This window comes from Adiantum capillus-veneris, chromosome 4, assembly GCF_014529385.1.
Source record: "Adiantum capillus-veneris isolate H3 chromosome 4, ASM1452938v2, whole genome shotgun sequence".
Taxonomy (NCBI): Eukaryota; Viridiplantae; Streptophyta; class Polypodiopsida; order Polypodiales; family Pteridaceae; genus Adiantum; species Adiantum capillus-veneris.
Window position 1 is genome coordinate 1495355 of NC_140934.1, and position 126957 is coordinate 1622311.

Here is a 126957-nt window from a genome sequence, read left to right on the forward strand (position 1 = left end):
ACACAATGCTTTCCATGCGAGCCTACTAAAGCCTTACAAAGGAGAGCCACCTCAAGACCAACTATTGAAGACCCATCGGAGATCGAGGACCAAGAAGAGGTGTTGCAGCCCGAGTCCATTCTCCGACATGAACACAAGGTACTAAGAGGCGGTAAGACTATCCGACAATATCTTATTAAGTTTCAGAATTATCCTTTTGAATATGCTACATGGATACAAGGCATAAAAATAAAGGATAACCTAAACCTTGTCAATGCTTACAATGCTTCCCAAGAGTAAGAAAATGTACAAATGTTAAAAATGAACAAAGTTTTTGTCTTATAAGACTCTCTTTTTCTTTATTGTGCACAAAATGAAGTAGTATGCATGCTTAGATCAAGTTTGGGGAGACAACGTTTCTCGAACACCAAGTAGAGCTTGTCACTCTACTGTGGAAGATTGATAGGACTAATGTGCAGACATACTTGCAGCAGCCTCAGGCTCTCAAGCGCCAAATTGACTAGTCATCCATTCTGGAATGATGTCGTAGGGTAACATAGGGATCCTCTACCCGCTAAGAAAAAGGACTCAAGAATATGCTTTATCTTCTCCACATCATAGTCGAGGACGACTATGATTTCAAGAGAGAGGTAATGTCATAATAATCAATATCTAATTCTCCTAAATGATTTTCTCATGTTAAATTGATCATTTAATATGGGGAAGTGCCAGCGGAGAAAAAGCTAGAATATTGGTTAAGCTAGCAGGCTGTCGTCAATAGGGATCCAAAGGAGGGAAAATAGGGATCCAAAGAGGGGGCCATCTGCAAAAAGAAAAATGTGCAACAATGGGCTTAAAAGACCCTAAGGTTCAGAAGGTTGTGTCCAAAGGTCAAACATTAGAGAAATTGGATGCTTTGTGTGTGTCCCAAAAGTCTTCATGCATCCCTACATAGGAGGGGGCGAGTCTTGCAAGTAGGAGATGAGAGAGAAACCCACACACACACACACACACACACACACACACACACGCTCTCTTTACACAAAGAGAATGAGGGACACATGTCAGCTCCCTAGCCCAGATGCCCACAAGGTGTACCCAAATCCTATTGGATGGCCTTGGAGGTGGACCAATGAGAATTAGGCTAGAGTAAATCTAGTTTAATTAATTTAAAAACACGTAATAAATGAACCAATGGGAATTAAGCTCTCTAGAAGACTATTGGACAGTCTCCCAAGGGGTCCAATGAGCATTCAGCAGCCCAATGGCTTTCCTGATTCCTATTGGCCAGGAGGAAAAGGGGTCCAATGAGAGTTTAGTTGCATTTATTAATTACCTAAAAGCTCTCACAAAAGGGGAAAGGGGGACACATGTCAAAAGGCTATCACTTATGCTGCTTAATTGCCATTGGCTAAGCCTGGGGAGGTCCAATGAGATGCTAGCAAGAGCAATTAGCAAGGGGGGTCGACCAAGAGAGAGAGGGGCTGATTTTTCAAAGGCATTATCACCTACACACTAACACGAGCTCATGTGTGGAGTAAGAAGACTCTCTCTCTCTCTTCTCAAGATTTAATGGAAAGCTTATCACCTACTCCAAGCTTGTGAGAAGGGAGGCCTACACCAACAACTCTTGGCTTTGTGATGCAAATCCAACCAAGATCCAAGCTTCAATGCATGCTCATCTCCTCTACCATACTAATTACTAAGCTAACCTATGCTAATATGAGTGATTATGTGAGGAGATGTACATCTTTCTCGTAAGGATTCTCCTTCTTCCTCTCAATCTACTCTCATACCCCGCTAGCTCTCACCATCTTTGAAGATGTGTGAAGTCTTGGGTGTGAGACCGTGAGGGAATTGATGTTGTGCTTGATAAGTGTTTTGCTTAGTGCATGAAGTTTCCATCTTCATTGCACTAGCTAGTATTGAAGGAACACAAAGAATTGTATTGTAAAATGTCTCTCTTGATGGGAGAAACCATAATACAAAGCCTTTTGGAGGGGGGACCGGCTCCATGTAAATCCGGTCCTCAACTGTTGTCAATAGCTTAATTTCTCTCTCTTTGTAAGTATTGTTCATGCTATCTAGCTAGGTGTTATACCTTTTGTTGCTCTCTCTCCACCCAAGCACTCTTGTTATTCTCATTAGGAGTCTATTCTAATGAAATGCTCACTATGTTCATGCTATTTTCCTCTACACACAAGTTACTAGGCCATTAAATGTTATATTTAGCGTGCCTAGGTAGCAGGTTCAGTAAGCGGAGGAGCCCTAAAGGCCTTGGGAACCCGAACATTGCATATTTTTACCCTAGGTATATAAGGAAGTGTGTAAAAGAAATTAGGGTTCTCAAGCTCATTTGTTGAGAGCACTCTTTGGTGAGAGCTCTTGAGGTGTGTGGCTATGGAGTCCTTGAGTTTCTCCTTGCTCATGTGATTTGAATATCACTAATCAATGCTTAATTCTCTTTCACTATGCCTCTCTCATGCTTCTTGTGATTGCTAATGATGCTTTGATTAGCTAGATTGTAACTAATTAGTGGTTAATCCCTCTCTAATCTTGTGTGATAGCCCTGTCTTGATTGTGTGTGCATGTAGGTTTGATTGAAGTGTGGTGCTTGATAGATCTATGTGTGTGTGCTTGCAATTAGTGTGTTGCATGATAGGATTAGTGTTGTGTGCATCTGGAAATCATTAGTGTCTGTGATTGGGTTGATTGGAGGTGAAGGAAAGTGGATGTGGAGATTGCCCATCATTGCGGCTTAGCTCCTCATAGGCCAAGAAGCTTACCTCATAGAGTCACCATTCGTGTTGTCATGATTAGCTCACTAATCATGTGTGTTTCCATGTCCTAGCCGGGTAGCTCATCCCTCCGGATTGATAATTTTGTTGGTCATTGGAGCTATTGCAATGATGGAACCCCCAACAACTCTTTGAGTTGCTTAATCTCTTTGTCCTTTTGAGCTTGGATGGCCATCTGTCCCGCTATCACCCCTTGTCTGTCATATTTCTCTTGAGCTAATGCCATTGATGGATTTGATGATGGCAAAGTTGGGGTGTGTGCATCTTGCATTTCGAGAAGTTGTGTGACTGTGTTCTTGGCCACACCATAAGACTCCCTGAGCTTCACATTTTTATGTTGCTCCGCTTCCAACTTTTCTTCAAGTGTCTATCTCTCTACCTGCATTTGGTTCTTGGCCACTATGTGCTCTTGTAGGGTTAGGTAGAGAGCAGCCGTTTCTTTCTTTTCATCTTTCAGAGCCTCCCTGAGCTAGACATGGTTGTTTTAGAGCTCCTCTACTTGTTGTTGAAGCTTTTCATTTTCCTCATTGAGTGAGACTGCCTCTACTTGGGCTTCCTTTGAATCAAGCTCTCTCAAGCTAGTGGTAGCTCTTTGGCATTTGATTTATAGCTTGATTAGTTCTAATGCTCATCAATATCAAAGTCTAGAAATAATCTAGCCCCATCTTCCATGATTTCCATTGTGTGTGTTGTGGTTGGGTGATGCCTTTTTCTATGTTCTCTTCCTCTTTGTTGTCTTCTTTCCGATCAGTAGATTCTTATTGCATTGGCAGGATCAAAAGTTGTGTGGCTTCATTTCCTATCTCTTTCTCTTTTGCTTTATCATCAACAAAAAGATAATCTTGCAGTGGTTTCTCTAGCTTTGTGTCTTGTTTTTCAGTTTCATCTTTGGTGTTTTGAGCAGGAGGAGGGGAGAGAGGTGGGATATCTTTGTATGGACTTCCAAGGGTTCTACACCCATCTCCTCCCTTGGCTATTCTTTGTCGTTATTTTTCTTGCTCTTTGAGGAGTTGTCTGAGGATTCAAGATCATCAATTTTATGCTTCTTGGACTCCTCTTGATCCCTCTGCTCCTTTTGCACTTGATTTCCTTGTTGATACGTTGTTGCATGGTGTCCGCAAGCTCCACTTTATCCGCTATTGTCCTCCTTTTGTACTATTTTATCTTCTATAATCTTTGTTCTTTTCTTTGTTTTAAGGATTTTTCATGATCCTCTTCCTCTTCATCATGTGCATCATCTCCTGCAGCTTCCACCCTTTTCTTTTGCTTAACAATCTTTTGCCTTCTTTCCTAACTTATTTTTTGTGCTTCTTCCATAGATCTCTAAGCTTGGGGGATTGGAATTTTATCCCTGGTGGGATGGTAAAATCCTCTTCTTCATTGTCATCTTTTTCATTCGCTGTGGTCTGAAATTTTGAGGAAGGGTCTCTGTTTCTAGGTTTGATCTCACCATTGAGCTCAATGTTTAGTTTTTGTTTGTTCACTGTCTGAGGTCTTATTTTTAGAGCTTTGTCCCCTTGTTTGCTTAGTAGGAGGTGTTGATGATGGCCCACCTACTGCTCGGACCTCATGTTTTGACTTGTGTAAAATATCTAGTTGGGAATTGGCCGGTGGTAGTTTGTCAATCATCCCAAGTGATTGGTACGCTATTCTAGTGAGCATCGATTCTCCATTCATGTAAGCCTTATTTCTCTCACTTCTCTTGAGGTTGGCCCCAACCAAATTCTCCAAAATGTAGTTCCCCAAGTCGCAGCGGACTACCCTCTCCTCTAAAAGCCCCATAGCCATTACTACTGCAATGTGCAAATTAGGCTCTGTGTAGCTTGGCAACTTTTACACTTTGATATGTTGTGATATTAGCCAAAGTGGCAATTCCAACTCTAGATAGACTAAGTCCTTGTATGTAAATTTGTGCCTCTGCTGCTTGACAAATGCTTTGTCATTGTCTATGGCTTTGGTTTTGAGAAACAGGTTGTGGTTGCCAGGAGGTAGATGGAGAGCATGGTTGATTAGATATGTGGTGATCCAAACTTTCACTGTTTCTCCATCTTTGTCCATCAATGTTGCCTTTCCATTGTACTCAATTGATCTCATCAGCTCGTGTACTCTCTGAAAATTTGGTCCCCATGGTAGCAGTATGAAGAAGGTGTCCATTTGTAGACATCTAGACCCCTCTATGACTTCTTGTTGTTAGTGCAAAGTCCAAAGTTCTTTTAGAAATATGGTAGTCTTTACTCTGGTGCCATTCGTAGCCTCAAACCTCCGCTCCCACTACTTCCTTGGTCATTTGCAAGGCATTTTGTCATCAAAAAATCATGAAAGTAGCTCCAAAAGTTGTCCACAAAGTTGTCAAGTTAAAAAAATGCAAACTTGACCATAAAATGAAAAATGAGCATAACCTAGTCAAAACAAGTCCAAACTTCATCAATGCATCTAGGACATCTACAGGCACTAGGTCATGTGGCTACAAGTCAATTTTTGACTCAAGGGATCATGGATTGTGATCCATGTTGAAACACATTTAAACTTTTAGTGATACCATCTGGTAAAGCATGCTTAGGGGATGTTATGGTTCACTTCTTTTTGAATTTGGATCACTTGCTGAAAATTTATGCCACTTTTTTGGAAATTTCCTCAGACTTAGAGAATTTTTGCATTTTGGCAAGGGTTTTGAAGCTCAAATGACTTGAGATTTTTAGGGTTGGATTATCTTTGGCATTTTAGACCTGAGGATATGATTTTGGCCTAGAAAGCTTGCAAGGGGTCATGGATCACGATCCATGTTGGAGCACATATTGAGATGAAACTTGGGAAATCTACTCCTATAGCATACCCTAACACACTAGTGAAGTTATTTTCAAATTTGGACAAATTTCTCTCAAATTCTCCCTGTTTTGCAAGTTCTGGCCTAGTTTGGTTCGACTTTGACATATTTGGTTTTGGTTGGCAATTTTGATCCTTGATTGTGATCAATATGTTTGGAATTTGGCTCTTTTGATGATTTAGGGTTGAAGTGTTGTTCAAATCCAAGCCTCTTGATTTCTGGCCCAATTGGAGACTATTTGGACCCTCAAGGCCCTTTGGCAAGTCTAATCTAGTTCTCAAGCATTTTTTGCTTCTATTCGCATAGTTTAAACTTAACACTCTTTTTGGTATCAAAACTTTACCCAAGATCACAGTTTCCTGCCATACACACTTTGAAATTGCTAAACTTAACAAGTGAAGTACTTGACATGTCCAAATGCTGAAATTCTACCACATCTCACAATCAAGTACACACAATCTGCATCCAACTTTTGAAAAATTGTTTCAAGGAGTCATGGATCGCAATCCATGTTTAGACACCATTTTGGACCAAACTTTGGGGTTAGATTCCAAGTATGTTCACTAAGCTTGCTTTCTTGAAATTGGCTTAATTTTTACAATCGTGGGTCAAAATGACCATTTGGTGATTGAAATTTAGATTTTACTCGTATTTGGGTGATTTTAATGTCCAATTTATCCTAAATTTGTAGGACACATTCCCCAAGACATGGATAAATTGTTTGATTGAATTTTCCTTGTTTTGACATGTTCATGTATCATGATCCATGTCCAAAAACATTTTAAATCTGTGAGATTATTGTCATGTTTAGGCGCTATCATATAGCAATATTTGGCACTACTTACTTTTGCAAACTGAGGTGGGGAGTCACGAACCACAATCCATGTTTCACCCCATCTGGCAACTTGACTTGCATGGACAAATTGTGTAATAAAAATTGGAGCATTTCCATGTTCTAATTATTGAATTTGGACTTGGTTTGCCCTCTCAAAATTTATGTGACAGTTTCCACAAATCCCAATTTTGTTTTCATTGATTCAGTTTTTTGTGGACTTTCTTTGTATTTTTGAAAATTTGCAAGTGTTCTAGAGCTGAAGAAATTCATACCTATCCAATTTGGTGAAGTATGGGTGTCTGGGGTGACTGTAGCAAGCAAAACTGTTGCGGGGAGCTCTAGGTTACCAAAACCTCTCTAGCTCTCTCTGTGATTGACTGAATGCAAATGAGAACGAACTGTTGGAATTAGGGTTGCAAAGAAACGCACACAGCTTGGAGAAGATGAAGGAAGCTGTATTATTTAGTGTGCAATGGAAAGATTCATATCCCTAGAGTGGGGTGTATATACAATGCATGGGGGAAAAAACCTCCTAAATAGGGAAAAAATGCCCCGGCGGTCCTAGTGTGTTCACACACATCACTACCACATGTATATGGTAACAAATCCCCCCTGGAGTGATGCAGTGAACGAGAGCTGGCACATGAGTAAAGGGAAGTGCCATGCCTTGAGGATATGATCAATCCACAAAGGGGAGTAAGCCCAAAGATTTACGGAAATCTTTGAGCTTCTCATGAGACAATGCCTTTGTGAAAAGGTCTACAAGGTTGTCCTGCGTTGGCACATAAGCCAAGCTGATCTCTCCTGACGAGAGCCTCTCCGTGACATAGTGGTAATGCACCTCAATGTGCTTTGTGCGAGCATGAAAAACTGGGTTCCTTGTAACTGCCAATGCGCTCTGACTGTCAGTGTAGATAGTGTTGGCAGTGTTCTGTCCAACACCCAAATCAGCCATAAGGCGTCTTAGCCATACACACTCAACCGTAGCTATTGTGAAGACTGCCCTGTACTCAGCCTCACAACTAGAAGTGGCCAGAGTAGGTTTCTTCTTGCTCAACCATGATATGCATGAACTGCCAAGCATGAAACAAAAACCATAGTTGTGAAGACTACCCTGTACTCAGCCTCACAACTAGAAGTTGCCACAGTAGGTTGCTTCTTGCTCAACCATGATATACATGAACTGCCAAGCATGAAACAAAAACCACTTGTTGATAGCCCTAGATTGATGGGTGTATATAAAATGGGTGCGGAGGAAAAACCTCCTAAAGAGGGAAAAAATGCCCCAGCGGTCCTAGTGTGTTCACACACATCACTACCACATGTATATGGCAAATCCCCCCTAGAGTGATGTGGTGAACGAGAGATGGCACATGAGTAAAGTGAAGTGCCATGCTCTGACGACATGATCAGTCCACAAAGGGGAGTAAGCCCAAAGCTTTGCAGAAAGCTTTGAGCTTCTCACAAGACAATGCCTTTGTGAAAAGATCTATAAGGTTGTCCTGTGTTGGCACATAAGCCAAGTTGATCTCTCCTGCTGAGAGCCTCTCCCTGACATAGTGGTAATGTACCTCAATGTGCTTTGTGAGAGCATGAAAAATTGGGTTCCTCACAACTGCCAATGCGCTTTGACGGTCAGTGTAGATAGTGTTGACAATGTCCTGTCCAACACCCAAATCAGCCATAAGGCATCTGAGCCATACACACTCAATCGTAGCTGTGAAGACTGCCCTGTACGCAGCCTCCCAACTAGAAGTGGCCATAGTAGGTTGCTTCTTGCTCAAACATAATGTACATGAACTGCCAAGCATGAAACAAAAACCACTTGTGGACACTCGTGTGTCAAAACAACCAGCCCAATCTGAGTCCGAAAAAGCATGTAAGTCTGGCGGCAATGATCCCCCCTTGGGATAAAACAAGCCAAGATGTAAAGTGCCACTAAGGTAGCTGAAATCCTCTTAACATCCTGCCAATGCTTAGACCATGGGCTATGCATAAATCTGATGACCTGTGAGACTGCAAACTAAATATCCAACCTTGTGTTGCATACATAAATGAGGCAGCCAACAGCAGTTTGGTAAAGAGTGACATCAGAAGGATCACCACCATCATGTAGACTCAACTTCAAACCTATTTCCATGGGAGTGGCAATAGGTTTGCAATCCTCAAGTCCAAAGTTACATAGCAATGTCTCTATGTAACTTTTTAGACACAAGGCAATACCACCATCACACTGCTTACACTGTATACCCAAGTAATGATGCAACAGCCCCAAATCTTTCATCTTGAAAGTAGCATTCAAATCAGCCTTAAATTCATCAATTTGTCTCTCATTGGGTCCAGTGAGAAAGAACCACAATGAGAAGTACATCACCCTCACGCTTTACATACAATGTGCTTTCTATTGGACTGTTACGAAAGCCTCATTTGACCAAATGAGTGTCAACTTTCTCATACCAAGCACGAGAAGATTGCTGCAACCCATACAAAGCCTTCTTACATCTGCACACTTTGTCCTCTTGTCCTTTCATGACAGAACCGCGAGGCTGCGTTACATAAACTTCCTCAAATATGTCACCATTCAAGAAAGCAGTAACAATGTCTGATTGATGTACATCCCAACAAAAATGAGATGCCAATGCACATAGAAAATGCACAGTAGTCATACGTCAAGTGGGAGAAAAATTCTCTTCATAATCTATGCCTTTTTGTTGTGCATAACCCTTTGCAACAAGTCGAGCCTTATGGTGATTGATCTCACCATTCGGCTTGCGTTTTAATTTGTAAACCCACTTTGTACCAATGGCCTTTCTGCCAAGAGTCAAATCACATAAAGTCCATGTTTCATTTTCTATAAGTGCATCATATTCTGATTGCATGGCAGCCATCCAATTTTTTGAATTCTATGCTTCATCAAAAGACAGAGGTTCCTCAACATCATGTAAGCTAGACACAGCCAAAGCATAACAGTCTGATGCATAAGATGCATGGCCAGAGCTTAAACGAGTACAACTAGGCAAAGGTGCATCCAATTTACTATCACGCAATGTATCCACCAGCCATTTTGGCATACCTCTAGCCTGCTCATTGTCAGCCCTTTGCTCATCAAGTACATCATGTATATCTGCATCAGTAATAGGCTGATCTGTAACATTTTTGGAAACCCCCATAGGCCGTGCATTTTCCTCATTGGAATTTACATTCAAACTTCCACCACTTGAAAGAGGCAACAAAGTGTCATAAATGTCCTGTGAGCTTACATTACTATCTCTAGTACATGACAGCAAGGTCTGAACAGAATCTTCCACAAACACTACATCCCGTGAAACCAGAATACACTTTGTTTGCAGATGATACAACCTGTAACCTTTGCTTTCAGTACTATAACCAACAAAAATACATTTGACAGCCTTATCATCCAATTTTTTGCGTTGTGTTTGTGGCACCAAAGAATATGTCAAACAGCCAAAAACACGCATGTGCTCAATAGAAGGCTTTCTATCATGCCATGCTTCATACTGAGTAATAGACTGCAAAGCTTTTGTAGGACACCTGTTAAGTACATAAGTGGAACACATGATGGACTCAAGCCAAAAAGAAAGTGGCAAAGCTTGACTTCTAACCATACATCGTGCCATTTTCATAAGTGACTTGTTTTTCCTCTCAGCAACACCATTTTGTTGAGGTGTATAAGGCACTATACATTGGTGTTTTATTCTACCACTAGCCAAAAATGCATTAAATTCATGAGACATATACTCCCCCCCTTGATCAAAACGGAGAGTGCCCATAGTACATTTCGATACATTTTTAGCCATAGCCACAAATTGTTTGAAGCACATAAAAACTTTCGGACGTTGCTTTAAGCGGAAAGACCCATGCATGCTTGGAGTAATCATCAATGAAAGTCACAAAGTACAGGTAATTTCCCAAGGATGGAGTTTGCATGGGCCCAGAGACATCACTATGCACAAGCTACAACCTGCATGTGGTCCTAACTGAACCATCCTTTGGAAACTTAGAACACTGCATTTTACCCAAAATACATCCTTCACAAACATGTTTGAGAGGTTCTTCAAGAGGCGGAAAAGAAGCAACCATATCATATTTCTGCAAATGTAGCAAACTGGAAAAATTCAGATCCCCAAGTTTTGCATCTGAAACAGCCCTTGAATCTACAACTACATTTACAAAATTTTTGTCCACACTTGTCATACAAAGTGAGCTTATACAGCCCACGGCACAAAAGTCCAGATGCAACAATTTCATCACCAAAACTGAGATCATGAAGTGTTCATCTGTCATCCACAAATTTGACTACAAGTCCAAGTCTAGCAAGTACAGATACAGACAAACGATTCTTTTTTATCCCAGGTACATAAAGTGCATCAACAAGTGTGAAAGAACTGCCATTTGTATTAGTAATCACAATATTTCCAACTCCCTGAACTAGATAAGAGGCATTGCTGGCACAAGTGCCGAATTCCCATGAGGGACAAACTCGAGAGAGGTGAACAATTCATGATGTGACGTAATGTGCTTTGTATCACCATTGTCGAAATACCACACATGTGAATCTGCAGCAACTAACATGCATGCATCATGGACAACAGGATTGTAAGTGCACTCTGCACTAAAGCCCATCCTGCATCAACATTAGCATCACAGTCTCCTTTCACAAAAGACTCAACAATGGCTGCATTTGTAGTGGAACCAACATTTGCAGTGGAACCACCCTCTTTCTTCTTAGCCTCTTTGGCCTTCAACTTAGGACACTGCTTGATCAAGTGATCATTAGCTTTACAATAATGGAAAAGCATCTTGTTTTTTCCCTTATCACCAAAATTGCCAGACAAAGTGCTGCCAGTAGAATCATTTAGAACAGAAGTTTTTCCACTCGCAGCAATACCATAAGAAGTGGCTGCATTGTTGTTACCACCCTTTCTTTGAGAAGCAATAAAAGCCTGTTCAACTACACGTTGTCAAGTCCTGTTCTTTCTGGAAAGTGACTCTTACAACAGCAATGTGCATAATGCATCAAACTTGACAACTTCAGGATTTCCTTCAGTCATAAGTCTCCAAGTACTAGCAAAAGTCTGGTAAGAATCTAGTAAGGCATCAAGAACAGTCTGCACAAGGGAACTATTTAAAATGACTTCACCTGCAAAATAAGTTCCTCATTGATATCCTTGACACCAGCCACGAAAGTGTCCATATCATCTTCCTCATGCATAATCTTCGATTCTAGCTCTTTACGCAACAAAGCAATTTTAGCCTCATTGCGACTTGCATAAAGACAAGCCAGAATATCCCAAGCCTGTTTTGCACATTTTGATGAACGAATGTGAGGAGTAATGGTGCGCTTCATAGATAACGCAATCAATGCATGAGCCTGTGCATCCTTTACGTCCCAACAAGCTTGTCTGTTGTAGGCAAAACAACTCTAATAGCAGTAATCCTTGCAGCAAGACCTGCAACATCCTCAACATTGCCTACATCCTCAGAACCAGGACGTACATCAATGCCCAGCACAATATTCCAAACGCCCTTTGACACAAGAACATGTTGCATCATGTAAGCCCACATAGGGTAATTGTCCCCATCCAATCTATCCTCAGCAGCAAACATCTTGAACACATATGTGTTGTTGTCAGGCACGAAAAATGCATGCACCTGATGTGAAAACTGCCCGAAATGAGGAGAAGCTGAGTGAGACTAGCACGTGCTATATAGCACAACCCGTAGTAGACTATATGGCACCTATTATACAGTATTTGGCAATGATAGAAATTCTACACAAAATGATGAAATTGCCTGTGTAGACCTAGCTGTAGTGGAAATGGAGGCCGAAATGAGCCCGAATCAAAAATTTGAGCAGACTAAGCTCTACGAGCATTTTCAAAAGTTTTGTCGACCTACAAACACTCGCCATAGCTCACAAAAATCGAAAAAAGTGAGCAGGCGTATGTTGGAGCTGCTGGCGACTAAGCCCAGAGGACGCAACCTGCTCTGATACCAATTATTGGAATTAGGGTTGCAGACAAATGCACACAGCTTGGAGAAGACGAAGGAAGATCAAGGCACACAATAGAGAGTACATTACTTAGTGTGAAATGGAAAGATTGATAGCCCTAGAGTGATGGGCGTATATACAATGCACGGGGGAAAAAACCTCCTAAAGAGGCAAAAAATGCTCCAACGGTCCTAATGTGTTCACACACATCACTACCACATGTATATGGTAACACTAACCTACCCCACTTTGACTATATGTGCCCGGACGTCCCCAACTGTAAAGTACATACTTACCTTACTTGTCCACCTTTTGTATGCCTTACCACTTGCGGCTTACATCGTTTGTCATTTGGAACCTAGCCGTTAATTTGTCATGACTTTGCAACTCTGGACCATTTTAAGTTGGCCCAAATTTTGTCATGTGCCAAATCCTTCCAAATTTGACATGCTTGAAGCTCTTGCTTTGTAGAGATGGCTTTTGCTTTCAAAACTCAAATCTAAATTTCTTGGATTTCTTTAATAATTTTTCACCATTTTCATGTGAAAAAGGAAAGTTGGCCACATTTTTTTCATATTCTCACTCTAGACATCTCACCCATTGATATTTGTCAATATGGCTCAATACTATGTGTAATAAGAGCAAAAATCTCTTAATGTTTTACAAAAAAAAAGGCATCAAAACAACTGTACACATAATATCTCATCATCTTGCAGCTTGATATGTTGCCACATGCTGCTCTAGCTATGGTTAGTACCATGGATTTCATTGACGTGATCACAAACATGTAAACACATTAATAACATTGAGTGATCACGTTTCAAAATATGTAATAACATTAAATATTCACGTTGGAGAGGGGGAATGGGGGAACACGCCCAACACAAACACAAGGGCTTCTCTATAGCTCAGGGCATCCACAGCACCCCTATCATCTCAGAAAACACCTTCAAAGAAACACTTTACACTAGCAGACCACCGCATGCTCTATTTCCACTGCTCACACACTCCACAAACCACCACACAAGGTACACATGCTACCACTGCCTGTCTCCACCCTTACACACACACACACAGCCACTCAATCTCACTCTCTTACTCAAAACACCGTCGGTCCGGGGGGGCACACACATCCGCACAGCAACACCGAGGAGAACCATGAAATCAGGAGAAGGAGAAGGGGGGAAGGGGAAACAACAGCAAGGGAGGGAACGATGGCTTGATTACACTTCAGAAAACATGTACACTAACTTCCATTGCCATCACCATGGCCATTTTCAAGCAAAAGTTACAAAGGGGCTAGCTTGCTAGAGAACTCCACTTTGTAGGCTTCAAATGGCACTCCAAAGGCAAGGAAAAAAGCCCTTAATTTGATCCAATTTTAACTTTTATAGGGGGAGCCTTTAATTTGGGAATTTGCACTTTAATTGGTCCACCTGGCACCTTGAATTGGCATTTTTGGGAAAGGGGCACCGCCTTGCTCTATCTGCTCTCTTCTTTTCTCTTTTGCACTTGGGGGTGGGCCATTAGCGATGTCGCTATTGCCCCTTGGCTTTTATCATTTTTTATTTTTATCTTTCATTTTTTACCTCTTTGTGGGCCCAACCTTGCACTGCTCTATTGGCTTGATTTTGACTTCTCTCTCTCTATCCAACTCCTCCTTTGCCCCTTTTGGCCTTGGCCTTCATTTTTGCCCTTTCATTTGGCTTCGCTTCAACCTTGCCCTTGGCTTTGGTTTGTCCTTCTTCTACTTTGTATTGTATGCTTGGCGGCCCTCGGGCTTTTTCTCTCCCTCTGCTTACCACCTGTGCCGTGGGACACCCCACCTTTGCACCTAATCCCTTGGCCAACCGGGCCCTTGCTTCACCTTTGTGGGACTGACCTCTCTCATGATGGGGGGAGGCAATAGCAAGGTCGCTATTGCCCTCCCTCTCTTCCTCAAAATTTTGGGGCCCCAAGGGCCACGGGAATTGCCCCTAGTCGCGGGCCTTCCACGTCATCAACCGGAGCCACCTTGGTGGGCGGCACCACCCTTTCTCCTCTCTCGTGCGGGCGCGCCACCTACATCGCCCCGCCCGGCCAAAACCACCGCAAACAGTGCCGCCGACACAGTGCCTTGCCAGGCCCGCCATCTCTACGAGCTCCAAAGCTTCGCCTCACTATGTTATGCTTACAAGGGCCATTACCCCTAGCCCATATAGGGCGTGTTGTTCAGCCCCTTTTTCGCATGTGGGTTAATCTGTCGGTCCACGTGGCAGCCCCTCGCTCCGTGGTCTCGGGCCCACCAAGACTATCCAAAAAAAATTAGAATCACCATATTTTTTTGGCCTTCTTCTCCTGGCCCTCATATCCTCCTCATTGGTCGGAACTTCGTGCCGCTAAGCCATGCCAAACCTTTGCCGTATCACTCCTGGGGATGGGAAAATCTCCCCGCACTCCAATCCTTCTGAGCGCGCTATTCGAGGCCATCAAAACTGAGAAAATCACCCGCATGCACTCCCCCGCCAAATGCCCCCAATTTGATCCTACCGTATCCTGTTGACCAAGTGTCCGTTTGACAAACTGTCGATTTGTGCTAGCTCCACATGACGCACACTATCATTGAGAACTTTGGCGAGGCCCAAAAGATGCCAAATGGTACATCCGCCACTGCAGCCAAGTGGGCTCAGACCCGGCCCTTGGAAAAATTTCCACTGACCATAGATTGCTATCCAAAGCTCCGTTTCGCAATCCAAGAAGACAGGCATGCTCCACAACTCAAGCACTACAGATGTACATACTGGCATCATCTTGGTCCACATGTCCTCAGTTGTCTCGTCAGTTGGGCATCTGCTACACACTCTACCTTCAAATTTGGATATCTTGCACACCGGGGCTCCGTTTAACGAGCCGTTTGGACCGGCTTCTAGAGCACATTGAGCACTACATCTTTGGACACTGACTTTGCATTTTGGACACCTTGATCTACCATCCTATCCGGACCATCCCGTAGCACTTTTGGCCTAAAAAGCGGCTTTAAGCATACATTCCCGCTACCCTTTGGCTGCCTAGGGCCTTGGCACCTGCCCTAGCCTTTTGCACTGCACTCGACTGCTGCATTTGCCTGGCATAGACCACCTCCTAGCTTTGACCAACTTTGGCTGTACCATCATTGCCCAGCCCCCTCGTCAAACATTTATGTTCGACCAAAAGCATATGTACAAAACTTTGAAACTAGCACAGCAAACTGATGATCAAAAGAACTCGCAAAACCATAACTGTATATACAGGCTATGTACAAAAGCTTCATCTCCTTCCTTTCGCACACCGCATGCTTAACTACAATTTGGTGCACCTCTGGCACTAGATCCCTCTCAAAATACAGTTTGAGCCGCACACCATTCACCCCGTTCCTAAGAAGCTTGCCATTTGCCCTTCCCAACTGATAGTTCCCATTCAAAAAGGCCTTCCCGCACTTTATATGGACCAGTCCACTTCTTCTGAATACGAAATCCAGGTGGCTTTTGTACTTCATGACCAGGTCTCCTTCCGGTTCTGATTGATTTTGGCAACTCGCTTCTTTCTCTGCTTCACATAGTAGTCTGCCGCTGCCTCTCTGTCCATCTGCAAAGCCTCTGAACTGGCTATCCGATCATGTAGAACCCCTTGTTGAGTGGCATTGACACGCCATATACCCTTTAAAGCACCCAACTGTGCATGCATCGGCAACACCGCCTCCTTACCATAGAGTAGCTCAAATGGAGTGAAGTTTGTAGCCACTTTATAGGATGTCCTATACGCCCACAGACACTTCTCTAGATTTTCTTCCCATTCAGCTTCTTGCTTGTACACATACTTCGTTAACATCTTCACGATTTTACCAGTAGCACTCTCGACTAGACCATTGCATTGGGGGTGATGGAGCGAGGAAAACCGATGCTGAATCTTTAACTTTTCCACTAATGCACTCATGAGATTGCTTCTAAACCCCTGACCCTATCAGAAACTAACACCCATGGAACACCAAAACGGAAACAGATGTTATCAAACACAAACTGAGCCACCACATTAGCATTTACTTCCTTCACTGCTTTAGCCTTGACCCATCTTGTAAGGTAGTCAATGGCTACCACCACGTACTTCTTACTACTAGTAGACTTTGGGAGAGGGCCTATTGCATCCAGACCCCACTTCATAATCCTCCTTCCTGGCTTTAAATGTAGCACTACCTCTGGCAATAGATTATTAGCCATCAACACAAAGAACTTATGCACTATCAAATGGACTTTGGACTTTCTACAAGCGAAGATCAAAGCCATCACCCACTGCTCCGCCTCGGTGTAGGTAGCCTCTCCTGGGCTAATCACCCTGCTCTCGAAGTATATCGGCTTGTAGCTTCTCCCTACCTTTTGTAGTAGAACCGCTACAATAGCAACTGTGCCCACCATCATAGACACATAGAAGTCGTCCTCTCGATTGGGAGGACATAATGTTGGCAGCTGACGCAAAACCTCTTTGACTCTATCAAAAGCCTCCTGAGCTTCCCTATTCCATTCATAACCTATGCACCTGTTGAGCCCTCTTTTGAAGAGGATGCACATATTGCGACATCATCCAAAAGAAACGTGATAAATACTTCAACCTATGAACAAATGAAGCCAAACCTTGAGCATCTGATGGCGGCTCCATTAACACCAATGCCTTCACCTTCTCTGGATCAGCCTCTATACCGTTTTGCGACACCACATGACCTAACAGCTGCGCTCGAGGCTTTGCTAGCTTACACTACTTGGGATTCAGTTGACCTCCTTCTTCATCAAGCCTTTGAAAGCATAACTGGAGCTTCGATAGGTGCTCCAACCTTGAACTATAGCAGCCAATATCATCCATGAAGACCCTAATAAAGCAGCCCAGGTATGGACCAAATACCTTGTTCATCCAACCCTAGAAGGTGGCATATGCATTTACTAATCCGAATGGCATTTTGCAGTAAGCAAAACAACCCCATGGAGATATGAATGTGGTCTTCAACTGATCTTCAAGCGCAATCCCTATTTGAAAGTACCCTGAAAAGCCATCCATAATTGAGTATCTTTCATGCCCAGCCACCTGGTTTAGGATTTCATCTTGAAACGGCAATGGATAGTGATTCCTCTTGGTCGTGGCATTCAATGGCTTGTAGTCAACAGACACTCTCCATTTCCCATTCTTCTTAGGGGTTATACAGTGGCGAGACCCACTCTGACTCTTTCACAGGAAATATGATGCTTGCATCCAGTAGCTTATTGATCTCCTGCCAAAGGGCTTCCTTTTGGATTTCCCCTAGTCTTCTCAGCTTCTGTGTATTAGGCTTATGTCCCTCCTTAAGAACAATCTTGTGCTCCATCCCCTTTGCACCTCACAAATGCTTGTACTCCGTCGCAAATAGATTTGGATAGGACTCACACAGTTGAACATAACCTTCTTTTTCCCCTTTGGTTAAATCTTCACTCAACATGCTTGAAACCTCCTCTATGATTAAACCATGAGCTTGAGTCTACATACCTTCTTCTTTAGGCGGGGAGTCGTCTATGGTGACCCCGAATAAGTCTGCGTCTATCTTCAGCATGTCGTCCTTGCTCTCCTCTTCCTCTGTGCTAGTATAGCCTTCATCGTAGCCCGTCTCTGCCCCGTACTCATAGCTCGTCGTGTCACCCTCATCTTTAACCACCATAGGATGAGAACTGCTCTCTTTGGTCTTCAAATCAAGCACAACCTGTCTTCCTTTTTCTTTGTCAGGCAAGGTGAACACTTTGCTCTCCCAATCCTGCTTAGCACCTACTGCCAAAAGCCATGGACTACCCAAAATGATTGGATAAGCATTATCCCCCACTTTCATCATGAAAAATTCTATCAGGAACTCTATGCCCATCACCTTGACCTTCAGATCCTGCGCCACGCCTAAACACCTGGCTTTAGTATGGTTATCCATCCTCATGCGCACATTTGACTTGACTACTGCTTTGACTCCCGTCTCTTTCATGGCTGCTTCCGTCATGACACAAACCTGCGCTCCGCCATCTATGTTGGCTTGTACCTGCATCCTCTTCTCTATAATCGCATCCACCAACGGAAGAACATCAGTGGGACTACCTACCCTCAAAGCCAAGTTTTGCATTGCTTGCACATTTCCCTTAGCCTCTCTTGGACTCTATGGTTGAACATGATTTTCTTTGTGTACAGCCTCTCTCGGACTCTGCGGTTGAACATGGGCCATCGTCTCATAGCCTGACACACCCTGCTCTATCTTCTTATTTATCTTTCTATTCTTTGATCGTGCAATGGCTACCACTCCATTGTAACTCTCTGGACTCTCAAAATCAACCTTTTCTATCACTTTGGGGGGCAGACACGCCATGAACTTATCCAGCTTAAAGTAGTCTCCATTAGCCAATTGCATGGCTGCCGCTAATTCTGCCCAACACTCTTCAAAATGACCCAAAAACAGATTGCACTCTTCACTCACATCTTGCTTCAGCGCCTTCATCTTTGCATCCATCTCGATTGGGGATGCCTCCTTGTGCAAGTCGTGAAGAAACCTCGCTCATAGAGCCAGCCATGCTTGCTTCGGCTCACCTTCCAATGCATCGTACCATGCTTTAGCTCTACCATGCATCACCAAAGGAAAAGCTTGCATTTTGTTATCCTCGTTTGGCATACGCAGCGATAGCATGTACAGCTCAAAATCCGACATTCACTAATCAGGTCTCTCTTCGCCTGTGAAAATTGGTCCATAGCTTCTAGCTGCCATGACTTCCAACACAAAAACCGCTTCTTTTCGATTAATTGGGAGCAATCAGCGTGCTCCTTCGTGGGGGCACCAGAAGATGGAGAGGGGGGATGGGGGAACACGCCCGGCACAAACACAAGGGCCTCTCCATAGCTCAGGGTATCCACAGCACCCCTATCCTCTCATAAAACACCTTCAAAGAAACACTTTACACTAGCACACCACCGCCTACTCTATTTCCACTCCTCACACACTCCACAAACCACCACACAAGGTACACTTGCTACCACTACCTGTCTCCACCCTTACACACACATAGCCACTCAATCTCACTCTCTCACTCAAAACACCATCGGTCTAGGGGGCCACACACATCTACACAGTCGACACTAAGGAGAACCATGAAAGTAGGAGAAAGAGAAGGGGGGAAGGGGAAACAACAGCAAGGGAGGCAACGGTGGCTTGATTGCACTTCAAAAAACATGTACACTGACTTCCACTGCCATCACCATTGCCATTTTCGTGAAAAAATTACAAAGGGGCTAGCTTGCTAGAGAACTCCACTTTGCAGGCTTCAAACGGCACTCCAAAGGCAAGGAAAAAAGCCCTTAATTTGATCCAATTTTGACTTTTATAGGGGGGGCCTTTAATTTGGGAATTTACACTTTAATTGGTCCACCAGGCACCTTGAATCGGCATTTTTGGGAAAGGGGCACCGCCTTGCTCTATCTGCTCTCTTCTTTTCTCTTTTGCACTTGGGGGGGCATTAGCGATGTCGCTATTGCCCCTTGGCTTTTTTCAATTTTTATTTTTATCTTTCATTTTTTACCCCTTTGTGGGATCAACCTTGCACTGATCTATTGGCCTGATTTTGACTTTCCCTCTCTCTATCCGACTCCTCCTTTGCCCCCTTTTGGCCTTGGCCTTCATTTTTGCCCTTTCATTTGGCTTGGCTTCAACCTTGCCCTTAGCTTTGGTTTGTCCGGCTTCTACTTTACATTGTATGCTTGGTGGTCCCCTCGGGCTTTTTCTCTCCCTCTGCTTACCACCCGTACCGTGGGACACCCCACCTTTGCACCTAATCCCTTGGCCAACCCGGCCCTTGGTTCACCTTTGTGGGACGGACCTCTCTCATGAGGGGGGCAGGCAATAGCAAGGGTGCTATTGCCCTCCCTCTCTTTCTCAAAACTTTGGGGCCCCAAGGGCCACGAAAATTGCGCCTAGTCGCAGGCATTCCACATCATCAACCAGAGCCACCTTGGTGGGTGCCACCGCCCCTTCTCCTCTCTCGCGCAAGCGCGCCACCTGCACCACCCCGCCCAGCCAAAACCATCGCAGACAGTGCCGCCGACGCAGTGCCTTGCCTGGCCCGCCATCTCTACGAGCTTCAAAGCTTCGCCTCACTATGTGATGCTTACAAGGGCCATTACCCCCAGTCCATATAGGGCACATTGTTCAGCCCCTTTTCGGCATGTGGGTTAATCTACCATGAACATTTTTTGGTACAACTTGGTTCTAGGCATTGTATAGACCCTATGTAGGTGATATGAGGTGATTTGGAGTGGCTCATAACTCAGAATTTAGCTTACAAGGACTTCTTTGCATTTTTTGGCAATTTTCCAAGTTATATGTGATCATTTTGGCTCATACTTGAATCTTGACATGTAATAGGTGTGTACAAGTGATAGGTGAGGCGATGATGCAATTTTCAATCAAAAATAGTGCAAAAGTAAATAATTGCGATTACTTACAGCAGTCACATTTTTCTTGAAAAACTTAAAAATTTTGACCTAAACACATTCTATACACCTAAAACAAGTCCTAAATTGAATTTGGTGAGGTTTGTCTTGCCGACATCACTTTGTGCTTTGTCGACTCTGAAATCACCTATTTTCGTGACTACTTGGCCTGTAGTGTTGGTTAGTCACTTTTGAGACTTTGGACTTGTCCGCAACATAGTCATAAGCAACTCATCCAATTTTGGCCCATTTGGAGTCAATTTGACCTCGTATGTCGACTTTGATGCTTTGTAGCCTTCGAGCCGTTTTCTACTTTTCGAGGGCTTGGCTTGATTGATTTCATGAAACCAGTCATATACATTGTATATAAACCTCGTATGCAAGTTGTCTGTGGAGTTAGAACCGAATTCTGGTATCTGCCAAAAACCTAGCTTTTCTACTGGGGACCCCCTCGACTCTTGCCGAATGGTCAGCTGTTGATATAGAAGGGTTCTATTATGTTAGGGCATGCTATAGTTCAAATCTCATCTGATTTGGTTGAGCAGTCAGGCCGCTATGGTCAGTTTTTGGTCGTAGGTCTTCGTGCACTGCTCGGATTCTAGGGTTTTTTCTAAGGGTTTAGACTAGCTACCAGCCGTACAAAATGGATCATTGATGGGTAAAGAACTTACCCGGGGGATTCACCATGGAAAACTTATCGCACCACGTAAGTGCAGGGGAGGGGGTTTTTTTTACAAGTTACATAAGTGTATAAGTTAGGGACAGGCCCCCAATAATTTATCTCCCAAGCTTAAAAATAAGGGAGGGGAGTATCATATTTATGGGGAGGGGGACGGAGGGACTGACCCGGGTTGATTACTTGTAATGATGGTCACTCATCGGCACTAGAAATCAAATAAATTTAGGGAAAGTTTTTAATCGGGTCACCTATCAAATTTTGCATCAAGCCGGTCATAAATAAGGGATAAACTAGAGCAGGTCAAGGGTTGAATTACACCAGCTTTGGATGGATCAAAATTGGATGAGTAGCCAAAGTGCAAGCTGATCGTGCACATAGTTTGAAAGTCAAATTAAGACACATTGAGGGTACATCTAGTTATCAACAGAGTTGGTTCCTTAGTATGTTGCCAATCACTATACTACATACGCTTTGACTAGTTTTACTCAGCTAGATCATGTGAGACATAAATTTTATATGTAAGATAGGGGTATGATACTTTTCTTCATTGATTGTCGTATAAGCATAGAAAGGGGGGTCATGTTCCCTAATATGAGTCATATATAGGGGTTTTATCAAAGTTGTCCGCTCGCACGTGGCATCTTGTTTTGTATATAGAGTGAATCCCCCGGGAGAACTTACTCCTCATATCTCGTGTGAGACAGTGATGTAAACAAATGACTGTGGACTCCGAAAATCGCGCAGGAAAGAGGTCGAAAAGCTCTGTCTCCAAAGGGTTGCAAGTGGAAATGAGGTGGTTTTTGCCTTCCTTGGGTATCTATACTCGGACTTTCTGAACCATTCCTCCCCAAATTCCCCTGTTAGTCCTACTAGGCCGTGAAATCTATCTTACACTCAAAAATTTCCCCGATCGGATTCCTGTAGCTCATTCTGCAAGAATTCTGTAAAAGTAGGCCTGGCCGCCTAATTTAGGCTTCCCGCTTTCATTTGCCGATTTGATTGAAAATTTTTGTGCTTGTCCGCCTTGTCTTTCTAATCACCATCGTGTCTTTAGTTTTTCCATCTGAGCTCCTTTGTTATTTATTATTAATTTTTGACCTGTTTATTGAAAAAATCAAAGAAAATAAGCAAGGTGAAAATCCAATAATTAGGAAAATCCATTGAAAAACACAGTTTTATTGTTTTTTGTTGGATTTCTCCATTTTTAAGTCTCAATATCGAGAAAATTGATTAAAAATAACCAAAAATGACTATTTTTTTATGATTTTCTGATAGTATATACACTATTTACACTCATTGGGAAGATAGTATCAGTGAATTTTCCCTTGTTGATAAATTATAAGGGCATTATTAGGTAATTTGGCAAAAATCACATGTTAACATCAAACTTTTTCCTCCCTCTTCAACATTGCCCTTAATTACTTAGTGCCCTTCCACCCCTTCTAGATGGTGTACTCCGGGACGACTGTGTGCATGGGTTGAACACTCGTGTCTTATGCATAGCCTTGATTGGCTCTACCATGATTTTAAGATCAATGCAATTCAAACCAGTATACTGTGCAAGAGCTCGGTCTTGAGTAATTAACTCAAGGGTTTCCGATGTCGAGGTTTTTTGGTGCTGTCTTCCAAAGAGGAAATCTTATAGCCTGTGTGCTCTTTGCTTGATTGTACCATCAAGATGCTTTAACACACTAATTTCCTGAGGTTTTGGTATCAATAATGGTTCTTGTCGAGCTTTTTCTTGCCATTGGTAGCTTGGTTTGCTTGGTGCAGAATGGTGTGGTTGAGTTTTCTGAGACTTAACTCTTCATTGCTTGGTCGGTTTTCCATTTTGCGGAGAAGATAAGTACTCCTTTTTCTTCCAAATCCATTTGATGTTAGGTTCCTTTCTCGGAGATGCTCGTCTCTGGGTTTTGACCTTTGGAACCACCTTTGGTACTATAGATGATGTTTTGGCACCCAGATTTGAATCGGTTTGTCATTAAGCTGTGCTTTTGGTACCCAAATTTTCCTGATTCCTTGCATGCTACTTGTAGCATTTACCTGTCAAGAGGATGGAGAAGATTGATTGCTCCGTGGTTTGATCTATTGGTAAGATCCTTTCCATTCCTCCTTGCTTGGTGCAATTGGAACAATGAGTTGTCCACCTTTAGGTGATAGCTTTAGTTGATTCGTATCCCAATCTGGTACTGACTTGTATGTCCGCATCTAAGGAATTCCAAGAATCATTGTCTCATTCATGTGTTCATCTGGTAAGCATACAAACTGATGAGAACATGAACATCCATGTACTATCACATTTAAGTTGACTACTCCCAATGCTGCTGTTGGGTTCTTGTTGCATCCTTTGCTAGTCGCTATTCCTGATGTCAATGCTTGACTTGTTGCTTTCTTGTACGTGGAATAACTGAATGCATTTACTCGAGCTCCAGTCTCGACCAATGAATTTGTGCTATGATTGTTGAGTTGTACTTTGATGCGAAGGTCCATTCCATCTAACCATTCATCATCGTTGATACTACATCTTTCGGCAATTCCCGTTGTCGGTCATCAATTTCCAAAGTGTTGATAAGAATTGGTATTTGTTGATTCTTGAGAGCAGCTTTCTTTTTGAGTACCCGAAGTCGAGCTTCTTCTTGGACTTCATCAATAACTTGCTGTCGTTTTATCTTTCTTTGCTTGGCTGCATGCATCTTTTCTAGCAATTCATTAATTAGTAGCAAAGTGTACTTCTTTAAACGACATCCACTAATCCAATTAGCCATTGGTTCACCATCTAGGGTGGAAAACTTAACTGCTCCACTTGGAGATACATATTTAATGATAAACGGTCAGTTTCCCTTTTTCTTAAACTTGAGAATGTGTTGCTTAAGGGAATAGTCTAAAACTAAGTCCCCTTTTTTGAAGATTTTTGTAATTAGATGGGAATCAAAAAATTGTTTTAGTTTCCTCTTTTGTGCATAGATGTGAGCTACGGCAATTAGACTTTGCTCGTCTAGATTTTCCAAATCTTCGAGTCGTTCTGACAATTCATGTCCAGTCCATTCAAGATTCTCTGCTACCCTTAGTGTCGGTAATAGAAATTCTATTGGCAGTATGGCATCAAGACCATAAACAAGGTTAAAGGGTGTAGCATTTAAAGTTGTTTTGAATGAAACTCGATAAGCCCATAGAGAAGCATGGAGATTCATTTCCCAGTCTGTCCTTCCTGAACTAATCACTTTAGTCAATACCGAGCTAAGAATTTTGTTCATATGCTCAGCTTGTCCATTTGCTTGTGGGTGATAGGGAGCTGATTTGTTATGGATGACCATAAATTCATTAAGCAAATACTTGATTACCTCATTGAGGAAATGAGTTCCCCGATCACTGACAATTTCTATCGGCAATCCATATCTTGTGAATACATACTCATATAATAATGCGGCAATGGTTCTGGCATCATTCTTTTGAGTTGCTTTAGCCTCGGCCCACTTGGTCAAATATTCCATAGCTACAATGATATAATGAGCTTGCATTCTATAAGCAGGTGGCTGTATTGGCCCAACAAAATCTATACCCCATTTTGCGAAATCTCTAGCCCCCATCATTGGTCTTAAGGACAAGCTATCTACACGTGTTGGCATTTTTGCTCGTTGACAAGCATCACACCTTCAAACATATTCTTTGGCATCTGCAAAAAGTGTTGGCCACCATATGCCTACCAGTAAGATTTCTCTTGCGGTGGTTTCACTAGAAAAGTGACCTCCAGCTAATCCAGCATGTGCTTGTTCTATAATTGGAATATATTCATCTTCATTTGCACAAAGACACAAATGTTGATCCTTACCTCTCTGATTAAATTGGTTTCCAATAAGAGCATAGTCTCTTGCTTCAATTTCAATTTCTCTTTGATGGCGTTTACTCATATCCTCAAGAAATGTTCATCTTGATAAGTAAGTAACTAGATAATTAATCCACTTAGGAACAAGCGACATTTGCAGCAATGTTACATGAGGTATGGGAGTCTGTTTTTGACATTGAGTGGAATGGAATTATGTCTAAGGCATCTTCGTTGTCCGGCACTATAAGTTCTGGCTCTTTTGTTTCAAGGTGGGGCAGGTGGGGTTCTACCACCACTTCAGATTTTTCATTATTGGTTCTTACTTCAAACTCTTCAGGTTTTTACATAATTTTGAGCTTGGGTTTTTGTTTTTCGAGCAACTCTTGCGTGATTCTTACCAAATTTTGATAAGCTTCAAGCTTAGCTGCTTCCATGTCTGGAGAGGAATAGTTTTTCCATTTTTTTTCCATGTTTTGGCCTGCTTTAAGTCCCGCTTGGTAAGCTTCCAAGGCCACATTATATAGGCTCAAAAAATTTATCGAGCAAAATTGATCCTCCAGATTTCACGGTTGTTTCTTTGACTTCGGTTCCAGTTTCGTTCACCTTTTCTTGGAATAGCTTTTTTGCTTTCTCCTCGATTTCAACCCGCTGTTTTTGTTTTCTCATCTCATACCTTTTGCTTCTGCTTCTTTTGGTCTTTTGAGAGAAAAATTTTGTATTCTTCAAATCATCAGAAGAGTTATGTTTCTTTTTCTTAGCCTGGGCTCTAGTAATTACCTTGATTGGAACGATTGGTTCACTCTCCAATGAGCTACTATGTATCAATTGGACTACGTTTACTACTATTTTACCCTTATTTAAAGGATTTTTAGGACAATTTTCCGGGAAGTGTCCTCCCTTTTTGTAGCATTGTATACAATAAGCTTCAACCGGCTTGAGGTTTTTGTCACGCTTTGGGCATTCATTTTTCCAATGATCATCTACACCACAGTTAAGACAGTTTCCCGTTCTTGGTTTAATCATGGGTCTCACCATAGGAGGTTTAACACCTTGATTAGCTACATAATACATTGGTGCAAGCGCTAGTGGAGCATAAGTCACAGGTTCCTCCATTGGTGGTGGATGTGGATTATACCAATCTCCTTCTACCATTATTGTAGATGGTCTAGGCTCAGCATAGGATGTAACATGCACTAGTGCTTGTTCATCTATGACACCCTCTGGGTCCATGTACTTTACAAGCACTACATTATGTCTTGGATACGGAGGTTGTTGACCCAACACGGGTTGAGGTCTTTCCATACCCATAGGTGGTCTTACATGGATTGTCCTTGTGGCCTCATAGGCACATACTGAACATTCCCATCATACTTTTGTCGGTAATAGCACTCATTGGTCTCATGGTTGGTCCATTTATCCTCGATTGCACACCATTTTTGTGGCCTAATTGGTTGTCCCTATTGAGGTATCCCTTGTCCTGGTCCCCTCATAGGTGATTTTTGCATGTTGTTCATCATTTCATTCATCCTTTTGAGCATGTGTTCTATGGCTGAAAGCAGTGCTTCAGCAACCATTCCTACTTGTGTTGGTTTGGTGGATGTTGTTTTTTCACTTTGGTTATCCTTAGGGACATCTTCTGCACTGAAAATATAACAATTCTCTCCTAAGTCAATAGCACCAGACAGACACTCTTCTAGGGTTGTATGCTTCTTGCTATATAGTATAGCATGAAGTTCTTTGTTTAGCAATCCCTCTAGAAACAATGATACTAGTCGTTCTTCTGCACGTATCTCTAGTTCTAGGCATCTGGCAATGTATTGCTTCATTCGAGTTGCACCATCCGTAATAGACTCACCATGTTTTTTATTAAAGCTGTAGATTTGAGCTACCGTATTGTGTTGGATCCTTGTTTTGGAACAAGCAGCTACAAATCCTTGAGCTAATGTGTTCAAGTCCATGATTGACCTTGGTGGAATGTTTTGGAACCATGTCAATGCTTTCCCTTCTAATGTCATTCCAAACCCCTCGAATTGAGTATGGAAATCGAATATGCTTTATGCTCTTAGCACTTGCTTAAAGCTTGCTAAGTGATCATATGGATCCCCTGATCCATTGTATTTTATGACCCATTTCTGAGAAAATCAGTTGGTTTGACACGTCTGTTTGGTTTAACTCTCGGTCTCCTAGTAGTTGGTCCTGTTCCAAGTCCTTCAAACCAATTTGTTGAAAATAGTGACTCATGTAGCCCTGGACTGGCCTTAGTGTCACCCAGTTTTCTTCGTGATGAGGTGGTTTCTGGTTTCTTAACATTACTCTCAAAAGATCTCTCACGATGTTCATTTCTTGGAATGGTTTCTGGTCCTTGGCCCACTATCCAATCCCTTATGGAATATCCCTGGTATTTGGTTTATTCTACCTCCTTAGGAGTCATCATAACAAAGTTATTGTTATAATAATCCCTAAACAGGTAGGTTGGATGATCTTCATGGATGTTAGTTGTCCCGATTTGGCATGCGAAGTCCACAGAAGATCTTTTACATTTCTATCCTCCCAACAATAGACCCCGATCCTAGGATTATCCATACTAAGCCGTTTCAAAGGCTTCAAATCTACTTGATCATATCCCTCAAATTCTAAAGTTGGTGGTCCTTCTTTTGCTGACATATCTGGGATTATGGTGTTTACTTCTAACCCCCATTTGTCTATCACGTTAGGGTTTTCAACTTGTAAATATTGAGTTTCGTTTTTGTCCATGTATATTTTTCCTTGTTTATTTGTCCTGATTTATTCTTCGAACTCAATACCAGGGTCATCGATGCGAATAGCATACTCTTTGTCAGGATCCAAGTAAACCTGAGCTCCATGGCGATTAGTCTTATAAAATGAGAGTATATGCTTATGGCGCACTGTCGTTTTGGTCTCTGAATGAATCGAATAGGAAGACATTTTAGAGATTGAATCTGAAAAGTGTCTAAGACTTCTTCAAGGATAGTGTGCAAGGAATTGCCTTGATTCACGCTTTTTTTGGTGGATATTCTATTGGAGGTTTCTCCAAATATGCCTTGATTTCCTAGTACATGACCAGACCTAAGGTTCATAAAGACTTTTGAAGCCCTAGATAGAGTGCTCACCTTTGGATTGACTTGTTGTCAATTTCAGCTTGACTTGATTGCAATTTCTGTCAAATTGCCGATTCCTTGTCTGCAACCTGATTCTTCTATCAATTTTGATTAAGTTAGCTATTCTTTCACAAAGAAGGTATAATTTTTGCTAACTATTGTGAAGGATTTATGTGGATCACTTCAAATCGAGCTAATTTAGTCAGTAGTTGACTTTCATATTCGACTTTGGTAAAAAATCAAAGGATTAATCTACAACCTGGAAACTGAGTGAACATGTACCAATTTGGATCCGATTGAACCCAAAATTTCCCACTGGCTTTGTATTATGTTGGCCTAACACTGTACAAGTTCAAAAGTCAAAACTGGTGTCCCTGTGTAGCAGTAGTAAATAATCGTGATTATTTACTTTTGCCAAAAAAAAAATACATTTTTTGGCTTGGTTTGCAAGTATGCAACTTGTTAAGGTCCTTGGGCAAGTTTCAACAAGTTTGGACAAAATCTGTTCAAGTTTATCTATTGTTTTGTGTCCGCAGACTCTGATTTCAAGAGTCTGGCTTAAATCTCACTTTTGTGATCCAAATTTCACCAAAATTGATCTGTGTGGTCTACTTGATATGCTTCACCTTGTGGTATACTCAAATATGCAAAACTATCAATTTTTGAAGCAGATGTAAATAATCGTGATTATTTACTCTGGCAAATGTTTTGCAAGTTTTTGTTCAAACCTTGACATATATTTGTTAAGCACTTCAACTTAAGATCTCTAGCCAAGTTTCATCAAGTTTGGACTATCTTTGGTCAAATGGTCATCAGTTTTGGTCACAATTTTCAATCCAATGATCTAAATCTTTACCAAATTTGGTTTGTGGGCTTATTACAACATGGTAAAACTAGTGGTATGCTAGCTTGGTCAAAAAAGTTAAAAAATGGAGTAGAAGTAAATAATCATGATTATTTACAATTGGTACTTTTTGCGTCTTTTTGGTCAACTGAGCATGTACACATGTTTATCACATCAATATAAGCCTATGAATCAAATTTCATCAAGTTTGGACAAATTTTCCCTACTTTTCACTCAAGTTCCAAAAAGTCAGTACAAACTTTAGTTTTTTTGTCAGTTTTGTGATCCAAATCTTGTGTCTTTACAAAAGTTGTTTGTACACGTGCTATGAGTCACTGGTAGCAACCTTGGTCAAATTTGAGCTGAAAGTAAATAATTGCGATTATTTACTTTATGCCCAAAATGAACACTTTTTTGTAATTTTTCAATGGACAGTCTTTTCAGGAGCTATTTCAAGCCTGTGAATCAAGTCAAAACTTAATTTGGCCTAAAATGTCAAGAAAAGTAAATAATTTGAGTTTTTGTAAACTCTTGAAATTTTTACCTCAATATGTCCTTGAGCTTACCCACTGGTTCATATAACTTTTAAGCATACTCTCCAATCGGATTGAGTGGTTTGGAGTCTTTTCGTGCTATTTCTAGCCGTAGACCTGAAATTCTGCAACTTCCAATAACCATTCACACTTGATTCTTTTAGAGAGAGCAATGTTCTGAAATCCACCTCGGACCACCCTACTTACCCTACTCCTAGGTTCTCATGCAATGGGGTTGTGGAAAGTGTTAACAAACACTCGTTTTCTTTTTTTTTTATGGTTTCCTAAGCATTAATCTTAAGACTTGTCTCGTCTATCAATCATTCTCAAAATCCTAATTTTATTCTACAATCCTACAATCCTAAAGGCACTCAGCAAATACGATTACCTCCAAGCTACCTCTACACAAAAAAAGACGACAATCTTAAGCTATGCGGTTTCTAAAAGAAATTTTTTACTCTAGGAGATCCTAGAGGAAGTTAAAGGATAACTTCACAAGACGCTCGTGTTTTTCCCTAGTTTAGGTCTCTTCGATCCCCGGCAGCGACGCCAAATGTGGGACAGGTGTCTAACCTCACTCCTATCTTATTGCAGATTTAGCGAGAACCACGATTAAATTGTCAATCCATGGGACAAAGCTGACTCGACTAGTGCATAGCGGCGACAAGAGGTTGTCAGTCTCTTGGAAAACAACTAACAACTCGCATCTAACTCAAGCTACACTCAAGTGACTGAAATCACCAAAAGCCAATCGCTCATCGGCAAACAAATCACATCCATTACAGCATCAAATGACATTTAAACGTAACAAAACTTTCAAAACAAGTTTATAAAACCTAAGCACACATGCTTATGGTTTCAATTTCCACTTTAGGTCAAGTGAAAAAATTGCAATTATTAATAGCAGTGGATTTTTTACCTAGTCATTTTTGACCCATAATGCACCTAAATGCTTAGCAATGATGCTCCAATACCCCGCCTATGCTTAATTTTTTATTTTGAAGTGTAAATTCCTACTTATGATGAAATTAGGTGACGCCAAAAACTACGAAATGCTGTGAGATGCTTATATCAATGCGTAGAGCTCTTACCTGCGGTTGCAATGCAACAAACGCGGCTGCAATGTGACAATCGGGGAGGGAGTAGGAAGCGCCATAACGAGAGAAGTGAGCGCCGTTAGCTCACGTTGTGTATTTCATTATCCAAAACTTAATAATAACTTACAAAAATTGGCTTTAATACCTTATCCAAGGTTTTTGGTGGTCAAAATTAACTATCTGGGAGCTCTAACTAAAGATGGGTAATGACAGGTTGATACGATCTGGAAGCTTGTAGCCCCGACTCATCAATTACAAGGTTTATCCAAAAAATAGAAGTTAAAATATTCCCAATTTATCAAAATAATAAGTGTTTTTACAATAAGAGCTCCAAAAAATGGTATTCATGTAACCTGCTGCTAGCAGTACTGGGAGAGTTTTACTCTTTCCGAGAAGTTCCTTGGTAAAAAGTGGTGATAAGATATAATTTTGATATCCAAAATTTTGTTTTGAGCACTTGTGCATGCTCTACATATCAAGGGGCATCTAGGAAAGAAACAGAAATTCATTCTGACAAGTTAGACATCATACATGTATGATGTCTGAGAGGCCAGATTTTGGGTTAAAAGGTACTTTTTTGTGAGCCATTGTGATTAAGAGCATCTATGGAGGAAATAGGCCAAGTCCCATTATAAGGTTGTAGAGACCAAGAGGCAGATTTGAGCAAAGTGAATGCTTGATTCATTAGGGAAATTTTGGACTCTCAAATGGGCCCTATAAGGACTTTGACTTTCTCCCTCTTGTCCAAAATGGGCGCACGGTAAAATGTTACAAATGAAATCAAAACTTGTCAAACCTTTTGGATCTACAATGTACTCATCGAGATCTATCCATTGATATATAGCATGCCATCAGATTCCTTACATTTTAGAAGATTCCATTTTTTTAAGTGACAACTCCGTGTTATAAATGGAACACATTTCAGCTTCAGTAAGGAGGCCATAACTTCTATAAATTAACTCCAAATTTGTCGGTGTTTGGGGATTTAGAACCTACTTTTTAAGATCTTCCAATGATATGTTGGTTGATAGGGTTTTGACAAAGTGTTTATGTACTTCACCGGGTTGCCCACATTAGACAAGAGAGGCAAAGTCAAGCCTCCTTACAGGGCCCCTTTGAGAGTCCAAACTTTCCCTAGTGTGACCATATCTAGCACAATAGATGTCAAAATTACATTTTGCAAGTGATAGTGAGTTTCTTGTGTGGTGGATATGTTATGAAATTTATATTTTTCTATTTATTGCAGCTAACAGGTGGAAAAGGCTTGACCGAGCTAGGCTATTGAAAAAGGATATCATATTTAATGTACATATTATTATTCAAGTGCTCTTTTATGAGCTTTGGCCATTTATGATCGACCGGTCAGTTTGTACTCATTTTGACCATTCAAGAAATCTATAAATTAAATACGTGCAAGAGGGAAATGGTCACTCTTGCACGGGGGGAGATTGCACCCAGTGTCTGTGTTATTCTCCTCTCCTTCCTCTCTTCTCTCTCGTCACACCGACGTAGCACTCCGCTCTAAGAGGTGCGTCTGCACATGCTCTTTTCTTCTGTTCTCGCTCTCAGTCCCTCTCTGTTTGCATACGTCGTGGTTTAGTAATATGGGAATCGCCAGGTATGCAGATTTGTCCGTTTATGCATATTCGGATAACCAAAAACTAAGTGCTCTTGTTTTCTTCTAGTTTTAAAATTTTATAATTCGATGTCTTTGTTTTATATTATCTTATTCATGCAAATCTGGTGTTAATTCATCATTATTTTTTAACTAGTGAAAGATATTTGGTTTGAGTCATGAAGTACTTGAGACCTTGGTGGTATGTTCGTAAAATGAGTGGAGTCCCCAATAAATAGTGCAATGAGCAGGTTTGTGACATACTTGGAGTGGGAGATCTGCAGTTGAAGTTTTAGAATGGCTCTTCTTTATGGCTCAAGAATGTCAGACATGTTCCAGCAATCCAAAAGAGCTTGATCAGTACAGGAAAGTTGGATGATGCGGGTTATGTGACAGTTTTTGGTAACAGCGCTTGGAAGATCTCCAAAGGTTCGATGACTGTAGCACATGGCAGCAAGTTAGAAACTCTGTGCACTTTACATGTTTAAGAGGTTAAAAACCATGTAATTAATGTGATTGAGCAGCCAAGTGTGTCACTGTGGCATCGTAGGCTAGGACATATGTCAAAAAGAGGAATGGAAATACTTTCTCATTATGGTTATTTTCCTGGCTTTTCATTTCAAGATTTCGAGTTTGTGAGCATTGTGTTTATGGTAAGCAAACATAGGAACCGCACAGATCAAAGAGGAATCGTAGGGATGAACGGTTAGCTCTTGTGCATAGTGATCTATGCGGACCAATGCCTAGTTTGTCACTAGGGGGAGCATCGTACTTTTGTACATTCATAGATGACTATTCTCGCAAAGTATGGGTTTACTTCTTGAAGCACAAGGATGAGGTGCTCAAGGTCTTTAAGACATTCTTGCAGCTTGTGGAGAATCAGAGTGGTCAGAAGCTGAAGTGCTTGAGAACTGACAATGGTGGAGAGTACATTTCCAAAGCTTTTCAAGACTTTTGTGAAGCAAAAGGGATAAAGCGGGAACTTAATGCACCATACAATCCTTCACAAAATGGAGTTGCAGAACGTATGAATAGGACCATACAAGAGAAGGTCAGAAGCATGTTGTCAAATGCTGAGTTGCCTGATGGATTTTGGGCGGAAGCAGTGGCTACACTAGTTCATTTGATCAACAGGTCTCCTAGTAAGGTTCTGGATAAGAGTGAAGTGGTCGAGATGCTATGGACAAGCAAGGCACCTTCATATAAGCATCTCAGAGTCTTTGGTTGTGAAGCTTATAGCCATATTTCTAAGGAGTTCAGAAATAAGTTAGAACCAAAGAGCAAGAAGTGTATATTTCTTGGCTACGGAGAATCGGGCAAGATGGGTTACCGGCTTTGGGATCTTGAGTCCAGAAAAGTTATTCATAGCAATGATGTGCACTTCAATGAAGCCAAGTTTCATGCTAAGCCAGAGAAGACAAAGGAGATCAAAAGAGTTGTCTTCAAGGAAGATGGACCTAGTGCTAGCATATCAAGACAGCATGGTCAGGCTCAAGAACAGCCTATAGTGGCTAGAGAGGCAGAATCAGTTGTGGTGAGACGTTTTGAGCGTGTCTCCAAACCACCTGATCGTTATGTGCCATCTCTAAATTATGGCATGCTCACAGATTGCGGAGAACCATCTTGTTACAAGGAAGCATTACAAGTGGATGACTCGAAAAAATGGCAGTTGGCCATGCAGTCAGAAATGATAGCTCTGCATAAAAACCAGACATGGAAGCTAGTTAAATTACCACAGGGCAAAAACGCTCTACCTTGTAAATGGGTTTACAGGTATAAGATCACCACTCATGATAGTCTGCGAAAGTACAAAGCAAGGCTTGTTGCCAAGGGATTTAGGCAAGAACAAGGCTTTGACTTTGATGAAGTCTTCTCTCTAGTCGTCAAGATGACTACATTGAGATGCTTTCTTGCATTGGTTGCCATATTGGATTTGGTGTTGCACAAAATGGATGTCAACTTGCATGGTGATTTAGATGTGGAAATTTACATGCAATAGCCAGAAGGGTTTGTTGAGAAAGGCAAGGAAGATTTGGTATGCCAGTTGTTAAAGAGTCTTTATGGCTTAAAACAATCACCGAGGGCATGGTGCCATAAGTTCCACAAGTTTATGCTTTCTCAAGGCTACAAATGTAGTGAGTTCGATCACTGTCTATATACAAAGACGGCTAAGGATAACAGTTGGCTGATCCTTATTTTGTATGTGGATGACATGTTGATTGCTGGCAAACACTTGGAAGAAATTTCAGCTTTGAAGTCAAAGATGGCAAAATCGTTTGACATGAAAGACATGGGTGAGGCAAGTCATATACTTGGTATGCGCATTGAGAGAGACAGATCAAAGAAGGGATTGGATAGATGGCATCCATGTAAATCTTTGTACATTTATGTTCATAGATTTAAGTTACTTAAAGTGCCACATTGGACTTTAAGTGGGAGGTTGTTGGGATTAAAGCCCAAGTGGCCTCTTATACGGATATGGCCGCCCGCCCGCCTAACTCACTTATCACTAACTCTTTGTATATACTCACATATACTTTTGTGGACAATAAAGTTTTGGGAGATAACCCTTCAAACGACTTCTCTGCATACTGTGTAAGCTTTTTGTGTATCTCTGTGTGTGTGTGAGAGTCGATCTACGCTCCGCTCTGCGACTTCATTTTTCTCCCTAACTACAGCCACCATCCACCCTAGTTGCGTACAACCACTGTTGTTTCTCTCCCTCAACTCCAACTTGACAAGCACTATACTTGTCTCCCACTCTCTCTGTCCAGCCACCACTAGTTCCATGACTCTCCCTCCCACACTTGTGCACGCCCACACACATACATGTACAAAATCCCTCTCGTTCCTGGACCACCGAACCAATCACCAACATGTATGCCTGACGCATCCCTCCATCAACTCTCTCTCCCTCTTTCTCTGCGCATGCTAACACACACTCTCTCCTTTTATCTAGAAGCCACACCAGTGGCTACACACACACTCCTCTCTGATGACCACTAGAAAATATGTAGCCTCTCTCCATCTCTTTCATGCTATGACGAACCCTCTCTCTCTCTCACACACACACTCAGGTTGGAGACTTTTCTTTTTTATGGTATAATTTTTCAAATAGACAGCCGCTTGCCAAAGCTTTTCCCATCTCAGAAAAGCAATGTCAATTTCACCTTCAGTATCTGCTGCTTTCGAGCTGCTTCATCTCCAGAAAATTGATCGAAAACGTGTATTGCTTCAGTATTCTGACCTTGAAGAGCATATACATGTACTGTTTCAGCATTCTGACCTGCTTCTTGGAAAGCTTCAATTGCTTGAATGTAGACTACTGCAAGGCTTGGATCATCTCGAGCGACTAGTTGTCTTTCCTTCAACTTGACAAAATAAGGGAGGGCTTCTTCAGCCTGTCCAAGAGACATTATGCAAGCTTGGCTTGCAAACTTTAAATAAATGAGCTAATAACTGCAGGCAGTCTTCTCTAAGTGTCGTAGAATCAGTTCCAAGTGTTCTGCTTGCTTCAAAGACTTCTCAAACTCGCCTACTATATGTTGTATACAGGCAACAACATGCTATAAACTTTGCGATTGTATCTTTGATGCGTCTGAGTATTTAAAATCCCTTTTGTGCATATAACAAAGGCTTTGTTGGCTCCTTGTGCCACTCTGCTAGTGTGGCACATGCTTCACCTATTCTCTGTTATTCTTCAAGAGTAGCAGATGACTCCACCTGGGCGAGCAAAGTCTCAAGTGTTTGAAAGGTTTTTGGGTCCGCTTCCTTGTCAGAAGCCAGCTTTAGTTTATTTACTATATCCTTGAATGCTTGCAAAGCCTCTTCAGTTTTGGAACAAGCATCTTGAGCCTCACCAAAGGGTTTTCCCATTGGCTTTGGAGTAAGCTGTTTTATGTGGACTTTTTGGATATGACACACCCAAGGCATCTGGCTTGTCTAGCACATGTTGATCTAGACCGTGGACGTGGAAGCATCGGTAACTGCTGCTCTAGGTACTAAGTTGTATATGTTGTGAGTGCCGAGGTACCCCAACGAGGCTGCCATAATGGTCTAGAAATGTGTGGGCTTTGAAAATGCACGATCGCCCATCCTGTAATCCCTAAAAACTACGAGCTCTTCTGGTTCGTTCATGGTCTCCTTGCACCTTGCGCGCTTCTGAGCAGAGCTTTAACAAATCCGCGAACCACTAGTAGATTTTTGCTCAAAGAATTACGGCATGCTACATGAATAGCATGCCAAGATAGAACTCTTTCAGTTACTCAGGGAAATTTTAATTGCTTCTTGTCTGAGAAGCATAAACTAGGTCAAGTTAGTATTTGTATAGAAAGAACAAAGACTCGTGGACATAGGAGGTACTCTCTGACACTAATCATAATATAATTTACATAGCTATCTTGTATAACTTAGACCATTCAGTTTCTTCATCATTTGTGTACATTTAGCCTTAGAAATCTAACACATTAAAAAGAAAAAAAGAAAAAAAAGGTGCACTGTACATATGTGCTCAAGCTGGGGTGGGCACTCTCAACCTTGAGCACCTTAGCACCTACCTAAGTTACTATCTCTTGGATAACCCTCATTGCGGAGCATCCACGGGAATTGACGACGATGATGATGATTTTAGTCTGACATTGTTAGACTTTTTGTTTTAGTTTTTCACCTTCATTTTCTTTTAACTACCTAGGCATTGGATTAGATCATTAAGGATTGTATCAGTTTGGTCTCGTAGGCTTTTTGAAGACGAGTGATAACATTTCATTTCATTTCGCTCTCGCTCTTTCCCCTCCCAGTACCGCTACTTACAGCGGCAAACATTGATGAAGTTCTTCTGCGAGCTGTGCCATACTTTCTCCGACAATGTCGGATAGTGAGGCGATGATGATGATGGTTTACTTCGACGATTTTAAACTTTGAGTTTTAGTCTTTCACTTTACTTAACTTTAATTATTAGATCCATTGCAATTGTATCACTTTACTTTCATAGGTCATTTTGGACTTTTAGAGACGGTTCGTATAACATTTTATTTCATTTCTCTCTCTCTCTCTCTCTCTCTCTCTCTCTCTCTCTCTCTCTCTCTCCACACAATCCCCGGCCACCTTGTTATGTTGACATCAATAATGTTATATTTTTGACAATTAAAACTTATATTTGTATAATCATAATCCAATAATTAAATATATATAAAAAGACATTAAATAAAGTATATAGCGAATGAATGATATACTACTAACATATATATATATATATATATATATATATATATATATATATATATATATATATATATATATATATATATATATATATATATATATATATATATATATATCACGATGTGTGTGTTCTATTGATATCGATAGTGATTGTAGTTCAACAAGGTACATAAGGATCATGCTCTATATTAATTGCTAGCAACCTATTGTCATTTAACCTCTAGCATCTATGTACGACTCCTTCATAAATTAACGTTCGTTCATCATTTGATGTTATTAATTGTTATGCACAGATATCCATAGTTGAAAATTGCATAAATTACCAATTTCTTGGGATTTTTTAAATTCAAAGTTGTCCTCTTTAAATGGCTCATTGTTATATTATATACCTACTACTTGCACTGTATGAAATTTTTTAAAGCTATACAGCTACTCATGTGAGCTAAGGTACTATGATAGTGAACAACAATTTGTAAGTACCCTCATACTCAAGCATGCTTCAAATTGGCTTCACACATGTGATAAATGTTTTATTTTTATGCCTAGCGTGGTCCATTGGTCATGGACACACAGACGCCGATTTAGGCAGTGTGTAGATACTCACCTTGGTGCAGATCTGCCGATTTAGGCAGCACATTGATAAATTGCAAATTCATAATTTTTAAACAATATCAAATGCAGATTCATCGATTTAGGCAGCATTAGTGCAGATTCGCCGATTTAGGCAGCACGTCTTATTGGTGTAAATTTGCTGATTTAGGCAACACCAATCATGAAATCATGCTGCAATGGCTGGTCACCACTGTAACTGGTATGATTTTGTTACCCGAGTATAGAAAATGAAAGATATTTTGGATTTGGATATTTGGATTTTGGATTTGAAACGGATATATGTCGGCAGATATTTGGGCTTCAATTTTTGTGGGTTGTCATGATAGTATTTATGGAATTGGATTGAGATTGATGCAAATTGGTTATGATGAGTGTGACCAATAATATCTTGATTCATCAGGATATGACATATACCGTTTATTCTAGTGGTATGGGACACTAGAATAGGTAGTATGTGGATGACGACAAGCATAAGCAATGTTATCTTGTTTCATAATTTTTTCATTTTTCAATGTCATATTTCTGACATAGAATACTAATCACTATTTTTGACAAGTATGGTTTGCAGATATTTTATCTTTGCAACTGAGGACAGCTGCTTTCCAACGGAGAGGTATGTTATGAAATTGACTTTCCTATTTATTGCAGCTAACAGGTGGAAAAGGCTTGACCGAGCTAGGCTATTGAAAAAGGATATCATGTTTAATGTACATTTTATTATTTAAGTGCTCTTTTATGAGCTTTGGCCATTTATGACCGGCCGGTCAGTTTGTACTCATTTTGACCATTCAAGAAATCTATAAATTAAATACGTGCAAGAGGGAAATGGTCACTCTTGCACGGGGGGAGATTGCACCCAGTGTCTGTGTTATTCTCGTCTCCTTCCTCTCTTCTCTCTCGCCGTGCCGGCGTAGCACTCCGCTCTAAGAGGTGCGCTTACATGTGCTCTTTTCTTCTATTCTCGCTCTCAGTCCCTCTCTGTTTGCATACGTCGTGGTTTAGTGCTATGGGAATCACCAGGCATGCAGATTTGTCTGTTTATGCTAGATATTGTGTCATCTTGAGTATTTTGTAGGGTAGCCACGCATCCGTTTGTAGCAGGATAACCTCTGGAGTGAGATTCCCTTCATTTTGACCAGATAGACATCATAAACATATGATGTCTCAACGGTATATTTAGAGGCTAGAATTGAGAACAAAGCTTAGTAGGGTGTTAAAAATTCCAAAGCAAGCCTAAGGACTAGGTTTCACCCAATTTGGATCCTTTTTGGCCTAGTTAACCTCTTGGAGAAGCTAGCAGTGACCAAAGCCTGCATAAGAGAGTTTGACCTACCTACAGGGGCTAGAACTTCAAAGTGAGCCTAGATTTGGACTAAGAACATCAAGGCGAGTGCATGGTTCAAGTTAGTCAATTTTGAGAAATTAGACATCATACCGTATGATGTCTATAGACCAATTTTAGTGCTCAAATTGAGAATTTGCTGCTCCAAAGTCCTTTCATGTTATCCTAGCATTCCATTTGTCTTATCAGATCAGAGATTGGAACTCATAAAAGGTTTTTGTCTTTATATACAGTAATAAGTGAGGGTTACTGATTTGACAAAGAATTGTAGAGTCAAAGTTTTGTATAGATAGCAAGAACTAGAGAACTTGCAAGTTGGAGATCGATTGAAATTGCAAAGTACTCTACCAGTTTGAAAAGCGGCTTGGAGAAAACCAAGACAATGGAACAACCGCAAGAAAACTTCTAAGGTAAGAGGTTTTGAATGATAGTTGTTTGTGTAAAGAATTTGATAAATTTGAGATACAAAAGGTGTATTCAAAGAGAACGGAGAGTGGCCGGGGATCGAGTTACCAAGCAAGGATAGATCCCTTATCACCAATCATAGAAGAGGGTAGCGATACTGACACCTCTTCCAAAGGATCATATCAGTGGATGGCTAACCAACAACTTGGAGGTTTACAACAGCAAGGGACCATGGGGGTAGCACCTCTCAAAAGCCTTTAAACATGCCAAGATACACTGCAATTTTTCTTAAGGATATTAATGAACATGGGGCCTTGATGTATGATGATGTTCGAAGACATCAATGCATTTGTATTGAATAACAATCAGCAAGAGGATTAGTGATAATCATGGTAACTGTAGATGGTGATAAGCTTCACGATGAGGAGGGAAACCACTATCTTATTGTCAAGGATGAAAAAAATTACAATCGTTATGGAGACAACGTAGAAAAAGGAAAGATGGTTATGGAGACTCAAAAAATACCTCCTAAACTCACTCTTTCCAAAGCCTACTACATTCATGACAAGAGAGTGGAGAGAATGGCGACGATTCATGAAAATATTGGGATTTATAAGCACAAGGAAGGAAGAGTCACCTCTTACTACCGGTGCATGGAACCCCATGTGAACGAGTTAAGCATGGATAAAGTCATGTACTTGTTTTCATATGAGTCAATAACGGGAAACCATATTATTTTTGTCAATAAGTACGGACGAGAATACAAGCAATTCACCTAGACAATGTAGGGAGAGTGATAATGCCAGAATCGATGGCACAATCTTTGATAGGGAAGAAAAAGCCCATAGAAATCCCAAGCAAGTTTAAAAATCCCTTATCAGATGATTACAACACCACATCACAATCAAATAAGCAACCATTTCCTAACCCTCAAAACTCACAAGCATCACCACTATCATTTCAAGCGTGGCTCAAACTGTTTGCAAAACCAAACATGAACACGAAAGGAGGTGGATATCAGGCTGTGTTAGGTCTAGAAGCACCACCAAAACCACCACTCCATCAGCAATACCAAGACAAGAGTAGAGCAAGAATGTTGAATCCAATCAGGACTGAAGCACCATGTCAAGAGCAGAGGAACGAACACTTGCTAGGCCAATCAGGAACTATGGATTAGGAGCACCCTTAGGGGAGGAACATGTACCATATACCTAGGCCAAAAAGAGTTCATAGAGGAGGAATAGAGGATCCTATGTTTAGACTGGTAGATCTCTGGAGGATCAGACCTTCTCGAGTCCAAAAATGGGTTAACAAGAAATACTGGAAAGAGGGATCTAAGGGCCCGTGTGGCAACCTTTGCACATGTCATCAAGACTGAGTAAGTACTAGAATTTCCCACATAGCTCACAGGATTTGGGTTAACTCTAGAGGAGGATGCCGCCACCTGGTTGACTCTGTTGAACATAGAGATTTTGAGTCACTAGGGGATCAGGCCTTCTCAAGTCCAAAAATGGGTTAACAAAAAATATTTTGGAAAGAGGGATCCAAGGGACCACATGGCAACCTTTGTGCGAGTCATCAAGGTTGAGGAAGTACTAGACTTTCCCACACAGTTCCCAGGATTTGGGTAAACTCTAGACGAGGATGGTGCCACCTGGTTTGACTCTATTGAACGTAGATATTTTGAATCAATGGAGGAGTTATTTGATGAGCTTATCAAGGAATTATCTCAAAGAATGATAGCTCATAATACAGTCTCACAAATCCATAAGTTCAAGTAGAAAGAGGGAGAATCCGTTAGAAAGGAAACCTTAAGGTTGAAACACTACGTAAAATGATGCCGTATGGAAGAATTACCAACTCAGTCCCGACTCATGTTGATATTTATCCAAGGACTGAGAAAGGTAGATCTTTAGAAGGATTTCCATATGAAGAAGAGATCAACTCTGAACGAGTTGACCAAGGAGGCTCTATACCTAGTAGAAAATTGTGTTGTCTACAAAGAAGGGGACTACAAATACTTAGATGATGACTCATCATCATAGCAAAGTGGAGCTAAGTCTACAAAGTCAGCACAAAAGATTGAGGCTATGATAAATCAAGAGAAACTTATTGATGAAGTGCCCAAAAGGATAAGCTCGTTTGCTAAGCCACAGGCTAAGCAACCTAACTGGTGTGCTATTGAGCAAAAATGGACAAATCATGTTACAAAAGAGTGTTACTACAACAAGGGATATGTGAGAGAGAGACAATATGTCCCTCCAACCCAAGTAGGACCTCCTCAGGTACCACCAATGCATAGATATACAGTAGGGAATTTGCCAGGACCAGGAACAACCACAACCAATTTTAGGGTAGCAACCACCTCTGCGAGAAACGAGCCCAGTGGGCATCAGGTATGCACCCACTATAGAGGAATTGAAGGAACAAGCCTTAGTGCCTGTGCCTGTGCATGTGTATTACAAGGGAGCTAAGTGAATACAGGCCTAGCTCAACATATTATCCACGTGAAGAGCCAAAAGAACCAGAACCTTGGAGCATGATTGGGAATGTTGGACCAAAATAATAGCAGCTCATGCTGCAGGAGAAGGTAGATACAGTTTGGATGAATGCACATTGCTATTCATAGCCAATGGTGGGCTAGTAGGACAAAGGCCTGCTTATAAATAGAGAGTGGCTCCAGAAGCGTCACGTCAACCCTTAAGACCGTGCTACAAGTGTGGTGGTGACCACTTTTTGAAAGACTGTCCTCATACAAAGATCATTAGAGTGAATGTGTATTCTCCAAATTACGACATTACTCATTTGATTAGTGACTATTAAAAAAACACAAATAAAATAGTGAAAACGACATTACACATACTGGGGGCGATCCCATCAAGTAGCGGTTTACAAAATGAAACGGTGACACATATACAGGTTGTCACAAGAGCGCAAGCTCAAAAAGAAATGGAAGAACCCATAACTAAGGAACCAAATATAGTTGCTCCTATTATGAGCCAACAAAACATCTGGAAAGCTAGGAAGGCATGCATGAAAGCTAGGAAGGAACGCGAATAGACAACCCTAGCAAAGGAGTCAAAACAAGCCCGGTGCATGTTAGAGAGATTAGAGAATTAAACTAACCTTGAATTGGAAATCCCAGAGACCAAAAAAACCTAATGAGAAAAAGAGACCACAGAGTGCAAGTTCCAAAGGATTTGTACTAGTTGAAAAGGTGAATGAACCTCTAGACGCACTTATGAAATCCTACAAAGTGTGGTTTCAAACTAACCAAAACCAAGAACAAAAATGGATGACATATCCTTACGTAGAGTAAAAAAAGCAAAGGTTGGAGATGTGTTAGAAAATGATCCAAACTACCCAATCTTTGGTAGAGCCACAAGCAAGCAAGACAAAGAGTTGGATAGAAGCTTCAACTCCAACACTGATAATCCCACACATGCATGAAACTCAAGGGAACATTGAGAATTCCACAGCTGAAATGTGATCATATATACCTCTAAAACATGGAAGACCATAAAGACCATAGTTACAAAGATGTCAACCGAACCCCAATAGAGGAGTTTGATTCAACTACAATAGTAGGATCAGAGCTTCTAGCTTGATTAGGCATGCCCAAAGAGCTATGGATGTACGGTGCGTCACATTGTGGGAGTTTGAAACAAGAAGAGTGTGTTATGGAAAGGGAGCTTGAAGATAAGGAATATGTTCCCGAACCTTTTCTTGAAGAATCTCTAGAGCCATTAGAATGAGAAACCCTAGATGTGTGTGTTATTTCAAATGGACCCACAACAAAATCTTGTGACAAGGATAGTGATGATGTGGTTCCATACTATATGGTCAATATAGTAAATGCTAACAATGAGAAATTAGTCCTAGAAGAACCCAGAGATGATCAACTAGCAAGTGCCAAAGGAGAGGAAGAAGATTTTTTATGACTCTCCAGAGCATTTTGAATGAGAGGATGGCGCGAATGCTCTGACAACCAGAGTGGGCAGAAAGAAATGATAGCAGATGTCAGGTTTTATGATTTTTCAAATCAAAAACCTAGACTTCAAGAACGCTACAAGATAAAGAGAGATGAAAACAAACCAAGAGAGAACCCTATGCCTAGAATAAGGAGCAAAGCACATTTTTAATGCTTGTAAAAGCTAAAGATTGTGTCAAGGAAAAGATATCTAGAAGGTTCTCTAGAACTCAGATCCAAAAACAAAAGAGAGCAGTAAGGGACATACAAAAACAACTAGAAAGTCGGAGTCTAAAACAAAACCCAAACAAACAAAAGAACTAGGATTAAACGAATTTGGAGAAACTAAATGACTAAGGTGGAGAGAAAGAAGATGTATTGAGAGCTTAAGAAGACTCTCAGGGAGGTATGGACAATGGAAGTAGAAAATGGGAAGGAAGAAGATGATAAAAATGAGGAAAACATGAGTGTGCCCTCCCACTAGAGAAAGTTCACTATCCAAGATCGGAAGGTAGTGATAATGCAACCTTGTGCGAGAGTGAAAGGACAAGGAGTCCTACGATGGGCCTAAGGATGCAAAGAAGATAGACTTGGCAGGACCCGGAGAACATCCACAACCAGCCTTCATAGCAGCAGATCTAAATCCGGAAGAGGAGGAGAAGCTCATAAGTCTTCTCAAGGAGTACAAGGACGTGTTTTCTAGGTCATATAAAGACCTGAAGGAAGTAGATCCTACGATACATCAACGCACAATTCCATTAAAACCCAATGCAAAGCCTAGTCGATCGAGACCTTAGTCGGTGTGTTCTATCTCGTAGATAAAATCAGCCTCCTTTAATATATCAATCTCCTCTTAGGTATCTCCCATTAAGGTAGTGCCTAATAAGAACGGTAAACTATGAGTGTGTGTGAATCTATACAAGGTTAATTCCATCACGATAAGGGATAATTACCCCTTACCTATTACTGACCATGTCTTGGAAGGAGTGGTAGGTAAGCGGGCATACTCCTTTTTAGATGGGTTCTTAGGATATAACCAACTCACAATTGCTCCTAAAGATCAATACAAGACAGTGTTTGCCACGGAATGGGGTATATACACATAGGGTGATGCCTTTTGGCCTGACCAATGCCCCAACAACATTTCAAAGATTGATGGCACATGCCTTTAAGGAATACTTGAGGATATTTTTGGAGATATAATGGATGACTTATGTGTGCACTCTCTCTTGAGAGATGAATATATAGAGCACCTCAAAAAAGTATTTGAAAAGTGCAAGACCTATAGGATCTGTCTTAACCCATTAAAGTACATTTTTATGGTTAAACACAGTAGAATCCAGGGACATATTGTCTCGAAGAACGACATATCTACCAATTCGGACAAGATAAGGGTAATTGAAGAGATGACTAGACCAAACAACAAAAAGCAGGTACAATGCTTTATGGGACACTGTGGTTACTACAAGAGGTTTATACACGTGTATGCAGTCATTTCCCAACCCTTGTACATACTTATATTAGCCTTCGTGTGGACGAATGAGTGTGAGGAATCCTTTGAAAAACTAAAGAAAGCACTCATATCTACTCCAGTATTGAAAGCACCAGATTGGGAAAAGATCTTTCATGTTCATATTGATGCTTTGGTATTTGTTATTGGATGCAGAGTCTTGGCCCAGCCAGGAGAATGAAATATGGATTTCCCAGTCTGTTATGCAAGAAAGCAGCTTAACAATGCTAAAAAGAAATACACAACCACGGAGAGAGAGGGGCTGGGAATGATATATGATGTTAAGAAATTTTGGTATTATCTCCTTGCAAACAAGTTCTATTATACATTGTAAACAAACCCTGCAATACCAAAAGAATTGTACGATGGTTTATCATATTGTTAGAGCTTGATTTTACTGTCGTGGCACCAACACCAAAGCCATCTACCCAAAGACAAAATGTGAAGCAAATTTGGGTACCCAAGCAAATATGACAAGCTCAAAAATACCAAACTCAAATTTGGGTAATTAAACAAAAGCCAATACAAACTATGTATGCGGATATTGGATTCAAACAAGCATGCCACCACAAGCGACAACACAAAACAGAAGTACAAAGCAATCATTGTCAATCAAGCAATGAGCGGCACAGTTAGAACGTTTATTATTTCACCGCTCTCTTATTGGTACTTCCATAACATGAAACCTCAACATCGAATGCCAATAAGCGACTTGCATGTACCCTCCTCTTGCACAACATAATTTTTTCCCATGCATTGACGGCGTATGCATATAGGGATGCATTACATGGCTTTCATTAGCACAGCTAGATAACCCATGCACAACACATATACACCGGCATCCGAGAGGACTTCAACTAGGAGGGGAGAGGCATTCTCAATGTGAAATCGATAGACTAAGAAAAGTACCAAAAGGGAACTATTTTCTATGTTTTGGGTTTTGTTGCTTTTGATTGTAAAAATTTTGGTGAATCCAAATATATATGCCCTTATATAATGTGATTCTACAGAGATATGAGGACAAATGCCAGAAATGAGCCTCTAGGCGTGTGTGTGTGTGTGTGTGTATGTAAAAATAGCAGTTTTTATGCATAAAAATGAGAAAAATGGAGCAATCCGGCTAAAAATATTACGAATGACTGTACATAGCATTTTTAGGTTACTTTAGTTATTTTTCTTTTATTTTTGGTAACTATCTAGAGAAAACAATTAAAAAAATTCAAGTGAAATGGAGACGGAATGACAAAAGAAAACCACAAGAGTGATTAGTACGCCAAGGATATCATATGGTGAAGCTTGGGTGCAATTATGGAAAAAAGTTACAGAAGCCCAATCCAACTAGTTTTAGACAAAATGACAAATTTTTCAAAAATGGGAAAAACGGAGTTCAAATGGATAAATTTTTGAGCCTAAAGTGCATTTTACAACTAGTATCAAATCTTGTAGCAAGTGGTTCGGGGACCCTTGATATAAGATATTTTGGGTCCCACTTACTATCTCATTTTCACTATTCACAGTTAGAGAGAGCTTGAGAGGCCTAGAGTGCGTGGACCTTCTATGGCATTGTACATCACACATGGGACACCTATTGGTGCCAGACATGAGAGGTAGTCTCATTACCATGTACTCTACTTGCTCTATGCTAACTCCATCACGAAAAACCTACAAAAGAGGCAATGTGGCATCATTGAGGAAGAGACTGAAACAACATTGTAACTCAACAACCACTAACCCGATAGATTAGAGGTTAAACATAGGCTAGATGAGTGCATCTATGACCTCCTATGTTGGTTTAGGTCAGCTATAAAAACCCTAAATTCTTCGAGCCTACAGAAGTCAATATGGAACAAGTCATTAGATTGACACCAAAATTCTTGAATAGGCTCTACTCAAGGTTTTCTACAAGCCCATGTAATTTCCACCATGATCAATCTACCAGAAGAAGGTCAAAACATCGAGACTGGCTTTGAACACGTAAAACGTCATTTGGCTCTCACGACCAAACGGTGTGTCCATTTGCCACCAAACTTCACGGGCATCATCGACATACCATCGACAACCAAAATATATGATCAAACCTCATGGAAAATCATCCCCAACCATATCCATAAGGCCAAAGGCTACATTGAATCCATGGAAAGATGCCCTACTACATCTACAACCTTAGCGTATCAAGCTCAAGAAGATTCGTCGCGAGAATTCATCCCCAAATGCAAAAATCCATTTCAGAGATGAAATGACAAACAGGGAGTCTCTATGCTAAACATTTGACCTTTTAAGTTGAAAACTAGCAATTAGGGCTCAAAGCACTGGCACTTATCCTCCCCAATAATCAAAACTCAAATTTTGCATCCAGGACATCATAAGCTTATGATGTCTAGCTGGCACTTAATACATGCAAATGTCATTTTTTTCACACTAGTCCCTTAACCGTGGATTATACAACTCACCTACCAAGTCTCGTGCAATTTGGACCACATCAAGCCTCCATTTAGCCAAAAAAACCGCCAAGTTGGAGTCTTTGGGCAGAATATGGACTTATCCATAGGAATAGTGCTCCAAACTCAGATAAACTTGACTTAAGGCATGCACATAGCATATACATCCTATCCCCATGCTCAATTATCCAATTTTCAAGATTATACATCATACACGAATGATGTCTTAACCTGCCATGGAGAGGTTCTGTTAGCATTTTGAGTATCCAGATTTCATTATCATGGCACATATAGCCTCTACATCAAGTTTGGACATGTTTGGACATGAGTTGGTCATTATACACCCTATTTTTTAAATTGAAGTGTCCTAAGCACCTTCTATGGCCTTGGACACATGAGCACTAGTCCAAATTCAAGTTTTCACACATCATGAGCTAGTTGTACATGAAGTTTGAGCCAAAAATGCCAGCCTAGAAATCATACGCGTATGATGTCTAGACCCCTTGAATGGGTTCTCTACACTTTTACCACATCATTATGAGCTTTCCATCAAATTTTCATCACATTTGGATATCATATGACCTCTATTCACCCATAAAGCGGAAATTTGGATGCACAAACCCCTTTCATGGCTTTTGACATTTATTTTCAAGCTCAATTTTAAATATGAGGCTATGGGCACCATGCTCATGCTATACACATCTTATCCATTGAGTTTCAAGCAGTTTTGCATCAATAGACATCATACACATAGGATGTCTATTCACTCATACAGATGCCAAACTCAACTTTTTCATCATGATCATGGTCACCACATAGTATAAAGGTCATGCATTCAATTTGGACAAGTTTGAGCAAGTTTGTGACCACTTGGAGCCCAGAGATGGGAAATCCTAGCCTAGGACACAATCTAGGGCACTAACCACATGAATCCACCTCCAAATAAAAATCTAAGATGATCAGAGGGTTACCTATCACCTGGGGATCCTATAGCTCAATTTTGGGCCAAAAATCCCAACAGAGACATCATACATGTATGATGTCTCCAAAAGCCAAAATGACCAATTTGGGGAAGTTTTTCACTTCCACAGCCTTCATTTCATCATTGTTAGCCCACAACTAAAGTTCCATCAAGCTTCAACTCTCTATACCCATATAAACCTAGGTTTCAAGACTTTGAATCTCTATACCTGATTTTTGGCTTCAAACACATGAGAACAATTCCAAATCAAAGCCTGATACCACATAAGTCTATGCCATGCTAAAACCCAGCTCTGGTACAAGCTTGAACCCCTTTGGCCAAGGTAGACATTATATGTGTATGATGTTTCCCTAGCCTAAAAATGAACCTGGAAGATAACTTGGCCTATTATAAGCCTTCATTACATGATTATGAGAGCATCTACCAAGTTTCACACCATTTGAACCTCATCTGCTCAAAACTAAGCTAGAATCTAACTTTAAGTCTTGAAACGAGTTCTAATGGTCACATCTTGCCCAAATGACCTCCAAATTGAAATCCAGGCATATATACATGTTGTACATGCTATGATTTATGCACATATGAATTATCATCTTATTTTGATCACTTGAACATCATACATGTATGATGTCTCGCATGATTCAAGCATCAAAATGCACTTTTGTCAACATGCATAGCACCCTTAGGTCCTATTTAGCTTATGTTTCAGTTTTGAAGTCATTTGAATAGCTAGAAGTTGATCAATTGACATTTTTTTTGAAAGACGCTAACTTTTGGAATTGGAGTGTGTAGAGGATCAATGGAAGCCAGTAAATCGCTTGCAAATAAGAAGAGACTATCCTTGAGAGATATAATTGCAACAACAGATCCATATACGATCCCCAAGCCAACAAAGCTTTGGGTGGATGAAGGAACTCTAGAAAAGGAAGGTATGGCATCAAGGTACATTCAGAGACCCGCATGGCAACACCATAGATATCCCCATGAATCCATGCAAAATCATGGACTATGACAATAAGAAAGATACCCTCACCCAACTGGAGAGAGCTGACTTGCACAACTTCTTCACAGCACAACCAATAGATGTGGATACACAAAGAGTCGATGAGCTAGCCAGCTCTAATCAAAAAGATGGCAAAGCAGTGATTACTTCTTTAGATGGCTAGAAGACTGAGGTAATGATCACCACTCAAATCATTGTAGATGATTTAGGGCTTGTTGGGTGTTCCATCATTGCATAGCTCTAATGACCAATAAAATTATCAATCCGGAGGGATGAGCTACCCGGCTAGGGCATGGAAACACTCACGTGATTAGTGAGCCAATCATGGAAACATGAATGGTTAACTCTATGAGGTCAGCTTCTTGGCCTATGGAGGAGCTAAGCCACAATGAAGGGCAATCTCCACATCCATTTCTCTTCACCTCTAATCAACCCAATCACACACACTAACGATCGCAAGACGCACACAACACTAATCCTATCATGCAACACACTAATTGCAAGCACACACACATAGATCTATTGAGCACCACACTCCAATCAAACCAACATGCACACACAAGCAAAAAAGAGAAATCACACAAGATTAGAGAGGGATTAACCACTAATTAGTTAAGATCTAGTTAATCAAAGCATCATATGCAATCATAAGAAGCATGAGAGAGGCATAGTGAAAGAGAATTAAGCATTGATTAGTGTTAACCAAGTCACATGAGCAAGGAGAAGCTCAAGGAATCCATAGCCACACACCTCAAGAGCTCTCACCAAAGAGTGCTCTCAACAAATGAGCTTGAGAACCCTAATTTCTTTTACACACTGCCTTATATACCTAGGGTAAAAATATGCAATGTCTGGGCGCCCAAGGCCTTGAGGGCTCCACCACTTGTTGAATCTGCAACCTAGATACACTATTGACCTGTTCTTTACAGCTTGGAACTGCCATTGAGCCTGTAACACATTAAAATATTACAATGGCTTGAAATAAATCGGGAATTTACAATACATGACCATTTTGGAAAAATTTGAAAAATGTGTAACTCCAATCTTTTACTGCTTCTTTGTATTCATCCTCGATGTGCATCCATAAGGCTTGGCCTTTAGCAACTTTTGTTAATTGACGTTGACTCAGTTAACATTCCCCCCTTCCGATTTTAGTGGCCGTCCTCGGGCACTATTGAAAAGTGTCCGTGGAGACTGTGGGAGGTTTTGATTGGTTGTTGATGGGCTGATTGTCTTCATTTTTTGTTGAATTTGTTAATGAGGTTCAATTTGTTGTAGCATCTTGATTGGTCTGAATATGTCTGATGTGAGAGATGATGTTGCATTTGTCCGTTGTAATAACATAATGAGGAGGCTACTGTTTATTTATGAAAAGTATGTACAAGAGAAGTAGAATGATAAGGTTCTAAATTAGGGTCTAATACCAGGATGACCAAAGGAAAAAAACCCAGTGGAAAAAAAAGTGCCTTTGGGATACGCGGATTATTGGAGTACTTATTCACATGGAAAATATTAATAAAGTACTCAAGGGATTATTTGCTAATAGATATAGAATTAAAAAGACAGCAAATATGAGAGGGTAGCATGATGGAAGATTGTTGCCTGTTGTAGTCCACTCAAGGTGCATAGGTGGAAGCAAAAAAGAGTGTCTAATGCATATGTCCAATGGTGGGACATTCTATTTATGCATACACAAAAATGCACGGAAAACAATATGTTGTGTAACAAAGAATTTGAGGGGCTCTTCAGAAAGATGGCGTAGCTATAAAATCATATGACATGGCTTGCAAGCTGGCACCCCTTTAAGAATGGTTTTCGTTGACGAGGATGTCTGCTCTCTGTGCACTGCGCGTGAGTGTTGGACTCTACGACACTCCACCAATTGTAAGTCAATAGACTTCGACTCTTATGCTCATCTCATCCAGCATGAGCAACATGACTTAGATATGCTCAACTCTTCCAGCTTGAGTGTAAGCCTAATAACTACGACTCTTAGCACAGAGTTTATTAAGACATGAAGCTCTGGGACTAATGCTTTGCTCATTTTATGGCTCAGCAGCCCCCGACTCTGAGAATGCCAAAGACTGTTTTTTCGCACCCTAGCGACTTGAATTTTTACATTCTTGTGCTTACTACAAACATTTCTTCAAGTCAAAGTAAGCTTGAATCCTCAAAAAGAGGATTAGTGAAGGACCAAGTTGGCATTGAAGGTTTCTTTTGCAATACACGTTTTATGTTCTTTGAATCTGCATTTGCATTGGTTGGGTTGCCCTTCATTGACTGTTAAGACTCCCTTATCTGTTTGATTCTACAATTAGTCCTATTGATAGGAGTCTTTGATGTTGTTGTAAGCCTCTGTTCACCGTCGACATTTGACTTTTGACTCGAAGCATTGGAAGACTTAGGAATCCAAGTCTCTTGATGACCTTTGCATCTCCATTGTTGACTTTGCTTTGCTCTAGGTCTTGTTGAGTTCTTGAGATCTTCATGCAGGTCTCGTGTAGTTGCATTTGGATTGTGGTTGATTGGTAGCCAAATATTTGTATAACCTGTATAGAATCCTTGTCTAAGAGGAAGATTCTTTGAGATACGTCTTTGTTATGTATCCTCTTGTGAGTTGTGGTAGAGTTCAACATCTTTCGATGTGGTTATGTTGTATACCTGCTTCTTACGTATCCTAGGATATTGTCGAGGTTGATACCTAAAGGGCCTTCTTTCTTGGGAGGGTCTTGACTTTACTTCATATGCTCTAACGTGCGGTTTTGGTACCCATATCTATATGTTACCTCTATAGTACTCCTGTTCTTTTAAGCTCCATTGTGATACTATCCATCCCATGTGTTTGTCTTTCTGTGTTGATTTCTCGTCTTTAACCCAAACCGGATCATTGACTTTGACTAAATTGCTCGAAACAAACACTTTCTTGACCTTCCTTTGATTTCTTGAGTACTTTGGCTGATATATCTTTGATTTGTTGGGTGTCTCCTTGGAGGTTTCAGTTGTGTCAGCAATTGACTTGAAGTTTTGAAAGCCTGACTTGCTTGAAGAAGCTGGTCCATGAGGGTTCTTTGATGTAGAGGCATATGTTGTCACACCTTCTTTGCTAATCGATGGAGGGTCCACTTTAGCTTTACCTTTGTCTATAAGATTTGTCTTTGATTCTTGTGACTTTTGCAACTCTGAATCTAGCATTACCGGTACCTGTAATTGTTGTTGGCTACCTCTTGGAAAAGAGAGTATTAGCATTTTATCTTCTTTGTAAGCCTTGTGTTGATCTAACCACTAATGTCCAAGGATTACATCTACAAGCATTTCCTTTGAAGGCTTCACATGAAATTTTACTTACTCTTCATAATTTTGGATGTTAAGGGTAGCAACCATTTCTTCTTGACTTGTAGCCTTACACATGATTTCTCTATTATCTGGCCTGTCTTGAGTAATCTCTAGAATACTCTAGATGTTGTCTGCAACCATATTGCAATTTGCTTCTACATACTTTTCAACTTTTCACGAAAAATCCGCATACATTCGTGCTCATCCATGAGAGAAACGTGCTCAACATACAATATGTCATGCCTAGGAAAAGGGATCACATAACGATGTTGACTAAAATACAGGAAACGATCACGAATGAAACACTCGAACAATGCGTGCGTATCAATCATGCGAACACATAATACTTCCTGTGAGGGTCTTTGGACCTAGGCTCAAGAGCCAAGATCGGTTCTTCCTGAATGATTGAATCGTCCTGTGGGGCTTCTTTGGACCTCGACTCGAAAGCCAAGATCGGTTCTTCGTGATTGATCGAATCTACAACGAGGTTAGCTTCGCTAGAAAAAGCATCCACTAACACATCATCCTTGTGAACAATCACATCATCTTCATGCAACTCATCATTCTTGTGAGAAATCACATCTTGATCATGCAAATCATCATGCTCGTGAGAAATCACATCTTGATCATGCAAATCATCATGCTTGTCTTTATCATCCAAATCATCATGCTTCATACAATCATACAAATCCTGGGTATCATGCTTTGGAGAAGAAGAGACTGAGAGAGTCTCCTTTCTCCAAATCTCTTGCATCTATGCCTGAACTTGAGAAAAGACTCGTCAGAACTCTTTGTTGTGTCGGTCGCTCTCTTCTTTGAGGGCTTTGTTCTCACGATCAAATTTTGCTTGTCTTGCTTTGTTCGTTGCTTATCTTTCTGCTTCGTCTTTTGCGTGTCTGCGTTCCATTTCTGCTTTTCTTTCTTTCTTTCCATTCACGATCCAATTTGACTTGTCGTTCTTTGGCTTCCAAGCGTGCTTGCTCGCGCTCACGCACTGTGGCTGCCATTCTTGCGGCATTTCGTGCTTCGCATTGTAAATTCTGTTCCATAAACAACAGCTCCAACTCCTCCACTGGAATTAGTGCAATTGGTGTCGTAGATGGGGAAGGGTCGGAAAAACCTCCTGGTGGGGAAAATTCTTCTTCGCCTCTCTCATGCTCATCACCTCCAAGCAAAGTATACATTCCGCTTCGAGTGATGACCATTCTGAACTTGTGGGTTCTTGGTCTTGGGTTCTTAAGTTCGCGAGGAACTTGGGTTCTTGGGGTTTTTGGGTCCTTATGTTCACGAGGAACTGGTTCTTGAGGGTCTTGGGTTCTTGGGTTCTTGAGGGTCTTGAGGTTCTTGAGGTTTTCTTTCGCTTGCAAACCGTGTTTGAGAAGGATCTTCTCTTCACCCGAGTTCTACTCCTTTCTGCGGGCGCACCCCTTGGCGGCCTTGCGCTCACACCAAGGTTGCTTTTTCCCACCTCACGTCGATTGGCCGGCCGCTAAGTGCACGGTCTGCTCTCAATGAGTGAAAAGAGACACAAGGGGAGGCTGGAAGCCCTTCTTTCTTGGGATTCCTGTCACTCTTCAACAAAACACGTTTAGGAATCGACACGCCCAAACGAACTTGGGTTCCTTCGACCTCAACAAGCAAAAAAAATTATTGTGGTTCTTTCCTTGACCGACTGCCAAAGCTCTGATACCAATGTTAGGTGCAACGGAATGATTGTTTGCGCTTTGCTTAAGATGAGTGCTCCGAACTGTACTCAAGGTTTCTTTTAGTTCTTATGGAAGGGAGAGCCTTCCGTTCTTAATGGAAAGTGCTATGATCACAACAAAGTGAATGGACACTGTGCGTGCAAGTGTATGAGATTGAGAGATAGAGAGAGAAGAGAGATACGACACAAGAGACGTTGTAAAACCCTCCTCCGAAGGCCCCACTCTCGTCGGCGAGAGTGGTCTACTTATTGATTGCACAAAGTGGTACAATGATGATGCAATGGACTGATGCAAGCTGGGACTATGCCGATGGCGACGACGGTGATGACGACGACGACTTTAGGGCTGAAATTTGTGGTCTTCTATCTGCTGAATTTCGGGGCTGTTCGGTGGCTGAAAATGACTGTTTCAGCTGCGTTTTTATATTGAAAATGAGGTTCTTTTGCAACCATCTAGGGCTGAATCTGCTGCTAATCCTGCATGCTGAAAACGCCGAGTCTTCTGCTGCAAAAGGGCTGAAAACCAAAAACACTGGGCTGCCTGCTACCGCTAGCAAAAACGCTAGGCTGTTCTGGATCTGTTGCTGGCGATCATGGCTGAAAACGCCTTGACTGTGGAGGCCTTGGCGATATTAACTGAAAACGCTAGGCTGGGTATCTGTGGCGAGGATGGAGACCAAAAACGCCAAGGGTGCTGATGGGGGTTCCTGCTGAGAAGGTGTTTGTTGAGCGGGAAGCTCCTGCTGCCTCTTCTCCAGAAAGTGCTAACTTGGGTTTGCTTATATATTAACTTAGCAAAATTGCCCTGCCTACTTTTGTTGGAAAGTCACTTAAAAATAATAAGTGAAAAATACCAAAAATAGAAAAAATAGGCTAAATGCACTGGAAAATTCCCCTGACTGAATCTGATGGATTTTGAAGGGAATACTGATGATCATGCTGTGTGCAACCAGAGGATATGCATCTACACTCAGTGAGTGGGCATGCACGGTCTACGAATAGACTCACAAAAATGCCATATCACTTCTAATCTAGACTTGACTGGACTGACTGAACCCCAATCGTGCTGTAGCTTGTCCACGGACACATAGGGTTGGATGTGTCACGTGACACAGCTAGCCGTGCACCTAGAGGAAGCCAACGTATTCATGCCCCTTTCCTTCGATTGGGTTGATTTCCAAGACAAGCTCAAGGCGCGGTTTATGCCACCTCAGTACCTCGCACGATTGAATGACGATTGGGGCGCTCTCAAGCAAAATGGCATGCCAGTCATGTCTTTTTCTAATCGTGTTTTGCAGTTAGGTACTCAATTACGAAAATTGGATGATGAGCACAAAGAGGCTTTTCTCTTTGGATTGGACGAGTATATCAAGTACGATGTCGAGGTTCTCAATCCAATCGATCTCAACAAGGTGGTAGCGATTGCTCTCGCACAAGAGATGAAGCACAACAAGGGAAAGCCTAAGGAGAACAAGACTTCCACAAGTACCTCGCAGACTTCTCAGAATGGTAAGAATGGTAACTCTTCTAACCAATCTTCCAACAGTCTCTCAGAAAAGAATTCGTCCAATGAATCTAAGGGTAAGGCTAACACAATTGCTAAACCTAAGCTTACTCCAGATGAAAAGGTAGCACAAGGAATTGTAGGAGGATACATCACGTCGGAAGAGCAAAGCACTTATTCTAAGGAAGGTCGTTGTTTTCATTGTCACATTAAGGGTTACATAAAAGAGCATGTCCTAAGCTTGAATCGAATGAATCTAAAGAACCCACAACACCCACTTCCTCTGACAATGCAATGAATGATAACAGCGCTTTAACTCTCAATGCCAAAAGTGATTCTCCTATTGTCATTCAGGGAGAGGAAATTGCTTATTCTCCTTCTCTCATTGCTAATATGCAGGACAAGATTGAAAGGATTCGGGAAAAGAAGACTCTCTCAGTCTCTTCTTCTCCAAAGCATGCTACCCAGGATTTGCATGATTGTATGAAGCATGATGAGGAATTGAATGATATTGATTTGCATGATGATTTGATGGACCATGATTTGGATGATAAAGACAAGCATGATGATTTGCATGATCAAGATGTGATTTCTCACAAGCATGATGAGTTGCATGAAGATGATGTGATTGTTCATAAGGATGATGTGTTAGTGGATGCTTTTTCTAGCAAAGCTAACCTCGTTGTAGGTTCGATCAATCACGACGAACCGATCTTGGTTTTCGAGTCGAGGTCTAAAGAACCCCCACAGGACGATTCGATCATTCAAGAAGAAGCGATCTTGGCTCTCGAGCTTAGGTCAATAGAACTCTCACAGGAAGTATTAGGTGTTCGCATCATTGATACGCACGCATTGTTCGAATGTTTCATTCGTGAACGGTTCCCGTATTTTAGTCAGCATAGTTATGTGATCCCTTTTCGTAGGCATGACATATTGTATGTTGAGCACGTTTCTCTCATGGATGAGCACGAATGTATGTGGTTTTTTCATGAAAAGTTGAAAGGTATGTATGTAAGGAAGTCACATTCCATGTCTCTTCCTTGGCCTGACACAGTTTCCGAATGAGCACATGAAAGTATGAGCACCAAGCATGGGCTTTTCCGTTCTGAATTGCCACAGTTGCTTGCTCTAGATCAAACAGAAAAGATTCGATCTCATTGTTTGCATGTGTTTGATGAACGGGTTGTCACTCCGTCTCTATGTTCATCTACATTACATACACAGTCTTTAGCGAAGACAAGATTTTTTCCCTTCACTGGGTATGTTCATGGTTTTGTGTTGGAAATGGTTTCAGGAATTTTCAGCCATGGAGATTCTTGAAGAAGACAGAAGCATGACTCTTGACGAAGTTGCCGCATCGAAGGAGCCACAGAAGACTTTGTGTCGCTTTCGGCGCGGAACAAAGAAGCAAGCGTTGCAGACCTTTATGAAGTTTAAGTTTTGCACGACCCACACATCAAAGTGGGCCGGCGAAGAGTCCCTTCCAGGATTCCGGATGCTATTTGCGATCTCCCTCGACGCCATACAGCTCGGTACCAGTAACTCACTTTAAAAAGGAGGGGATGTCATGTGACACATCCAACCCTATGGGTCCGTGGACAAGCTGCACCATAGCAGGGTTCCCATCAGTCCAGTCGATCTAGATTAAAAGTAATCTGGCACTTTTGTGAGTCTATTCGTAGACCGTGCATGCCCAGTCACTTAGTGTAGATGTATATCCTCTGGTTGCACACCACATAAGCATTAGCATTTCCATCAGAGTCAGTTTGGGGATTTTTCCAGTGACTTTCTCCTATTTTTCCCTATTTTTGACATTTTTCACTTATTTATTAAGTGACTTTTGTTGGGAACTAAGTAGGGCAAATTGGGTAAGTTAATATATAAGCAAACCCAAGTTAGCACAATTTGGCAAATGAGCAAGGAGCACAACAGGCTTTCAAGCAACAGGTACTCCCTCCCTCTCTCAACAAGACCCTCTCCAAGCCTCCCTTGGTGAGCCATCCCGATCCAGCCCCTAGCGTTTTGCTCTAGCCATACTTCTCCCCACCTGGCGTTTCCACAAGCAACCATCGCCTAAGAGGCCAGCACCATTGGTGTTTTTACACCCCTTCAGCAGCCCCAACCATTAGCGTTTTTGATCGCCAGCCAAGCTGCAGAATTCAGCGTTTTTACCTCAGTGTTTTAAGCAGTGAAAACGCAGCAAGACAGCATTTTATAGCAGGTACAATAGCGATGAAATTCAGCCCTAAACCTGCTAATCTTCAGCGTTTTCAGCCTTTGACAGTAGCCATAAAACCGCAGTCTTGTCCTGCTAGTCTTCAGCGTTTTTATCAGCCATAAGATCCTCGACAAAACCAGGGATTTTCACCCATATGAAAACAGCCCCAAGTTTGCAAATTTCAGCCCCAAGTTCTCCCAGATTCTCAGCCATTACCCCCTTGTGGACAACAGATAGAAGAGCACCGAATTCAGCCTTAAAGTCATCATCGTCGTCACCGACATAGTCACGAATTGCATCAGTCCATGCATCATCATTGTACACCTTTGTGCAATCAAAAGTAGACCACTCTCGTCGACGAGAGTGGGGCCTTCGGAGGAGGGTTTTACAACTCTCTCGGGTGTCGTATCTCTCTTCTCTCTTTCTCTCAATCTCGTACACTTGCACGCACAATATCCACTCACTTTGTTCGTGATCATAGTACTCTCCATAAAGACGGAAGGCTCTCCCTTCCATAAGAACTAAAAGGAACCTTGAGCAAATATAGATCACTAATCTTGAGAAAATACAACATTCATTCCGTTGCACCTTACATCTATGTAGCCATAGAGCTGTAACTCATTGCTAGCCTTATAGAAGAGTGCATAATCCAAGGTAGCACTCACATAGCGCAATGTGCGCCTCACCACATCTAAGTGTGGCTTCCTAGGAAGATGCATAAACTGACTATCCAAGCCAACTGTGTAACTCAAATCTGGTCCTAGGATAGTAAAGTAGATCAAGCTACCCATAATCTTTCGAAACACGGTAACATCCTCAAGCACTTGACCCTCATCAGCCCTCAACTTCGAATTTTAATCTAAGGGCATAGAAATGGGCTTATAATCAGCCATACCATATTTGGATAGCAAATCCAAAGCATACTGTCTCTGTGACAACCATATCTCCTCTTCTGTGTGTATTATCTCAATGCTCGAAAAGTATCGTAACTCCCCCAAATCTTTAATGTCAAATTCCTGATTCAAGAGAGTCTTTACATGCACTATCTCAACCTCATTATCACCTACAACAATCAAATCATCCACGTAAATGCAAATGATGACAATGCCATTCTCATTCTCTTGCACATATAATGAGTGATCTGCATCAGCCATATGAAAACCAATGGAGACCAAACATGCTATAATTCTTGCATGCCATGCTCTTGGCGCTTGCTTCAACCCATACAAAGATTTCTTTAGCTTGCATACAAAATGGGTATGCCTCACATCCCCATATACCTATGGCTGCTCCATATACACCTCTTCTTGCAAGTCACCATGCAAGAATGCATTCTTCACATCCATTTGATGCAACATCCAATTCTTTGATGTAGCCACTGCAATAATAGCATGAACTATAGCCATCGTAGCTATGGGTCTGAAAGTCTCCTCATAACCTTTGGCTACTAATCTAGCCTTGTACCTACTTACACTGCCATCACTATTATGCTTCACCTTCATTCTTATCTTTTGGCAAGGGAACCAAATCCCATGCTTCATTTGCATCAAGAGCATCCATCTCCTCATCCATGGCTTTCTCCCATTTTACATTTCCAACAGAATCATCAAAACAAGTGGGTTCTACATCCTACACAATCTTTGCCATATATACATAGTGGTGCGCTACATATCCATCATACATCAAATGTTGCATGGGCTTCTTGACTCTAGAAGACCTTCTTAGCTTTTTATGCATGCCTTCCAAAGCCTTTTTAACACCAGGTGTTTTCACAAAGGGTATCCAAAACTCCTCATCAAGACTATGCTTAGAACCACTCGAATTTCCATCTACATCATCATAACCTGCACTCAAGTTTGGTAGCTTCGGGGCATCATCAACCTTTTCCTTACCCTTTCTTAATACATTAGATGAGTTAGCAGGACTCTCTCTTTCACGACCAATTGTAATATCACTAGCAAAGATCCTCGTATCCTACCACATGCCAGTGATGATGAATGTAGGTGGGGAAATCAGTCCAGGTGGACCATGAGTTGAGCTTGATATCTCAACAAGTACAACATGAAGGTAAACTCAGTATCCCTTATAGGTCCCAGCTCACAAACAATAGAAGAGATGAATGCCATTCAACACTCATATATTGCTTTGTCGACTTCAGACAAGGGAAAGCTAAATGCTACATCCACAAAGAAAGTCATTGTTCCAGCTAATGCAATTCTGAGCTCAATCAACAACATCCCTCCCTGGAAGGCAGACCAAGGAAGGAAGGACACAAAATGGAAGAAGCCACAACATTCATTCTCAACGACAAAAAGACAACGCTTTCCAACAAAGGCCAAAAGCAACAAAGCTCAGCATTTCCATTGGGTACACAAGACAATATGTAATGTCCCAGCCTTGTACATATCCCAACCTTATGATGTACATATTTTGTCACATAAATAAAGATGGGTCTTTTCCAATCATTCTTGTGTAAGTGTGTACCCTTGTGCAATTCTATGCACACCTTGAATGTCTAATTAGTTATCCAATCTGTAATGGTTGATTAAATGAATAAATCAACCTTAGGATGTGGGAATTAAATCAAAAGTTGAACCTTAGGATGTGAGTGGATAAGAGGATAAGATTAGACTTATGAGGCATCTCAAGCTGGGAAAAGGAAAGTCAACTTTATCCTGTTTCCTAATGGCCAGAAAGGGGGCTAGAGTAGGCTACCCTGGGAAAGTTAATTAAAAAGGTGGCTAAGTAATTAAGGGGAGAGGGAGCTTGAATATGATTGGACAAGGGAAAGTTAATTAAAAAGGGGGGCTAGGTAATTAAGGGAAAGGGCAACTTGAATGTAATTGGCCAGAAAAGGAGGCTACAGTGGGCTAAGTGATTAAGGAGGGGAGAAACTGATTAAGGACTGGGTCAAAATGAGCATGTTTGACATTGAAGATAGGCCACTTGCAAAATTCGAGTTTTTGAGCCTATGTGGAGGTCTAGTCAGCCTGCGACATCCCCCTCCACTCCCAGTCAACTTGCCATGTGCACAACTTGCCCAGTCACTTTCCCAGTTTGGTAGTCCAATCATAGGAGCCCAAAAATCCTATAAATAGGCCCTCCCCTTCACTTAAAAATTTTCATAGCTTGAACCCTACCCCAAGTTTGAAGGAAGGCCATCACCTCGCTGAAACTATTGTGAAATATTTTCCCACATAGCGAAATACTTGCGTGGTAAGTAAGATATAACCCAGGCTTCCCTTGCTCTGCGAGAGCACGCTCTAAGAGAGAGAAAATGTGTGATATTTATACAAAAAGAGAGAGAGTGTTGGTTTTTCATGACCCAAGAATATAGAAATTATTAGCATGACCAACAGGGTTAATCTTGAAATAATTCATTTTAATTTTGAAAAAAAGATAAATACTAATAGATATTCTCAAGAAAATGAGACACACACACACACACACACACACACACACACACACACACACACACACACAGAGAGAGAGAGAGAGAGAGAGAGAGAGAGAGAGAGAGAGCTAAACGACTATAAAAAAAAAAGTCAGATAGTGAGGTGTCTCAACGAGAGAAAGAGTTGAATGTGTTGATAAATTTTTGCAATGCCAGAAATAGAGGAAGATTTGATTAAAAAGAAATGTGTGTGTGTGTGTGTGTGAGTAGTTTGAACCCAGGTCAAACCAACTAGATAGAAAAGAGAAGACAAAAATAGTAACATGTGGCAAGTGAAGAGAACTTAGTAATCTTGAAAACAGTTCTAGAATTCATGAGAGCTACAACCATAGTGAAAAAAACTAGAGGTAGATCCAATTTATGGACTTGGAATTTAGAAACAGTAGATGCTCTAAACAGGTAAGCATGGATACAACTAGAAAGCTTGAAATAAATGTAGATAACCAAAAGTGAAGATAAAGTCCATGTGGAATCAGCATCAGACCCTCCAGAAGGAAGTGTGAGGACTGTTACCTACCACCATCAACCACATAGAAGCTATTAGGACATACTTTACATAAGTTGGAAGGTAGGTGTCAATGACCCCACAAACTTGTTATCGATGTCACCCATTGAAGGAGACTCATAACTAGCTCTTCCATGGTGAAAAATGAAACTAAAAGATAAGAGTAGTAAGGGACACCAAACAAAGGGAAGAGAACTTAGTAATATTGAATTAAACACCTCTAGAATTCATAGAGCTACAACCATAGTGAAAAAACTAGAGGTAGATCCAGTTTGTGGACTTGGAATTTAGAAACAACTAGATGCTCTGAACATGTAAGCATGGATACAAGAAAGCTTGAAATAAAAGTAGATAACCAAAAGTGAAGAGAACGTCCATGTGGAATCAGAAGGAAGTGTGAGGACTGTTACCTGCCACCATCAACCACATAGAAGCTATTAGAACATACTTTACATAAGTTGGAAGGGAGATGTCAATGACCCCACACACTTGTTATCAATGTCACATATTGGAGGAGACGGATAACTAGTTCTTCCATGGTAAAAAATGAAACTAAAAGATAAGAGTAGCAAGGGACACCAAAAAAAGGAGAAATTTTAGAGAGAGAGAGAGAGAGAGAGAGAGAGAGAGAGAGAGAGAGAGAGAGAGAGAGAAGTAGTAGTATCTAAGGTGTCATCACTTCACCTTAGGAAGAGAGAGAGAGAGAGAGTGTGTTAGCGGGTCGCCATGAGACGGACATCCTAAGTATAGCTTTTCAGCACTAACATACAAAATCAATGCGAGGGAGTGACCCGATTAGTGCACGGAGGCGTCATAGCACTATGGAGTCTACGAACAACAAGACTGAAGAAATGGCTAACCAACTAGATAAGCACTCAAGCATATTCACACAATCTACCTCTCTTTCCTATTTACATACTCAAGGATTTTCAATGAGCAAACGAAGTCGATCTAATCGACACGAAACTCAATGAGCGTACTCGCATGACATTAGGGAAGATAACCAAACACTTAAATCATTATTATGACAAGTCTTAGCTGCTAGGGCTGAAAAATAGTGTTTTGATACTTGTAATCACACTGGTAACATGCGAAAACACTTCCTATCTATGTTTGAAAGCATTCGGAGCATAAACGAATCACTAATTAGCTCATTTAGCTCGCAGAAAGAGTGATTAAAGAGTAGACAAATCATAACAAATTGATTAAATAAATAGTGAGGGAAAAGCATTAAACAAGTACTTACACTTCACTTATGAATAAATTCCACTTGATTTGGAAGCTTAATTGCATAGAAATCAATCTCCACCAAGAGGATAAGGTTGCTTCTATTCAAACGTGCTGCTCTTTTCTTAATACAAAGGATTTTTTCAAAACTCACTTAATTGCCTTATATACTAAGGTTTTTCACCTTTCAAAAAATAATGCCTAGGTCGTGAGTTCAAGTCCCATACAAATTGGAAGCTATAATAGCCCCAAATTACAACTTTTCAACGGGTTCCACATTTTACACACTTTGATTAAGCCGGGCAAATTTAGTTAAATCCGCTTCTTTACATGGTAGCTCCGTTTGTCTTTTCCTGCAAAACACTCCCCCACGCCTAATTCAGTGCGCGTCCCCAAGCACTGGCTTTAAGCTCCTTCTTGTTGGCCTGGTGGTCTTCACTTGAATTGAAGTCCCTTTCGGTACTTCCTGATCTTTAGCTCTAATTTTGCATCTGTTAATACATCCTTCAAAGGCATCTCTATCTCCATGCGCATAAAGGCCACAAAGCGGCTTCTAAGATTTGCATTCAACATGGAGAATAAATTGCTCTGTACTTCGAAAAATCCTATGTAGAATGCTTCTTCAAAGGTTCACCATATAGTGTGAGGGTAAAAAGATGACTCTTGCATATAACCCCATCAGCACTTGTCGACTTGGTGCCTTCAGTAAGTTCCAGCATAACCCTTGGGCTCCTTCAAAGAATTTGGTCCATGGATGACCTGTTTGCTCTATGTCGTTGAAGGCCTCAATAACTGTTACAAAAAGTTTTGCGATCTTGACCAACATAATGCAACTCAAATCGGGAAAGTCCTTCAGCTGTTGGATAACCCCATTGAGAGTTTCCACCATGTATCTTTCTGTGGGCTGCTTTCCCTACTTGGGCTCTGGCAACTCTGGGTAGTTCAGCCAGGTCATCGTGTCCCTACTTGTGATGCGTCCAAAATTGTCCCAGTTGCATCGATGTTTGATTGGACAGAGTGTGGGGTTGATGCGCAACTCTTGTGGGGCAGCCAAATAATGTATCCAGTTTCTTGGGTTCTTTCTCCAAGTCGGCTGGTTCTTTTGAATGTCTGCTACCTGACGATCTTGGATAGGTACTTGAGCATACCCTCCTAACTCATATGTTGGGCACTCAGGTAAGAACTTCTTCTTCATCAGCTGTACTTCTTGCTTGAGGAGTGGATATGGCAGTGTTGGCATGTGGTAATCCGCGTGGATGGCTTCTGGGGTAAGATATACAATACAGACGGAGTGCAGCAAACGACGCTCCCAATCCATGCATTCCTTGATAACTGCATCCACCTCCCACTGGATCTTCTCTTTAAGCTCTTTTTCCAAATCCATCTCCCTTGGATCAGCCAATAGATGTCCGGCAGATCCGACTGATCCTCTTCCATAGCACCTGCTATATCTGTGCTTGAGCTGGGGATATCCATCTCTTAATGCTCAAAGTAATTCGGCTCTGGTGCAGGAGGGTCCAAGGGTGGTAGGAGAACCCTGGCCACTTCCTTTTCAGCTAGCTCTTTCTTCAATGCTTCCAATTCAGTTTTGAGCTCAGCTATCTCTTTGTTCTTTGTCTCCTCCCTCTGCATCATTCCCGTAACCATGGTGACCCTTAGCATATGGTCCACCTCCACTTGTTTCTTGAGCTCTTGGATCTTTGCATCTTTTGCAGGGTCCTGCGAGCTAGTTCTAACTATTGGGTTGAATAGGAACTCGTTGATCATCGCCTCTGCCTGCTGCAGTCTCTTCTTGCTCAATTCATGAGCCATGGTCATTGCTTGATCTGACTTTCTTTTAAAGCGAGTTGCTCATCTGTTATCTTCTTTGATATCTCCATCTCCTAAGCCTGCCTTGCCCGATCATTGCTGTATTGCTTAGCAATATTTTCCATCGCTGATCTTTCTCGAGCAGCTGTATCGACAAGTCCATTGTCTTGCCTTTTTCAAGGTCAATTTGAATGTTGCGTTCGGTGTACTGCGCTTGTGCTTCATTAAGCTCTGCTTGCAATAGCCAAGTTGAGCAATTCAGTCGTTTGTGTCAAGGATCAGGAGTAGGTGGTGTGCCATAAAACATAGATCTTGATATCTATATAGCAACACCCAAACCAAATAGTACGACCGCTATGTCATAATATAGGCTACCAAGACCATTTTTAATTAGTAAGCCTTGTAGCATTGGCAACAAAACTCAAGCCGAGCAATACGACTGCTGTTTTGAAGCCTTGCTTACAAGGCAAACTATACAAACAAGCATCCCGTACCCTCTCTCAACAACACTCGAGCCGAGCAATACAATCACGAATCAAGAGTAGGTGAAATGCTACAAAACATAGGTCTTGACACCCGAGCCAAATAGTGTGATTGCTATGTCAAAATATAGGCTGCTAAGACCAATTTTATTCATATAAAACATGAAGTAAGCCTTGTAGCATTGGCAATGAAACCTGAGCCGAGCAATACCCACTATTCAAAAGCCTTGCTTATAAGACATACTATATATGCAAGCATCCCCTACTACCCTCTCTCAGCAACACCCAATCCGATTAGTATGACCATTGGGATTTGAGGGACAAGAAGCCGGATGGGATAGATTTGGCGAAGCTACAACTTTGAAGGGAGGTGTGGATAAAGGAGAAGGAGAAGAGTAGATGTGCTGATGATACAGACAATAGATTTTGTCAAAGAAGATGAGGATACATCATGCCACACACGTAGAGGCTTCTTCTTCTAACCGCCCCCTAGCTAGAGACGATGCCCTAGTGATGAGGACCGAGTTCAACTCGGAATGCACATTTATAATTGGGATCCCCAAGCAAGCCATATCCATACTTGGAAAATTAGGTAGTGAGGCATATGGCATAGTTTCCAAGTGCCAGATAAATGGTATTTCTTTCTTGCCTGTAGTTATCCCCTAGTGATGAGAATTTAAAGGAGGGCCCAAGTTGCCACTAAAGAACTTTGGATTGGAGTCCTCCATTGGCCTCCTCCATCCTGGCATTGTGCATCCAATTGCACATACAAGGAGCCCTCCTTGGATGCTTATATTGCCCTATTACAATGGGGGTTCTTTGGGAGATCTGATGGAGATAGTGCCATATCTGACACACTTGACCAAAATGCTAGTGGTACAGGATGGTGGAGGGAAGGTAAGGCTATCTGTAGAAGCAAAGAAGCTATCTGAAGAAGAGTCACGATGGGGACACAATCTGTGCTTGCATGCCCAATCGCTTATTGATGCTTTTGTGCAAGCATTGGCGGATGCTCATGGCAAGGGAGTTATCCACAATGACCTCCATCCATGGAACATTATGATAGATTTTATAGTAGTAGGTGTGCCTCGTATAGGAAGCATTGAATGGGGCCTTGCACTGAGAGTAGGTGTAGAGCAAAGGGTCACCAACATCACCAAGCAACTAGGTGCACCACAGAATCTGCCATTGTCTTCTTCTCTTAGAAGAGGCTGCAGGCAGGAATTTTCTATTTGTTTTCTTCTTCTCCAATTTGCATGGGAGGGAGGTCACCCTCTTCATCTCACTGAAACCGGCCCGTGGGGCGGTAGGCATTGGCTTTCACCCGAAATTCTCTACTTTAGACACACACACACACACAGTACTTTGCAAAGGTGGTTAACGTGTAACGGGGATTAGCACCTAAGTACACACACGGCTCGGAAGCTAGAATGCTCCGAGCAGATGCCGACAACCTGTAGGCCCCAAAATTGGGGCCCCTTTCGGTATTTCTTTATTCTTTAACAGAGGGAATAAAACCTGTGATCTCCTACGAGCTGTCCCGCACAATCCAGGCTAAGAAACACCTGTTCTGGCCCGATTTCGGCAGCATAACTGTACTAGACGCTTCACAGTCAGTATCCCCACGCAATAATTGACTTTCCCGACGTATACGGACACTTTGCAAAACCTGGCGAGAATCTGCAGCACGTTGAATTCTCTGTTTTTTGCCCCGAAAATGCGCCAGATCACCTGTACAGCGGTCCCCTCGTGTCCCCGAACCTCCTGGGGGTATTAGGGTCCGTTTAGGGCCGAAATGCTAAACCTGCAAAAATACACAGCAGGCTGTAATTCCCTGTTTTGGGCTCCGTTTCGCGTGCTGGTCGCATCTGTAGCAAGACCTCGAGCTCTCGCACCTGTAGGGCTACTTGCCCTTTGAATCGGACAAGATTTCTCACGTGAAACCTCTCCGAATTCACTTGTACCTACAGGGGATTAGCCGCTAGCTAATCCAGTACTTGTGCAAGAGGCTCTTGCCTCGGTAATCGTGCATGAACCCACATAACTGTACATTGGTCAAATGAAAAGCCCACTAGAGGGGCATAACATACTGCTCATAGGAGAGAGAGAAAGCAGTGCATAGCGTGCAGAGCATCACTCCTGGCACCGCACTGTACATAAGAGGGAAAGGAAGCACTCCATAGCTCTTAACCTGTGGCAGTTTGCAAATGAGGCCTCTCCTAGCATGAAATTCAGCGCCAATTCTTCTTGCATGAGGAAAGTGCACAAGAGTATGCCACTTGGCGCATTTACAGATCATTTCCCGTTTCGGGTTTTCCGCTTAAAAAACTCCCGACTGGTCGCTCAGTTGACTTCGCGACAGAGTTGTAAAGTGTTCCCCTAGTCATACCGGAGGTAATGACGCGAACACATTTCGTGGCCCAAAATAGCAGTTCCCTAAAATTTAGGAAATGATTCCGTTGGGCTCCCTGTGGTCATTTGACCATCAATCCTCATTGGATCACATCCAAAAGTGCAATGTGGCCCAACTGTCGGATACTTTCTGTTGGTAGTCACACCTTGACTTTAGGCCTTTATTGAGTTCATTTCCTAGTATCCACCAACTTGCTAAGTGCGACGAGGGGACCTATATGATCTTGCTCGAGGGGACCTACATGATCTTGCTCTGAGCCTAGACATCCTCTTACCATACGAATTCCAGTGCCGACCACTACCCATCAATGGGTGAAACTACCGTTCAATGCTTACATGGTGGACGACATTGTTAATGCAAGGACAAGCACCCGCCACTTGGGTTTACTTCAAGCAAATGTTTGCATCTGCTTGGCTGTCAAATGAATTTGAAGCCGACGTCATGACGGATTGGCACCAGCTTACTTCAGCTTCGTGCAAGAGCTTGCTGGAGTACAATAGGAGGTTTTGTAAAGCGTTACTCTCAGTGACCTGCTATAGATTTGTGCCATTGACAGAGCAGATAGAGAAGTATTGTTGTGGGTTGCCTAAAGGGCTTCGCAATTACCGTACAAAGAACAGAGTGGCTACCCTCACTCAGCTTATGGAAGTTGCGAACATTGGTCTTTCCCTGTTGAAAGGAGAGGACAGTGGATTTCCGAGCAGCGACAAAGGAGGGTAGCAAAAGAAAAATTCAGCAAAGAAGCCCTTTGTGAAAACCGCTCCTGATGCGTCGCAGGAGTTAGAAAAGGCCACCAAAGACAAGGATTCAGTCGGGACTTCTGATCTTTTCACTCGAGGAAAAGAAGGTCCTAATGGCTGAGAAAAAATGCTTTATATGCGAGCAGCCTGGTCACTTTGCTATCAATTGTCCACAAAGAAAAAGACCAGCTGACTCAGAGATAAAAAAGACCAGAAAGGCAAGAAGCCTAAACCCACGGTAGGTTTAGTGCTAGACATGGTGGGTGACAGGCCCATCACAGATGCCAATGAGTTATGCAGTGCATGGGGTAAAGTTAGGATCGACGGCACTCATCTTCTTTGATCCAGGTGCCAAAGCCAACTTTATCTCACCAGAGTTAGCTATGAAGCTGGGTATCAGAGCTGAAGAGATGGGGTGCACAGCAGAGGTAGGGTTCGCATGTCCTGGCCACTCAGAGTGTGTTACTCCCATCATTGGAAAACTGCGTCTGCATGCCATTGGAACGATGTGACGCCTTGTTGGGGATCCCGTGGATGTTTCGAGTGCATGGAGTCTTGGATGCCTACAACAAAAAGATCATTGTACGACATAGGGGCAAAACTCACATCTTGGATGTAAAGCTTACAGGAGAGTCAGTCCCTATTGTAACTGCTTCTGCTATCACTTCTGTAATAAAGAATCATCTTTTTGTGTACTTGATTTTTGCACGTGATGTCTCAGATAGTGATTAGTCAAATTTATCTGTGTTAGATAAAGAAAGGTCAGCATTTTTGCAAAAGTTTAGTGACTGTTTTTCTGATTCATTACCGCCGCAATTGCCGCCAGAGAGACCTGAGGACCATCGGATAGATTTGGTGCCAGGATGTAGCCCACCAAATAGACCTCCTTATAGGGTTAGTGCGGCGCAGCACCTGTAGCGCAGATAGTGTGTCGTGCTCTCTACAGTGGGTGCTCCTCACTGCAATGTGCATGACAATCTCACTCAAAACAGGCTGTAAATAGGAAACAATAGACAACAACGCTCACAGACACAACAGCACAGCAACAGTAGACCACAACAAATGACTCGACTATCTCAAAGAACTGATACAGACTCTGGCGTGGCAGCACACTCAGCTCCAGCCCAGGACTCTCAGGTACAATGGGGGTGTCGAGGCTCAGATGTGCGGGGATGGTGAAGACGTGCTCTGTGTATAGACTCACTCTAAACGACTACATAAAAGATAATGCTCCAAATGACCCCAAACGACTACTCATATGTACAACCATAGAGAGCCACCAACGGCTCATAAATGTCAGCCATCTAAGTCTATCCCGGAACTAGCCATCTAAGTCTATCCCGAAACTGAGTGGTGGTGACCTGGCCACGATGTCCACTAGGCCACCGTCCGTATCCTGCCACGTGTCACTGTCTAGCCCAGAGAGTCCGTCCAGTGTGAACCAGACCCGACCAACTGTACCAGCTGTACTAACTGTATGTGTATGTCCTGTGTAAGTGACACATGAAACCACCCATCGTCTCGGTGAGAGAACCGCTGAAACTGCTAAAAGACTGAACTGCAATAATAAATGACTATTGTACTGTCATGGTGAAAAGACTGTCACTCATCATCCCAGAGAAAGAGTAGTCGCTATAGCTGCACTCGAAGGATCGGTCTCCGAAGGTGGAGACATCAAATCAATGGTGGAACTTCGTTGTAAGGACTGCTGAGCTGGTAGAGGCCGCTGGGCTCTGTCCATAACCTGGCCCCCTGTGAAAGGAGCCCCCAGCTGCTGCACGGCAGAGGGTAACACCTGTCCGGAAGTGAACTGAGGACGACGAGTGAGCCATGACGGTGAGCCCCAGCAACACCGTCGCAGCAAGGAACGCTATGCATGTGGGACGATGAAGACTGAAATCCGTGAGGGTATTGTGGATTGTAGTACTGAACTGGAGGCTGAGGCTGTGTGTATAATCCCATGAAGTGCTGAGAAGGACCTGCGGTCTGCAATGGTGGCCCGGATCCAGGCCATCCAAACCCTATCGGAGCCTAAGCCTGAGCCTGAGCCACCTTCAGAGATCCCGCCATTGCTGCATATATGGCAGAGTGGCGCTGGTGGGTAGCAATTAACTGTTCCGCTCCAAGCTCTATGGTGGCGATAGTATTCCTAGAGTCTTGTAATACTTTCTCCGAAAGATGTACCAGAGAAGTAGAGTCGGCCACCCCTGATGATGTCCCAAGTGGCACAAGTGGGTCACTATGAGGAGGCACTATTGGTCGAGTAGGAGCTGAAGTAGGAGCTGAGACGGGATCTGAGATGGTAGTTGCCGGTGGAGTCAGATGCGTATGGGTGAATATAGGGGAAGAAGGTAGAGGAATCTCCGAGGGAGAAGCCGCCGATTTGTCGTGAAATTCGGGAGTTGACACTCGTGGCGAGAGGGGTGGTAGACAGAGACCGCCGCGGAAGATGTGTTACTTTAGTCTGTTGGCTCTCCGATATTGGCAAGGAGATTAGAGACTCTGTTGTATCTTTGGCCACCTTTGCTTTTATCTTCTTTTTCTTGCGGATTGTAGGATCAGCATGAATGTTTAGTGATTTCCTTTTTCCTTGCACACTTCGCATATCAACATCTACTTCATCTGGTGTAACAGGAATACTGACAACCCAGGCCAAGAGAGGGGCTGCAAAGCATTTGAAGCTGAGCTGTACAGATCTCACCTGGGTCCGAAATCTTTTTGCCCGAGACTGTAAAGATGAAAAAAGGATCTGGTGAAATCCACAGGGTTGGGCATGGAGCAAACAGTAAAGACCGTCCCAATGAGATACTGTAGTGGGCAGTTCACATTTCCCTTTGTCTTCTTTGGCATCTCTAGCAAGAAAGTAGTACCTAAAGATTGCCAAGATCTGTTTATTTCTTTCATAGTTCGGATGATTTATACTGAGCATTTCCTCGCATGACTGAATTGTGGCCTCCTTAGAAATCTGAGAGAAGGTTCTAGTGGCAGGCTTCACAGCTGGAAAGGTTTTCATACCCATAACATGGCCTAGCCTTGTAGCGGTGAGTTTATGACCCGTGACCTTGAGAAAGTTCTTCAAAAGATCATGAATCATTTCTATAGGAACAGTGGTTGGGAGATCTTCGGCCAGTGCTGTGAGACCCATAGTCTGTAGCTGGTCCTTGGAGAGGATTTGGCTGAGAGACGGTCGAGGTGGCTGTAGATAAACAACCAGGAAGAATGGTGTGCAACTTTTAGATGCAGCCGGCCGAGCAATTTCGTGGTGGATGACTTCCTGATTGCGTTTCTTTTTACCTGCTGTTTTCAAGTTTGTTTCTTTTGATGCATCCGATTCAGAGACAGCTTCTGACTCCGACTCCGAAGTTTGGGATGCTTTATAACTTTCATCGCTAGCATCACTTGAGGTGAAGTCATCCACATCTTGGCTGTTAGTTCCCGAATCCTCCTCCTCTTAAGCAGAACTCAGCTGCGGAGGTGGTGGCTTCTTGATTGCTTTCCTTGAGGGTTTGCTAGTACCTGCCATGATAACTGCACTTCTTCTTGAACTACTGATGACACCTTGTGCAGAGAGATTGAAGTTCCAACTGAATAAGTTCCAAAACTGATCCACAACTGCTATCAAGAACGCGGTCGCTTAAAAATGTCAGTGGACAGAGATTAGGACCAGAGATGGCTGAGGCGACCTGGTTTCGAATTTGGAAAAAGATTGGGACTAGAGATGGCCGAGGCGACCTGGTTTCGAATTTGGAACAGGTGGGCGAATTTGGAAGCTTCCGAATTGGAAACAGTGAGCAAAATTGGAAATAAGGAAGGCACGCCTAATAGGGTGGATATGAGGGGAGGGCCGATTTGGGGGAAGGGGCGAATTATGAGAGTGCAGGGCGAAGGGACGAGTTTGGAAAAAAAAGTGGAGGTAGAATTGGAGGGGAGGGGAGGGGAGGGGGACATTGGGGGCCAGGGGGACAAATTGGGAGAGGGTCTAATTTGGGCAGGGCATGGGCGAATTCAGCAAGGACGAATTTGGGGAGGGGGACGAATTGGGGGGCAGGGGACAAATTGGGAGAGGGTCTAATTTGGGCAGGGCATGGGCGACTTCAGCAAAGTGGCGAATTCAGCAAAGTGGCCAGGGCATGGGCGAATTCAGCAAGGGGCGAATTTGGCAGGGAAAGGGGGCGAATTCTGATAGGTCAAAGGAGGGCGAATTGGAGAAAGGGGAGGGGACGAATTGGGAGGGGAGGGGGGACTAATTGGGTGGGACGAATTTGGAGGGCAGAGGGGCGAATTTGGGAAGTAGGGGAGGGGTCGAATTTGGGAGGGAGGGGTCGAAAATGGGCAGGAGAAGGGCGAATCTGGCAGGGACTAATTCGGTAGCATGGGCGAATTTGGGAGGGAAAGGTGGTGAATTGGGAGAGAGCAGAGGAGGGCGAATTTAAGAGGCAGGGGGGGGGGGGGGGGGGGGGGGGGGGGGGGACGAATAGGGAGGGGAGGGGGGACTAATTGGGAGGGACGAGTTGGGGGGCAGAGGGGCGAATTTGGGAGAATGGGTAGGGGGACGAATTGGGAGCGAAGAGAGGGGGACGAATTGGGACAAGGGGATGGGGGGGACGAATTGGGAAGGGAGGGGGGACTAATTGGGAACTAAGGGGAGGGGGACGAATTGGGAAGGGAGGGGGAACTAATTGGGATGATTTGCAGTCATTCTGAAGACGAAATTCTGAGGTTGTGCCCCCCCAGATGAGGATACCATACATCACTTTGCAGAGAGGCATACACCAAAGAGCTTACCCCTTTCTAAAGACGAAATTCTGAGGTTGTGCCCCTCCCGGTGAGGATACCATACATCACTTTGCAGAGAGGCATACACCAAAGAGCTTACCCTTGCTTGATTGTCCAAGAATGTCCTTGAATTTTGCCCATTGTGACCACAATGGGAACAATGCCACGTGCCATGTTTGAGGAAGGCCGAGCAAGGCTAAGAATTTACTTACCAAATCTTTACTGACAAGCTCCTTATATGTGGGAGACCTTGATCCCAATGCCAATGAAGCACAATTGTATGACGTGATGACATTGTCGGGCAAATGCTGTCTACTAGGGTTGGCCTGGTTAACGAAGAGATCCTTGGTTATGCCTATATGGGAGTAGAGGTAGAATGGGTGACTGACTTGCGGGCAGGGTTGTTCTTCTTCCGGATTGTAGGACCCTGTTAGTCATGTTAGTCGGTTGGGATGAGACTGCAACCATAGCTCCTTGAAGTAAGTATCTGCTAAGTTTGTCTCAAAGACAGTAGAGGATGATGTGCTTGGAAATCACCAATGCCAAGGCACCCGATTAGGGCTTTTAAAAGTAGAGATGGTAAGGGTTTACCATAGAGACAGACAACTCTATGCTACAGAGAGAAGTGTGTAAACTTAAAGAAAATATCACAAAAGAGACTAGGAGCTCAACTGGAAATACCTTAGTGCTAATGTCAAATAACACTGATGCTAGAACAATTACAGAAAGAGTAATTGGATTGTAAGAAGTTGAAGACAATACCTATAACCGGCCCGTACAACGTAGAGGGCGGTACTATTTCAATTACCTGTTAACTTTACACAGAGCACTGAGAAGGGAAGAGAACGCAGTTGCGTCCAACGACTAGAATGTCACTGCGCACACGAGACCGACACCCTGTAGGCCCCAAAGACTGGCGCCCCTTTCGGTATTTCTTTATTCAAATTAAAGTAGATGATCCGACCACTTCGCACAAGCTTTCACAAAGCTGTCCAAACCTGGCGAGGGCTGAAAACGCAGGTTTTCGACCTGATTTTGGCAGCATAACGGCGCAAAAACCCCTGTAGGTCAAAAGCACCCGTCTAGGACGGATTCCCTCGCTATCTGGAAGCTTTCTGGCGAGCTGTCACAGAATTTCAGCAGGCTGTAATTCCCTGTTTTTCACTGCCGGGTGCCCAAAAGCCTGTACACGCATCCCAAGGCTCTCACGAGACTCCCCCGGTGTTCCCTTGCAGTTTAGGTGCGAAACCCTAAACCTGCAGAAAAACACAGCAGGCTGTAATTCCCTGTTTCGGATCGTTTTTAGCGGAGCGAACACGCCTACGCGTGTCCCAAGGGCTCCCGCACGCAATGGGACAGTTCCCCTGTGAATTGGACGAGTTTTCACGCGAGAAAACTCTCCAAACTCGCAATCTTTCGTGATGGAACTGTGCGTACCTGTGGGGGATTAGCAATTAGCTAATCCGGTTCCTATTCAGAAGGCTCTTGCCTTGGCAAACGCGCATAAACCCCAGAACTGTACATAGGTCAAATGAGAAGCCCACTAGTGGGGCATAACATACTGTACGTAGGGGAGAAAGAGAGCAGTATGTAGCGTGCGGGGCATCACTCCCGTCACCATACTGTGCATAGAGGGCAAGGTAAGCATTCCATAGCTTCTGTACCTGCTACAATCCACCTGAGGCTGAAAATGGCGCCCCCTTTGTTGATATGTAGCTCGTTTTTGCCTCCCATAGTGGCAGAATCGCTCACAGGCTGACACGTCGCCCAGTTTCCGAGTTTGGGCTTTCCCTGCTAAAAATATATCAACTGGTGCGTCAGTTGACTTCGCAGCACAACAATAAAATGTTCCTCTTATCATTCCAGAGCTAATGACGCGAACACATTTTCCGGTCAAAAATAGCAGTTCTCTAAATTTTAGGAGATGCTTCCATGGCGTCCCTATCGGTCTCTTGACCATCATTGAAGACTACCATTTGACCACCATCTACAATGTGGGTTAATTTACTGGCTCCTTTCAACTTATAAAGTTGCAGTGACTTGACGAGTGGCCCAAATTCCAGTTTGGCGCACACGAGCTTCCATACTCATCAGAATTCAGTGCTAACTGGCCCGGGCAGTCCCTGTCTGACCGACCTAGATTCCCGATGTGAGAAACCCATTTGCCTGCAGCCGTTTCACACTGGCCATGCAATGTCCACTTGCACCTTTTCAAGGGTTTTGGGACAAACAAGTAAAAATAAAATAAATATATCTAATACTTATTTACGAAAGGCAACAGGAAAAATACATCCTGGTGACACACCCCACCCTTGAAATACTGCAAGCGACCTCGCTTGCATGCCAATAATACATGCAGATATCTCCTGATATCACATATATTCTATGATGGGAATCCAAGATATACATGCTTCCGGAAATGTAGCGTTGGACGATTAAACAATCCCACCAACCTGGCTACGACACATATATCAAGCATAGAAGTCTTCTAGTGTACTCTCAAGCACAAACTTCTCAAGCTAAATTCTGTATGGAAAGAGTAGATACATTTGCTTAACTACTCTCTTGAGCATCATGAACCATGCTCTTGCCTTGCTCCAAAAAGTCTACATCAAGTCACTGTGGGTTCCATCTGAAAGGCTTCAAGATACAATTGCAATAGCTGAGGTGAATCAAGCAATTCAAACTCTTCCATCCATTTGGCATCTAATGATGGATAGTTCTTGAACTTCACCAAATAGTGTCTTGCAACTTTTCCTCTAACCTTTCTTTCTTTATGTGCCAATATCTGTTCAGGAACAAGGATTTCATCCAATTCTTCCACTTCGGGTTGTTCCTCATCAAGCATATTCTCTGGCACATCACCAACAAAGGGCCTTAGAAGCCTGACATGAAAAGCATTATGTATTTTCCAGCCTTCTGGTAGCTTTAACCTATAAGCTACATCGCTGATCTTTTCTGAAATCTGAAAAGGATCATAATATCGCATACTGAGCTTAGGAAACAAGCGTTCCTTGCCTTTCCTTTTCCTTAACCTGGCCTTTTCAAAGCGCAAAAGCACCCAATCACCAAGTGAAAATACAAGTTCACGACGGTGACGATCAGCAACTTTCTTTTGCTTAGCTTGAGTCTTCTCAAGAGCAATCTTTATCTTCCTATATGTTTCATCCATATCTTGCACATACTTGTCTGCCTCAAAAATCTTGTCCTTAGTCTACAAAATGGGCGGGACTTTCTTCCCTCCTTCCACTATCTCAAATGGTGCCTTACCTGTTGACGTATGCACAGTGTTATTGTAAGCATATTCAACCAATGGAAGATGGTGTTCCCAAGTTGCCTTGTGCTCTGACACATAACATTTGAGCAGGTCCAGGACAGTAGAATTTGCCTCTTCTGACTGTCCATCAGTTTGCGGATGAAACGAAGAAGAGAACTTTAGCGTAGTGCCCATGTTCTCAAACAATGCCTTCCAGAAAAGACTCGTCATACGTGGATCCCTGTCATTGACAATTGACTGAGGCATCCCATGATATTTAAAGATATTGCTCATGAATATCTTGACCATGTGTTCTGGCTTTATCTTCTTCCTAACAGGAATGAAATGGGCCTGCTTACTGAACCTACAAATGATAGTCCAAATCCCATCATTTCCTGTTTGCGTCCTTGGAAGATCAAAGATAAAGTCCATTGCTATACTTTCCCGTGGCCTATCAGGGATCGGCAATGGCTGCAACAATCCCGGTTGCTTTTGTCTGTCAAATTTGACTTTTTGGCATACTAAGCATGATCTCACAAATGTGTCAACATCTTGACGCAAAGCTGGCCAATAGAAGAATGCCTCAACCCCTTTCACTGTCGCATCAATTCCACAATGCCCAGCATAAGGTGGAGCATGACTTTCCATCAAAATCTTTGGCCGTAACTGTTTAGTAACGCATAACTTTCCATGCATCATGAGAAAGTCATTCTTAAGCATATAGTGCTCATGATGTTGCCCATCAACAAGTTGGTCATAGATCCTTGCAAAATCTGAATCTGCAGCATATTGTGTCTTCATTTCGTCTAGTTCACAATGGTACGGAATTGACACTGCTGAAATTTGGGGCTTTCGTGACAACGCATCAGCCACCACCTTCTTTTTCCCTTGCACGTGCACAATCTGAAAATGGAACATTGACAAGATGTTTGCCCATCGCATGTGCTTCTCAAACAACTTCGTCTGTGTAAGAAAATATCGCAAGGTTTGATGATCCGTTTGGACAACAAAATCAGCCCCTAGCAAATAGTGTTTCCAACTAGTGAGAGCATGAATTACTGCCAACAATTCTTTCTCATAGACTTGCAAGTTCCTTTCAGTCTTCAAAAGAATTCTGCTCTCATATGCGACTACTCGGCCATTCTGCATTAGAACTGCACCAAGACTATGGCCACACGCATCACACTAAACCACAAAAGGTTTCGAAAGATCTGGCAAAATGATTACCGGATCTGAAGTCAGCTTCTCTTTCAAGTGTTTGAACACTAAAATTTCCTTGGCTGTCCACTTGAAAGTAACTCCTTTTCCTTGTAGTGCATGGAGTGGAGAAGCAATCTCAGCAAAATTTCGGATGAACCTCCTGTAATAGGAACATAAGCCTAGAAAGCTTCGAATGTCATGTACGGACTTCAAGTCTGGCCATGACCTAATTGCTTCCACTTTAGCGGGATCCATGTGTACCTAATCCTTTGAAACAATGTGCCCAAGGAAGTGAATTTCTTGCAAAAAGAACTCACTTTTCTTCGCATTGATGAGTAGCCTATTCTTACGTAACTCATTGAAAGCTGCAGTCAAGTGATCCCTATGCTCCTCTTCAGACTTTGAGTAGACAATCATGTCATCAAAGAAGGTACCCACGAAGTTTCTATGTGGTCTAAAAATTCTGTCCATCATTCTATTAAATGTGGCAGGAGCATTTGTGAGACCAAATGGCATGACAAGGAACTCATAGAGACCAAATGTTGTCCTGAACGCAGTCTTATGGACATCTTCTGGTCTAATGCGTATCTGATGATACCCGCTCTTTAGGTCTATTCTTGTAAACAATGACGCTGCCTCAAGCCGATCAAGAATGTCATCTATCCTCGGTATGGGGAACCTGTTCTTGATAGTATTCTTATTCAAGGTGCGATAGTCAATGCACATGCGCCATGAACCATCCTTCTTTTGCACTAAGAGTACAGGCGAACAAAAAGGGGATGAACTGGGCTGAATCAGCCCCTTCTCTAAAAGCTCGTTGACCTGACCCATAATCTCTTTCTGCTAGGCTGCATTAACCCTGTATGGTGGTCTATTCGGTGGACTAGAACCTGGCACAAGATCCATAGTATGATCCTCAGGTCTCTCAGGAGGTAACTCCCCTGGCAAAGAGTCCGAAAAACAACCACTGAAACCACTCAAAAAAGTTGACCTGTCTTTATCTAAGGTAGACAAATTAGATACAACTTGAGGTACTTCTTTTGCAAAGATCAAGTACGCAGAAAGATGATTCTTTATTACAGATGAAATAGCAAAAGCAGAAACAACTGGAATAGACTCGCCTTTAAGCTTTACATCAAGGACATGAGTCTTTCCTCTATGTACAAGGGTAATCTTTTTGTTGTAAGTATCCACCATAGCATGCAACCTGTAACACCATGGGATAGACTCGCCTTTAAGCTTTACATCAAGGACATGAGTCTTTCCTCTATGTACAAGGGTAATCTTTTTGTTGTAAGTATCCACCATAGCATGCAACCTGTAACACCATGGGATACCCAATAACACATCACAGCCCTCAAGTGGCATAATATGAAACTCTTCCGCATCGACATAACTCTGAATGTGCAGACGAAGCTTTCCCAGAATGGGAGTAACAGGCTCTGAATGTCCTGGGCATGCCAAACCTGCTTCGCCTGTCATACCCATCTCCGTTGCACGAATGTCCAACTTTGATGCCAATTCTGGTGATATGAAATTTGCACGGGCTCCTGGATCAAAGAAAACCAGCACTGTCTGGTCTCTAACTTTGCCCCAAGCTCTGCACAGCTCCGTGGCATCTGTGTTTGGCTGGTCTCCAACCAAATCTGGAACAAGTCCTGCACTCGGCTTTGGCTTCTTCCCTTTATGGTCTGACTTGTCATCCTCATCCTGTGACTTCTTCTGTGGGCACTCATTTGCAAAGTGTCCTTCTTGTTCACAAATGTAGCATTTCTTGGCCTCCCTAAGAGCTTTGCTTTCTTGAAAAGTTTTGCCAGAAAAATGCCTTTTTTGTCCTTGTCCTCGTTCCGAAGAAGATTTAGACTGCTTCTTGGACGTATCAGCTTCTTCAGTGGAGGGCTTCTTTGCAGGAGACTCAGAAGGCTTTGCTGCAACATTGCCCTTGGCTGAAAACTGTTTGCCCTAGGACCCTTTCTTGTGGCTATTAAATCCATCGGAATCTCCCTTCAACAGATTGCTGGCCACTCTTGCATTCTCTATCAACTGAAATATATTCATGACAGTAGTCTTTGTGCAATAGTCCCTGATTTTCTTGGGCAATCCGCAACAGTACTTCTCAATCTGTTCTGACAATGGCACAAACCTGTAAGAGGTGAATGGCAACAGTGCGGCCCAAAACCGTTTATTGTACTCTTCCAAATCCGCACACTGTTTAGCATTCAACTCGTGCCGTTCCGTCATTACATCCACTTCAGAAGTGTTTGTCAACCATGCAGGCGCAAAAAGCTGTTTGAATTGACCCACGTTGATGGGGCTTGACCCTGGTTCAACAATGCGGTCCACCATTGGAGCGCATTCCCTTTCAAGAAAGTGGCAGCCTTGCGTATCTTTGAAGATTCCGTGAAGTTGCCTCCAGCATAAGCTGCATCGAACTGTTGTATAAAGGTCAAAGCCTTTAATTGGTCCTCAGTTCCTCTGAAAGTTTCAAACTTACTCCCTGCCCACCTTGTTATCCTTAGGTTGACTCAAAGGAGCCACATTATCATAAACAGGTGCCTGTAGCAGTGGTGCTCCATGAGTGTTCATTCCAGCACTCGCATCAACTGTTTTCCCTGTCATATCTGCATTTTGTACGTATGGCTGCGAAAAACCAGCCATACCAAATTGTGTTCCAGGCACTCGAAACTGGCCATAGGCACCCTGAAAACCAGGTTGGACACCCATGTTCGCGTACATAGGGTTACCCATGCCTGTTTGCATTGTCCCGAACACATTCCTTGGCATATAACCTGTGGAAGGTCCAGCCATAGCTTGAAACACTGAACCACCTCCAAAATAACCAGGATAAGTATTAGGTAATGGAAGGGTCTGACGCACAGCGTGTTCATTACTCCCTTGACCATTCACAAACGGTTACTCTCCAGCTAAAGCAAGCTGCTTTGGATCATTGGACACCGCTAGTTGCTCAACCACATGGGCTTTCCCTTGAGCATCATGAGTCCTCTGCGCATTGGAAATCTCCTTTTCCTGCAACGGCTCAGTCATGCCCTGTGTAGGAGGCTGAAAACCCTGTGTCGGAGCCTGTAAGAATTCTTGCATCCTTGGATTGTTAGCCAACTGCTGAAACATGTCCATGCAACAACGCAGTTGAGTTCTAAACAACCTGTCCTCTTCTTGAAGAGTTGAAGGAATTTTCTCTGTGCCATGTGAGGAAGATCCCTCTTCAGGTACTTGGTCTCTCTTCTTTGCCATATCGACAAGCTCTGTGTTGCTTTCACCCACAACAATCCACGCTGCACTTTTTGAAGAAAAAGTGACTATCCCGTCGATGGAACCATATAACCGGCCCGTACAACGTAGAGGGCGGTACTATTTCAATTACCTGTTAACTTTACACAGAGCACTGAGAAGGGAAGAGAACGCAGTTGCGTCCAGCGACTAGAATGTCACTGCGCACACGAGACCGACACCCTGTAGGCCCCAAAGACTGGCGCCCCTTTCGGTATTTCTTTATTCAAATTAAAGTAGACGATCTGACCACTTCGCACAAGCTTTCACAAAGCTTGTCCAAACCTGGTGAGGGCTGAAAACGCAGGTTTTCGACCTGATTTTGGTAGCATAACGGCGCAAAAACCCCTGTAGGTCAAAAGCACCTGTCTAGGACGGATTCCCTCGCTATCTGGAAGCTTTCTGGCGAGCTGTCACAGAATTTCAGCAGGCTGTAATTCCCTGTTTTTCACTGCCGGGTGCCCAAAAGCCTGTACACGCATCCCAAGGCTCTCACGAGACTCCCCCGGTGTTCCCTTGCAGTTTAGGTGCGAAACCCTAAACCTGCAGAAAAACACAGCAGGCTGTAATTCCCTGTTTCGGATCGTTTTTAGCGGAGCGAACACGCCTACGCGTGTCCCAAGGGCTCCCGCACGCAATGGGACAGTTCCCCTGTGAATTGGATGAGTTTTCATGTGAGAAAACTCTCCAAACTCGCAATCTTTCGTGATGGAACTGTGCGTACCTGTGGGGGATTAGCATTTAGCTAATTCGGTTCCTGTTCAGAAGGCTCTTGCCTTGGCAAACGCGCATAAACCCCCAGAAGTGTACATAGGTCAAATGAGAAGCCCACTAGTGGGGCATAACATACTGTACGTAGGGGAGAAAGAGAGCAGTATGTAGCGTGCGGGGCATCACTCCCGTCACCATACTGTGCATAGAGGGCAAGGTAAGCATTCCATAGCTTCTGTACCTGCTACAATCCACCTGAGGCTGAAAATGGCGCCCCCTTTGTTGATATGTAGCTCGTTTTTGCCTCCCAGAGTGGCAGAATCGCTCACAGGCCAACACGTCGCCCAGTTTCCGAGTTTGGGCTTTCCCTGCTAAAAATATATCAACGGGTGCGTCAGTTGACTTGGCAGCACAGCAATAAAATGTTCCTCTTGTCATTCCAGAGCTAATGACGCGAACACATTTTCCGGTCAAAAATAGCAGTTCCCTAAATTTTAGGAGATGCTTCCATGGCGTCCCTATCGGTCTCCTGACCATCATTGAAGACTACCATTTGACCACCATCTACAATGTGGGTTAATTTACTGGCTCCTTTCAACTTATAAAGTTGCAGTGACTTGACGAGTGGCCCAAAATCCAGTTTGGCGCACACGAGCTTCCATACTCATCAGAATTCAGTGCTAACTGGCCCGAGCAGTCCCTGTCTGACCGACCTAGATCCCCGATGTGAGAAACCCATTTGGCTGCAGCCGTTTCACACTGGCTATGCAATGTCCACTTGCACCTTTTCAAGGGTTTTGGGACAAACAAGTAAAAATAAAATAAATATATCTAATACTTATTTACAGAAGGCAACAGGAAAAATACACCTCCTGGTGACAATACCCAATTACCGAGACTGAGTGAGGCAATGGAACACCATCCAAAGTTACTAACTGGATTGCTCCTTGTGGCGAAATTTCCTGCACCCTGAATGGCCCTTGCCAGGGTGGAACCAGTTTTTTAGCCTTTTTCAGATACTTAACTTGATAAAGTAGCACCAGTGTTCCTTGCGTTATTTGCGTCTTTCGGAGATGGCTATCATGCCATGCTTTGTGACGAAGCTGCTCTGCTTTCAGAGCCCGGGAAGCCAAACTTCGGCTTTCCTCTAGAAGGTAAAGACGAGAGACAAATGCCGACCCCAAATCTCCATTGGCACGCAGACTACCCACTCGCGGAGATCCTGAATCGAACTCGAAGGGTGCTATCGCTTCCAAACTGAAAGCTAATTGAAATGGGGTGTGATTGGTTGTGGCTTTGAAAGAAGTTCGGTATGCCCAAAGGGTGCCGTGGATAGCTTGAGCCCAAGTTGCAGGATGGAGATGACATGCTTTCTGCAGAAGTGCTATCAGAACCTTATTAGTGCTCTCAGCCTGTCCATTTGCTCTAGGGTAATAGGAACAAGATTTTCGGTGATAAATCTTGTAATTGGTACGCAAGGTTGAAATTGTTTCATTCACAAAGGGACTAACCCTACAAAGTGACTACCCCTATCACTGGTGATTTCCAAGGGACACCCAAACCTGCACAAAATGTTTTTGTAGGGAAACTTGGCTACAGTAGTGCTAGTGCAATCCGTTGTTGCCAATACCTCTGCCCACTTTGTCGCATAATCTGTAGCCACTAGTAGAGACTTCCGATTGCTTGGTTGGGCGGAGGGAGTAATTGGATCCACAAAATCAATGCCCCATCTCTCATCTCTGGGTACACACCAATAGAAAGTAGATGCAAAACATCGCCGTACCATTCCGGAGTGGTATCCACCTTAAAGAGGCTGCTATCTGGAAAGTCTTCTGCAATCCCTGTTGCTTCTTCACCCGTATGAATGCGAGAGAGGTGGTTGGCAAGGACATGATGTTTTCCGGGCTTGAGTACCACTTCAAAATCAAATTCTTGAAATAGGAGTAGCCATTGCCATACTCCACCTGCAACTTGCGGTTTGTTGAGCAGATAGCGCAGGGCATGGTGATCAATAATAACTGTGAAGTGGACCCCTAATAAATAATTCCGAAATTTTTGCAAAGCATACACAATAGCTAAACCTTCCCTTTCTGTGGTGCTATAGTTGCGTTCTGCCTTGGTGAGTAGGCGACTTGCATAGTGAACAGGGCGATCCAGGTTGTACTCTTTACTAAGTTGAGTCAGCACAGCACCCACAGCCAATTGACTGGCATCAGTATGCACATGAAAAGGGAGAGACCAATCGGGAGCTACTAGATAGGCGCTTCAGTGAAGCGTTTTTTGAGATATGCAAAAGCTTTAGCCTCTGCATTCGACCATTGAAAGGGAACAGTAGCACTGGTTAGGCGTGTTAGGGGCTGAGCCACCTGCGCATACATGCGTATAAACCTGCGATGATAGCCTATGTGACCTACAAAGCTTTGCCACAATCTTCTCTGGGTCAGGTGCTAAACCTTTAGCGGACACCACATGGCCTAGCAACCCCACAGAGATGGAGTTTGTGGCTTGCCCACTGCTGGGTGTCACTTACTCCTGCCATCTAGAACTCGATCAAGCGCACGAAATCAAACACGCAGGGGCTATTAAGCCGTGAGATAGCGCTAACTTGAGCAAGGATTATAGTAGACCAGAGAAAGATTTCAGCAAGTGAGCTGGAGATTCTTGGCTCAAATTGCAAACTTGAAATTCTGGCACATGGCCTAGCAGTGTGCCCTCAGCGACCAAAAAATGACATTTGTTAGGATTTAGTTTTAGGCGTGCCTCTCTGCACCGGAGGAAGACAACAGAGAGTTGAGCGAGGTGTTCCTCTAGATTTTCCACTGGGGCTCAACATTGAGCACCTGAGAAGGTCGAAAAATCGTCCATGAAGATGCGAAGATGATCCGTAAGCAGAGGACAAAAGATGAGATATACCGCCCGATTGAAGAAGGTGGAGCGTTTTTCAACCCAAAAGACATCCTTGTAGATAAAAATACCCCAGGGAGTCACAAAGGCTGTTTTTTAGCTGATCACCTGGATGGATGCCCAACTGATTGTATCCACTAAACCCATCCATGAAACTGTACAAAACATGCCCTGCTACGTTCTCGAGCACACGCTCAGTGAAAGGTGTGGGGAAACCATCTGGGATAGTTACCTTATTCAGCGCGCGGTAATCTACGCACACACGAATTTTATTTGACTGCTTCTTAGACGCTATCAAAATGGGTGATAACCACTCAGAGTGCTCCATAGGTACAATGATTCCTGCCTCTTGCATTTTTTCGAGCTGTGACTTGACAGCCTCTGCATACTTTGGGTTGAGCTTATAAGCTCGGCCTCTGACAGGCTTAGCCCCTTGAACGAGAGGGATAGTGTGGAGACCCAATTCTGGTGGGATCCCTTCCAAATCCTTGTAGGATCAAGCAAAAACATCGAGTGAATAAAAGAAACTACCTGATCAAGTAATGCGGGATGCTCCCATAACCAAGCTGCTAAGAGGACATACTGAGGGTCGTCAAGGTCGCCCAGGTTGACTTTTTTGACAGGGTCAGGAGGTGTAACAGTGGAGGGTACTTCAGTAGTTGAGGACTGAGCTGCCTCTTGGAGCTTTGAGACTTCGAGTGCTGGTGTTTGATCGATTTGAAATTCTGCATACTCTTCTTGTAACCATCCCGGTGGAAGCTCCTCGAAGGGTAAATCTTCAGACACAAGCATAACCGAGTGCTTTTGAGGGGGCGGGGCGTCCGACCTAGGGGAGATGCTAGAGGGAGGGGGAAATCATTGGCGAGTTCATGCACAAAAGATTTTTTCCTCCTTTAGTGATGTGTTATAGGTTCCCCGAGGCCGAGGGCTTCCATAGGAGGATCATCTGAATCATGAGAATTTGGGGCTGACACACTTACTTCTTCGACTGGTCCACTGTCTGCTGTAGGACTAGGGACATTTATGTCCGCCTGAGTAGTTGGGAGAGAGAGTGTCATCGGCACAGGTGAGTTTTGAATAGAGACAACATAGCATGGCATCGAGGCGGTAGCTTCCAACCAATGCAGCAGGTTTTCGTTAGACCGTCGGGTGGGATGGGCTGCTCAGGGTCGGGATTGGACTATACCGACAATGAACTGTGATGAACCACTGGATCCATACCTCCTTCGAGCCGAATTGGTTGCATGGGGGAGCCAAGAGTATGTATCCACATGGCGTCGTTTCCCCAATCATGCAGTGCCTTAGTATGCCGCAGCCATGGTCTACCAATCAGCAATGGAAATCCTCCCTCCACCTGAGGAAGACTGACCACCACAAAATCTAAGCTAAATGTGAAGCCTTGTACCATCAGCGGCACCTTCTCTACTATGCCCACAGGGTGGACTGTCCTCTAGTCTGCCAATGTAACAGTGAATGGAGCAGGGCGAGAAGGCTGCAGGCCTAAGGCCAACATAGTAAATTCTGGCATCAGATTGATTCCAGATCCACCGTCCACTATGACGCCTGAGAATTGATGCCCACGAATAGACACAGTGAGACGAGGACTTTTATAGTCGATGAGGAGAGCAGCTGGATATGAAATCATATAGGACTCCAAGGGCTGCACAGGTAGGTGCTCGCCACTAGGCCCTGCACCCGGGTACAAAGACTGGATGATGGAAAGGGTGTCACTCCTAAAATTTGCATCAAGTCGAAGCATGTCGTACAGTGACACTTGCTGAAAAGTGTTTTTCAAGATAGACTCTGATGTGGGCTTGCTTCCTTTGATTAGATCTTGCTCTAGTATCTTCAGCTTCGCAAAGTCCTCTACTGCTTCCATGAAAGCACCATCAATATCTGATAGAAGCGAGGTAGGTTGGCTCTTGACACTACCTACTGGTTTGTCAGCTACTACTGGAGTTTGACTGATTTGTGTGACAGGAGATGGAAAGAATGGACCGCCAAGTAGGCTGAGGCCAAGAGCAGCTCTCTGTGCCCGATTGAGCACACCAGCCGGCTCTTCCACTTGCTTCAACCCATCTCGAGAGGCAACTACAAGCGTGGAAGGCGGGGCCTATGGAATGGAGTTTACTGTGATTAGATTAAGCTTTGGGAATGTAAACTCCTGCTGATTCTGGCTTGGGCTTGCAAATGTGGACGTTCGTTGTTTTGGGCAATCCTTACTATAGTGATCCTTAGCTTCAGGGCAATGTCGGCAAGGAGGGGACCCTTCTGGTAAGGGACATTTGCTCTGATAGTGTCCATACTCCCCGCACCTGTAGCACAAAATTGGCCTATTTGAGGGGCGAGGTGGTCTCGACCCTTGCTGCATGGGACCGGATGCTGACGTGTAGAAGCTTTGGGGAATTGAAGGAGTACTAGCATGATGAAAGCTGGGGGATGTAAAGTTGTTGTGCATACCTTGCATAGGAGGTGTTGTCAGCAGAGGTGGCATCGGGTTTTGATAGCTATATGGTGACACCATGTTTGATGTAGGTGCTAGCCCTTGTTGGAGAGACAGACCTAGACTTTGTTGTATCTACCGTAATCCCTTGATATAATAGCAATCCTTGTCTTCATGCCCAGACTTCTCGCAGAAGTGGCAATAAGCTCGGAGGGGACAGTCTTGTGGAGGATGTCCTGGAGAGCGACACGAACTGCACCATACCGTAGCTTTAGTCTCCTGTTGAGACCGAAGCTCTTCTAGCTCTCTTGATTTGATCCAAAGCCTCTAGATGTGGGGGTTTCTCCTGGCGAAGAGAGATAAATTTCTCCTCTTCAAGAGCGCTTTGTAGTTTTAGGGCTTCAAGTTCTCTACACAAAGAAGTCAATGGATCAGCAGGACTTTCCGAAAACACAGAGGGGGTCTCTATGTGAGAGGAGTTGTTGAACAGCTTCCTAGCCCCCTCTATCCTAGTAGCAGCTGCGATGAACTCCTCCAAAGTGGCGTCGGGTCGGAGACTCTCTCGGAGTTTTTGTTGCGATGTTTTGGGAAGCGCCTTCTCCACCCACTTCTTAACCATGAATTCACAGGGTTGCTGGGGAAGCTTGGCAACCAGAGACTTGGTCTTGATCATAAGCCCTGCAAAAGTTTCCTTTGGATGGAGCACCATGTTGGCCAACTCATCCAGCACCTTCTCCAGGTAGTCACCTGGCCTGAAAGCTACACAGCACTGTTGTCTTAAGGCTGCCCAAGTTGCAAAATGATTCTTTGCAAACTGGCTGTACCATTTGTCTGCTAAGCCATCCAAGGTGGATGGAAAGAGTACCAAATAAACATCTTCCCTGTTAAGACAACGACCCCTACAGAGAGATACAAACCTCCTTGCATGGTCACCAGCATCTTCTGAAGAGAGTCCTTTGAATGTAGGGAACTTGATGTTTACCTTGGCCAAAACGCTAGCCAACGGCTCCATGGCCCCTTACTGAGCCTGTTGCTCAATAGCCTGCTATAGCAGAATAGGAGAGAGCTTTACTGGTGGAGAAGGTGATCTGGAAGATGTGGAACCGGATGGAGGAATGGGTGATGTCCTATGTGGAGGTATGGGTGATGAGGTTGATGGACTTCTACTAGGTACCAAGGGTCGTCTTCTGTTGTAGTACTTCAGAGGGATCAGTAGTGTGCTTTGATGCTCAACTGACTGCCTTGTATGTGTCATGCAGTGACCACCAATCCAACCTAACTTTGGGCAAGAAAACCTAGTTGAAGACAGGTCTAGACTCGGGCTGGACCGGGACAACGTGTATTGGTTGACGACAGGTCTAGACTCTGGTGCCTATCTAGACTCAGGTTGCACCAGGGACGAGGAGGGACTAGAGAAGGGACGAGGACTGATTGGACCAGGCTAGAGAGACTAGACCAATTGGACCAGTGCGAGATAGGACCAGACCAGATGGACCAGCCGAAATGGACCAGGGCGAGAGAGGAACAGACCACCACTAGGTTACACAGTGCCAGGCAAAGTAGGCGAATCTAGATAAACCCAACTAGCTTCAAGAGTTGCACTTCACAGAGAGTGAGACTTCAGTTGAGGTCCCACCGTGATCGCCAAAATGAGAGCACATGTAGTGCAAATAGGGTGTCGTGCTCTCTACAGTGGGTGCTCCTCAGTGCAATGTGCGTGACAATCTCACTCAAAACAGGCTGAAAACAGGAAACAATAGACAACAACGCTCACAGACACAACAACACAGCAACAGTAGACCACAACAAATGACTCGACTATCTCAAAGAATTGATACAGACTCTGGCGTGGCAACACACTCAGCTCCAGCCTAGGACTCTCAGGTACAATGGGGTGTCGAGGCTCAGATGTGCGGGGATGGTGAAGACGTGCTCTGTGTATAGACTCACTCTAAACGACTACATAAAAGATAATGCTCCAAATGACCTCAAACAACTACTCATATGTACAACCATAGAGAGCCACCAACGGCTCATAAATGTCAGCCATCTAAGTCTATCCCGAAATTGAGTGGTGGTGACCTTGCCACGATGTCCACTAGGCCACCGTCCGTATCCTGCCAGGTGTCACTGTCCAGCCCAGAGAGTCCGTCCAGTGTGAACCAGAGCCGACCACTGTACCAGCTGTACTAACTGTATGTCCTGTGAAAGTGACATTGTAGCCTTGCTACAAGCAGAAAGAGATTATGGCCTAGGTTGAGGAGTTATTAGAGAAGGGGCTGATTCAGCCTAGTTCTTCACCCTTTTGCTCTCCAGTGCTCCTAGTGCAGAAGGAGGATGGATGTGGGAACCTGGGGCGGTAAGCGTTGGCTTTCACCCGATTGGTCGCTCAGTTGACTTCGCGGCAAAGTTGTGAAGTGTTCCCCTAGTCATACCGGAGATAATGACGCGAACACATTTCGTGGCCCAAAATAGCAGTTCCCTATATTTCCTTGTATGCCTCATCCATGAAGTGGTGAAGAAGGCTTATGGTAGATCCCTCCATGTCGGTCATTCGGAGCACTCTGTAGATGGGCAAGATGGCTACCACAAGACCCTTCACCTCTTCCCAAAATTCTTCTTTGAGGGAAAGCCGTTGGATGGCCTTTGCCTCTTGTGAGGTTGCCGAGTTCTCTCCTTCACACCATTGCTTGAACTCATCGGACACCATGGTTTTTTGCACTTTGTTTTGGACATTGTAGAGGCGCTCAAGAAGAAGCCACATAGAGGCAAATCGTGTTGCCGAGGGTTTCTTCAACTCCTTGTCGGAGTACGTGCGAAAAATTGCAACTACCCTCACCTTAGCATTGATGAAGTTGATGATAGTGAGGGCTTGGGTGAGAATGGCCTTCACCCATTCTAGTTCTCCTATGTCTTCCATGAGAAGATCGAGGCAATGGGAGGCACAAGGGGTCCATACAATGTTCTTGTATTCGGCCTCAAGTAGTCGGTTCATGCTAGTGCAATTGGATGCATTATCGGTGATCACTTGCACCACATTTTCGGGCCCGACCTACATTAAAGAGAGAAAAATTTAGAACACTTATCAAGAGGGCAAAAAGTAGTAAGTACATACTACACATTCCACAAGAAGAGGGAACAACTTAAACTCTTACCTCTTCTATTGCCGCCTTGATGTGCTTGTAGATGAATTTTCCCGTGACCTTCTTGCCTCTTGCTCCCGCATCAACAGCTCTCAAGAAGTAGGTGCCAAGAGGGCATGACACGAGTATGTTAATGATGCCCCTCTTCTTACGATCACTCCACCCATCGGAGAGAATGGAGCACCCATATTTTGCCCATCCGGCTCGCACGGGCTCAAGGGATTTGTCGATTCTTGTCCGCTCTTCGTCGAGCTTCTTGGTGCGCATGTCCGCATAGGATGGACCCGTCCACCCCTCACATGGACTGACGGCCGCAATAGCTTTCACCATCCTCTTCCACCGCTCTAGTCGAAGGATGTTGAAAGCAAGATTACACTCAATGATGGTGCGTGCAATCTCAATGTCCGCAAGCCTTTGTCTCTCTTTGAGGAAAGACAATGGACCGGAGCTCAAACCCACCGATTGCGAGAGGAGAGGCTTGCCTTGCTTGCTTTGGAGGACGGCCACTAGCACTTGCCGATGCCTTCTTCTTATTAGTAGCCATTGAGCTTGCCGTCGCGTCACCGCTTGTAATGGAGGTAGAGGGAGAAGGGCCGCTTGTAGTTGTATCCTCCTCCGAGTTGGTAACATCAATGTCGGGCGCCACTATCTCCTCTTGGGCTCTCTTCATCCCCACCTTGTGCGTTTTCAAAGGGAGATACTTCTTCTTGCACTCTTCCAAAATGTCGTCGGGTATATTGGGACATGGACCGGCTTCACCTCCCATCTTCGTCAAGTGGATGATGAGTCGAGTGGAGGAGGAGGTCATGATCTTGGGACAATACTTGCATGTCCACCTACAAATGTTTCGTTTGTCCCTCACTCTCTCATAGGAACGGCAATGCTTTTCAAAAGCTTCATGAAGAGGGGGAGGCATGATAGAACACTTGAAAGTTGAGAGATTTAGAGCTTGAAAGTTGAAACTTGAGAGGGTTACGCAATGGAGAGCTTGAGATTTTTTGATGATGGAGAGAGGAGGTGTGAGAGAGGAAGACTCAAGAGGAAAGCTTCATGGAGGAATGGAGAGCTATGAGGGAGGAATGGAGAGCTTGAGAGCTATGGAGGAATGCTTCATGGAGGAATGGAGAGCTTGAGAGCTTGAGAATGACTCGTGAGCTTGAGCCTTGAGTTGGAACATAATGGAGAAGAAGAGAAAGAGGGCATCCTTATATAGATTTAGAGTGTAGACACTTGCGAGAGAGAGAGAGAGAGAGAGAGAGAGAGAGAGAGAGAGAGAGAGAGAGAGAGGAGCCTAGGCCCTAATGGAAAGCAAAGGTAAAGGACCAAAGCAATGAGAGAGAGGGAGAGGGAGAGAGAGGAGCTAATGGAATCCAAAGCAATGTGAGAGGGAGAGAGAGAGAGAGGAGGCTCAAGGCATGTGGGAGGTGAGGGGGGGGGGATCCTATGCCAAAAAGTAACGTAAAATCCTCACAAACAAAAGCGCAGTCAACGGTTTTAAAACCGGTCAAACGGACTAAAAAGGGGCCAGACGGAACGTACGCCACTGCCGGACGGGACGAAACGGGACGTGACCGGACGGGATGTTACGTCCGACGGACGAGAACAACCGTGGTTTGCCCAAGAAAGCAAGATCACTGCAATGGGAGATCATATGACGGCCCAAGACGAAGCACAATCACGAAACACACTTGAAGAGAGAGAACTGCAACCCTCAGTAATAGAAGAACTAAACTCAATCAAAGAGCAAGTGCGAGCCATCAAAGAGGGGGAAGAGCAGCACAAAGAGATGACGACTTCCTGGGTGGACGTTGTTACAAAGACTCAACAGAAGGCAGATGAAGCCCAGAAATAGATTGAGGTGGTCGCCAAGAAAGGGAAAAGCAAGGAAACGTCGACACCCACCATTATCAACTTGACCCTAGAAGAGGAGCAAAGACGACGTGTGCGCTCTCTACATGTGAGAATTTGCGGTCTTAAAGACAAAGATAATGTAGACGAAGAGGTAAAAGAACTCATGGCTTTGATGGGGGTTCATGAGCCGATGCACTCAAGAGCTTGGAGAGTGGGCAACAAGAAAAATGGGAGCAATGGGGAAACCTCGAAAGAAAGGGCACTCATCCTTCGTTTTCCCTCCATGGAAGCAAAGAAAGACTTTTTGAAGAAAAGACCAACTCTTAAAAAAACGGGTATCTTTCTCGGGGATGGCCTTACCCTCTCACAGATCGCTCATATGCAGGAGGTAATGCCAGAGATTAGAGCGGCAAGGGAAAAAGGCAAGATTGCCTTTTACCGAGATGGAAGAGTGGTGATTGGAGCGACGCTCCACATGACGGTGTGAGGCCTATGGGACTGCACTCAAAGTTGCTACCTGGAATTGTAATGGATCTATGCGTCTTGATGTAGGTGCTTTTGAGGAGAGTTTTTCCGGGAGAGACATCATCTTCTACTCTGAGACGCATCAGGCCCCTGGGCAGTCTATGCCTCACATTAGTGGATACAGATGGGAGACAGCCTGTAGACAGGAGACGCGACCGGAGCACAGAGGGCGAGGCTCGGGAGGAGTGGCAGTGTTATTCAGGGAGGAGCTGCAGCCATTGATACATATAGCTCGCAGGGATGAGCAAGCTAGGTACATGTGGGTGAGATTGAGAGCAGAGACAGGCAGATATCTTTACATTGCTATTTGCTACTTTCCCCCGAGTACGTCAGTATATGCACCACCTAAAGGACAATCCCCCTTTTCTATCTTGGACACGATGACATATGGGAGTTCTCTAGAGATGGTGACATTATCATTCTAGGGGACTTCAATGCTAGGACTCCCCATCATCAGACAGTGTTTTATGATACCTCAGAGGAGATGCTGAGAGAGTTGGATGTGGTGGAGACAGGCCTATCTAGACTATCGCAGGATGGGGACTATACTGAATATGGACGGCACTTGATAGACATGGGGACAGCACATGGATTGGCCATCTTGAATGGCCTACAGAGATTTCCTGCTGCGGGAGGTTTCACATGCTTTCCACACAAACACGGAGCCAGCACAGTGGATTATGTCATGGCACAGCCGAGCCTCATCTCTAGTATCCACGATCTCACTGTTGGGCCCAGACCTGTTGGGGTGGCAATGGATCATGCTCTTGTGTCGTTGACCATCTCTTTCCAGTTCAGTGTAGCACACAGGCCACAGGCAGCTGCCCCTACTCGCTACACCTTCACGCGGGAGACGGACTCTGTATACATAGATGGGATATACAGACGCTTGTGCACTGAGGAGCCTGGACGACCTCTGGAGGAGCTTACTACTATACTGACACAGACTTTACATGATGCAGCAGCAGAGGCATACCCACACACTTAGCCTGAGCAGAGACGCCGTTCTGAGAGCATGCCCCAGAACAGCTGGTATGATGCAGAATGCCGCGAGACTAGAGCTAGACTTCAAAGGGAGGTGCTTTTGGGAGACATCACTCACAGGCAGTCACAGATTGACTTCCGACGCCTAGTGCGGCGGAAGAAAAGGGCATTTTTGGCTCGACTAGAGCAGGATCTTTACCAGCTATTCTTGAGTCAGGACTCACCTGAGGCGTGGCGGCTCTTTCATGAGCAATCCCCCCCACCTGCCATTACCTCTACAGAGACATGGGGCCAGTACGCATCATCTTTGTACACAGTTTCTGGACAGCCGCCGCTCCCGCACCCCCCCGATCCATGCCCACACACATGTGCTTTTTTCACCGCTGAGATGGTGAGGAAGGCCATTGACAGGATGAGGACTGGGAGAGCATATGATCATGATGGCTTAGTGGCTGAGCATTTCATGCATGCCAGAGATCTACTAGCAGAGCTTCTAGCAATTATGTTTAACCATGCCATGTGTGAGGGCTTACCTGATACTTGGAGCCTTTCTACGATTGTACCCATCTTCAAGTCAGGAGACCCTATGGAGCTTGGGAATTATCGCACTATCATGATTGGACGCACATTGGCACGGTTGTACACATCCATTCTTGAGCAGCAGCTTAGTAGATGGGCAGAGAGGGAAGGGATACGTGCAGCTGGGCAGGTAGGTTTCAGGAGAGGCTTTTCTACTCTTGACCATATCTTGACACTCAGAGCCATCATTGAGGGGGGCAGATCACATGGGAGACGGATCTATTGTAGCTTTGTGGACTTCCGCAAAGCATTTGACACAGTACCCAGAGCTAGATTGATGCGCAGATTACAGGAGATGGGAGTACCCACAGAGCTCATTTGGGGGATCATGGCATTGTACAGGTCAGTACTGGGGCATGTACGCACCTCAGAGGGTTTGTCCGCACCGGTTCACTCCACTATTGGTGTGAAGCAAGGCTGCCCGCTCTCTCCTACTCTATTTGGTATGTATGTGGATGAGGTTGCTGACTACATTGAGAGAGATGGTGATAGAGGTGCACAGCTCGCAGGGACATGGATTCCACTATTGCTCTATGCTGATGATATTGTGTTGATCTCCGACTCTCCAGAGGGGATGCAACGTCACTTGGATGCTCTGCATAGATTTGCCCATGAAAGTGGTTTGTCTGTCAACCTTGGTAAAACCAAGGTCATGGTATTTAATACCACCCCATAGTGGATCAGGAGGTCAGCACCCGCATTCACATACGGCCAGGAGACGGTGGAGTACACAGATGCTTACACTTCCCTTGGAGTGGTTTTTAGTGGACCAGCATTTTCACTGAGAGCAGCAGAGACTAGATTGACCAGAGCCCATGCAGCATTGGGCAGATTGGAGAGGATGTGTTCACAGGTTCAGTTTCACGAGCCTCGGACAAAGCTCTGGCTATTTGACACTTTAGTGGCGTCTGCATTGCTCTATGGAGCTGAGATATGGGGACCTTCATTGGATCATCACGGGAGGACAAGTCGCATTGATGGGTGGGGGGACATGGAGAAGCCTTTGGTCTCTATGATCTCACGGCTCATTAGAGCCAAGGCTTCAGTACCACGTGCCATTATCCGAGCAGAGCTTGCTGCCCCCCCACTAGTGGTTGAGGCGCTTACCAGATCTGCCTCCTTCATACACCGCATGTGGGATCTTCCCAGAGACAGATATGCCCGCCTTGCACTTGAGTCCTCTCGACAGTTAGCCATGCAGGGAGATACAGCATGCTGGTATGGTGAAATGACATCATGGTTTCAGACGCATGGGTTCAGTATAGACAGATTGCCCCCCTTCCAGTACTCATTAGAGGCACCCTCTCTGACTCTTACACAGTCCGAGATCACCAAGCTCATCCAACAAGACCTGGCTCAGCTAGACATCAAGAAGACATGGATACAACCAGCGCAGGAGCTGGGCACGAAGATGGCTTTCTACAGAGAGCATCTTCTCCAGCTTACAGAGGACGGTTTTGTGACGAGGCCCAGATATATGGACACTCACTTGTCTCATGGGATACGATGTGCTATTGGCTAGATACGCACATCTTCACACCAGCTGTGGATCAAGACTGGGAGATACAGTGCATTACCAGCAGAGGCCAGGACATGCCCCCTGTGTGGTATGGAGCCAGAGATAGAGTTGCACTACACATGCCACTGCCCCGTCTACTACGAGATACGAGGCCGCTTCCATTGCTTGTTCTGAGAGGGCTTTGGACCACTCTCCAGAGTCATGCAGTACGAGGATCAGAGATGCTTGGGTTTGTTTCTACTCGAGCTGCGCAGACACAGAGAGAGCTTGATGAGAGGAGAGGCTAGCCAGTCTCAGAGACACATCACAGACTTCTTTCGAGCAGACACTGGACACCCGGAGGAGTCATTACCACAGCAGAGCTCGTCGCCTCACACCAGAGGCACACTGATCGACCGGGCGACCGAGCTGGGGAGGTCCAGACGCCCACGACTGCGGAGGACTACACAGTATCGACGAAGGCTGCATCAAAGGCTTCGGATCACTTTGGCCCGACATGCACGACCCCCGGTCAGACTACTGACCGTGGAGGAGATTGATGAGATCTGCCAGTGACCGATGCTGGATCTTTTGTGATTTACCTATCCCAGCTAGCTGCTCTGCCAAATTCACACCTAGCAGTCCACGATTCCATAGTATATTTGTTTTGTCATTTTGTTACTCAGACTTTGTATCAGATCCACCACATTGTAACTTTTTGGTCTCATAGGTCACTTTGGCCTTTTGAAGACGTTAATATAACATTTCATTTCATTTCATTTTCTCTCTTTCTGTGTGTGTGTGTGTGTGTATCTCTTGATAGTAGCAAGACTTAGGTGTGAAGGAAATACACAGAGTGCATGAGCTCTCTCTCTCTCTCTCTCTCTCTCTCTCTCTCTCTCTCTCTCTCTCTCTCTTTTGGAAAAAGTCAGGGCTGTATATTACTGAGTACAAAATAATCCCAGCGGATGCCAAAATAGCCTATCACGTGGGGTGTACAAGCTGAATGAAAGGAGGAGAGCCACTATAGTGACTACTCGACTAGAACAATCTCATGGTGGTCGGTGTGAGGAGTGGAGGAGAAACCACTGAGGAGGGGCATAATGCCAAGTAATCTGACCACCTGTCAGTGTGAAGAAGAGTGGGGATCGTGCCCAACGCCGAAGGAAGGCAAATCGACGAGCCTCGGCTGCTCTAGATGTACCGGAGGATGAATCCCACTGCAAATCAGGGTGTGAATGGTGGTGTCCAGCCAAATGGCAGTGAGGATATCCTGAAGGAGCTGTGGAGCCGCACTAAGAATGTGAAGACAACAAGATCTCCAAATATTCCATAGTGTAATACTAGTGATGACTGAGAAAACTGCATCACGTGTCTGCGTATCTCCCGGCCAAGCAATCTGTGGTAGCATAGCCAAAGTCCCTCATCGATAACCAGTCGAGGCAAGCATGAAGGCTGGATCTGTGGCTGAGCCCTCGTAGAAAAGATGCGGGCCGGGCATCGACATCAACAATGAGACATCTCTCTCTCTCTCTCTCTCTCTCTCTCTCTCTCTCTCTCTCTCTCTCTCTCTCTCTCTCTCTCTCTCTCTCTCTCTCTCTCTCTCTCTCTCTCTCTCTCTCTCCTGCTGCTGCTGCGGCACGCTGGTGACTTGCACGCGCTGCTGCTGGGTCCAGTCCCTGGTCGTGTGCGTAAGCAGACCACTTGCCCCTTGTCGCGAATGTGAGCAGACCCAGCCCCTGGTCGCGACAGCTGGTCCTACTTGAGCTACAACCTACATGGGCTGTGGGCTATCGCGCCACCTGTTGGGGCTGCCCACCCTCTCTCTCTCTCTCTCTCTCTCTCTCTCTACATTGGCTACCAGCACACCATGGCCACATGAATTCACTGTGAACCTGCGAATTTCCAGAAGCGGCCTCTCTGTCAGGTCCTCACCTACACGCACCATGGGACCCAAACCAATACAGCAAACAAACCCCCCCCCCCCCGAAACCGGACATCATGGAAGGGAATACACCACCATGCTCATTACGAGACATATGGGGACTCATCTCCTCGATGCATACCACCATCATGAAGCAGAGCGATGAAATCAAATACCTAGCTCTAAAAAACCAAGAATTGGAACACAAGCTCCAAATGCAAGACCTACGAGTCCGTCACCAAGAGGAGAAGATGCAGTAGCTCCAAGGTGCTCTTGATAAGCACACAGCTACAATGCAAGACACGCTAGCCACACATGATGAAAAGATTGCATAAATGAATGTATCTGAAAATGTGGGCTCTTGGAAAGATGCATTGACAAACACACCAATGCCTCAGACTTCCTCAATGAAGAGAGACATGTATGCTAATGAGGATGACAAAGAATACACCAAACAAGAGAAAAGAAAAATGAACATCGTGATACGGGGCATCCCCGAATCCGACAACGAGAAGGTCATTACCTTGAACACCGACATCACGGAAATGATCTCCGTTAACTTCGGAATGCATGATGTGGTGGTATATGGTGCACATCGAGTAGGCAAGAAGAAACCCAAAGCAAATCGGGCAATCGTATGCACACTTCTGGATGCCCGCAAGAGGGCTATTATCCTCGAAAACGCCCGCATCTACTTAAAGGATAGCTCACTATACATCAGTGAAGATAGAACGCTGAACCAACAAAAGACCAAACGTGAAGCATACGAAGCTCGCATGAACAAAAAACAGCCCAAGCGGACACGAAAGGGGAAGAAAAAGAGGAAACAAAATGACAATGCGAGACCCATGGGTTCACGGAACTACACGTGACAAGTTGGAATTGCAGAGGCTTCCCATGGCATAAAGAAGAAGGATTAACGGAGGTCCTGCCACAAGCCGACATTCTCTTTTTAAACATGGGAACACGATGCATGTAGAATACCACATTGAAGGAGATGTCACACACTCCCTACGGATGCCATGTACAAAAATGAGGGGACAAGGAGGAGTCACGGTGATATACCGAGAGGAACTCAGAAAAATGATCACAATTTGCAAGACAGATGCTCATAACCGGTACATATGGATCAAGTTTGACACAAAACCTTAACCTATGTTCATTTCCGGGTGCTACATCCCCCATAGAGAGTCACCATTCTATGGTGCCTTCAATGTAGAGAAGAATTACCCTTTCGAGGATCTGTATGCCGATATCCATGCCTATGCACAAGAAGGGATGATTATGCTTATTGGGGACATGAATGCTCGCATAGCACATGCGCAAATGCAAATGGTGGATCTCATGACACCTCCAATGCTTGAACATAATGAGATCTAGATCTCACATGGGAGAGATGTTCGAAAGATCTTAATACAAACCCGCAAGGTATTGCATTGCTCAGTATGATGACATCCTTACAACTCATCGCCGTCAATGGAACAAGTAAGTTTGAAAAATCGGGAGAATGCACATGCTACACGGCCAACAAAGGCATGAGTGTTATTGATTATGTATTGATTGCATATGAGGCATCCCATATTGTAAGTAATTTTACAATTGGGAAGAGGTCACCCAATTCGGACCACCCCCCAATCCATGTATGGCTACAAGTTCCCACTCAAAAAGCACAAAAACAGCCCCATGCCCGATCATGGACATATAAAATGCAAGTGGACAAGAAAAGAATGTATGTAGAACATCTAGACAATGCACTTGCTCATGTACCCATGCCATCACACATTGAACAAACATGGCCAATTTTCAAACAAGCTCTATGTGACGCCGTGGAACAAACAATGGGAAAAACGCATCGGCGAGGAAGTCATGTTAAAGGGCTACCGCATAACCCATGGTTTGATGAAGAGTGCAAGTATGTAAAAAAACAATTGCGGGCACTGCCAACGACGAACACGGAATGGGAAACTCTATCAAAAGACTATACAAATCTCAAGAGGCGGAAAAGAAGAAACTATGAGCTACGCACGGAAACACAAGCCATAGCCAACTTCAAGAAAAATCCCAAAAAGGAATGGCTGAAAATAAAAGGACGAAGACATGACATTATGGGGGACATTAGCTCAAATGACATGTACATGTATGTGGAACAACTATATGTGCATAATAATGCGGAAGAAATGCCACACATGCAAACCGATCTCCATGCCCAAGACCACTTTGATTTCGAAACGGTTAAAAAAGGCATACAGAAACTTGCAAATGGGAAAGCTCCGGACATACTACACTTGAACTCAGAAATGCTTAAATGGTCACGTATGAGAGCCAGAGAGTGGATACATAGAATGCTAAACCAAGCCATTGTTCAAGGGCTACCCGAGGATTGGCAAAAGAACTAGATCAAGGCACTTTACAAAAAAGGGGATGTAAATCAGCCTACCAACTACCGTACCATTATGGTAGGATCTTGCATGGCAAAGCTTTTGGGAAGCATCTTAGAACAAAGCATAAGCACATGGGCGGAGACAAATGGAAAACGAGCAAAAGAACAAGCAGGTTTCCGACCAAAACATAGCACCATTGATCACCTTGTTTCACTCAGGGTATTAATGGAAGAGAGTCGGCTAAAGGGAAAAACATTATACTGTTGCTTTGTAGATTACAACAAAGCCTTTGACATGGTCCCGAGAATGGGTATATGGAAAAGGATGGAATGCATAAAAGTACCGATGCATCTCAGGAGTGCGGTAGCACGTCTCTATGACAGAGTCATATGTCAACTAAAAACGCACGAAGGGCTGTCCAAAGCTTTCTCGAGCAACATGGGGGTCAAACAAGGATGCCCTCTCTCCCCTACTCTTTTTGGGGATTGTGCATTGATCAAATAGAAAGCTTCCTCCCTCAACTAGAAGGGGATGAACCAGCCATCAGGATGCTTACACTTCTCATGCTCATCTATTCAGACGATGTGGCTCTTTTTGCCCATGACATTACAGCTCTACAGAAATTGGTCGATGCGTTACATGCTTTTTGTGAAAATGTGGGTCTATCAATCAATGTAGACAAAACAAAGTTCATGATTGTAAAGATTCGTAAAATGGATATCCACGCCCCCCTCATGTATCAAGGGAAACAAATTGAGAAAGTCGACAGTTTCAAGTACTTGGAGATTGACATCCCGTGTAACTATGCTTGGGGACAATGCGCACATAATAGAATAGACATCGGCCATGCCAAGTACTATCAATTTGAAAACATGTGCACACAAAGGAGCATAAAAAGATGGGAGATAAAAGCGACCATTTTTGAGACATGCGTGGTGCAAGCCATCCTTTACGGAGTGGAAATCTGGGGAGCAAGCATTTCAGCCCACACATGGAATGAAATTGAAAAAATTCAGAAAAAGTTTCTATGTCGACACATGGGGGTCAAAAAGACAACACCATACTCCGTGCTACTCTTGGAGACAGGCAAGAGACCACTAGAAATGAAAGCATTGCAAAAAATGTACACGTATATCATGAAGGTCAAAACGATGCCTACTACTCTAATCCCCCGCATTGCATGGGAAACGGGATGTGCGCCACAAAAGACAAAAAAAAACAAATTTCTGTCAGGACATTAAGAAATGGTTCGCTAAATGGAATGTAGAGGCATATGTGGACATGCTTATTGAGGAGGGCAAGGAGGGAAAACACATGCTGAATTTTGACATTGCATTACTAAATAGCCTCCACACCAAGTGGAAGACAACGCAACACCGCTCGAAATTTGAATACTTATGCAAGCATGTCAACACAAAGTATTGGGAAGGCTATAGCACAAACCCAATGGAAGCCCAGGCCCACATACGAACACCCATGCCCCACATGGCACGAAGAGCCATCTCTTTGATGCGCACAAGGTCACATATGCTCAAAATAAAAACAGAGGGCTGGCTGAAAATTGATGCTTCTAAACGGATATGCACATCATGTATAATGCAAGCTCCCGAAGATGAAGCACATGTGACATTGGAATGCCCAGAATACGCTCATATCCGGGCTAATTTTCAACCACTTCTAAGCGGTTGTTCTACCTTTGCAGACCTATTATCCAAGACAGACCCCTCCCCTACAGCTCTCAGAACATACCTCACCGGCATACTTGAGCATCAAAAGACACTCATAGGAACACAAAAAGAGAATAACACACACCACACCATACACCCCCGTGAGGGGAGACTATGTATCACTTTGAGGTCCCATGGGTCATTTCTGGCCCCCCGCGAACGTTAATATCAAATCAAATCAAATCTCTCTAGCACACACACACACGCACACACACACATAGGAGAGTACCTTTGCCTTCTTAAGGAAGCGTAGCGGGCGGTGGGCTTGTGTGTGTGTGTCTTCTCAAGCCGACGGAAATTAGTTAGATCAAAGGTCTCTCTCTCTCTATTTTACCTGCAATCATGATACCTTGTTTGTCTCTTTTCTTGCTAAAGTGATAAACATCCTTCATAATATGTTGATAATGTGCATAATAATAATACCTTAATAATATGCCTAAGATTTCATAATACCTTGATAATGTGCCTAATAATAGCTATAAATGTGCCTAGGTTGTGCATCTAAGATTTCACACCACAAATTTCCATGAAATAGTTCTATGAAACCCAAGTACAAGCCACATAACTATACTAATTTTAATAGAAAATCAACAAACATAGCTTCATGTGTACCTTTCTTGGTTCGATTGTCGAGTCTGCTTTCTCTTTATTATCCTAATAACTGTATTAGTAGCTCGAAAATATGAGAGAGAGAGAGATAGAGAGAGAGTGTCTATAGTTTAAAATTCAAATCCACTTGTAGAATGGATTTAGCGGGGGTAATGAATTTTTAAATTCCAATTTGAAATATGATTTTAAGTTCCAATTTGAAATTTAATCACACAGGCGGGAAAAAGTTTTGAATTTCAAATTTGAAAAGTGATAGGGAACTTGTGTGTGTGTGTGTGTGTGTGTGTGTGTGTGTGTGTGTGTGTGTGAGAGAGAGAGAGAGAGAGAGAGAGAGAGAGAGAGAGAGAGAGTGAGTAAAGAATGGCCCTAGAGCCATTCTTGTTTGCACACATACATACACTCAAACATTCAAAGAATCACCACAAGAAATTCTTGAAATTACAAATAAAGAAAGAATGGCCCTAGGGCCATTTTTCAATTTAAAATTTCAAATGTGAATTGTGGGAAGCATGAGAGAGAGAGAGAGAGAGAGAGAGAGAGAGAGAGAGAGAGAGAGAGAGAGAGAGAGAGAGAGTAAACAACGGCTCTATGGCCATTTTGGCTTGCACACACACAAAAATGCAAAGAATGGCCCTAGGTCCATTCTTCCGTGCACTTTTATACACTTTCAAACATGCAAAGAATGGCCCTGCGGCCATTCTTGCTTAAACTTATATACACACAAATATGTAAAGAATGGTCCCAAGGTGACCCTTCTTTGTCACTTGAAATTGTTTGGATTTCAAATTTGAAATGTGATTTGGGAGAGCCATGAGAGAGAGAGAGAGAGAGAGAGAGAGAGAGAGAGAGAGAGAGAGAGAGAGAGAGAGAGTAAAGAAAGGCTATATGGCCATTCTGGCTTGCACACACACAAAAATGCAAAGAATGGCCCTAGGTCCATTCTTGCGTGCACTCATACACACTCTCAAACACACAAAGAATGGCCCTATGGCCATTCTTGCTTGAACTTATATACACATACAAAGAATGGTCCCAGGGTGACCCTTCTTTGTCTCTTGAAATTGTTTTGAATTTCAAATTTGAAATGTGATTTGGGGGAGCCGAGAGAGAGAGAGAGAGAGAGAGAGAGAGAGAGAGAGAGAGAGAGAGAAGAATGGCCCTAGGGCCATTATGCTTGTACACACACAAACATGCAAAGAATGGCCTTAGGGCCACTCTTGCTTGCCCTAAGCACATTTTTTATAGATTTGTACGTCTCTTGGCCTTTTTATATTGCACGATTGCTTCAAGAATAGCCCTTGGGCCATTCTTTGATGCCAATATGCCAAAAAATACCATTCCCTCATGCATGCATAGAAGCATCCAATAGTGACCATACTTTCATGCGCACAAAAGCTATTCTTGCACATCTTCAGTATGGAGAATGGCCATAGGGGCATTCTAGCATGAACACATGTCCAAACATACTTACCTTAAGAATATTTTTTATACATTTGTGTATCTAATGCCTTTATATACTCTCTCTACTTATTAATGAGTCAATCAAAGTGGTCATTTTTCAATGTGTACTATCCAAGAATTACCCTAGGTCTACTCTTGCTTGAACTTGTGTACACACACAAACATACATGTAAATAATGGTCCCAGGGAATTCTTGAAAGTACAAAACAAATAAGAATGGCAAATGGACCACCATTCTGGCATGAGCACATATGCTTACCCTAATCACATTTTTTTACATCTGTGCAACTCTTTGCCTTTTTATATTGTTTCATTACTTCAAGAATGGCCTTTGGACCATTATTTATTGACAATATAATACCAATCATTCATGCATGCACAAAAACATCTAGCAATGACTTTCATGCACAAAAGCTATTCTTACACATCTTTAGTTTGGAGAATGGCCTTAGGCACATTCTCGCATCTTCAATTATTCTTGCACATCTTCTGTTAGGTGCAGTGGAATGAATATTTGCGCTTTGCTCAAGATGAGTGCTCCAAACTGTGCTCAAGGTTCCTTTTGTTCTTATGGAAGGGAGAGCCTTCCGTTCTTAATGAGAGAGTGCTATGATCACAAACAAAGTGAATGGACACTGTGCGTGCTAGTGTATGAGACTGAGAGATAGAGAGAGAAGAGAGATACGACACCAGAGACGTAAAACTCTCCTCCGAAGGCCCCACTCTCATTGGCGAGAGTGGTCTACTTATGATTGCACAAACTGGTACAAACTATATGCATGAGACAGATGCAAGTCTAGTGTCACGTGACACATCCAACCCTATGTGTCCGTGGACAAGCTACAGCATGATCAGGGTTCAGTCAGTCCAGTCAAGTCAAGATTAGAAGTGATCTGGCACTTTTTGTGAGTCTATTCGTAGACCGTGCATGCCCAGTCACTTAGCATAGATGCATATCCTCTAGCAGGGTTGTCCACGTTCGATGTACGGGACGTTCCGTACGTACCGTACGACTCGTACGTTCCATACATTAGTCGTCCGCCTTTTCTTCTTCTTCTTCTTCTTCTTTTTTTTTTTTTTTTTTTTGCGGGGGGATTTTTGGTGTGGGAATGTTTTGCATCTCGACTGCATTTGAACAAGAGCCCAATGGCTGCATTGGCTCAAACCACCATGACCTATGTGCGACGAGGCTTGGGTAGCGGATCTACTATGGCCGCCACCACTTTGGAGATCATGATTCTTCTTTCTTCGGACATTGCCGTTTCCAATGTCCATGGACAGATCTTTCATGTTCTAACTTGTAAGACTTAAGTTACAAGTATTTAGTACTAAGCAGTGTTAGAAAAAAGCCGGGGTCTAGTGTATTTTAACCGGTTGAAATTATAAAATCCCGGTTAGATTTTGAGCTTGCCTCTAAGAAAACCGGCAAATTTACACAAGTTTTAGTGTAATTACCGGCAAAAGCTTCAAATTTTGATCTGAAAACTCAAGTTTTCCCTTATTTTGATCGGTTAGGACAAATGTTTGTTTCTAGCCCTGGTACTAAGTACTAAGGTCGATGTCATGACTCATATGATCTATCATGTGTAAGACGCATGATTTTTTTTTGCATCGTACGTTACGTCACCGTACGTCTAATTTTTTTTAGTTCGATTAGTACCGCACGTCTTCGTACGTGTACCCGTCGTACGTGACCATACGTGTCAACTATGTCCTCTGGTTGCACACAGCATGATCATCGGTATTCCCTTCAGAATCCATCAGATTCCATCAAGGGAATTTTCCAGTGCATTTAGCCTATTTTCCCTATTTTTGGTATTTTTCACTTATTATTTTTAAGTGACTTTCCAACAAAAGTAGGTAGGGCAATTTTGCTAAGTTAATATATAAGCAAACCCAAGTTAGCACTTTCTTGCAGAAGAGGCAGCAGGAGCTCCCCGCTCAACAGGCAACTTCTCAGCAGAACCCGCAGAACCCCCCAACCTTGGCGTTTCCTCTCCCAGTAGGTAGCGTTTTTGGTATCCAGCAGAACCTCCCATTCCCTGGCGTTTTTCCAGCTTTGCCACATCACCATAGTACCCTACAGCCTGGCATTTTCAGCCACGATCGACAGCAATCCCAGATTTGCTAGCGTTTCCAATTTCAGCCATTTAACGTTTTGGATTTCATCAGCAACCACAACAGGCAACCTCAGCGTTTTTTATTTTCAGCATTGATGCATCAGAACAGCAGCGTTTTCAGCCGCATTGGACATAAGACAGTTCAGCCCTAGAAGCATTGCAGAATACCCCATTTTCAGCCTCGAAAACGCAGCCAAAACAGTCATTTTCAGCCACCGAAACAGTACCGATTTTTAGCAGATAGAAGATCACAGATTTCAGCCCTAAAGTCATCGTCGTCATCACCGTCATCGTCATCGGCATAGTCCCAAGTTGCATCAGTCCATTGCATCCGCATTGTACCACTTTGTGCAATCATAAGTAGACCACTCTCACCGACGAGAGTGGGGCCTTCGGAGGAGGGTTTTACAACGTCTCTGGTGTCGTATCTCTCTTCTCTCTCTATCTCTCAGTCTCATTCACTTACACGCACGGTGTCCATTTACTTTGTTTGTGATCATAGCACTTTCCATTAAGAACAGAAGGCTCTCCCTTCCATAAGAACTAAAAGGAACCCTTGAGCATAGTTCGGAGCACTCATCTTGAGCAAAGCGCAAACAATCATTCCGTTGCACCTAACATCTAGGCTATGTCGACGACGACGGTGATGACGAGGCCGACCTAAGGGCTGAAATCTGCAATCTTTCTACTGCTCTCCAGAAACGCTATGGGCTGAAATCTGTGACTAGTCCAAAAACGCTGATTTGGGGGCTTTTTTCTATGGGTCTTTGACGCTGAAAATCTGCAGGTTTAGGGCTGAAAACTGAGGTTTCTTCAGGCTGAAAACTAATGGTCTTTCCGGGCTGAATCTGCTACTTCTTTTAGGGCTGATCTTGATGGTTTTCCTACTGTTGAAATCGCTGCATGCTGTGGCTGAAAAGGCTGCAATCTGCAAACGCTGTGACAATCCAAAAACGCTAAGGGGAGCTCTGCAAAAACGCTAGGGAAGCTCTTGCAAGAACGCTATCTGATGGGGTTCCTTTGGCGATGATGATGATGCAAAAACGTTAGGCCTAGGCTTGACTGCGGTGAGGACTGTTGATGCAAAAACGCCAAGCTGTGATGCTTTCCAAAAATGCTAGTGGAAGGGGGATGGTTCTTCTGTGCTTGGAGGAAATCCACCAAGTTCTTGTTGAGAAATTGCCTGTTGAGCTTGGCTCCTGTTGCCTCTTCTGCCAAATAGTGCTAGTCTAGGGTTGCTTATATACAAACTTACTCAATTTGCCCTACCTACGTTCCAACAAAATTCACCTAAAAATAATAAGTGAAAAATGTCAAAAATAGGGAAAATAGGCTAAATGCACTGGAAAATTCCCCTGAAGGATTTTTATGGATTCTAATGGGAATGCTTATGATCATGCTGTGTGCAACCAGAGGATATGCATCTACAATAAGTGATTGGGCATGCACGGTCTACGAATAGACTCACAAAATAGCCAGATCACTTCTAAATCTAGACTGACTGGACTGACTGAACCCTTGTCGTGCTGTAGCTTATCCACGGACACACAGGGTTGAATGTGTCACGTGACATCCCCTCCTTTTCAAAGTGAGGTACTCGTACCGAACTGTATAGCGTCGAGGGAGATCGCCAATAGCATCCGGAATCTTGGAAGGGACTCTTCGCCGGCCCACTCTGATGTGTGGGTCGTGCGGTACTTGAACTTCATAAAGGTCAGCAACGCTTGCTTCTTTGGGCCGCGCCGAAAGCGACACAAAGTCTTTTATGGCTCCTTCAATGCTTCAACTTCGGCGAGAGTCATGCTTCTTTCTTCTTCAAGAATCTCCATGGCTGAAAATTCCTGAAACCATTTCCAACACAAAACCATGAACATACCTATTCCATGTAAAGTGATTGGAAAAATCATGTCGTCCTAATAGACTGTGCATGCAATGTAGATGAACAAAGAGACGGAGTGCCAAACCGTTCACCACACACACGCAAACAATGAGATCGAATCTTTCTCTTCTGATCTAAAGCAATCAACTGTGGCAATTCACAACGGAAATGCCCATGCTTGGTGCTCATACTTTCATGTGCTCTTTCTGAGACAATGTCATGCCAAGGAAGAGACATGGAATGTGACTTCCGTGAACGCATACTTTTCAGCTTTTCATAAACAATCCGCATACATCCGTGCTCATTCATGAGTGAAACATGCTCAACGTACAATATGTTATGCCTAGGAAAAGGGATCATATAAAGATGCTAACTAAAATACAGGAAACGATCACGAATGAAACACTCGAACAATGCGTGCTCACTAATCATGCGAACACATAATACTTCCTGTGAGGGTTCTTTGGACCTAGGCTCGAGAGCCAAGATCGGTGCTTCCAGAAGGGGTTCTTCCTGAGTGGGTTCTTTCTGAAGGGGTTCTTTTGACCTAGGCTCGAGAGCCAAGATCGATCCTTCGTGGTTGAGCGAATCTGCAACGAGGTTAGCTTCGCTAGAAAAAGCATTAACTAACACATCATCCTTGTGAACAATCACCTCATCTTCATGCAACTCATCATGCTTGTGAGAAATCACATCTTGATGATGCAAATTATCAAGCTCGTGAGAAATCACATCTTGATCATGCTTGTCATTGACATCCAAATCATCATGCTTAGCAATATCATTCAAATCATCATGCTTATCTTTGTCATCCAAATCATCATGCTTGTCATTCAAATCATCGTGCTCATCATTATCATTCATTTCATCATGCTTCTCATGATCATGCAAATTTGTGTGTCATGCTTTGGAGAAGAAGAGACTGAGAGAGTCTCCTTTTCCCGAATCTCTTGCATCTGTGCCTGAACTTGAGAAAAGAGTCGCAAGAACTCTTTCATGTGTTGGTCGCTCTTTCCTTTGACAGCGGCTGCCATTCTTTCTTGGTGTTTGCGCTCCATTTCTACTCTTCTTTCTGCGTGTCTGCGCGTTTTAACTTCCTTTCCATGAACATCTGGTCAAAAGCCTCCATAGGAGTTAGTGCAATCCTTGATGTAGATGGAGAAGGGGGAGGGTCGGAAAAACAAAAATTCTTCTTCGCCTCTCTCATGCTCATCACCTCTAAGCGAAGTATCCATTCCGCTTCGAGTGATGACCATTCTGAAGTCGTGGATTCTTGTGGGTTCTTGAGTTCTTAAGTTCACGAGGAACTTGGATTCTTGGGGGTCTTGGGTTCTTAAGTTCACGAGGAACTTGGGTTCTTGGGGGTCTTGGGGCTCTTGAGGTTTTCTTTCGCTTGCAATCTGTGTTTGAGAAGGATCTTCTCTTCACCCGAGTTCTACTCCTTTCCGCGGGCGCACCCCTTGGCGGCCTTGCGCTCACACCAAGGTTGCTTTTTCCCACCTCACGTCGATTGGCCGGCCGCTAAGTACACGGTCCGCTCTCAATGAGTGAAAAGAGGCACAAGGGGAGGCTGGACAAGCCCTTCTTTCTTGGGTTTCCTGTCACTCTTCAAAAACACGATTAGGAATCAACACGCACAAGCGAACTCGGGTTCGTGCGACCGCAACAAGCAAAAACATTCTTGTGATTCTTGTGGTTCTTTCCTTGAGTTATACAGAACACTGCCAAAGCTCTGATACCAATGTAAGGTGCAGCGAAATGAATGTTTGCGCTTTGCTCAAGATGAGTGCTCCGAATTGTGCTCAAGGTTCTTATGGAAGGGAGAGCCTTCCGTTCTTAATGAGAGAGTGCTATGATCACAAACAAAGTGAATGGACACTGTGCGTGCAAGTGTATGAGACTGAGAGATAGAGAGAGAAGAGAGATACGACACCAGAGACATTGTAAAACCCTCCTCCGAAGGCCCCACTCTCATCGGCGAGAGTGGTCTACTTATGATTGCACAAACTGGTACAAACTGTATGCATGAGATCTAGGCTATGTCGACGACGACGATGGTGATGACGAGGCCGACCTAAGGGCTGAAATCTGCAATCTTTCTACTGCTGTCCAAAAACGCTATGGGCTGAAATCTGCGACTAGTCCAAAAACGCTGATTTGGGGGCTGTTTTCTGTGGGTCTTTGACGCTGAAAATCTGCAGGCTTAGGGCTAAAAACTGAGGTTTCTTTAGGGTTTTCCTACTGTTGAAATCGCTGCATGCTGTGGCTGAAAAGGCTGTAATCTGCAAGCGCTGTGACAATCCAAAAACGCTAAGGGGGGCTCTGCAAAAACGCTAGGGAAGCTCTTCCAAAAACGCCATCTGATGGGGTTCTTGTGGAGATGATGATGATGCAAAAACGCCAGGCCTAGGCTTGACTGCGGCGAGGACTGTTGATGCAAAAACGCCAAGCTGTGATGCTTTCCAAAAACGCTAGTGAAAGGGGGATGGTTCTTTTGTGCTTGGAGGAAATCCACCAAGTTCTTGTTGAGAAGTTGCCTGCGGAGCTTGGCTCCTGTTGCCTCTTCTGCCAAATAGTGCTAGTCTAGAGTTTCTTATATACAAACTTACTCAATTTGCCCTACCTACTTTCCAACAAAAAGTCACCTAAAAATAATAAGTGAAAAATGTCCAAAATAGGGAAAATAGGCTAAATGCATTGGAAAATTCCCCTGAAGGATTCTGATGGATTCTGATGGGAATGCTTATGATCATGCTGTGTGCAACCAGAGGATATGCATCTACACTAAGTGACTGGGCATGCACGGTCTATGAATAGACTCACAAAAGTGTCAGATCACTTCTAAATCTAGACTGACTGGACTGACTGAACCCTTGTCGTGCTATAGCTCGTCCACGGACACATAGGGTTGGATGTGTCACGTGACATCTTCACTATGGAGAATTGGCTAAGGGCCATTCTAGCATGAACACATGCCCGGACATGCTTACCCTAAGCACTTTTTTTATACATCTGTGCATCTCTTCACCTTTAAATATTGTCTCTACTTATTAATTATTCAATGTAAGGTCATTTTTTAATGTGTATTACCCAAGAACGGCCCTAGGGACATTGTGGCTTGCAAACACACACAAACATCCAAAGAATGGCCATTCTTGCTTGCACTTATGCACACACACAAACATGCAAATAATGGTCCCAAGACATTCTTGAAAGTTCAAAACAAATAAGAATGGCCTTTGGGCCCCATTCTGGCACGAACACATATGCTTACTATAAGCACATTCTTTGTACATATCTTTGCCTTTTTATATTGCAAAATTGCTTCAAGAATGGCTCTTGGGACATTCTTTTGATACCAATAGGCCAAGAAATACCATTCCTTCATGCATACACAAAAGCATCAAATAGTGATACTTTCATGCACAAAATCTAGTCTTGCACATCATGAGTATGGAGCATGTCCACACAGCCATGTTGGCATGAACACATACCCAAGCATGGTTACCGTAAGTACATTTTGAATGTGGGAATGGGATAGATGCCTTAGGACTATTCTTAAGATTATTTAGTTATCTATTATCCAATGATGGTATCAATTGTCTAACATGTAAGATTAGCTTGATAGCTAAATAATCAAATCTTTGAGTGTGTGTGTGTGTGTGAGAGAGAGAGAGAGAGAGAGAAAGAGAGAGAGAGAGAGAGAAAGAAGGGACTTATAAAGAATAACCTTAGGACCATTCTTTGGATTATATAGTATATCAATTATCCAATGATGGTATCAATTATCTAACATGTAAGATTAGCCTGATAGCTAGATAATCGAATCTTTTAGTGAGTGTGTGTGTGTGTGTGTGTGTGTGTGAAAGAAGGGACTTATAAAGAATAACCTTAGGACCATTCTTTGGATTATATAGTATATCAATTGTCCAATGATGGTATCAACTATCTAACATGCAAGATTAGCCTAATAGCTGGACAATCAAATCTTTGTGTGTGTGTGTGTGTGTGAAATAAGGGACTTTTAAAAATGGCCTTAAACCAATTATTTGGATTATTTAGTATATCAATTGTCCAATGATGGTATTAGTTGTCCAACATGTAAGATTAGCCTAATAGCTAGCCAATCAAATCTGTGTGTGTGTGTGTGTGTGTGTGTGTGTGTGTGAGAGAGAGAGAGAGAGAGAGACATAAGGGACCTCTATAGAATGGCCTCAGGACGATTCGCTGAGTTATTAGTATATCAATTGTCCAATGCTAGTGTGTGTGTGTGTGTGTGGATCAAAGGAGTATTCTAAAAAATTGTCTTAGGAAAAATCAAATAATGACCTTAGGAAAACTCAAAAGAATGGCCAAGGTTAGATTATATCTTCAACGATATGGAATTTACATAAACCTACTTATTAACATCACTGGAATATGAATAACATAGCTTTACTTCAATAATATAAAAAAGAACCATTATTTATTTTTTGAAACATTAGAATTTGACCAATCTGGAAATGAGAATTTTTCCACTTTACCTAAAATACAATCTGGGAATTTCCAAGAATTGAGAGGCTGGCTAAGACAGAGAGATGATGTTGAGGCTTAGATAATAAATCAAATATCGCAATAGAAGGAGGCTTCTCAATGTGTGTCCTTGTACTAGACAAAATGAAAATGTCTCAAGACCTCTTGCAATCAAGCCATCCACATGAAGCGAGTATATTTTGATACTCCCTTTTGTAATTAAATAAGAGGATCTTTCCATATTTGACCACTTTGTAATGTAACTAAATACAATATATTGAAGCATGATATTGTAACTTAAACCTTATTGTAGTCCTAATGTGTCACACTTTTTTACAATTTAATTATATGCATACTTTCATAATAGTATTTGTAACATGACATGTCCATATTTATCAATAAGCCTACTCATAGTTCTATAGGCAATGGGATTAACCCTAAATAGATAAAAATCCTTTCAATTATATGCGTACTTTCATGATAGTATTTGTAACATGACATGTCCACATTTATCAATAAGCCTACTCATAGTTCTATAGGCAATGGGATTAACCCTAAATAGATAAAAATCCTTTCCATGGACTTGGATCAAACTATGGTTCCTCTTGAATTTCCATCTAAAATGTTGTTACATTGAGTAACCTACTCTCTTTGAGCAATCCCTTTCTAAAATCCTTAATGTGTGTGAAAGAAGGGACTTCTATAGGAGCCCATGACAACTATCAACAGATAAATGGTGCTACACATTATCTTGAGATATGATCATATATACTCTCTGCCTCTTGTTCCCCTTTACATCACCTTTTTACAAATATACCTCACCATAGTGAACTTTGCCAAGGTAGCATGAATTTGCATAATAACTCATCTGCCACTTGGAACGGGTCTAGTATCGGTGCATCAAACTAGGCTTCTAGAAAAAATACTATTAGGATGATAGAAGAAAGAGAGAGGGTTAGGGTCAGGTTTAGGTCTAATAAATATGATTAACCTTTCTAACCAAGCTAGTTTTCCACCCTCATGTGTGACAGGCCGAGTTGTGACCCTTTGGGGCACATGGCCTAAAAATCAAATGTAGTGGAAAAGACTCAAACAAGATGGAAAAGACCTATTTACGATAAGCAAAAACAAAGTAGTGAGAGCCCTAACCATGATGACAGATCATGGGCTTCCCTCATGCATGGCAATCAATGGTTGGATTGCTAATGGAATTAGGGCTAAAGCCCTAGATATGACCTCAACCCCCTTTTTATTGAAGCACACAATCCTAACTTTGCCCCACCTGCACACTCCTTTTCCTCCCATGTCCTGCATGGTGCCCTGCATGGTGCCCTCAATAGTGAAGAGGGAGGTAACCAAAGTGACACCCAAAGACCCGTACATTTGTCAACATATGTGGGACAAGCTGGTGGAATGAATGACCAAGATAGTTCTCCAGGATAGGAGGGAGATTCCCTCCAACCTTGACAAGGAGCCAAGCCAAGGAGATCATCATCATCATGATGGAGGAAACCATTCAAGTTGAAGTAACTCCATCTCTATAGCTCTTTTTGATTCCTTAAACAAGGAAGTTTCTATAGATTACTAGGCCGAGCATTGATTGCCCTAGACCCCCTATTGAACTATTGTGAGCATGGGTAAGAAAGCAAATGGAAAATAGAGGTATTGAAAGTGTAATGACTTGGTATCTGCCCAAAAACTACTTCATATTTCTCTTCAAATCCAAAGAGATTCCCTTGCATGCTTTAGGTTTTCGATAGTGGTGCATAAGAAACTCCTATGTATGCTTGTTAAAAATGGTACCATGAAGTTTTCCATATCAATTCTAAGCCTAATCAATTCCTTATGCGGGTGGTGCTTTTGAATCTACCATTTGACCTTTTACCCTTTAATGAAGAAAGTTTTAGCCCCTCTGGGAAAAGCCTTGGCACCCACCCAATCTTAGAAATCAATCCAAGATAGCACTCCCTGAGTTCTGGTAAAGATTGACATTAACGCTGATCTCCCTGATAGCATTAATATTACATGCAAATAAGCAAAATGTATTAAGAAAGAGATTACGTAAAAGAGTCTCCCAAATGTATGCTTTTACTATAGCCAACAAGGACATTACATAAGGCAATGCCCACTCAAGCCCCCCCCCCACCCCCACCCCCACCCCTACTCTTTATGTAAGAACTGAATGAGCTAGTTTTTCCTCTCATCACTGATGTCATCCCATTTCCGGAGGACATCCAATTGAAACAGTAATACCTCCTTGTCCTCTTTGTTCTCTATTATGTCTCCTAACGCATTGTATGTGTATGATTGCCCTAAGGGGGGTTGTGTCCATGAGACGACGTGATGCACCCGCTCGAGTTTTAGACGCCCTAGACCTTCTATAACCCGGTGATCCACAACGAGAGATGGTCGTTGACATTGTGGGGATGAAGCATTAGTAGCTCCCTCCACCCCACAACAACCCCCACCACCTCCTCCTCCAGATCTGTCTGAGTGATGGGAGCTTTGTCTACTAAGATACAAAGGCCTTGTAGGTGTAGACGGGGTGGTGTGTAACTACAAGCGCACATTGGGGGGATGGCAAGTGATATGGGGAGCTTAATGGTAGAGGTGATAGCTAGATTTGAAGGCCCCACACTAACGGACCCATATGCATGGAAGCCTTGAGACACTACAATACACAGGTCGGTTAGTGACCATTATACCAACATTCTAGGAAATGATTATATAATTCGCCGTTGTAGGACATTTTTCAAAATAGCGTCTTAGCAACTAGCGTCTAGAACTCTCTACACATGAGATGATTCGGGAGTGGGGTGGCCCTTATTGAGTCTTTTCTTCTTGGGTTTGGACTGGGGGAGATGAAGTTTCGCTAGGGATATCTAGTATTGTCAATGGCCGCCGCTGAAAGCGGTTCTTACGGGCTATTTGACAAATAGTCCTCCCATGGCATTGGTAACTCGCGTACACGTAGGAATCCCAACACCAATGTGTGGATTTGTCTTTGCTCAATGGATATCAAGGTGCTATGGGAGATTCTTGGGCACGTAGTAGAGTGTGGTGCGACGTTGAAGGTGAAGAAGTCTACACTCACACGTGCACTGTAGATGTTTCTCACAACGAACCTTGCACATGAGTTCAATAGGTTTCCCCTCTCGTCTATCTCTTCGTCGTAAGCAACAAGTGGAAAGCCTAAAGAGTTTAGATGTTTAAGTTTTCTATGGTCTCTGTTATATTCCAAGTGCTAGGATCCTGATCTTGATGGCCGGGCGGTAACAGAGTATCTAAGTTGATGTCCAAATCAGTAATGGGTCTATCTTGATAACTCTTATGGGTTGTGATTAACAGGAGTTTACCACAATATTCTCCCAAAGGAGTATCAGAGCAGTATACGTAGGAGTCCCAACCCCAACGGGCGTTGGATTTGTCTTTGCTTAACTGTCAATAGGACACTCACGGTTTGGCTTGATGTATGGAAGGGAAAGGACGGGTAGTGTCGCTGGAAATGTAGGGGTCTACACTCACACGCGCACTGCTCGTGTTTTTTCTTACACTTAACCTTACACTGTACACATCTGGGATCTACTATGGGATCAAGAGTATTTTTTGGTGTTTCATGTTTTTTGAGTTTTTGTAAGTTTCTATTTTTTATGTTTGATTTTAGTTGGGTTTTCTGATTTTTATGGACTTTTCTATAGTTTTACTGAATAAAAATAAAAGACGAAACAAAAAATGTGATCGTACGTCGAAATGCCGTTTGCAAAATCAGAGCGCGCGTCTACATCCACCAAGGGTTAAGCGTGTGCATGTCTACTTTATGTGCGAGTGCTTAATTAAGTGTGTGTGTGTGCGTGCGCACGTGCGCGTATATACTTTTCGATGGTAATGTATATCCGTGTGGATAAATATACACAAAGAATTAATAATGAGAAAATTACCTTCCAAATTAGAACTTCAATCTTTTAAAACGGTAAAAATCTCCTCTTCTTGTGCATACGGGCTGGTGTTTTGTGAATTGTTACGCACGTGTGTGCACCCTTGCCTTCCCTTGCGGTAGTGTCAGCTAGTCCCCGGTCGTCCCTTCTTGTTCGGGGATTAATCGTGTGAGTGGGAGAGGGAGGAAGGATCCCACAAATTTTTCCTTTTTAAAAACTTCCTTGAGTTTTAAAAGCCAAAGTTAAAAGCTAAAAGCTTTAAACTTTAAAAGCTAAAGTTTAAAAGCTAAAAGCATAGACTGTACTTTTAGGCTTTTAAAAGTTTAATAGGTAGGTATTTAAATAGGGTAAGTATGGGCTCCCAGTGCGGGTGTGTGGGTGCGGATTTTTTTTAAAAAATAATATGGGCACGGGCGCGGGGTGTGAGCGTCAGGCGCGGGTGTGTGTGGACGCGGGGTTGTTTTTTCTTTAAAGTTCTATATATTTATTTATTTATTTATTTATTTATTTTTTAAATGGGCACGGATGCGAGACGTGGGCGCCTGTAGGCACACGTGTGTGTGGACGTGGGTTTTTTTTATATAATTTATTTATTTATTTCTTTCTTTCTTTCTTTTTTAAATATGGACGCGGGCGTTGGGCACGGGTGTGTGTGGGCGCAGTTTTTTTTTCTCGGGTGCGGACGCAGGAGTGTGTGTGTGTGTGTGTATGGGTACCTAAGTACAAGTCCCCTTAGGAGGTATTCACACCTCCTAAGGGATAAAAGAGGTGCATGAAAAAAATAAGAGAAAAGAAAAAAAAAAAGAGAGAGAGAGAAAGGGAAAGAGGGAGAAGGAGAGAGCGAGAGAAAAAAAGCGAGGGGAAGGGAGATAGGGAGAGAGAAAGAGAGAATAAATATTATTTTATTTTATTTTTTAAGAATGACAAAAATAAAAAATTAAGAATAAAACAAAGAAAAGGGGAGAGAGAGATCGGATGAGAGAGAGAGAGAGAGAGAGGAAAAAGAAAGGGAAAGGGAGAGAAAGGGAAGATGGAAAAGAAAATAAGATACCGAAAGAGAGAGAAAATATAATAAAGATAATAAAAAATAATAAAATTAAAATTAAGTAAATAAAATTAAAAATACAAGATACAAAAATGACAAAAAAATAATAAGGATATAGTGAAAAGAGGAAGAGAGAGATTAATAGAGAGAAAGGGTGTGTGTGTGTGTCTGTGGGTGAGCGAGAGAGGTGGAGAGAAAAATAATTTAAAATAAATAATAAAATAAAAATTACAATTATAATTAAAATTAAATAGAAAAATATAAAAAATTAACAAAAAGGGCTAGAAAATTTATGGTAGATTACACACGCGTTCCTGGGTGGGGAAAGGTTGCGAGGTTACGATTGGAAAATCACGGCGAGCGGGCAGCGGAGTGTCCGGAACGCGTTCCCGGTGCTACGAGCAGGCACTCGGAGGGGGTTTTTCGGCGCTTAATGGTGCTAAAAATAAGAATGAAAAGAGCAAAAGGAGGGGATGTTTTTTGATTTTTTTTTAAATTTCGGGCGCCGGCGGTGGCCGACGGGCGGCCGAACAGGGGCGGGCGGCCACAAGTGTGAAACGTACAAGTTGGGTATCAAGTCGTCTGCTTCGATGAGTATACTACTAATCTATCACTAATCTACTAATCTTTCAGCCGTTCACGCGTAGACGTAAAGCGACGGACACCCAATTTCAGGCGCGTATAAGTTGAGCATACGGGTCCGGATCGCCGAGCTGTTTTGTAGGCATATTCTTCTCATACCCTACTTCACTCCTACTAATCCTTGCCCTTATTGGATTGCCGAATCACTCGTTCTCATACGGTCTACTTGGGCACCGGCACAGGCGTTCCGGGAGCCAAAAATGACCGTCCCCGACTCCGATCCGACCCGAATCGCACCGGAATGAGATGAGATGGTTCAGCCAAGTTCTAAACACTCTATTGGATATGTTTATGAAGTCACATCTCAATTGGATCTTGTTTCAGTACATAGAAGCGAATTTACGTTTGCTTTTTTAAAAAAAAGCTTCAAGAACAGACGCCTACATGCGTAGACGAAGTGTTACCGCTTGCTCTGGGCGTCAAATTGGATCCCGATTATCACCTCGCGTAGCTTAGGACTAAGGCTATACACCCCAATCATCGCTACCTAAATGATGATGCTCGTTTGTGCGCTAGAGCGGATCTAGACTCTCTTTTATCTACAAAATTCTACCATTTCTTTAACCTCTTCCCGGGATGTGTAGTGAAGGACCCAAACGACAACGCATAAGGTCATATGAATATCATATGGACATCTACACAACTCTCCGAAGCTCCCTCATCAAACGGATATGCGTTTGGACATACCTTTGATGAGTTAGAGCTCGATTAGTGAACGTACGTTCACTAATTATCCAAAAAAGTCAGATTTGGAAGTCATCTTTCATCCTACCATAACTATATATCCGCCAATCTGTTACACACAAACCAAATCTCTATTCATATCTTCTTAACATGTTCTTTAAGCCTATCTATTCACCTCGGTCATCACCTCTACCAATTGAGTATGCCGGGCCGCCGAAAAGTGGTCTCGAAGAGGGGAAAAAACCTGCGTTTTTCCGTTCTTGCAAGGAAATGGGCGTTATGCACGCACCATAACCATGATTTTCAACATTCTAACACTCTCTAATCATAACCATAACATCCCTATATCATATTCAATTCATTCCACATACATTCAACCTATGTACACATGTTTTTTCACTAACACATATGCGTATGCGTATCTGTCTACGAAGAGGCTTCTTCACGAATAGATACCCATGCACATAGCAAGAGGGATACGGCCACTATGCGTAGACGATATCCTTCTCTTTGTTGTCAAGAACTTGCTTCCCCGGCAGCAGCGCCAAATATTAAGCCCTCTCCCACTCCTCTCCCCTTATGTAGGCGGAGCGGATGCAGGAGATACGCTAACTTTTCCTCTTCTTTGCTTCACTTCCTTATGCAGGAAGGTTATACAAAGCAAGAGGAGTGTCGTCGGGACTTGTGCTACGACCGTGAGTGAGCATACATTACCATATACGCACACACACAACAAGAGGGATATTCTTGAACAAAGAGAAAGAAGAAGAAGGTGTGTCACTCACCTCTTCATCTACGCCGGGTAAGATGGGGCGCTCCTCGTGCGTAGTCGACGCTCATGATAAGCCAAGTCGCGAATAGGAAGCCTCCTTGCGAGTCCACAATACCTCCCTAACACACAGAAGCCGATGTAGAAAAAGCACAGAGAGCAATCCCGTTTTTTGACTCAAATCCCAAATTATGAGTATTCAGATTTACATTTTTGGCTTTTAAATGGCTTCAAGAAGTGTCTGGGCGCCCATACTATGACCAGGGACCATTTTGAACACGTTTTGACGCTCTCGAGACACTCAAAATGCCTCTTTTCAGACCCATACTCGGGTTTTTTCATAATTACAAAGCTTTTGCGAGAAAAGGAATAAAATTACAAGGGTTTTCAAAAATAAAATGAAATTACATTGAGCCAGCAAAAATTATAAACCGGTTTTTGAAAAATAAAATAGAAATACAATCATTTAATTATCCTCCATGATGACATAAACCAAAGCCAAACAATTTTGAACTCTTACAATGAAGCAAGCTATAGTGATCACCCTAGGAAGGGGGAAGCGGTAAATCCGTCAAGCTACCAGGAAATGCTACATCAGTTAGAAGCCCTAGAGCTTCTAGCCAACAAACTCCTTCAAAGCAGAAACCATTGAAAGATCATATGGTTGTTGGAAGTTTCCAATTGGATTAGGTTCCCTCAAAATCTGCAGACAAATGTTTATATGAAGATCATCAAGGACAAAAGTTTCAGCTGATCTCCACAAGTCAAAGTCAAAAGCCGACAAATCCAATAGTGTTCGAACAGTTACATGTGACCAAGCTCACATATGCATATCAAGATACAGATGGCAATGAATACCAACAGGTTCATGACCTTGTACAAACCCTTACGGATGGCCCGACTGAAGTCAAAGACTATTTGAAGATGATGCAAAGCCTCAAGCTGCCAGAACAGGTGACAAAAAAGTCAAAGTCAATAGAAGCTAAAGTTCGGAAAGCTACACAAAGGTCACCCACAAAAATCTCCTCCGAAGAGACAGATTCTACTAGAAAGTACAATGGATCTTTTAAGATCAAAGGTTACTCACATGCAGGGAGACAATGCTCATCAATTGTAAGAAAAAAGTGTAGTATTACAGCAATACGAGTCGACATCAATGGAAGTAGGAGTAGGTGGTCAAAGCAAAGAAAATGCAGATAAAGCTCAACCAAAGGACACTGCCACAACAAAAACAGTCAATTCAGACACAAATCCTGAGACGATCAAGTGCAACATTGTTGGTGAAAACGAAGAAAAGTTGTCAAGTGAAGTAAAGCTAGATTTTCAGTTAGACAATAACCCTTTTCACACTTGGAAAAGATGTGGACAACCATAGTTGGAAGATGCTCCTGAATTTGTGAGCATATCTGGAGACAAACGAGCATAATGCTGAGGAATCATCTCCACCACCATTGAAGTAAGTTCACATATAATCATAGCTCAATTTCATGTGGTAACAACAAAGGATATGCCAGACGACATCATAATAGGAATGCCAATGGCCCAGAATATGTCAGAGATACAGAATGTAAATAGGATGCAGTCTTCAGAGACAACAAAGAATGAAGACCAAGACTGGTCACCCGCGGACGACATCACAAAGTCCTGAAGCATAATTCAAATGGAAGATCTTATTGAAGATGATACATCTTTATTGAACAGAATTGCAGAAGAGCTTAAAGCAAATCAGACAATAACAAGTGCAGATGAAACAGAGCAAAGAGCAACCACGATAGATATTGAGCAGAGAATGCCACCAAAGCCAAAAGTTAAGAAGAACGAGGTTGCAGACAACCAGGAAGAAATAGGAAATTCAAAGATCAATCACTCATTGCCAGCTAAATCAGCTAATGAAAGTCAAATTGGAAAACAAAGTCTCAAGCCACCTTTCATAGAGACACATTTAGATCAAGATGAGACCATGGAAAAAGCAGGACAGAAATCTTCAATAGAACCAACAACAAGAATAGCTATAGTTCTCAGTAGTACAAAAGGAGCAAGTGTCAGATGCAATGAGTGGGCCGGCAAAGAGTCCCTTCCAGGATTTCGGATGCTATTGGCGATCTCCCTCGACACCATACAGTTCAGTACCTGTACCTCACTTTGAAAAGGAGGGGATGTCACGTGACACATCCAACTGTATGTGTCCGTGGACAAGCTACAGCATGATTAGGGTTCAATCAGTCCAGTCAAGTCTAGATTAGAAGTGATTTGGCATTTTTGTGAGTCTATTCGTAGACCGTGCATGCCCAGTCACTTAGCATAGATGCATATCCTCCGGTTTCACGCAACATGATCATCGGAATTCCCATAAGAATCCATTAGCATCAGTTAGGGGAATTTTCCAGTGCATTTAGCCTATTTTCCTATTTTTGGTTATTTTCACTTATTATTTTTAAGTGACTTTCCAACAAAAGTAGGTAGGGAAACTTTGCTAAGTTAATATATAAGCAAACCCAAGTTAGCACTTTCTGGAGAAGAGGCAGCAGGAGCTTCCCTCTCAACAAGCACCTTCTCAGTAGGAACCCCCATCAGCACCCTTGGAGTTTTTGGTCTCCATCCTCGCCACAGATACCCAGCCTAGCGTTTTCAGTTGACATCGCCAAGACCTCCACAGTCCTGGCGTTTTCAGCCATGATCGCCAGCAACAGATCTAGAACAGCCTAGCGTTTTTGCTAGCGATAGCAGGCAGCCCAGTGTTTTTGGTTTTCAGTCCTTTTGCAGCAGAAGACTCGGCGTTTTCAGCATGCAGGATTAGCAGCAGATTCAGCCCTAGGTGGTTACAGAAGAACCTCATTTTCAGCCTATAAAAACCCACCGAACAGTCCCGAAATTCAGCAGATAGAAGATCACAGATTTCAGCCCTAAAGTCGTCGTCGTCATCACCGTCGTCGTCATCGGCATAGTCTTAGATTGCATCAGTCCATTGCATCGTCATTGTACCACTTTGTGCAATCAATAAGTAGACCACTCTCGCCGACGAGAGTGGGGCCTTCGGAGGAGGGTTTCACAACGTCTCTGGTGTCGTATCTCTCTTCTCTCTCTATCTCTCAATCTCATACACTTGCACGCACAGTGTCCATTCACTTTGTTGTGATCATAGCACTTTCCATTAAGAATGGAAGGCTCTCCCTTCCATAAGAAGTAAAAGGAACCTTGAGTATAGTTCGGAGCACTCATCTTGAGCAAAGCGCAAACAATCATTCCGCTGCACCTAACACTGTGCCTCTTGCCATGCGTGGTACCAATTAATGGCACCACCGGCAAGGTACAGAGCTGCCATCAAAACTTTGCTATTGCCTGTCTTCTTAATTGTCGCAAAATAAGCATTAAATTGATGCAACCAAGAATGAATAACCGTAGCATCCATCTTACCGTCATACTTACTGAAGGTCAACTTTTCTGTGACCGGGTTGTTGGAATCCGCATCGTGGCTCGCACCACTTGAGGAACTTCCACGATCTTTGGGTGGTTCGGTTTTCGAGGCTAGCGCTTGTCGAAGCAATTCTTGAGTGCGTAGCTCTCTTTGGGCTTCACGCTCCATCTCCAAAGCCAATCTTTGAGCTTGACGATCGGCCTCCAAGGCCGCGCTTCTTGCCGCCTCGTCCGCCTTTCTTTGTTGTTTTCCTTCTTTGCGTGCGTCGCGCTCGCATTCTAAAACAAGGCAATTGTCTTCTTGTTGTGCGGCAAGTCTTGCGTTTCTTTCGTCGCGCTCACGGTCTTGAGCAAGGCGATTTGCTTCTTGCTCGCGGTCCCTAGCAAGGCGATTTGCTTCTTGTCTATCCATCATGGCCATCATCTGCTTGACCATTGCCTCCATAGGGTTTGGTACACTTGGTGGCGTAGATGGCGAAGGGGGAGGGTTGAAAAAATCTCCTGGTGGGGAAAAGTCTTCGTCGCCTCTCTCATGCTCATCACATGTATGCGAAGTATCCATTCCGCTTCGGGTGACGACCATGCACTATGATCTTTGGTCCTTAAGTTCACGAGGAACTTGGTTCTTGAGGGTCTTGGGGTTCTTGAGGTTTTCTTTTGCTTGCAAATCGCGTTTGAGAAGGATCTTCTCTTCACTCGAGTTCTACTCTTTTCCGCAGGCGCACCCCTTGGCGGCCTTGCGCTCACACCAAGGTTGCTTTTTCCCACCTCACGTCGATTGTCCGGCCGATAAGTGCATGGTCCGCTTTCAATGAGTGAAAAGAGACACAAGGGGAGGCTGGACAAGCCCTTCTTTCTTGGGATTCCTGTCACTCTTCAACAAAACACAAATAGGAATCGACACGCCGAAGCGACCTTGGTTCGTGCGATTGCAACAAGCAAAAAAAAAATTATTGTGGTTCTTTCCTTGAGTAATACAGAACACTTCCAAAGCTCTGATACCAATGTAAGGTGCAGCGGAATGAATGTGGTATTTTCTCAAGATTAGTGATCTATATTTGCTCAAGGTTCCTTTTAGTTCTTATGGAAGGGAGAGCCTTCCGTCTTTATGGAGAGTGCTATGATCACGAACAAAGTGAGTGGATATTGTGCGTGTACGAGACTGAGAGCAAGAGAGAAGAGAGATACGACACCCGAGAGGTTGTAAAACCCTCCTCCGAAGGCCCCACTCTCGTCGGCGAGAGTGGTCTAATTTTGATTGCACAAAGCTGTACAATGATGATGCATGGACTAATGCAATTTGTGACTATGTCGGTGACGACGATGATGACTTTAGGGCTGAATTTCAGTGATCTTCTATCTGTTGTCCACAAGGGGGTAATGGCTGAGAATCTGGGAGAACTTGGGGCTGAAATCTGCAAACTTGGGGCTGTTTTTATATGGCTGAAAATCCCTGGTTTTGTCATGGGTCTTATGGCTGATAAAAACGTTGAAGACTAGCAGAACAAGGCTGCGTTTTTATGGCTGCTGTCGAAGGCTGAAAATGATGAAGATTAGCAGGCTTAGGGCTGAATTTAATCGTTGTTGTACCTGCTATAAAATGCTGTCTTGCTGCGTTTTCAATGCTGAAAACACTGAGGTAAAAACGCTGAATACTACAGCTTGGCTGGCGATCAAAAACGCTAATGGTTGGGGCTGTTGAAGGGGTGTAAAAACGCCAATGGTGCTGGCCTCTTAGGCGATGGTTGCTTGTGGAAACGCCAGGTGGAGAGAAGTATGGCTAGAGCAAAACGCTAGGAGCTGGATCGGGATGGCTCACCAAGGGAGGCTTGGAGAGGGTCTTGTTGAGAGAGGGAGGGAGTACCTGTTGCTTGAAAGCCTGTTGTGCTCCTTGCTCATCTGCCCAATTGTGCTAACTTGGGTTTGCTTATATATTAACTTACCCAATTTGCCCTACTTAGTTCCCAACAAAAGCCACTTAATAAATAAGTGAAAAATGTCAAAAATAGGGAAAAATAGGATAAAGTCACTGGAAAAATCCCCAAACTGACTCTGATGGAAATGCTTATGCTTATGCGGTGTGCAACCAGAGGATATGCATCTACACTAAGTGACTGGGCATGCACGGTCTACGAATAGACTCACAAAAGTGCCAGATTACTTCTAATCTAGACCGACTGGACTGACGGGAACCTTGCTATGGTGTAGCTTGTCCACGGACACATAGGGTTGGATGTGTCACGTGACAATAGATGCAGATTGGGATAGTAGTGTGAGCGATCGAAGATCTACAAGCGGATTTATGTTCTCACTTGGGAGTGCTGCTAACACATGGAGCAGTAAAAGAAGTAATCCACAGTTGCTTTATCGAGTACAGAGGTAGAGTACAGGGATGCTGCAGTAGTGGCATGTGAGGTAGCATGGTTACATATGCTACTTACAAATTTGGGGATACAAGTGCAGGTATTGGTTGTCGTTCATTGTGACAACCTTAGTAGCATATAGTTGGTATGGAACCCAATGTTCCATACGAGGACAAAGCACATTGAGGTGCATTACCATTTTATCAAGGAGAGGGTCTTGGATGGTGACATAGACCTCACATATGTGAGGACAGATGAGCAAGTTGCACACATCTTCACGAAGGCCCCTAGAGCAAAGAAGCTACCGTGATTTTGAGCAATGCTTGGAGTATAGGAGATGGCGTTGAGCTTGAGGGGGAGTGTTGAATGGCTGACTCTATCATTGTCTGGCAATCGATGTGTCAAAAAACTCTGACTATGGCATAGATTGACATATGTATATAGAGAAAAAATAATGATATAGTATCTAGATAGCAAGATGCAGTCCAATCACTAATCTAGCCACATAACCATACATCCTACTATTCATGTAGATAATGTGGATGTTGAGGGATTTCTCTAGTATCTAATCCACCACACTAGTGCGGTTCTACTTTGGCAACTAGGTAGCTTCACAAAACCTCACCACCACGACCCTCACTAAAGGCTATGCAACTGCCAAGTACATCCAACACATTTAACTTTACATCCACAAATTAAAAATGTCTCTGTAAACTAGAGCAATAGTTTGTCCGAACTAAGCGGACCCACACTCTTGCACACATACACTGTGAATATGCACAATATGATAGTGCCTGCACACCAAAAAAACTATTT

General features: G+C 43.2%; 2 protein-coding genes across 5 annotated transcripts; both read right to left on the minus strand.

Annotated features, from left to right (window-relative positions):
* Positions 1-50812: 50812 nt before the first annotated feature.
* Positions 50813-120543, minus strand: LOC147458603 (uncharacterized). 4 transcript variants are annotated; one of them, XR_015187758.1, is made up of 3 exons: positions 120381-120543; positions 102938-103042; positions 50813-51076 (listed from the first exon to the last, which is right to left on the minus strand). XR_015187758.1 is itself a non-coding variant. In XM_086510056.1 (3 exons), exon 3 carries the CDS (start codon positions 65456-65458, stop codon positions 64988-64990), a length of 471 nt encoding a protein of 156 aa, XP_086366182.1. In that variant the 5' UTR covers positions 65459-66114; positions 102938-103042; positions 120381-120543; the 3' UTR covers positions 64142-64987. The 4 variants fall into 4 exon arrangements, 2 of the variants coding, with proteins under 2 accessions (XP_086366182.1, XP_086366183.1); XR_015187757.1 differs by lacking the exon at positions 50813-51076 and adding an exon at positions 62953-63257; XM_086510056.1 differs by lacking the exon at positions 50813-51076 and adding an exon at positions 64142-66114.
* On the minus strand, positions 89394-92412 carry LOC147458604 (uncharacterized). Its single transcript, XM_086509659.1, has 3 exons — positions 91252-92412; positions 90819-91148; positions 89394-90767 (listed from the first exon to the last, which is right to left on the minus strand). Exons 1-3 carry the CDS (start codon positions 91867-91869, stop codon positions 90579-90581), a joined length of 1137 nt encoding a protein of 378 aa, XP_086365785.1. The 5' UTR covers positions 91870-92412; the 3' UTR covers positions 89394-90578.
* Positions 120544-126957: the final 6414 nt, after the last annotated feature.

Excerpts from the sequence above, each read along its gene's own strand:
- LOC147458603 (XM_086510057.1), bottom strand. The coding sequence starts at position 65,458 with ATGGATTTGGAAAAAGAGCTTAAAGAGAAGATCCAGTGGGAGGTGGAT.
- LOC147458604 (XM_086509659.1), bottom strand. The coding sequence starts at position 91,869 with ATGTTACCAACTCGGAGGAGGATACAACTACAAGCGGCCCTTCTCCCT. Across the intron at positions 91,149-91,251 it reads TCAAGGCGGCAATAGAAGAG|GTCGGGCCCGAAAATGTGGT; the intron begins GTAAGAGTTTAA and ends TCTTTAATGTAG. Across the intron at positions 90,768-90,818 it reads TCTACAATGTCCAAAACAAA|AACTCGGCAACCTCACAAGA; the intron begins GTGCAAAAAACC and ends TGTGAAGGAGAG.